Raw genomic sequence first — 144,179 nt, 5'->3', positions numbered from 1 at the left:
ACACGTAAGACGCTAATGATTACTAACCCTAGACAAGACCTACCTTAGAATAATATTTAATTGATTTTTGATTTTTAATTACTTAACTGAACTAACTAGACTGATTGACAAAAGTTACCTAAAATAGAAAACTTAACGACAAACTAACTGAGTTGACTTCGGATGGAGAAAAACGTCTACCTAGGTCTGAATCGAATTGTAGGCCTAATAAGCTAATGGATTGAATGATATCAAGACACCGGTCCCTAAAGATGACACGACTAAGGATCGCTCGGGCTTACTGGATTACCTCTCGGTCTCACTCAACAAGCCTAAACTACTCAAAATCGGCTAAAACGACCAAACGGGGAAACAATTGCTAACGTGTTCTAATGAAGGATCACTTCTCGGTCTCACCAACACTCAACCCTATTGGAAATGAATACTACACAACCAAGGATAGAGGAACAATTTAACGTAAACCAAAATAGATCAACTTGTCGCTCAAAATACCTAAACCTGACAAGAAACGAACTCGCTCTCACGCAATCCTTATTCTAGCATGCAAAGGCAATGAGACAACCCTAACTTCTTATCACCTCTCAGTCTCAAAGAAGGTGTCTAACCGCTGTACTTATTCCAATAAATCATGCACAAAACCCTACGGTTGTTCCTACCGCAAGCAAACTCTAAACACCAAGTCTAGAATCAAACAATGCACTGATTAATCAATACAAAACTAATCAATCAACACATGGGGTTTATGCAATAAATTAACCAATATTTCCAGCCCTTAAACACAACCTATTTCATGTCTAAATCAAACTTTACAATAACAATTAAGGTCTATTAATCAAACAATCCATAAAACCTATCAAACACTAACAGTAATCATCATCCCTAGGTAGAACTAACAAGATTAGCCGATCATATTATTTGGACAGTAGCATATACTCAATAAAAAATCCATAAAACTCATACCAATCATCTTAACAATCGTCCAACATTCAATTCTAATCATACACAATTCAATCTCTCGAGTAATTGCAAAACAATTCAACAATTAAGCAAGAAACTAAAAGTGTATGAACAATAGAAAAGATGTAAGGATATGAGATGTTCCGGGGCTGCTCTCGGCTGTAAAAAACAGTGGTGAATGATCCCGTAGCTTGGTTCTTGTGTCTTCTTCCTTCCCTAGCCGCCACAAGATCAAACCCTAAGCCGAAAAAAGTTTTTCCTTTTCTTCCTTTCCTGCTCCTGCTGCGATCGCAGCTTTTGTCCCAGCCTAGGGTTTTTTTCATTTTTATATGTATTATATTGTAATGTAAGATTTGGGCCTCCATGATGCATACGGGCCGGGCCTTGAGCTTTGTCTTAAACTTGTATACGTAAAAGGCTCGTAGAATGCTCAAAAATCTCGGTTTCTTCTTCCTTGTAACCCATAACCTACAATATGAATAAACTTACGTAAAACCTATATAAAGCGAGTTAAAACACATAAAATATAATATATTACGTAGATAAAAGGTGCGGAAAATACGTGTGTTTTACAACACATCACGCACCCGATGCATGATCTGGAGTTAGCAGCTGTAGTACATGCTCTTAAGATCTGGAGACATTACTTGTATGGTACTAAGTGTACCATCTATACGGATCACAAGAGTTTGAAATATTTATTCGAACAGAAAGAGTTGAATATGAGACAGAGAAGATGGTTAGAGTTGATTAAAGACTATGACTGTGACATCAAGTATTACCCAGGAAAGGCCAATGTAGTTGCCGATGCTTTAAGCTGGAAGAATGAAGAAGTAATAGTGACCGTAAAGTCTTATAAGTTGATTGTCAACTCAGATCTCTTTACTGAGATCAGCAAGGTTCAGACTGAAGTGTTTGCAGATGAAGGGTTAATGAAGAAAGAATGGATTTATGGGAAACAGACAGAGTTGATAGATAATACTCGGGGTGTGAAGATAGATTCGATCGGATGTGGATCCCACGACATGGGAATCTCAGAAGTCGAATTCTAGACGAGGCTCATAAGTCTCGATATTCAATTCATCCAGGATCCACCGAGATGTATCAAGACTTAAAGAAAGACTATTGGTGGCCAGGTATGAAGAACGAATTAGTCGATTATGTCAGCAAGTGCCTGACTTGCTTACAAGTTAAAGTAGAACACCAGAAACCGTATGGGAAGATGCAGCCGTTGGAGATACCCGAGTGGAAATGGGAACACATCACTATGGATTTCATAACTAAGCTACCGCGTACAGCTAAGAATCACGATACCATCTGGGTGATTGTGGACCGTTTAACTAAGAGTGCTCACTTTTTGCCTATACGTGAAGCCATCTCATTAGAAACGTTAGCGAATGTGTTCATTAAAGAGGTTGTAACCAAGCACGGGGTACCGTTGTCGATTGTATCCAACAGAGATACCCGCTTTACTTCCAGATTTTGGAAGAGGTTCTGTGAAGCAATGGGAACGAGACTGAACATCAGCACGGCATATCATTCTCAAACAGATGAACAGTCGGAGCGGACTATCCAAACCCTTAAGGATATGCTACATGCATGCATGTTAGATTTTGGAGGAAGTTGGGATGATCATCTTCACTTAGCAGAATTCTCTTATAACAACAGCTAACATTCAAATATGGGTATGCCTCCTTTCGAGTTGTTGTATGGTAGACGTTGCAGAACTCCCGTATGTTGGGGAGAGATTGATCAAAAGGAGATTGGTAGTTTGGAAGTCGTGCAAGAAACCTCCTCGAGGTTTGATCAGATCAAGGTAAGAATGAAAGCTGCTCAAGACCGTCAGATGTCTTATGCCGATAAGCGACGAAGACCGATCGAGTTTAACATTGGCGACAACGTGATGCTTAAGGTTTCGCCGTGGAAAGGTATCATTCGTTTTAGGAAGAGAGGGAAGCTGAGTCCAAGGTATATTGGACCGTTTAAGATCATAGCTCGTGTATGAGAAGTAGCGTATAAGATCAATCTACTCGCAGAACTGGAAGGGATTCACTCTACCTTTCATGTTTCTCACTTAAGGAAATGTCTCGCGGATGACACGTCTCACGTGCCGTTAATTGACAGAGATGTGGGTGAACGATTGAATTACATAGAGCAGCGAGTTGAAATCGTTGACCGAAAGGACAAGCAACTTCGTCACAAGGTCATTCCGTTAGTGAAGGTAATTTAGAAGCACCGCAAAGGATCTGACGCAACATGGGAAGCGGAGGAGGAAATGCATAAGTACTATCCTCAGTTATTTGTGTAATAAATAGGTTTCGGGGACGAAACCTTTTTAAGGAGGGAAGACTTGTAACGTCCTCGTTTTGAGAAGTTATCGAATAAAATAATATAAATTTATTTTAGTCGTGTGTATCGTTACGTTAGTTAATTTAATTAAATAGTTATAAGATGAGAGAAAAAGATTAAAATGGTTTATGGGCTTAGAAAGGATTATGGGCTTAAAGCCTTGGGCTTAGCTGTTAGGACATAATGTCTATTGCTAGGGTCTTAGATGTATTTAGATATGATTGTATAGGGCTAAAATGTAAAATGTATAGGTTGTGTTTGATAGTCAACGCATAAGTCTTCAAGTCAACGCATATCATATGCGGCGTATATGATATATTCCGTATATCATATACAGACTTGATGAGCTTGTTCATGTTTCCTATAAATAGGGGACTTATGCGTTTCTACTTAGACTTTTGGGTGGATGTTAGAGTGAGAGAGTAGAGAGAGAAAGTTGCTACAAAGTCATATCTTGTAATCTTTGAAGTTATCAATGAAGAACATGCTTAATGTTTTCTTGTTTTGTTCACCCTTAATGGATTCCGCTCTTTGAGATACAAGCTGTAACATCTAGAGATCCTAATTGTTGTATACTTCAGCATGGCATCATCTTTCAAGTGGTATCAGAGCTTTATGGCTTGTTACTAGCTTGAACATCACATGTTTTTAAGGTTTTTGTCTCTATCTACTAATTCAACCGTCAAAAGTCCTTCAATTTTCCACAAGACATTCCTTACCTATCCGTGACAAATCCTTCAAGTTTACACTCAAGTCCTACATCATTTGAACCTCCAAATTGCCAAAATTCAAAAAAGATATCTTTTAGCGGATACGTCATATCAACGCATATGTTATTCACGTATACCATATCCGGCGTATAACATATATGTCGCATATGTTATGAGGTGAAAAACATATACGTGTGTATACATATACGTTGACCACATCTTATACGTTGACCTATACTTATCCGTTAACAAACATATACATTGACCTTCATATATATCCGTTGATCAAGAGCATAATTTATACGTTGACCTACTTTGACCAAAATGGAAAACTTTAGTGTGTTTGTGTCACAGCCTTCTGCATTGCTTAAGAACATTAATCTCGAGAACGAAATGGGAACATCAAACAAGCCACCTAAGCTTCTCCGTATGGAAGATTATCCGTCTTGGGCTGACAAGTTTGAAACGTACGTACAAGCTTTGAATTACGAGACGTGGACGGCTGTTGAGGAAGAATACATTATTCCGAAGAATGAGAATGAGAGCAATTACAGGTTGTCACAAATTGCTGAAGGTGACAGAAATCAGTTCTTAAGAGAAAAGAAGATGTTGAATTTGTTTCAACAAGCCATTAAAGCTGAAAATTTTCAAGTACTACAACACAATGGTTCGTGCTACTCAATTTGGCAAGCTCTACTAAACAAGGATAGAGGAAACTCTGATATGAGGAAAAGCAAGATGGCACTGCTGAAGAAAGAGTTTGATATCTTTACTCAAGTTAAGGGGGAAACTTTTGCGTAGTTGGTTGAGAGATATTGCCACTTGGTGAATGAAATTAAATATTAGGCATTGACAAGCTTGATTATGAGAACACTGATAAGCTGGCTGACACACTTCCTGAAGAATAGAGCACTTTCATAATGATCCAACAGTCAAATCCTGTTGCATATGCCCGATTAAACCTTGCTAGATTTATTGAAAAGCTTGAGGCACACGAATTAGAGCTTAGAAAAAAATAGAAGATGAAATCAACAGCAGTTTCACAAGATGTTGGGTTGTATTTCAAAGGTTCACAATCTGCTACTTCTTCAAATCCTAATATTCCCACAGCTTTTTCTGCTGAGCCAACTGGACAAGCTTGTGTTTCCAATGTTACAGCTACTCCACATTATAGTAGTAGTTATTCTGTAACGGTTCCAGGAATGATTTTAGTATCTCAAGCATCTATCACACAAGATCCTGATATTGTACAGTGCAACATTGCTGTAAATCTGAAGAATACAGGAAACTTGACCACTGACACTGTAAAGGAACATATGGCATTCCTTGGACCAGTTTTAGAATCATACGAGTGTCTGGTTGCAGGTCGTATTGGAAATTATAATATGACAAAAGAAGACTACGATCAGATTGATCTAGAAGAAATGGAAATGATTGATATAAGGTGGTGCATGGCAAGTGTGATTAGAAGGGCTCAATGGTTCAAGGAGATAACCGGAAGAAATGTGCTAGATGGATCAACATCAAAGTTGGGTTTTGATAAATCTAAGGTGAGATGCTTTAGGTGCAAAGAAAAAGGACACTTCAAGAGGGAGTGTACAAGTAGAAATGTGGACGATAATACTTCAAATCCCTTTGGTAGGGATTACTACAAACAGGTAATTTATCATCGAACTGAGGCAGAATCATCAAAAGGCAAGAAACTGAAAGAAGCATCAACCTCACAACAAAAAGCTGCTACAGCTCAGATGGACGAGGGTTTTTATTGGAACTTGGTGTTTCAAGAAAATGTAGCAGAAATGGTGGATGAGAAGGTTATTGATAATGGTGAGACTATGATTAAAGTGGTTGAGGACAAAGTGAATGATTGTATTGAAAAGGAAAAGAGTATGGATAAGAATGAGGAATGTGAAAAGGTTGATCAAGTAGATGATAAGAAGACATCAAATGACGAATTTCCACGAACATATGATACAATTCATGAGGTTCCTTCTAACTATTTGATTTCATTATTTCCACCTGATATCATAAAAATTTTTGCAGGTTGGTTTAACGGTGAAGAAGTACCTCATGGAAAGATTGACTTTGGAGATGAAGAAGATGAGGTGATTTCAGAAGTCAAAAGATCAGAAGATAAGGAGGAATCAATTGAGTTAAAAGAGGAGTTTGTTGCAGATCTGGTTACAGATGTAGATTCTGAAACTTCAAGTGAAGAATGTTCTCCAATAGAACAGACACTCATGGCACATCAGGTAACTCTAAACTCAAATGTTTGTGAAAAGTGCGAATTACCATGTAATAAGTGTGACTTCAAAACTCTTGTAATTAAAGAGTTGAAAAAACATTATGATCAAGCTTTGTTAGATCTTAATAGGGTTAATGAGGCTTATATGAAATTGCAAAAATGTGAAATGAATTTGTGGGCAAGTATTCAACAAAATTAAAAGACAATTTCAATGTTAAAACATACTGTGGAAGATAAACAAATTGTCATTAACAGACACATTGATGAGAATGCATCTCTCAAACTTGAGTTGCAAACACTCAAGATTGAGACAGAAAGAGTAAACTTGAAATTAGTGAGTTATGCTGCTTCATCTTATGTTCTTGATTACATTATGCCTGGAAATAAAATCAAGAATGATGTGAACGAGAACATAACATCATGTGGTGATTATCATGTCGTGCCTCCACCAATGTGGAATGCTTATATTCCAAACAAACCTAAGGGTTTGAAAAAGGCACTGAATGTGGAAATTAAAACTCCATTGCATGATAACAATGTGTCTGATAATGATGAGTTTGTTGAAACTGAAAAGATGGATAATCATCTTGCAGAATCAAAGTTGCAGAATCAAAGTTGCAGGATCAGTGTTAACTGAAGAAAAAGTTGTTGAAAAGGAAAATCATGTTTATTCGAAGAGATTTGCTAAAACCAGTTTTTATTCAAAGCAATCTCATCAGGTCAAACCAATTAATAAAATTGTGTTTGTGCATGGTAAGACCTCGGAATCTGAAAAAGAAGCAATTTTTAGAAATCAATCTAACCGGGTGTTTTATCAACAAAAGGAAGAGCGTGAACAATCTGAAATGACATCTCAGGTTAACAAGTTTGTTGACCGGAGACGTTTTTTTTGTAATGAAATTGGGCATGTTTTCTATGCTTGTCCCAATTGATTTAACAATGATCATGCTCCATCTCAGAAGTATATCACCAAGAAACCTGGTCTAGGTCATGAGAGTAAAAAGAAACCAGTGATTGTTCCTGAAAATGTAAAAATCTTGAAACCTGAAGAGTTTGTTAAAACTAATGATGAAAAGGGTGTTAAAATTGATGTTTCAAAGTCAAAGGTTTCAAAAATAAGTCAATCATACTTTTACAACAAGAAACAAGCCATAGGTAAAAATTGGGTGGCTAAAACTATTGTTAAACCGCCAGAGGTTGTTGAGAAAGTAAAAACTCAATCTGATTCACAAGTAACTAGTGAGGATTTGTTGTCTTGTGATTCAGATATTGATGATATTAGGTTGTTGTACAAAAACTTCAAACAACCCAAGACTAAAAAGGCTTGGGTTTCCTTGTTTCACTAAAACTGTTTATTGCATGTGCAGGGGCTTCCAAGACTCACGATTCTCGTTGGATAATGGGTGGAGCCTCTAGGCACATGACGGGTACTCTTCATTTTCTTAAAGATGTCAAATCTATTCATGGAGGGTATGTCGGTTTTGTAGGAAACCAAGGAGGCCAATTGTTGGGGAAGGTACACTGATGAATGAAAAGTTACTTTTGAGAATGTCAACTACATTTCAGAGCTGGAGAATAATTTGCTGAGTATATCACAAATTTGTGATAAAAATTTCTCTACATATTTCAATGATCAAGAATGTTTAATTCTGGAACCGGGTTTCAAAATGCTTGAAGAATGGATTCATATGCGTGCTCCTCGTGTGAATGATCTTTATTTCATGAATATGAGTACCGCATCAACATCTTCAGGATCTGCTCAATGTTTTATTTCTAGGGCATCAGAACGAGAGTCAGTTTTATGGCATCGAAGAATGGGATATATCAGTGTGAGGAAGATGAATCATCTGATTCATAAGAACTTGGTTGAAGGAGTGAATGTGAGAAATTTTCAATTGAATGAAGAGTGTTTGGACTGTAAGACGGGAAAACAGACCAAGAAATAACATCCGAAGAAACTCATTAACTCCATCAACTAAACTTTCGAACATCTACATGTGGATCTCTTTGCTCCGGTGAATGTCAAAAGTATCACATGAGAACTTTATTGTCTTGTGGTTACTAATGATTATTCGAGATTTTCGTGGGTAATGTTTTTGGAATCAAAGGATGAGACGTATGATTCCCTCATGATTTTATTCAAGAAATTGGAGACGTTGTATAATCTACCGATCCGTCGAATAAGAAGTGACAATGGGATGGAGTTCAAGAACAACAAAATGCTTGAGTACTGTAATGACCAAGGGATTCTTCATGAATTCAGTGCACCGTACACTCCGCAACAAAATGGGGTCGCTAAACGAAAGAATCGGACATTGATTGAAACAGCTCGAATTATGCTTTCAGATTCAAAATTACCAGTTAATTTTTGGTCAGAAGCAGTAGCTGCAGCTTGTTATACACTTAACCGGGTGCTTACAGTTAAGAAATTTGGCAAGACGTGTTTCATGCTACTTAATCGTCGAAAACCTAATTTGAAGTGGCTTGAACCGTTTGGATCAACATGCACTGTTCTTGAACCAAGTGGGAAGTTTGGTCCCAAAGCTGTTGAAGGATTCTTTGTGGGGTATGCTAGTCCACTGAGACGTGTATACATTCCTAGCCTCCACAAAATTGTTCAAGTCCAAAATGTTGAGTGTCAAAGATATACTCCTACTATTCAACGACCAGGGAATTCTAGGCTGTTTGATTACGAAAGCCTGTGGGAGAGTTTCAAACTCCGTAAAGAAATTCTTTCCGATGAAACTTTGACGATGTTATATAATCAAATGTTATCAGAAGATTGTGTACCAACACCTGAAGTTCCTATGTCCGTTCCTCGAGATGTACCAGATCATGTTCCATCTGATGACATGCCAGAGACTACTCCTGTTTTTGATGATAATAGTGAATCTAATGAGGAGATTATCGAAGCTATTTTTCCATCTATTTCTACTGAAGAGAATGTGAATAATCTTCAATCTGAAGTGTCAGTTCCTACAGAAGTCGTGCCAAGAACTTTATCCTATCATCCTGAGGATAACGTCATAGTTGATTTGAATACTAGAGTTCAAACGAGACGTCAAATTGATCAAAATCTTGAATGTTTCTAGTCAAAGATATCTCCTTTACTAAATCATTTTCATTCAAGTGTTTTATTTCGCAGATCGAACCTAAAACGTACAAGGAAGCCCTGACCGAGGAAAGTTGGGTTAATGCTATGCAAGAGGAACTATTGCAATTTGAGAAGCTCGGGGTCTGGAAATTGGTTGATTTGCTTGAGGATAAGAAGTAGATTAACACCAAATGGGTGTTTAAGTGTAAACGAGATGAGAATGGAATCATTGTTAGAAACAAAGCAAGACTTATTGTATTGGGTTTTAACCAGAGGGAAGGTATCGACTACAACAAAGTGTATGCACCAGTCGCTAGGCTAGAGGCAATTCGGATCTTTCTAGCTTTTGCTTCTTGGAAAGGTTTTAAAGTTTACCAGTTAGATGTTAAGTCTGCATTTCTTAACGGAAAAATCAGTGAAGAAGTCTATGTGGGACAACCACCAGGGTTTGTCGATCCGATCCACAAAGACAAAGTGTATCTACTTGATAAAGCCCTTTACGGTCTCCATCAGGCCCCGAGAGCCAGGTATGAGACGTTGTCCCAACATCTTTTGGACAATGGGTTTATCAGAGGAACCGTCGACTGTACACTCTTCACCAAACTTGTTGATGGACATATACTGATCGTGCAGATGTATGTCGATGATATCATATTTGGATCGACAAACGATGTTCTGTGCAAGAAGTTTGAAGAAGTAATGAAGAAGAAATTCGAAATGAGTGCAATGGGGGAGATGAAATTTTTTCTAGGACTTCAAGTAGAACAGTTGTTAGATGGTATCTTCATCCATCAGACCAAGTATGTCAATGACGTATTGCGAAGTTCAACATGACTGATGCATCAGCTATCAGTACTCCTCTACCATTGAATCATGGTATCGGTCCTGATCCCAACGGGGAGAAGGTTGACCAAACTTTATACCGATCCATGATAGGCTCATTAATGTATCTTACTGCTTCTCGGCCAGACATCATGTATGATACGTGTCTGTGCGCCCGATATCAATCAAATCCAAGGCTCTCACATCTCATGATCGTCAAAAGAATTCTACATTATCTCAAAGGATGTCCGGGGGTCAGTCTCTGGTATCCAAAGACGATGAGTTTGTGTTGAAAGCACATACCGATTCAGACTATGGAAGCTGTAAGTTGAATGCCAAATCAACAATGGCAGGGTGTCAGTCTTCGGCAAGCGTCTTGTCACCTGGCAATGTAAGAAACAAACCACGGTTTCGTTGTCTATTTGTGAAGCTGAATATGTAGCTACTTCCAGTTGCAGCTCTCAGGTTCTTTGGGTACAATAACAGATGCGGGACTACGGTTTGAATTTTCTTACTACCCCTATCTTCGTAGATAATAATGTAGCTATTTCCATTACTAAGAATCCGGTAAACCACTCTAAAACTAAGCATATTGAGATACGGTATCACTTCATTCGTGATTGCTACGAAAAGAAGTTGATTGTTGTAGACAAAATTCACACCGATGAACAAAAAGCAGATCTTTTCACCAAAGCTTTTGATAAATCAAGATTTCAATACTTATTAAAACTTAATGGTTTATAAGTTTTGGGCGGTGTTGATAAGAAGGTTACCGAGATTACAGGTGTGTTGGATACCTTGTGATCCTAAACATCATAGTCAAATTTTCTTTTGTACATAATTTCTCAAACAGTTTTTGATTTTAGGGCTAGAAAATTTCATGAAAAACCAAAAACATTGAAAAATTATAAAAAGCCAAAAACAGTAAAATTCAAAAATGACAAAAACATTAAAAAATGTTGCTCCTCAGAAAATGAGTTGTTGAAGCAAAAAGGGAAGATGATAGTACATTGATCATCTGGTCCCAAATCCAGTAAAAAGTAGGCATAAAAGGTTGTGTGCTTAATCGTATTGGTGCATTGGTAGTCCTTTAAAACAAACCAGTAAGGAAAAGTAAGTGATATAAACTTAAACTTTGCCTAATTGATGAGGTATTAGTTTCGAACAAAAGTCTTGATATTGAGGGCAGAAATGTAATAGCTAGTCATACTCAAGCCTTTGAATCAGAATGATAGTTTAAAATTTTGTTAAAACATAGCTATCAGTAAGTGGTTAACGCTTCAACGATGTATGGTCTTGTGGTCTTAAATCCTGTATTGATGGGATGCTTTAAGGTTCCTGGATTCATCGGATCTTTATGCAGTTTATCATCTGGTTATTCATTTCAATGAATATTTAAAAAAGCTTTAAAAAGCAAACCCGCAGATTAAGTTGCTTCATAAGTCATTAAACTTGATTACAATAGTACTTATGTACAAATCATTACTGACTTGATCATAATCCGCTGTTAGACACACGTTTTCCCCTTGCTCACGTCTCATTACCATTAAGAAACGGACCACAAAGGACACAACAATTGTAAGCTGACAGATGAAATCGTGCATACTCATCCTTGGAACTAGACCTTAGGGTATTGCTTGATAACGGAGGTATATCTTGTAGTGGGGATTATTTGCTGATTTGCTTGAAAAGTATTTTTGTATTTTGGTTCTAAGGTTTAAGTCAAGTTGCGGTGATTATGTGAAAATCAAATTAAGCCTGAATCAAGATTAGAGCTAATATTTTTCTGACATCTTGTGCCTAATTAAACCTATTAATTGTATCACTGAAATTTTAAAAAAATTTGTTTTGAAGGTTTAAGTGGACAACAATACCATCGACCAACTTAACACCAGTCATAATAAACGCTGAAAATAAAACTGTGATGGAAGGAAAATTTGGTCAATATGATTCCTTGCTTAAACTCACAAAAACATGTGATCTTTGTATTGATTTCAAGTTTGTAAATATTTGTTGAATTACATTTGCTTTTTGTTTCTTTTGAAAAACCAAAAGGATTTTCTTTTCTGATTTAGTTTTTGACTCTTGATGGGCGGGTGAACTATATCTCTGGGTGTTTTCATGAATCAACAAATCTTGAAAAGTTTCTTCAATTCCAAATCAAAAGATCAAAATGTGTATCTGGTTTCAACAAGGTCATTGATTTGGACTTGTTTAAAATAGAAATTTTTCAAAAGTTGAGCCTTATTTAAGTTTTATTTTAATGTACAAGGACATTAAATTGTACTTGTTATATTACATGGGTGTGAATTCTAAGTTTGATCTTGCATACTTATGCAACGTATAAGTATGAGACTTATACGCCGCATAAGTTATGTGTCGTATAAGTCTTACACTTATACGCCGCATATGTCTGGGCATATATAAGAGAGTTACACGGCCGGCATATAAGTCACATAAGCGCTTGAGTTTGTCTGAGTTCTCTCTAATATTTGTTTCACTTTGTAATCAAAATCTGGTTGATACATTGATCTGATATATCTATACTGGTGATTTACACACCATTTCAGATCTTGAAGGTGAGAGTTTGTTTTTCAAATCTGTTGATGAACAGTATTGTGGTAGCGTATAAGTCAATTGGATCTTATTAGCTCATGATTTGTTACAGACAAAATAAGAGAGTGGAGATTGAGATGGTTTGGACATGTGAAGAGAAGACAGGCAACAAATCCCGTTAGATCGGTAGAAAACATTAGTATAGAGGGGAGGAGGGGTAGAGTCCGACCTAAATTGACTTGGGATGAGAGGATTAGGCATGATTTGCTAGACCTAAACCTCTCTAAGGACATGGTTGAGGATAGAAATTCTTGGAGACGTAGAATTAAGGTTATTGACTTTTAGGGAGAAAGTAATACCCTAGGTGTTTCTATTGACCTTATTTTTGGTCACACGACATTATGTTATTCTCTTTTCATATATATTGCGTAGTCTCTTTCTTGTATTTTATTCTTAGTATTTCAATATATCTATATATTATTATTATTATTATTATTATTATCACTACTATTATTATTACTAAGTGCTACTATTATATTTTATTCTTAGTATTTCAATATATCTATATATTATTATTATTATTATTATTATTATTATTATTATCACTACTATTATTATTACTAAGTGCTACTATTAATTATATTATTATTGAACTTTGATTACCTGTTAATTTTTACAAACATGTGATTTTTATAGTTGAGGGTCTCTCTGGAAGCCACCTCTCTATTTTATTGGATAGGGGTACGGTGTGCCTACATCCCACCCTCCCTAGACCCTACTTATAGCTTTGCTATTGGTGGGATTGTTACTGGGTATGATTGATTGATTTGTTACAGATTTATGTTTAAATCTTCTTGGATTAACATTACGAATGTGGTATTAACATTTAATTGGATTAATACGGACTGGAATTATTAAGATCTGTACTGTGAAACTTATCCATTCATCATCAAATGACATTTAATCATTTAAACATGATAACATCTTAAAATTATGCTCGAAAATGTTGTAAATAAACCTAGACGATGCTTGTGTGTTGGTTGCTAAGTCCAAAATTGTTGTAGATTGGAAGTTTGAAGTTTGGTCAATATTCAAACTTAAACGCCGTATAAGATGAGACTTATACGGAGTATATGTTCTGGGTTGACCAAAGTCAAATTCTTGTGACATATGCGTTGTGATTATCATATACGTGAAACTATACTTATACGACATATTCGTGGGCTATAACATGTGCGCTATGACCAACGTATAAGTACTTGGACATATACGCTAAATAAACATATATGATGTATGAATCCAACATTAACATGTGTATTTGTTGTGTGTTTGCATATGGGTAAGAAAGCTAAAATTACTGATCCTAAACACAACATCTGTGCTTACTTGAACGAAGAGGATCCCAAAGCATCAAGTTCAAAGTGATCATGCCATTTCTAAAAAGATCAAGAATTTACAAGGATATTACATACTTGGCTTATCCGTATGAGAGCATTGTAACTGAGTTCTGGAGTACGGCTAAAGTGTTTGGTACAGATATTCAGGCTACTGTTCAAGGAAAGAAGATTGTGGTTAATGAAGATTTGATCGAAAAAGTATTGAAGTTTGAGGACGAATCGTCTGATCCTGTTGATCTAGATGAGAAGATGGTTAAAGGTTGTTTGATCAGGATGGGGTATAGAGATTCGTTGAACAAGTTAGCATTCAAGAGGACCACATTGTCTCGACCATACAAGTACTTAGTTCATGTGGTTGTTCATTGCTTGGGACATCGGAACGGTAGTTATGATGATATCCTTGATTACCAAATGAGTACCATGGCAGCTTTGTGTCTAAATTTGAAGTACAACTTTTCTTGGATGATCCTAGACAACATGAAGATGAATTTCGGTGATGATCAATGGTTACAATATCCAAGATTTGTGCAGATGTTTGTTGAAAATGTATTTCCTGATGTAAAGAAGGAAGGGCCTAAGATTTTTCTTGATCACGTCACTGGTAACAATCTGGCGAAGCTAGCTTCTTATAAGAATGTCAAAGAATATGATATTCCGAAGTTTAGAGGTTTTTTTGGGCATTTGAAGAATCCTGATTATGTAGATCCTACTGATAACAAATGGAGACATGATAATAGTGGTTCTGATCGAGCTAAAGAAGAAAGATTGATATTGGAATTTAAACCAGTTGGTAAGAGATTCATAAAGATTGAGTTTGATTCAGAGGGTGAATCTGTTGTACCAAAGAAAAAGAAACAAAAGCTTGTGAAGAAAGAAGTTGTCACTCCAGTCACACAAGAAGAAGTGTATTCAGCGACATCTGAGAAGGATCCTGAGGAAACAGAGTCAGATTCTGAAGGCAGGAGAATGAGATTAGCCAGTCCACATGCAAAGTTTGAGAAAAGGGCTGAGAGTTCTAGGAAAAGAAAGTCTATAGATTATCAAGATGAGACTTACATGCCTAAAGAAGTTGTGGAGAAAGCGATTAAGCCAAAGAAAGTTCGTATAAAGAAGAAGTCAAAGAGGGCTACATCTCCCAAGTTAAAACTGATAGATGAGCCAGATTTTGAAGAACCAGAGGTTATAGTAACTCCTATCAATCCAGCCTTTGTGGTTTTGGAACCAGTTGTCGACTTGGGCAGAGATGACAATGTATAGAAGACACTAGTTGTGGAACCGTCTCCACAAGCTCAAGAACCACATAACTCACCAAACTTAGCTGAAAAAGTTCCTGATTTTAACTTACCGTCTCTAGATGCAAGTTGTTTTGGTGATTTTCCTACTTTTCATGATCATGATTCATTAAAGGTTGCTGTTACTGAGCAAGGAATAAGGATTGACAGTTTGGTAATGGAGAATGAAAGGTTGAGGAATGAAAATGCTGAACAGAAGAAAATTATTGAAGATGGTGAGTTGAGGAGAAAACAACAGGCAGATTTATTGAATCTTCATATTAGATATTTCACGATATTGGAAGAAAAGTTGGGGATTAATCTGGTTGAAGAACTTGGAAGGTCAGAAGATAAAGTGTTCACCAGAGTATATGGTGGCGAAGTTTTTCCTGAAGAAAGTAATTTCAAAGTACAATGTGATCAAGACCGGATTGAAGCTAAGGGTAAAGGGAAAGTTGATGAACCAACAGTTCATTTTGAAATTCCAGAGGTTGGTGGATCATCATCAGGGTTTGTACATGAACCAGAGCTAGTGATTGAACAAATTATTGCTGAACCAGTTATAGAACAGGTTGTGATTGAACCAGTAGTTGCAGAACCTGTTAGACCTAATGAGCCAGAAGAGGAAGAGGAAAAAGAAGATGAAGAGTTATTGGATTATGGTGATTCTCCATCTCTTGATGATCATGATGACGATGATCAGGATGATCCAAGTTCTGGTGGTGGTTTAGGTGTGTTAATTGGTGCTGGAGCAAGTGCAAGAACTGTGGATGTGATTGAGCCTGTAACTGAAAGCGAACCTGCTCAAGAAACTACTCATTCTGTTGGTAATGTTGATGAGCTGGAGATACTCGATGTCGATCCAATTGCTTATAAGCCTCCTGTGAGATTTTCATCTACTGGAGAAGAATTAGAAGAAGGTGAGATCGAAGTTACATGTGCAGATTTGGCTCGTATGCTAAATAATACTGAAGAAGAGTTTGAGTTTGATTTTGAGAAGGATATGGGATTAGTTGAAGAGAATGTGTTGGTGAATGAACACATTGTTGAGGAAGAATTGGACAAGGAGCCGGTAACATATGTGAATGTTACTAATCAAGTGTTTCCAGAGTTCGATGAAGAATTTGATGAAGAAATTGAAATGATTAGTCAAGAATTTGATGATCAGGGTAATTCTATACCTGCTAAAGACAATCCAACTGAAGAAGCTGAGGTAAACAGTCAAGAGCCGGAGGAATGGTTTGAAAGGAAGAAAATTGAACGAAGTGTATATACTTGAATCCAGTCAAGTATTATAAGAAGAAACACAAAGAGGTGAAATTGGGTAAAATTGTGAGTATAGCCTATCTTAAAAAGATTCGAAAGGTTGCTGTTCGTAGGACAAATGGCGTACAATATTTTGAGAGCCTATGTGAATTAAAATCGTTACCGTGGATGGACGTGGTAGACATAGTTGAGAAAGAACTATTATACTGTCCTAAACGTGGAATGGTGAAAGATATCTGGAAGTTTATCAAACATCAAGAGAAATGCAGATTTCGAAGTTGGACTCCTCAAACTCCATATTTTCATGTGTCTAAAGTCAAGAAAGATCCTGAAACGGATGATTTTGTGAAGACCTGGAGGTACAAGCAACCAGAAACTCTAAAAGTGATTCCCATGTACCCGATGCAGCAAGACTTTCATGTTTATTTTTCGGTGGTGGTACTATGATGAAAACCGTGGTGAAGCTCAGATAGTGTTAAACAGAGATGGAGTGTGGGATGCAATAGATGTGATGGATCCGATGTGGTTAGTGAACTGTCCTGATAAGGATATAGAGACGCTGCACAAGTACAAGATTCAAGTATCACGTGATAAACATCATGCGTCTGCTATGCAATACCAGAAGGTGATTAAGATTTGTTATAAGTATAAGATTCACTCTAGAAAGTCTGGAAAAGCAAATGGTTTGAGTTTGGTGAAGAGGAAGCAAAGAAGGAGAAGGAAAGAGAGGAGGAGATAAAGGAGAAGATTCGGATTGCATCGTTGAAGAAATTCCAATACAAGGGTGTTGGAATATTTATTCCCACAAATCAAAAGCCCTCAGATAAACATTCATGGGAAGATATGAGGAGGGAGTACAGAGAAAGAGTTTTTGGGAAGAAAAACTGAAGATAGAAGATCGAAGACCTAGCAACATCCAAGGGGGAGTCTGTTTGGACATAATGTCTATTGCTAGGGTCTTACATGTATTTAGATATGATTGTATAGGGCTAAAAATGTCAAATGTATAGGTTGTGTTTGATAGTCAACTCATAAGTCTTCAAGTCAACGCATATCATATGCGGCGTATATCATACGGACTTGATGAGCTTGTTCATGTTTCCTATAAATAGGGGACTTATGCGTTTCTACTTATACTTTTGGGTGGATGTTAGAGTGAGAGAGTAGAGAGAGAGAGAGAGTTGCTACAAAATCATATCTTGTAATATTTGAAGTTACCAATGAAGAATATGCTTAATGTTTACTTGTTTTGTTCACTCTGAATGGATTCCGCACTTTGAGATACAAGCTGTAACATCTAGAGATCCTAATTGTTGTATACTTCAGCATGACATCATCTTTCATTAGCCTATATAAACAAACCAAAACCCTAATTATCATCATTACCTCATCATTTCCTTTAACATCTGTTAGTACATGAAATGTGACAAGTGCTAGAAGTTGAACCGACATGTCGTTTAGTCTTGGTGACGAATAACGAATGGCAAATATGATGATTGGAATGCATATAAGGAATGAGCTGATCAAGATATTCTGGCTAACGAATGTGAAGCTCACAATTAACGAATGTGAGCTTCAGTATATAAATGTTTAGTTAGTTAGGTCAGTTAGATAGACAAGTTACAACCAAATTCTTACGAGACACCGAATTATACCGAATCTCTGCCGAAATTTCTAAAAAAATCCTTCTTTTTCCACTCAATCAAAAATCCTCCAATTCAACGAGTTATTATTTACATCTTGTGTACATGCTCGGTCGTTTTAGTTCACCGATTAGTACCGAAACGTACCGAAACATTCACCGTGCGTTTTCGGTTTCCAAGACCAATATCGAGTTCATCGATCCTCATCGGGAAAAACAAGTGGTATCAAAGCTTTCGGTGCTCGATTCTACGTCTAATCGCTGAATTTCTTGTTAAAACGTTAACCGATTGTGTTCGATTTTGATTCCGAAGCGTTCGTGTTCTTCGTATTGAGTTTTGATTAATTCGTATCAAAATCGGTTGATCTTTGATGTATAGGATTGTTTAGAAGTGCTATACAATTGATTTTATGGCTCAATATGTGTTCGATTTGCAGTTTATAGTGATTTTTCCTTTTTCCGGCGTATTTCCGGTGGTGTAGCCGTTTTTCCGTTGGAGAACAGAATTTTCTGGCGAGTTTTTGATGTCAACGTAGCTTTTCCGGCCTATCACAGTTTTATTGATATTCAAGATAGTTCTGCATCTGTTACAAGTTTGTTCAATTAGTGATCTCCATTTAATTTTTCGGCATTCTAACCACTTTTTCTGGTCAATTCGTTTTTCCGGCAGCGCCTTGTTTTTCCGACGAGTTCATGTTTTTCATAATAAAAACTTTTCCAGTGAAAAACATTTATCAGATTCAGATTGTTTCCGCTCCATTTCATTGCGGAGATTCAGTTTGTGTTTGGTGGTCTTTGCTGCTGTTGTTGCAAGGGTGTTTTCAAAATTTGGTTCATACGTCTCTAACTTCATGCGCTTCACATAAATTTGGGAATTCTTAATATTCAATTTAGCATAGCTTCTGACTTGGATTGTGATTTAATTCACTTTTGCTGATGTCACTTGGAGCAAAGTTTTAAACAAAGTATGTTGGAATTAATTTCATACATTACAACACAGTTGTATGGTACCATATATGCCACAAAGATTTAGTTTTGTTGAAAGGGAATTTTGTTTCAAACCTTGATCGAGATTTATTGATGACAAGGGCTAGTTTGGGCATTTTAAAGAAATTAATTTTTAAACAAGTGAAAGTTTGAGTTCGTTTCAGATTTCTTACTGTCAACAAGAGACACGTTGTCTGAGCAAGGGTATTTTTGGCATTTGCAAGAAACAAAGTTTAGACGTGCAAAATTTGAGGTTCGGGTTAGCTTTGTTGTTAGAACACAATTAACAAAGCTACAAGTTACTTTGAAGTTTGATGAATTGGAGTGAATCAAAGTTTGGTTTGGTTTGGTTCAGGTTTGTAGTTGACAATGAGTGGTGTATACTAAAGTTTGTTTGGCGTTGGTTATTTGGCTATTTTTAGTCAAACGGGCCAAAACGAAGGTGAAATATTTGATCAAGATTTTTGCCAACGAGAGTGTGACTCGTTCAAGGATAATATTTGGAGCACATTTTTTTCGGGTCAACTTGTACGCTCGATTATTTGAGTTTAAGCTGCTGATGGCATTTTCATAAATAGCTGCTGATGGCAGTTTAGTAAATAAGTGCCGGTGGCAGTTTTGTAATTACTCAGCAGTGGCAGTTTGGTAAATACTACGAAAATACAAGCTGAAAGTTTTTTACGAGTTTCACGAGCGTCTTTTCATCAAACTTTTCAACGAGACAAAGTTTGTTTCGATCAAAGACGTTATTACAAGTGCAGATCAAGGAAAATTTTCGATTCTCGTTTCAGTGCTCAGCTCGCTTATTTGCTAAGCTTTTCAAAATGACAAGCTTTTATTCCTTAGCTTCTCAAAACACAAATAATTATGTGATTGGGTCTCATACTATGTGCCCGAAGCTTTTTAGGGTGGATGATTTTTCCAAATGGGAACCGAGATTTAGAGATCACTTGGGTTCTTTTCATCCAAAGTGTGTTCGCAATTTGAAATAGGTTTATATAGATCCAACTGTTGGCAATGATACTACAGGAATTACTGAAAACGAGTTCAAGTTTTATGATATTGATGAGAAGAAGAATCTTGAAAATGAGACGAAGGCATACTCCACTCTTACTATGGCATTATCTGAAAACATCTTTCATCAGTTTAGCCATATCAAAAAGTGTGCTTCCCTGTTTGCTCAACTAAAGGCAAGAAGTTTAGAAAACACACTTGAAAGCAATAAAACAATGTTGAAGTTTCGATTCAGAAACTATACACTCCTGAAAAATGAGACTGTGGAAGAAATGCTGAATCGGTTCTGTCAATTGATTGCTGATATGTCCAATGTGAAAATGGAGCCGAGTGAATATGATCAAATTGACAAATTAAAGAATGCATTACCTCCTTTCTACTCAACTTACTTGATGGGTCTCATAGAAAACGGGTATTTCAAAACATCTGATCTCAAATGTATAGATTTTGTAGAAAAATTGAAGAAGTGTGAACTAGAATGTCAAAGTTCATCTAAAGTTAATCAAGAGCCTTCATTATCTGATGAGATTTCATCAGTGAAATCTTTTGATTTTGAAATGGATGAAAGGTGGTTAATGGATTTGAAGAAAGCTCATGTTGATGATGGTTGGTCTATGCTTGCAGATGAGATATCCAAGACCACCTCATCAATGAATGTTGATAAAGATCCAAATGCGATGGAAATTATCAAGCCTACCCAGGTGATTCTTCCTGATAATCTTTATGAATCTAATGATTCCATGCCAACATCACCTGAGGTATCTTCTAAACTATTTGAATTATTTGTTTGTGAAACTTGTGCCAAGAATTTAAATTCATCTGTTATTGATGAACCTCAGAAAATTGATTGTTCTCAGTGTGGTGAATACAAGTCTAAACTTGAATCAATTCGTCACCACAATGAGCAATTAGTTTTTGATTTAACATGTACTCGTGATAACTATCGACAAGTGGCTGAAAATAATCAAAAATCTAAAGATAAGATTGATGCAATGTAGATTAGCAATCATGATTTGAAAGCACAGGTTGGATGTAAATTAATAATCATCAAAAAGCAGTTTCAAAAAAATTTGGAATTGAGAACCAAAATAACTGAGCTTGAAAATTAGGTGTTGGAGTTAAAGAATAAATTGGATAAATTTAGGAATTCATCTTTTCTACTAAATGAAATCATTGAAGTTAACAGCAATCACCAAAAGGGTGGTAAAGCTTGTTTAGGGTTTGTTAAAATCCCTCATACTTTTCAAAATGATTATATCATATGACCAGACACGGTAGATCTAAAAGAAATGGAAATTAACTATCCACTGACAGTAGATCTACCTGCAACTGTGAGTAAGGTTAATATAATCAATGAGGAGAAAGTTAAACCAGTTGATCCAAAGACGACTGTTAAGAAAGAAACAAATTGTTTAACTCCAAAATCTCATATTCAAAGTTGCTGCCATTCTCAATCTTTGGTATAATATACTCTACTTCGACTGTTGTCCATGTCTCATAATTGAGTGCTTGCACGTAAGTCTCGAACTTGTCGGCCCAAGACGGATAGTCTTCTATTCTGAGTAACTTGGGAGGCTTATATAACGTTCCCATCTCATTTTCAAGGTTGAGGTTTTGCAATAAGGCTGATGATTGAGAAATAAATGCACTAAGATTCTACATGGTTCAGTCAAGGTAAAAGATATGTAACAAGTCAAAGTCCAAAAGGTTGGTTAACGGATATGTTTTGGTTTTGAGGCTTGGTCAATGGATATGTGTTTGTTTAGAAGCTTTGGTCAGCGGATATGTATGTTGGTATCAACGGATAAGTATGGTAACGGATAAGTCTTGAAATGAAAGGATAAGTATGGTAATGGATTGTTTTTGATGGTTTGAACTTTTAACGAATTGATAAATAGATCAAATTTTTGACGTGAGACGAGTGTGTCTTGTTTTATTTTTCCCAATATCAAGCACCAAAGTTCTGATACCACTTGTAGAAACGTGTTCGTGTCGTGAACAAGACGTAAATCGATATCTTGAATCAACGTGAAGGTGCGGAATCCCTAAACGTGATCGAAAACAACAAGGTTTCTCATTATCTTATCTCTATTTCTCAAATATATCAAGGTTCACAACAAGATATGACAAATATCATTGCTGGTAAGTTTTAGACCAAAAAGTTATGAATGCATATGTCAAGATTACTATTTATAAGGAGGTTAGAGCATTTCTGTAGCACAAGTACATATCCAGGCGCATAAGTTATAGCGTATAAGTATCTGGGTGCATAAATTGGAGCACATAAGTATCCGGGTGCATAAGTTGGTGCGCATAAGTTTCTGGGCGCATGAGTTATGCTCCAGAGAACAGAAAACTGTTTTGCGCATAACTTCTTCGTTATAGCTCTGTTTTACGTGCGGTTTTTGCCCACGTCCTCGTATTCAAATTCTCTATCACTCCACATAATAAAATCTTCATTTATAGTCCATATAAAATGCTCTAAATATAACTCCTTTAAGCTCTGCTCACCTTCATTTGACAATGACGAAAGCAATAGACATATGCACTAACAATTTTGCCCCAATGGGTTTTTCTAGCAAGGTTTTTAATGAGGCAACATCATTAAGCATATAATACACTATCTTATTTTAACATGTGGATAGGCAATGGGGGGTGTTATGAACCATTATTATTAGTGTAACTCTCCGCATGCATAACCTCCATCTATTCATTATCCTTGTATTAATGTAAAAGTCCTTACAAATAAAGGCATCTTATATTTGATTATACTCATCAATAAGAATCAGTCTTCTTTCTCTTTATCATCTAGAGATGTGTATGGATTGAGTATGGATCTTGCTATTAGGTCGTTTCACAACAATTTATACATTTTTAGTTATGTTATATATCAAATCTGTTATAATATAACTATAGTTATAATAAGATTATTGAAGTAACTTAAGAAGTTTAAAGAGTATTATAGAGTAGTAGTAAGAAATGTTTAACTCTTGAGTTTATCCAAGAAAGTGTATCTTTCTCATTATCATGGAGAGAGCATTTATACTAAATATACACATACCATCTGGTAGACAAAAGGTAACTATATAGGAGACAACTAGGTAAACAATTTACATCTTTAGACTTTGAAAACTGGTCATATAAAATTTTCGATATTAATTAACACTACCCCTTGGATGTCACTTTTCAAGTTTTAGAGTTTTGCATTGAAATATAGCCTCATTAAAAACCTTGCTGAATAAAACACAGTGGGAAAAACTTTAGCTAAGGGAAAAAAGAGTGTCATACATAGCTCCCCCTCAATTTGTTCATACGTATCGCATGCCAATATCATGAACACGTTTCTTGAAAGGTTATGTGGAGAGTGCTTTTTATGAATAAATAAGGTACATTGAACATATCTTATTGCAACTTTTTTATCTTTGATAAGGTCTTGAGTATATGAAAAGAATATTGGATGTATATGTTTCGTTCGGTCAGCTTTGGTATACCCTTTTTCACTTGTGAGACACAACTTGCATTGTCATCAAAGATTAGAGTTGGACTTCCATCTTTCTCTAGTCCATAAGAAGTTACTACGATTTATGTTATAGATCTTAACCAAACACACTCTCTAGAAGCTTCATGTAGTGCAATGACATCGGCATGTTTTAAGGGCGTTGCAACAAGTGTTTGTTTCTAAGAGTGTTGTTGAGACGTCTATTATTGTCTCGTTCTTTGTTTATTCATTTGCTATGGAATGTATAGCAAATGAATACAGTTTTTGTTCCTCATACACTATGGATGTTAGCGTATGGAATGTTAATGTATTAAGACATTCGCTAGAGGAATTTCTACCGAGTGGTGTAACGAATGTACTCATTCGCTATGCAACCAATTACAAATTACAAATAAATGATCTGTTTATTTTGTTTAATCCTCTGTCGTTACTCTGTCCATTTACTCTCTCTAAACATGCACAAACACACCCCATAACCCTAGTAATCTATAATCGATCATATCAAAAGACTAGATCCTTAAATATTGAATCATGATCAATCTCATGTCTCCTCAAGTGGCATCAGAGCTTTCTAGATGTCTGATTGATCGATTTGAGAACTAGATTAGGATTATTAATTGTGCTCAAGAGTAATTTATTGTACAGACTATGAACGAGCTTAATTGTAATCAATTTAAAGCAATTAAATATTAATTAAGTCAAGGATTGTTCGAATGGATTAGAGTTAGGTTTGGATTGATTGAATTAGACTGTTGTGACAATTGAGACAAAACTAGGTACACCTTAATATACAATTACTGATTTAACGATTACATGCTTATTACGTAACGATAAAATGAGTAATCGAACGGGTCTGGTTACGATCCATATATCCCCGGGGACCATCTATAAGTGATATACGTTTAATATAAGCTAACATATCAGTGTTATGGCCTTAGTTCGATAGCAAACCAGTTAAACGAAAACATGCCCGTTTAACTACCCGCTATGGGTTTAAACGCAAAAGAGAGTTACAAAACAATCATTGTATCATCCGTTAAGCTGAAAAAGATTTGCAAAATTTTTAGTGGGAATGTTTTAAGCTATCCGTGAAAATATTTTTGATTTTTACAAACAAATATTATGTTTTTATAAATTTACACAAAAATAGCCAAAGAATACTAGTTTTCGCACTGTTTGTCGTACACGACGTATTTTTGGCTCCAAAAACCGAACCCCAAATAAATTCTGACTTGGCATTTCACGTGTGGGCTTGTAAATTGAGAAAAATGGGCCAAATAGGCCCCAAGGGGAGGCCCGTTTAATTTCCGGGTGCAAGGGGAATTACCCCCCCCCCTCTCTTAAGTAACCTTTTAATATAAAGTAACTTCTAAGATATTTTTGGACATCAAAATCACCATAAAAATTTGGAAAACTCCTGCACTTCATCAGCCCTACAAAAACATAAGGTAAATATTTATTTTGATCATGTTTTTCAACTTGTTAATGAAGTTTAATTTCATATAAACATAGTTTTATTACCAAAATTCATTCCTAACCATGAAAAAATCGTAAAAATGGTCCAAAAACATGTTTTGATCCTAACCATGTTAGGAATCAGAATAATACTTTTTTTTTGTCTATAAACACGGATTAAAGGGTTTAAACGGTATTTTTACAGTTCAAAAGTTCGGTTTAGTACCCTAGCCGAAACCCTAAGTTCCAAGGATTCCATATTGATGAAACATGCTTGTTTTGTTATATAGGACCTGTACCTAGCTTGCATAGAAGCACAAAAACGTAAGGTAAATATTTATTTTGATCATGTTTTTCAACTTGTTAATCAAGTTTAATTTCATATAAACATAGTTTTATTACCAAAATTCATTCCTAACCATGAAAAAATCGTAAAAATGGTCCAAAAACATGTTTTGATCCTAACCATGTTAGGAATCAGAATAATACTTTTTTTTGTCTATAAACACGGATTAAAGGGTTTAAACGGTATTTTTACAGTTCAAAAGTTCGGTTTAGTACCCTAGCCGAAACCCTAAGTTCCAAGGATTCCATATTGATGAAACATGCTTGTTTTGTTATATAGGACCTGTACCTAGCTTGCATAGAAGCACAAAAACCTGAGAACTTGATTAGAAGAGCGAAAACGAACCAAAACCGCTAAGGTAATACCAAATCACTCGATTACGGGCTGTTTAGGTTAAGGTTGTTATGTGCATATTATTAGGTCATGAAACTTTGTAGGGAAATCAGGGACCATATCATTGTGTCCCTGACCAAATTTGTTAATTTTTTGACCATCCGAGAATATTTGGTGAATTTATTACCAATACGGGGGGTTTATTTGGGAAAATAGTTTAAACTTTTTGAAAAATTATGAAATTTTGTGGGGAGCTTAGATTTAGTATATTATGATCACATATGAAGTTTGTGGTCATTTGGAAAAGCCTAAATATGTTTAGTACATTCGCGTTTAATTGAGTTTTCGTAGTTGTTTTTGGCCCAAAAGGATATTTGGCAACGTTGTTAGATTTTGGAAAATTACTTGGTTTTTTGGGATGTATTCTAGTCACTCAGAAATTTTGATGGATTTTTTCGAAAATTGTTTGGTATAAACGGACAATTTTCGGGTTAATTATACCATGTAAAATGAATTTTTTTAAATTAATTAGTCAGTAAATAGTTCTAGAAATAATTTTATAAAAATCTACATATTTTAATTGATAGGTGGCTAAATTTACATAATTTAATGATTAACGGATAATTAATTGTAGTAATTTGAAAATTAAATAAATTCAATTATGATAACAACTGAAAAGTTCGTGATTAATGAACCTGTTGGAATATAATAACACCAGGAGTGATCAAAAATCATATTTTTTGGGTTAATTAAGTAAAATCGAAATTTTTGTGAGAAATTCGGGTAATTTGGATAGATTGTGCGTGTTTTTCTCCAAGCCAAACTAAATAAACGGAAACGAGCCACGTAGTGAATCTAGACCCCCAATTTGTGATCTTTCTTTATAACTTAATCATTTGATCGACCAAAACGTTTACCCAAGCTTACATCCCCATAAATGTTTTCTAAAATGAACAACTTGGCCTAGCTGTTGAAACGCGGAAACTGAGCCAAGTTCGGTTTTAAATATTAGACATTGAACAACACAACAATCTAAGCCTACTGACACTTTCTAGGTATAATAGCTATACCCAGACTAGCTATACAGCCCAATTTAGTATAATAATTATAATAATATTAAAATATTAATATTATTATAATATTCATTATAGGGACTAGTGATACAAGTCAAACGAACTACAAGCCGACGTTGTACTAAATCCTGATTAAACCGTGAATTTCATGACCCCACTTTATGAACTGTTTTACAAACTTTTGGGGTGAAAAGCATGTTTGCTTATACCTATATGCATATCTGAAACGTTTGATGATGTGAATTATCTAAGTACTAACACATGAAAGTCACCACTAACAAAGCGATTAACATCGAGCTGGTGGCTTGTGAATAGTATTATTGGTTTGACAAACCAAGACGGGGCCAACACGGTTTGCTGAGACCTTATCCGGTTTGCACATGTCCATAATTATACAAACCAGCCATGCCGTATTAGGCATGGCTACTTGGGGCGTATTGTGGTCGGAAGGGGGGGGGGGCATAGTGGTTGATTGCATGTGAGAAATGGAGGCACGCATCATGTACAAACAGTCAAGGCTTCACTGTAGCTTATCATAATTACATCACATATTGTCACACGCCGTTAAGCGATTTTGCGGAAGCGTAAAACGGAAATGTAACAGATACAACTGGTATCAAATGCATTGTTCATAAAGAAACATTACTAACTAACCTAACATCTTTTACAAACTAGGTGATACAATCAAAACTAGCTCTTCAACTACTTTATTTCTAACTCAAATGCTCATAGCATAGATCACAAACCAGACACGTAACGCACAAGCAATTACTCCTCTTTTCTGATTACTTGAAAAGCATGTTAAAATAGGTCAACTACGAATAGTTGGTGAGTTTCATAAGTTTTACCGAAATCAGTTCTTCATACCACACATTCATAGTTTGTATGTACACACGTGTGTAAGAAAATGTATTTACGTTTATATATGTACATCTGTGTATTTGTATACTCATATGTATGTGTATAAGTTTATGATAGAGTTTAAATTTATGATATCGTGACTGCTCGTACGTACTACGTGCCTTCCTTTTTCCACGTAAACTCATACATTACACATTATATACACAAACAATTAGTATTTTCAACACACAGGACTCCCTAATCCTATCCACAAAGTAGGTATATACAGATATATATATATATAAATACACACAATATATATATATATATAGTAATATATATATAATATTTATCACGTATCACCACTTACTGTGGCCCCCTTTCCGTGCACAATATACATAACCACAATATTTTCTTGGCATTCATGTCATAATCAAGATAGTTTGTTCAGTTGCAGCAGAACTTGGCTCATATGCCACACTCAACTTTAGTTTAGTAAGTTGCAGCAGAACTTGGCTCATAGGCCATACTCAACTTTAGTTTAGTAAGTTGCAGTAGAACTTGACTCATAGGCCATACTTAACTTTAGTTTAGTACTATTGTGGCACCCCTTCCACCCACAATAGCCCTATGATCATCACAGACCACGTTATCCCCATGGCCATTGCCGACCACGTTATCCCCATGGCAATTACAGACCATGTTATTCCCAAATTAGTTATGTTTAACATTACATAACGTGTTCGTATAAACATGTTATCACGTGTAATTTCATTATGTTTTTTCATTCGTACTATCTCCACTTAATAAAATATCAATCAATGATAATAATCACCTTTCATCAGCACGCAGTCAATCATTATGTTTGTAAGGACTTTACAAATATACATGTTCAGATATGTTATATCCTGAACCGTTTTCAGATAGATAACGTATATAAACACGCTTTTCACCCCAAAAGTTTGTAAACAGTTTGAAAAGAGGGGTCATGAAACTCACGGTTTTGTAGACACTCAGTACGAGGTCAGCTCGGGTTTTGTTTCCCTTGCTATCTCTTAGTCCCTATAGTCAATATTATAATAACATTAATATTTTAATATTATTATAATCTTCATACTAGACTGGGCTGTATATGTAGTCTGGGTATAGCTGTAACGCCGAGAAAGCGTCAATAGACTTAGATTGTGATGTTGTTCAATATCTAATATTTAAAATCGAATTGGCTCAGTTTTCCTGTTTCACCTGCTGGGCGAAGTTGCTAGTTTATGCGTTTGGAAAATATTTATGGGGATGTAAGATTGGGTAAATGTGTTAGTTGATAAAATGATTATGTTATAAAGAAATATCACAATGTAGGGGTCTGAATTCGTTACGGGGCTCGTTTCCGTTTATTCAGTTTGATTTAGAGAAAAACACGCACAATATATCAAATCTGAGTTCCCCACAAATTTTCATAATTTTTCAAGCATTTTAATTATTTTTCCCAAATAAACGCCCCAATTCGGTAATAAATTCGCCAAATATTCTCGGATGGTCGAAAAATTACCAAATTTGAACAGGGACTCAAGCATATTGCCCCTGATGCCCCTGAAAAGTTTTATAACCTAACAATATGCACATCATAATCTTAACCTAAACAGCCCGTAATAGAACATTTCGGCATTACCTTTGCGGTTTTTGTCCCTTTTTGCTTTCTTAATCCCATTTCCTGGTTCTCGTGCTTCTATATAAGCTAAGTACAGGTCCTATATCACAAATCAAGCATGTATCATCAACATAACAGCCTTTTAAGCTTGAGTTTCGGTTAAGGCTTTAAACCAAACTTTTGAACCGTAAAAACGTCGTTTAAACCCTCTATTCCGTGTTTATGGGTTGAGAGGGCATTTTTGAACTCAATTACCATATGTAACCTCCATTTGAACTCAATTAACTAGTCCATACTGACTATTACATAACGACTCCTCACTTTCACCTGTACTACATCGACAGGGAATATCTAGTTGTTTAGGTTGAGAGGGCATTTTTGAATGTGTATGTTTAACGGTTATAGTTTTACCTTTAGTGGGTTCTATAATTTAAGAATTTATTACTTGGTATATTTTTCCAAGGTAAAGTTTTCTAGAAAAGATACATCTATTAGTGCCCGCATTAAATAAAACTAAAGTATACTAGACTCAGAATGTACTAGGTAATGCACTTACTTTATCTGATTTAATCAAAATGCGCGCCCTCTAGTCGGGATGGACATCGGCTGGTTATTGGTTTTGTCTTCTCATTGCAGCGATTCAAACCAGGACGGTCTTTCTTTACGTGCCCCATACTGCCACACTCATAGCAAGTATAACGGCTTATTATGGGTTAGTTTTGGTGAGTTGGTTGTTGTCGGATCAATTAGGGGTGAGGTACTTGTGATTACTTGGTTTATAATATCCATAATAGTTCTACAATTACAGGCATAGTGTACAACTTTCTCGCTTTTATGACATACCTTTGTTCAACATTGTCTTACGTGATAATAATTACACTTCCCACACTTTGACGAAAGTTCATTGTATATTGTTCGTTCGGAATTAAAGTTGATCGAAGTATTGGTTTAAGTTGTAGGACAAGCACGTTTAGTTGATTGTATCTCTTATTCCCCTGTTTCATGTGTTGGACTCGGTCTGCCCAAGACACATATTATTATTGATGTGGCTAGCATGTTATGATCCAAGTCGGGACATACCCAATAACAAGCTAGACAAACACCAATAATATTTGTTTATATATGATATGATCATAACAAACAAATATTAACACTTGAGTTATTTGGAAAGGGGTTTCTAAATACATTGTACTTGTGAAATAAATAAATCATATGGATCATTTATACTTTGAGAAAGAGCATTACATAGTGTTATTTAAGATGGTTAAATAACAATATGTGAATAATGGTTACCAAGCATGTTACCTATATTGTGTTATATTTATTTTGAGAAATAACACAATGTGAGTTTTATGATATAAAACTTATTTAAAGAAAAAAAAATATAAAATTTGAAATGGGTGAGAGGGTGGCCCCCCCCTTTTACTCTCTTACACCTTTTATTTTTATATTATTATGTTTTCTTTAGTGGAGACATGCATTGGATGTGAGTGGGTGCCATGGGTGGTGCTTCCATTAACTCCCTAACTCTCTTCATTCATTCTTACAACATTTTTGCAAGTAACAAAACATTCCTCTCTTCCTATTCTCTCCCATTTTCGGCCATAAGGAAGAACATCAAGGAGGAGTTGGTTTTTCAAGTGAATCCTAGCTAAACAAAGGTGTATTGTCGGAGGCTTGGGGTTTGCTAGCTTGAGGAGCTTCCATATTCAAGTTCTTGCCTTTCAATCATTCTTTCTTCACCCAGTTTTGGTTTACTTGAAAGGTAGTTTAACATGCATGAACTTATAGTGACATGCATGTGTTTGATAGTATGTATTTTGTATATGGATCCGGGTTTGGGTTTTGCATATATAAAATTGGTTTTATACACCATAAACTAACAAGATTTAAAACATTTATCCGCTGCGTTTTTGGTAAAAGTAAGGTTTTATGACTTTGATAATCTTGTTAAAACCCAACAATGGCATCAAGAGCCGCTTATACGGATGCATGCTTCATTAAACCCGAAAATTTTCGAGTTTATGGTGGGGTTTTACCATATGGCCGAAAATTTTAGGGGTTTTGGTTACCCCATGGTTTTTCAAGGTTATGCTTTACATGCATGTGGTAATATTGAAAAGCTAAGTCATTTGGATGGTTGATTGTGTTGTTTGGACAAAAACCCGAAACTTTCGGTTTGGTTGTTTTTTGGGCCGAAAGTTTGAGGGGAAAAGGGGAACCATATTGGTCTTTTATTATTGCACATTTGGATGTGTATTGGATGTTCATAACCTAGCTATGGCCTTATGTTTGGTTGAATGATTGTGTTGATGTGTTTGTTCATTCAAGTGGTTGTTTGTTCATTCGATATGGTTGTAATATTTATTTGGGTTTGTAATCTATTTATTCATTCATTTGGTTTGTAATAATAAGTAGATTAGATGCATTTCTTTTACTAGAAAAATGTATTAGGACATATTTTGTAAAAGAAGATGCAAGGATAGAAGCCCAAATAAAGTGGAGACCACAACACGGGGGTGAACACTTGGAGCATTTGGATGCGGGATCAAGTGGGAGTTCACCGACACAAGATTATGTCCTTTCGGGTCCCTTAGGAAAGACCTTTTTGACAAACTTGTCTTCGGTCAACAAGTGTAGTAAACATTAGGAGGCTATGGTTATGAACTTGTGGTTGTATGTTTTATGCTTGCATAATAAAATGGGGTTTTATTAATAGGAATTTTGAAAATGGGTTTTTCAACTTAATACCATACATTTGAATGCATGCAAATGAATGGTACATAAAAGCTTTTCCAATCTAGAATTTAGAAAACTAAAATCCCTTTTATAAAATAAGTCGAACACCATCCTTTTATACAACACTCGAATCACTTGGGAACTCGATATGGGATAAAGGTCACCTAACCTTGTTGGAGGAAACTTGGGAGTTTGAGGTGGGTTTACCATATAAGTGGGATAAAGGTCACCTAACCACTTGTATATGTAAACTCACACGTGTGTATAAGTAGGACGACTTAAATTGGAAACCATGTGAATAGGGTCACCGAAGCATGGTATACAATGGTGTTGATGGGATTAAACATGCCAACTAAACATAAGATGTTCAACCGATCCCATAAAACTAGAAGTTGCAAAGGGTTGCAACTGTCAAACATTGACTACCTTGTTAATTTAAATAGTAGGATAAAGGTCACATAACTACTATTTGAATGTAACGTTGGGTTCTAGATTTTAATCATTAATTGTCTAGGAGACATAAAGGGTATTAACGATTAAAATTAATTATTGATATCGAAAATACTAAAATTGAGCTTTGTTATATTTGTAGATGGCCGCAATCAACAATCCACCTAACGTTATTATTCCACCCGTTAACAACCTATCACTAAGATCTATTCTCAATAAGAATCGTCTAAACTATAACAACTTTATGGATTGGTAACGAAACTTGAGAATCGTTCTCAATCAAGAAAAGAAATATTACGTGATAGACGAGCCTATTCCCGAAGAACCTAGCATTGACGATGCAGATAACTATAACAATTGGGTAAAGCACAATGAGGATTCCGTGCAAGTTTCTTGCCTCATGTTGGGAACTATGATTCCCGAAATTCAAAGGGATTTTGAACTTCATGGGGCATACGACATGATCACCCAACATAAGGAAATGTTCCTTACACAAGCTAGAGTGGAACGCTTCGAAACGGTTCGAGCGCTTCATGCATGTCGTATGGAAGAAACCGAATCCGTTTAATCCTATGTGCTTAAGATGAGAAGCTACATTGATCGTCTCGAGCACCTTAATTTTCGCGTCTCAAACGAGTTAGCCACGAATTTGATCCTAAATGTGCTAACCAAGAAATTTGAGACTTTTGTTATGAATTATAACATGAATGGGTGGGACAAGAGCATTGGTGAGCTTCACACAATGCTCAAGACGGCCGAGACGGGAATGGGTAAAAAGGTTTTACCCGTTCTCACAATCAATGAAGGAAGCAATAGGAAGAGGCATCACCCGGAACCTAAGGCAAAGGTTGCCAAAGGTAAGGGACAAGTCATGGCTAAGTTCAAGGGAAAGGCGAAAGCGGGACAACCCAAACCAACAGAAAAGAAGCCAAAGGTTTGCGCGGAGGATCCGTGTTTTGGATGTGGGGATATAGGGCATTGGATGAGAAATTTTCCAACCTATCTAAAAGAGTTGAAAGCTAAGAGGGATGCGGGGCAAACCTCGAGTACAACTTTCATGATTCATGTTGATCTTATTATTATTTCCTCTAACATATGGGTATTGGATACCGGATGTGGAACTCATATTTGCAATTTGTTGCAGGGGTTCAAAGGAAATGAAGGATTCAAGAAGGGAGATATTAGTCTCTTCATGGGCAACGGAGCGAACGTTGTTGTCGAAGCCCGAGGGGACTACATTTTGAAGCTTCCAAATGGTTTGGAAGTTACTTTAAATAATGTTTTGTATGCTCCTAGTTTGACTAGGAATATTATCTCCGTTTCCTTGTTAAGACAATATCGTTATGATTTTAACTTTATGGATGATTGTATTTATGTTTTCATGAATGATGTATTTTATTTTAAAGCAATGCCATCTAATGGCATTTATGAATTAGTTCATGATAACACATCTTATGATAACATGTTGTACCAATCAAGCACCAAAAGACTCAAAATGGATTTGAGTAAGACTTATCTTTGGCATTGTCGTCTTGGTCACATAAACAAAGATCGCATACATACACTTCAAAAGAATGGTCTTTTGGAATCAAGTGATGATTCATTCGATAAATGCGAGTCTTGTATGTTAGGAAAGATGACCGAGGACCCCTTTAGTGGAACAAACCAAAGGGCAAAAGACTTATTAGGTATCATACATTCGGATGTATGTCGTCCTTTTAAGGCAATGAAAAGGAATGGTGAAAGATACTTCATTACCTTTATTGACGACTATAGTCTTTATGGGTATGTGTACTTGTTAAGACACAAAGATGAAGCTTTTGAAATGTTCAAAATCTTACAAAATGAAGTACAAAATCAACTCGATAAAACCATCAAAGTACTTCATTCGGATAGAGGAGGTGAATACCTAAGTGATGCATTCCAAGATCATCTTAGAAGTTGTGGGATCATCTCACAACTTACACCACCCGGAACACCACAACACAATGGTGTGTCCGAGAGGAGAATCGAACTCTATTAGATATGGTTCGATCTTTGATGGCTAGAAGCACATTGCCTCTATCATTTTGGGGTTTCGCTTTGCTCTCCGTGGCCCGTATTCTAAATATGGCCCCAACCAAGAAAGTGGACAAGACACCTTTTGAAATATGGAATGGAAGGGCTCTATCATTAACATATTTAAAGGTATGGGGTTGTGAGGCTTATGTCAAGAACAACACCCAAAACAAACTTGAAAGTTGGTCCACTAAGTGTATCTTTGTAGGATATCCCAAGGACTCCATGGGATATTATTTCTACAACCCAACCGAGCAAAAAGTGTTCGTTGCTTGAAAGGCCGAGTTCTTGGAAACTAAGTTCCTTGAAGGTACTAGTAGAACAGTGGAACTCGAGGAGGATCGAGAACCACAAGCCGATACACGTTTGGTTGACACTAGCAATCAACAAGAGGTTGTTGAGAATGATGAAATGGTTGATCAAAACACACTAAACGTTCGCAAATCCGGTAGAATTAGACGTCCACCCGAAAGATATGGATTTTTCATGGATCGATGCTATGTGGTAGATTCGGATGAACCCACCACATACCGTGATGCAATGTCACAATCCAATTGTGACAAATGGCTTGAAGCCATGAACGTAGAGATGCAATCCATGCATGACAACCAAGTATGGGATTTGGTTGTACCACCTCTTAATTCCAAACCGGTTGGAAGTAAGTGGGTTTTCAAGAAGAAAACCAATATGCATGGAAACTTGGATACTTATAAAGCAAGACTTGTAGCAAAAGGTTTCACTCAAACTCAAGGGGTTGACTATGATGAAACGTTTTCTCCCGTAGCAATGCTAAAGTCTATTAGGATATTGTTTGCCATAGCCGCACATTATGACTATGAGATATGGCAAATGGATGTCAAAACCGCTTTTCTAAATAGGCATCTTGAGGAAGATGTCTATATGGTTCAACCCGAAGGTTTTGTCGATCCACAACATCCTAACAAAGTATGCAAGTTAAAGAAACCAATCTATGGATTGAAACAAGCATCTAGAAGTTGGAATCACCGTTTTGATGAAGAAGTTAAGAAATTTGGATTCATCAAAAATGGTGATGAAGCTTGTGTGTATAAGAAAGCTAGTGGGAGCATCATTACCTTCTTAGTATTGTATGTTGATGACATACTACTATTTGGGAATGACATTCCAACCATGGAAGGTGTAAAAGCATGGCTTGGAAGTTGTTTTTCCATCAAAGATCTTGGTGAAGCCGCCTATATTTTGGGAATAAAGATATATAGGGATAGATCAAGGCAGTTGATAGGTTTAAACCAAAGTGCATACATTGAAAAAATCCTGAAAAGGTTCAAGATGGAGAACTCTAAGAGAGGTTTGGTACCTATTCAAAGAGGAACGATATTAAGTGTGTCTCAATGTCCAAGCTCAAAGGAAGAGCAAGATAAAATGAATGGGATCCCATACGCATCGGCTATTGGATCCATCATGTATGCAATGGTATGCACTAGACCGGATGTGTCATGCGCTTTAAGCATGACAAGAAGATTCCAACATAATCCGGGAAGTAGCCGTTGGATGGCGGTCAAGAGTATATTGAAATACCTTAGAAGGACTAAGGATATGTTTCTAATATACGGTTCGGGTGAGGAGGAACTCGTCGTAAAGGGTTACACAGATGCGAATTTCCAAACCGATCGAGATGATTCTCGATCACAATCGGGATATGTTTTCGTTATGAATGGTGGAGCAGTCTTTTGGAAGAGCTCGAAACAAGATGTGGTAGCTTTGTCCACCACAGAATCGGAATACATCGCCGCCTCATTGGCAGCTCAAGAAGCTGCGTGGATTAGGAAATTCATTGCCGACCTAGGGGTGGTCCGTACCATTGAGGACCCTCTAGAAATCTTTTGTGACAACGAGGGTGCGATTGCTCAAATCAAGGAACCTCGTGCTCATCAAAAGACGAGGCACATTGAACGGAGGTTCAACTACATAAGGGATGAAGTTGAGAAAGGAAAGATATGTATTCGCAAAGTTCACACCGATCAAAACATTGCGGATCCACTCACGAAGCTCCTTGAAAGGCCAAAGCATGAAGGTCACACTTGTGCCTTAGGACTTCGATATTCTAGTGATTGGATATGATCTAATTTTGTATTTGGATATCGGAACAACTGTTATTTTCACTCATTCTTATGATTATGGTTTATCATTATGACATTTTGAGTTACGTTCCATTTTAGCATGTTTAAATCCATGAATAAGTTAATTATTCTAAATGTCCGTAGTCGCTCATAATTGTGACTATTATGAAGGTAAGACTATTATGAACTTAGATTGGTAGATATTCATAAGGTATGAATATAGAGCAAAAGGTTGCTACCAAGGTTTATAGATATTTATGGGATATAAATATTGGACTGACCCGCTCTCAAATGTTACTACATGGAATCTTTCTGATTGATCATAAGTAAATTTTAGTAAAAGGCGAATATCATAGTATCCTCCGACCTGAGATACATATAGGGTCTTGATATTCACCAAGTTTTATGCTTTGACTTAGTTCTTCGCTGCTCTGAAACATGATAGTACATAAGTCTAAGATCAGGTACAGTACTAAGTGATTGTGAAAGACATATGTAGTCAAAAGGGGATTTGTCCCTCTTATTCGTTGAGAGTAAGATGTCTAAGGCCTGCAAAGTTAAATCAACAAAGAATGATCACTCTGTGCCTCTGGATTTGACATGACATCTGTGGCAAAAGGATAAATGATAGTTTCACCTAAATCATTTCAAGTAAGGGACTTAAAGGGGACGATGTTATTGAATGGCACTTCGTCATACGTATTAGGGGTAGTAAACCGTAGTTAGGCGGTATTTGCTACTTGCATCAATCTTCTATGTATCTTGTGCATGTGGGAGATTGTTGGACTCGGTCTGCCCAAGACACATATTATTATTGATGTGGCTAGTACGTTATGATCCAAGTCGGGTCATACCCAATAACAAGCTAGACAAACACCAATAATATTTGTTTATATATGATATGATCATAACAAACAAATATTAACACTTGTGTTATTTGTAAAGGGGTTTCTAAATACATTGTACTTGTGAAATAAATAAATCATATGGATCATTTATACTTTGAGAGAGAGCATTCCATAGTGTTATTTAAGATGGTTAAATAACAATATGTGAATAATGGTTACCAAGCATGTTACCTATATTGTGTTATATTTATTTTTAGAAATAACACAATGTGAGTTTTATGATATAAAACTTATTTAAAGAAAAAAAAATATAATTTGAAATGGGTGAGAGGGTGGCCGCCCCCCCCCCCCTTTTACTCTCTTACTCCTTTTATTTTATATTATTATGTTTTCATTAGTGGAGACATGCATTGGATGTGAGTGGGTGCCATGGGTGGTGCTTCCATTAACTCCCTAACTCTCTTTCATTCATTCTTACAACATTTTTGCAAGTAACAAAACATTCATCTCTTCCTTTTCTCTCCCATTTTCGGCCATAAGGAAAAACATCAAGGAGGAGTTGGTTTTTCAAGTGAATCCTAGCTAAACAAAGGTGTATTGTCGGAGGCTTGGGGTATGCTAGCTTGAGGAGCTTCCATATTCAAGTTATTGCCTTTCAATCATTCTTTCTTCACCCAATTTTGGTTTACTTGAAAGGTAGTTTAACATGCATGAACTTATAGTGACATGCATGTGTTTGATAGTATGTATTTCGTATATGGATCCGGGTTTGGGTTTTACATGTATAAAATTGGTTTTATACACCATAAACTAACTAGATTTAAAACATTTATCCGCCGCGTTTTTGGCAAAAGTAAGGTTTTATGACTTTGATAATCTTGTTAAAACCCAACATCACGATTGGTTCGCTTTGTACTAGATGCTTCCCCGGGCATACTCAACAAACTATTTCTAACCAAATCAAAAGCTACCCCACCGGCTTGTGTCAAGGTATTCTCAAAGGTTTAGTTGTTAACTGGTTTAACTAATGTCCTTATTTTTGGGCTACTAACCATTGTTCCAGTCGCGCCAGATCGTTAACACATTTTGTGTATTCCAATTTGTCCGCACTTTTCATTCCCAATTTCTTTGGTTCATGTTCTTAATATTTTTAAGGTTTCATTCCTTGGACAAAAATGTTTCAATATAAAGATTTTAAGTCTTGCCAAGTCATGTGATTGATTACTTTTTGTTCCTGAATTCGTATCATCGTTTTTCTACCACGTAAGGGCCTGATCAAGAAATGTGCGAGTGCCATATTAAACGGTGCAATCCGATGGGCACTACTGATATTGATAACAGGCCTTATTGCTTCTATTCATTTTAATACCCCATTTGATCTTTTAGTACCACTAAAATTTATAGGTTTGTATGAATAGATTATTTAGACGAATATTTTCGTCGTGAAGGATCACGGTTGTTACCACCAGTATTCATGTTCGGTAGGAGATTTCCGTTTCCAATGGCATTTAGTGGGGGAATTTATTAATATTGGTAGTAGCATAAATGTTCAGTGGGGGAGTATTATTCGTGACAATGTTAGTATTGATTGGGAGTATAACATTTGCAACCGTATTAGTATTGGGTGGCAAAATAGTATTCACGACCGTATTAGTGATCAGTATTTGATTTGCATTCATTGCTGTGTTAATGCCAACAAAGAATCATGCTGCTATTGTCAGAGTTACTGTCTACAGTTGCCGAGCAAACATCTCGGCCACCATAGCCTCAAATAGTATGTTTTTTTTCTCCGGGGCCATTCAATAATGATAACCAATTATACCGTAACTAATAATAGTTCGCCACACAACTCCTCACAAAAGGAATCACATTATCAAGCAATCAGGTATTTTAAATAGCACATATGTATTACACATCTCTATCTATCTGTCTATATATCAAGGATAGCATATCGATTTTGCCTAACAAAGGCCGATAACTATATGTATATATCAAAAGTTGCTACAAAGTGACAAGAACTTTTAACCCTCTAAGGGTCAGTATTGTAACGGAAGGCCAAAGTTGTCCTCCATATCAGCATAGCATACTCTATTAGATGCTTGTATCGAAAAGATGCTATACACAACATTACTATACTATCCTTATCTATCCAAGTACACATTATAACAATTATATATGGTTTACAACTTGCCCGACAATTATTCCGGTACGATCCCACTCATCATTGGGCAATTATTTTTATTCGGCCTCTCCCATAAGTAACCATCTGCCCATTATGAGTTTAGTCAGTGCGTTATAATGCCCATAACGAGTGCGGAAGGTAGTCTTAGGAATACCTTCCTCCCGAATTTTCAACTGATGATTCCCGGACCTAAGGTCGATCTTCGAGAACCAACTAGCTCCTTGGAGCTGATCAAATAAGTCGTCGATCCTCGGGAGCGAGTACCGATTTTTTTTAACAGTGAGCTTGTTCAATTCACGATAGTCAATGCACATCCGCTTGCTACTGTCCTTCTTTTTAACGAACAGGACCGGGGCACCCCAAGGTGAGATGCTTGGTCGAATAAAGCCCTTATCGGGCAAGTCTTCCAATTGAGCCATAAGTTCCTTCATTTCATTCGGCGCTAGGCGGTAGGGAGCTTGGGCAACGAGTTTTGCGCCCGGCACAAGATCTATTTTGAACTCGTCCTCGCGGTCCGGCGGCACATCTGACAAATCATCTGGAATTACATCCGGGAAATCCCAAACGATAGGAACATCACCGACGGTAGCCCTAGTCACGGAAACAGATTTTCCTACGGCGACCTCAACCTCAAACACATCGACTACGCGCTTGGGTGATTTATTCAACGAGGAACAGAAAGCGGTAGACACAAAACTTCTACTGGCGCCCGAATCAAATAAGACTAACGCTGGTAATTCATCAAGTAGAAAGGTATCTAGGATAACATCACACTCCTTCTTAGCTAAACAGTTGCTCATACATTCTTGAAGGAGGGAGGAATTTAAGCGGTCAAGTACCAAGGAACCCAGAGTGACAGTATGCTACGCCTCAGCTAAACAATTACGCGCAAATCGCTTGAGAGGATGGGAAACGAACAGGAGAATATAAGGAATAAGATAAACTTTAACGCTAACAACTCGAGAGTTAGCCAAATCCTATCCCTAAAAAGACGGAACCCTAACATTGTCAGACACAAGTGGTATTTAAAACATGGAAGGTAAGGGTAAACTGCTAATAACGTTGATCAAGTGTTATTAGTCGTTTACTTCACCGGCCCGTTCTAAGCACCCTCTGCGCCTAACCACATTAGCATTCTATCTAACATTTTACAATTAATCACATACTGGAAACTTTCAAATTCAAAGGAATGACTAAATAATTTAAAGTTACCTCTTGGCGTGCAGCTACTCGCGGTGGGCATACTGGTCTCTTCTCTTATAGTTCGAGTCCAAGCATTCGGGGAAGCTCGGATCCCTCGAACCATGGCTCTGATACCAACTTGTAAGGCCCCGAACCCCGGGAACCCCACAGTTGGTAATCATTCAAAACACTTGTAAAAATATTTAAACTTAAAAATGATTCATTTCATTAAAATAACCAATTCAGCGGAAAACATAAATAATAAAATAAGTTCCCAAAATCCTTTGAATATTGCCCAAAACCAATTTAATTATATTTTATAAAACTTTTTAAAATAAAATGTTCAATAATAAATCTTCCATCCACATACGCCCTTCACCGTCCAAGTAGCTTCGTGCACGCCCAAGCGATAAGGCATCCTCCTCCTAACCTGAAACTCACGCTAACGTGACACAAAGTCAGCTTGAGCTGAGTGAGTTCTAGTTTTAATAAATAACATCAATAATAATAATCATAATAGTCATCCCAAGAGTTTTAAAATAAAAGGGATAAAACAGTTAGGCCAAATAAACGGGATAAAACAGTTAGACCATCATCAACAATAAGTAATCATCCTTATATATATGTATATATATATATATATAAACATCCATATTCTTAAATATAAACATCCTTATAATTATATATAATCGTCCTTATAATTATATATGAACATCCTTATAATTATATTCCTACATATATATCATCCAAGTAATAACATCAGGGTCGAGCAAATGTACAACCCAAACACGTAATATCAGGGTCGAGCAAACGTACAACCCAAACACGTAACATTAGGGTTGAGCAAACATACAACCCAAACACGTAACATCAGTGCATGCAAACACAAAGTAGGCATACACAACATCAGTAGTCGAAACGACTACAACATCGACAAATATAGGCCAAGCAATAACGTATGTATATATATATATATAAATATATATATATATATATATATATATATATATATATATATATATATATAACATCCCAAGGCCTACCATATACTAGCAAGCCTATATAAAATCGTTTAGAACATTTCATCATGCAAGAAAACACTTAGGTGTTCATGCTAGCCCAAAATTTAAAAAGAGTTAAAAAGGGGGCATCATGAACTCACCTGAAATCAATCGAACACCTGCAACGAGCTAGTAAATCCCAAAGTGCACAATCATAAGCAAGGGCCTGTAAATTATCACAACGCATTACTAAACTAGATCGTAAGAACACTCTGGCCTAATAGGCCGTTCAAGCCCAACACTTTGGCCCAAGGCCCAACAACTTGGACCAAGGCCCAACAACTTGGCCCAAGACCCAACACTTGGCACAAGGCCCAACAACTTTACCTCATGTAGGTTCCCAGCCGGATCTACACGGAATATCTCGTTCTACGTAGGTGCGGAATCCCTACGTAAGACGTTACGAGCGTAGAAGACGATACGAGCTAACACGATCAAACACACGTTACAATAAACAAAGACAAGTTGTATTGCAACTGGAAACACGTGATACAATGATCACTGATTACACAACTCGTAAACTCTCTGATTCGTTACAACTCAATTCACAACTGATTACCCATTCTGCCGTAACCTAGCTGCTTATAAACACGACAACTTCGCCTAGCATGTTTAGGCGAAGTTGTCCCTAACTTCGCTTGTTCCACAAGTTCGCCTATATCAAGCGAACTTGTGAGAACTTCGCTTACATACATAACACAAATCCAACTAACTCGATTACAGACACTAGACACTGAACTACTGACATCATGCACCAACAGACTCCCCCTTGGCAGTAGCTTCATATCTTTATCTTCAAGCATGTGTCTCGTAATCTTCAACAATCTTGCATCTTTCATCTTCAGGCATGAACTCCTTCGCGTACACAAACCGAAACAATTCTTTGATATTTCCTCGCTTCGTCTTTCCAAGCAGGAATATAAAATATCTTCTTCTCATTCAGCACCTGCAGATCAGCTTGAGACAAGTTCACTAGATGCATCGGATCATACACTCTCAGCAGCTCTTGTTCATCTTCGTCCTCCATAACTGCTTCAGCTGTTTCACAATCAACATACCACCACTTTAGATCTTTCAGCACATCCTTGGGCATTTGTTTCATCGGCACTTCTTTTAAACACCGGATCGGCTTATACTTCATAATCATCCAAGGCTTGCCATCTGCTCTTAATCCTCTATCTTTGTCTTCAATAAGTTTTCCCTTTTGTGGTTTCAACAGCTCAAACTTCTTTTCCTTTATACTTTCCTTCCATACAATCTTCCCAATGACTCTAGCTCTGCACCAATCTTCTCTATCTCTTCAACTGGTAATACATCATCATCACCTATAAACTCATCATCATCCATCTCCTCAACTTCCACGACCACCACCTCATCACCTGTACCGCCCGCTGCACTTGTTGACTCCCCCTGAGATGTGGAAGTCCCAAGAGCTTGTTCAGTTCTTGGCAACTCTCCACCTGCACCTTTCGATGCATTGGGATCATCGTCTCGATCATTTCGCTTCTTAGTCCTCAGCTCATTGCCTTTACAGCTCGTCTCCCCCTGAGATGCCAAGAACTCCTTCAAAGCATCAATGATTTTGCCATGTTCTATCAGCAGGGACGACTGTATCTGATTCTCTGCAACGAGGCGCTGAATAGCATGGGTCTGGATAAGATTTACCCTTGATTGTTCTGCCACGACCCGTTCAAGCGCTGCTATTCGTTCTGAGTCTGATAAGGTTGCATCAAAATCGAACCTCAGATGTAATATATCTTGAGTGTACTGAGGAGGGATTTTCAATGTAACCGGGACCTCTGAAGTAGGCATAAACGTAACCGCAGGTGGTATCGTAATGGACAACCCTGCAGTCGCTACAATTGTCGACTCAATAAATCTTGCCACGACCTCCGTTGGAGTAAGAGTTGGAAGTGGCAAAGATACAATCTCCGGAGCCGAAAGCTGAAATGTAGTGGGTGGGAGGCCGAATGCGGATGAGGTAGCCACCACGGGAACGTCCGTGGCGCTTGGCCTTGTAACTTGCAACGATGAAGGAACCATGGTCATACCGGACAGTGCGGGTGGAGTGAAACGTACCACCCTTGAGCTCTCACCAGCTCCCGAACCTGCACCTGTCCTCTCCCTTCTTGATCTGCGAACCAACTGATGTACTTCTTCCTCATAATCTGACTCGCTGTCATCATCGGCTCTCTTTCTTTTCCCATGAATTCGTTCTTGAGTTACCAAAATTCGTCTCGCTTCAGCCACATCATCATCCGACGAATCAGAATCAGCCACCATCGTAGCTTCCCTAGTCACATTCACACTCGAAACCCTTTCAACTGAGACTTGTACATTCTCTTCTGGATAAACACGATCCATATCAAAGAAGCCTTGACCACCAAACTCTGCATCAAGGTCTACATTCTCCTCCGGTGACACAACAGGAGCAACAGGTATAGCTTGAGGTGCTCCTACCTGTTGTGGTTGAGGATCCCGAAACTCGTCCCCACGAGCAGGAACATACTCTGGCTTGATCAAGTACCCAAATAGTGGAGTATGTCGAGGACGGAGCTCAGGTTTGCTCCTCGCACTGGATGATCTGCACTGAGCGAAGATCCTTTTACTTACATCTGATTGGGCGACGCTGAGGTAGCGTGGGAGCAACATGATTCAAGATCATTTGGAGGAATCTTGGATACATGAGAAATCTCTCACGCGCCATCGCTCTTCTCTGACGATCTATCTCGTAAAATATCATCTGACTAAAGCTGTAACGCTTATTGTAAGTCAGAGCAGTCATCGCCGACTGCATGGTCGCACCCATACCATCCGTACAAGCCTTTCTCCCAGACATGCACACAATCATCACGTGCATGAGAAAGCGCCACTGGTCTAGCAAGAACCCCTTGCGTCTCTGAGTATCCCCCAAGGGACCAGAATATCCCATCCTTAGAAACGCACCATCTCGGAATGGAGCTACAAAGTCTGTCGGATCATCTCTCGTTTCATCTCCGAACTGCAAAGCCACCCGGATCTGTTCAGATGAGAACTGAACAATCTGATTATTAACTGTTGCACGCATAACCGGGGGCTCGACTCGACAGTCATATTCCACTGTCTGCCAGAAATCTTCAATGTTTGGCAAAGATATCGGCAGAGTTGTGGTAATCGAGTGGAATATACGCGAGCGGAGTAGGAACGTGATGATCTCGCGGAAATCATCAACACCACTCGCATCCGGGTCCAATGTGATGTACATGTTATGGCCCGGGAAAAACTGTCGCTGGTTATCTCCACCGTCATCACCACCTGCACCACCTGCTCCAGCTACAGCAGCCATTTCTGCAACAAACAGGCTAAGTTAGAGAATCGTCGAGGCAAATCACAAGTTCGCCTGTTACCATGAGCGAAGTTATGATTTTTTCTGTATAGGCGAAGTTAGAGGTGGGGCGAAGTTAGGAACAACTTCGCTTCAACTTGAACTTCGTCTAATAAATGTTAAGTAAAAAGGGCCAGGCGAAGTTAATGATAACTTCGCCTAACCACAACATCGCCTCAAATACTGTTACATAATTAATTATCAGGCGAAGTTAAACCTCAGACGAAGTTAAAAATAACTTCGCCTAACCTGTAAGTTCGCCTGAATATGAATCGGCAACAGTTAGGTTTTCTAATCGACGTGTAGTTGGTGAATTTGGAGATTGAGGATCTCGTAAAACATGATTTTAAGACGATCTAGACGTACAAGTTGATTACGACCACGTAATAACAGGTTTGAAAATCGGGTATTGAAGTTTCGACAAAACAGGGTCACGAATCGGGTCGAAACGACCTTTGATTAACATTAATAATAGTGATTATACGATACTAGAACCCTACACACCTTTAATCGGATTAGAATCGAAGTAAAATTGACACAGATGATCGATCGATAAGTTCGCTTAGGGTTACGAAGAGTAAGTTCGCCGGATGTTTTGAAAAATAATAAACAGTCTGACCTAAAAAATCCTTTATATAGGGTCAAAGTTATTACAGGCGAAGTTATGGATAACTTCGCCTATTGCAGGCGAAGTTATGGATAAGTTCGCCGGTATTAAACTTTACAAAACAAACCCCTATAATTTGAACAATTTGCAATTAAGTTTTAAAACATCCTTTAAAGCGTTAAATGATACGATCAAGACCAAGTAACCAGGTATAAAATAATACAACTACATAAGTAGAAAAAATTTTAAAATTAAAGTACACGGGATCAAATTTCAGTCTCGACAGGGACTACCATGTTTTAGAAAAGATCCGAACAGGAATCATACTAATTACGTGACTGTCACACAGATCCTTGTTCAGCTGTATTATGACATAAAGAAACAGGTTGTAAGCAGGTAAATAACTTATAATGGTTTTCATCGTTTCTGTGATACGGGTTAGGTTCAATTAAGCTCAAAACTTAAATGGGCAACAACTCAGAGATTATGATGTCTCCTATCAATTCTCAAAGCATATTTGGCTTTCCCCAAGTCACCCCGAGTTGACCTCGACCCGTAGTGTCTGATTAAATAGTAAGTACTCTTCGATCTTTAGACTCTTCTTCCCGTTCTCTTTCTTACATGATGATTGAGAAGTATTAACATTATGAACTCTAGAATGTCTCAATAATTTCATTTTTTTTTTAAATATTGCACAACTTCAGAGTAGTAAACAACTGCAAGTCCCGAATCTGGATCACTGCAGTTTCTTGACACGCTATCTTCACGGGAATCAGAACACTCACGGGCTCGTGTATGACTGGGTAATTGCTTTTCTGCCGATCATTCGGAAAGATATATATGGAGACATGCACAACTCTTAAGGAGTTTCCACGTAAAATCGAGTAGATTTAGTTAGTATCACTTCTACTTTTACGCACCATAAAAAGCTACCATGACATACAATGACTGTTCTAAAGTCTTTTAGGCCTAATAACTTCACTAGTTAAGCACACAGAATCAGTATATCTATCACCTTCCAAGGTTGGATCAATTTTCTGTTAAACATAGTAAAGGAACTTCTTACGAAGTAGTAGACTTGAAAAATAATTTCATCTCCCATAAAAAATTTTACTTCAATCGCCCCGATCAAGTCGAAGTTTTCAGGTAAACGGCTATCCTGAAGATCCAATGGATCAGCTGGACCGACCACATACAACTATGTGTCCTTCTAACTAAGTATGAACGACTAATTTTCAGCGAGAGAATAAAAAACACATCATAAACCGCCCCGGTCACTTTCAGTCATCTGGTTAATGGCTATCCTCATATTCTACAAGTAGAAATGAGGACCAAACATATCAGAAGATATGTCCTTCAAACTGAGGCAACCGACATAATTCTAAGCGATAGTGACGTTTTTTTTTTTAAACAAAAACACAAAGCACGGTTACTCGGGATTGATCATCCCATTCAGCTCAACAAGGTTTTGAAATCGAGTTTTGTCAAACGCTTTAGTAAACAAGTCAGCGAAATTATCTAACGTATCAACCTTTTCGAGCACAATCAGTTTCTTCTCAGCACAATCCCGTATAAAATGATGACGGATGTCAATATGTTTAGTTTTGCTATGCTTTACGGGATTGTTAGTTACTGAGATAGCAGCAGTGTTATCAATGCAAATAGGAGTATGAGTGAAATTCAGACCATAATCGCGCAACTGTTGTTGAATCCAAAGAACCTGGGAGCAGCAGTTCGATGCTGCCATGTATTCTGCTTCACAGGTTGAAATGGCGACTGAGGTCTGCTTCTTGCATTGCCATGACACTAATCTGCCTCCAAGAAACTGACATCCACCTGTTGTTGACTTCCGATTCTGATTGCACCCTCCATAATCAGAATCTGTGTAGGCGACCAACTCCAAGTCTCCTCCTCTCGTGTACCACAACCCCAGCTTAGGCTTGCCTTTGAGATACCGCAGAATCCTCTTCACACCCTTCAAGTGAGATTCCTTTGGGTTTGCCTGAAAGCGTGCACAAAGACAAACTGCAAACATAATATCAGGTCTAGAAGCAGTTAAGTACATTAAAGAACCTATTATTGCCCGATATTGGGTTGGGTCCACGTCTGCATCGTTGTCTGAATCAGCACCCAATTTATGGTTGACGCAGACTGGAGTATCAAATGGAGTACTGTCCTCCATCTTGAAGCGTTTGAGAACATCATGGACATACTTAGTCTGATGAATGAACATCCCATCTTTCTTCTGATCAACCTGCAGTCCTAAAAAGAAAGTTAGTTCACCCATAGCGCTCATTTCAAACCTCTTTTTCATGACGGCCTCAAACTCCTGACACATGGCGACTTTTGATGCAGCAAAGATGATATCGTCCACGTAAATTTGCACCAGTAGAAAGTCGCTTCCTTTTCTCTTAAAGAACAGTGTGCTATCAATCTTTCCCCTTTCAAACTCATTCTCAAGCAAGTAATCAGATAGTGTTGAGTACCAGGCACGAGGTGCCTGATGTAGTCCATACAGTGCTTTACTTAGCTTGTACACGTGATCAGGAAAGTCTGGGTCAGGAAAACCCGGAGGATGCTCAGCGTACACAACCTCATTGACTTTACCATTAAGGAACGCACTCTTCACGTCTAACTGAAATACCTTCATCTCCTTGTGTGCAACAAATGCCAAAAACAATCGAATGGCTTCCAATCTCGCCACAGGAGCAAACACCTCATTGTAATCGATCCCCTCTTGCTGATTAAAAACTTTTACAACCAGCCTCGCTTTGTTCCTGATAATAATCCCTTTCTCATCTCTCTTGCATTTGAAAACCCATTTTGTGCCAATTGCATGCACATCCTTCGGTTTTGCAACCAAATTCCATACCTCCATCTTCTTGAACTGGGCTAACTCTTCTTGCATGGCTTCGACCCACGAGTTGTCCTTAAGAGCCATTTGATAGTTCTTTGGTTCAATCTGGCTGATGAAGCAGGTGTACAAGCATTCGTTAATTATGCCTGTTTCTTTAATGCTTGTGTAAACACAGGTGTGCTCATTCAAGCTTTGTCTTGTTTGTACACCGTCGGACAGATCACCTATCACGTTCTCCAAAGGGTGATTTTTGTGAACTCTCGTAGTCGGAACCGAACTGACTTGTAGATTGTCTTCTAGGTTAGAAGATAGCTCATCAATGGGTGATTGTTGTTGAGAGTGAAACGGATTGAAGAATTCCTCTCCTGTAGAGGCAGCAGGGGTATCGACAACATTTGACGAGGAAGGCTGACATTCATCGTACAGCGGTCTTTGCACAACATTGTCTTCCTCATCGTAAATCATCTTCGTAGCAATTCTCTCATCAACTTCTGCACAATCCAAATAAGGCATGTTAAAAGATTTAAAAAAGTCTATCATAGTCGAAAACCCCGGCGGGTCCCGTGCTTGGTTTTGGTGATTTGTAACTTGTGATATCAGTGTTACACACCACCTCAACCTTGCTGGTCGATGTATTAAAGACTCGTCTGTTGGGAGTCCCAACAACATATCCGACTAAAATACCTTCGTCGGATATTTCACCAAATTTAGAATTTGTCTTTAATATCGAACACGGGGACCCGAATGGTTCGAGACCACTCAAGTTGGGCTTTCTCCCATGCATAAGTTCATAACATGTTTTATTCAATCTTTTAACAGTTAACACTCTATTAAGGATATAACAGGCTGTTGCAACAGCTTCAGCCCAGAACACCACAGGAAGTTTTGAATCAGCCAGCATGGTTCTGGCTCCTTCAATTAACGTTATGTTCTTCCTCTCAGCCACCCCATTTTGTTGCGGAGTATACGGAGCGCTGTACTGGTGTTCTATCCCTTTCTGTAAGCAGAAGATCTCCATCTCATAGTTTTTGAACTCTGTCCCATTGTCACTCCTGATGTATTTAACCCTTTTCCCCATGATATTCTCAACCTTGGTAATCAAATTTTTTACCATCTGAACCGTTTCATCCTTTGACTTCAGGAAATATACCCAAGAATATCGAGAGAAATTATCAGTTATCACCAAGCAGTATGATGTTCCTCCTAGGCTTTTTACATTCACGGGACCGAAGAGATCCATGTGAAGTAGGTCTAGGGTACTGACTATAGAATTAACCTTCTTGGTGTGATGGGATTTCTTGTGTTGCTTTCCATTTTTGCATGATAAGCATTGGTCTTCAAAGTTGAAATTCTTCAAGGGAACACCCAACACCAGCCCATTCTTGACAATGTAGTTCATTTTCCGAAGATGAATATGCCCCATTCTTCTATGCCATAACTCGGACTCCGATTCAGTTGCTTTTGACAGAAGACACGATTCTTCTGTGGCCATCTCAGTCGACCTCATGTCCATAACATACGTATTCTTTTCTCTCGGAGCCTTCATAACTATCCAATCCACTGGTATCTTGAAACCAGGATACAGCACGATCGCCTCATTCTTGGTAAAGTGCACGGTGTAATCTTTGTCACAGATCTGCGATACACTCAGCAGATTATGCTTCAGTTCTTCAACGAAATTCACTTTCTCTAAAGTCATTTTTCCATTAGTCACCGTCCCAATTCCTGTAATCCTTCCACCGCTCTCTCCAGCAAAACTCACTCTTCCTCCTTGAACAGGTTTCCATTCGTGTAACAAATTCTTGTTACCCGTCATGTGCCGGGAACAACCGCTATTCACAACCCATAGATTGTTTGCAGCCCTGTTCAATTGTTCCTGCACGATTAAAGCAGAGGATTAAAATCTGGGGACCCAAGACCTATTGGTCTTGGGTCGATACATCCCATACTTTGGCTGTCCAAAGTTAGTATTAGTATGATATATGTAAGTCCTAAAGGATACCTTCTTGTAGATTGACTATGAGGCCATCCAAACCTTCGTGAATTAAATGAATTATTACTTATGGTTTGGTTGTTAGCAGTGAAAAACTGAGATCGATTTCTTTGAAAACCTGGATTAGTCCAATGTCTGAACTTTGATGAGTTTTCATTTTTACCATTATAGTGATTACCGTTAGTTTTATTCTCAGTTTTTGAAGGCCTCATACCTCTGAATCTCTGTTTCAGAGGGCAATCAGCAATCAGGTGTCCTAATTGATTGCATCTGAAACAACTCCTGTGTTCAATTTTCTTATCAATAGTTGTTATAGATGTTGAGGCTGCATTACTGCCCGTTTGTCTCACATATGGTGGGACATACAGGTTTAGTGGAGAATTCTTTTCAGTTGTTTTATTTTTCTCTCCACATTTTGGTAACACTGCCTCTTGTTTTGTCTCACTCGACTCGGATGACTTGTCCGAATTTGATGAGACAGGACTAGGAACAGAAATCTTAACACTCGAAACATGCTTACTTGTTTCGCCTTTACTAACTTCTGGTTCTTTAATAGTAACCTTAACCGGAACTGTCTGACCAAAATCAACATCAACAGATTTCTGATTACTAGGATCATAAGTATAGTTATGATTGTAAGGTGGTGGAACTTCATGATATCCAATTCCTCCCCTTTTAACTGGGGAACCTTGATCACTAACGAGGTGATCAAGTATAGCAGAGGAATTTCTGAATTGCTCAAGTTTTCTGTTCAGTTCCACCACTTTCACCTGGTGATCAGCTATCTGTTTATCCCTTTCAGCTATTAGTTTGGTTTTCTCTTATAACACTTCATAGCTAAGATCAATTACTTGTATTTTCTCAGCTAGACTGGCTTTAAGACTTCTAATATCTTTCTCACTAGCTTTTATTTTTACCTTATAACTGTTTTCTCTAGCTTTAGTGAAATGATGATCTTCTTTTAATGTTTTAAATTGAGCATCCAAACTAACAAACTGATCAGTTAAAGTTGTCAATTGTTCAGACAGATTTTCACATTTAGTACAAGGGAGTTTGGTACTTACCTCCGAGAGCTGGTCTGTCACTTCTGCCATGTAAGCTTCATTTTCGTCAGTCACTTTCTCACTATCTGCAGTTTCGATGTTCGCCAAATTGGCCTGTTCAAACACTTCTTCAACATGCAGATTCCAGTTGTATTCCCCATTCTGTCTGGATATCATGGCTCTATTCTCATTACCACCCCCACTCTGTTGTGTAGACCTGTTTTGACTGCGCTCTACACGTTCATTTGTGCACTCCTTCGCAAAGTGGCCATTCTGTTGACAGTTGTAACACCGCACCATTGACTTGTCAAAACCTGGTCTTTCACCAACAAACTTCCTACCAGTCTTCTTCATAAACCGTTTAACCCTTCTCACAATCATCGCCATCTGCCACTGCAGATCCATCTCTTCCAGATCATCAGCATCGATCTAATCATAGTCTTCGTCCAAAGTAGCAGGATCAACAATCTTACCCTTAATGTAAATCTCATACGAAGCAATGATAGATGCATAGAGAGAAAACTGTTGTTCAGCAGATTTAACACTCATGGGCATCTTAGAGTAGTTGTTGTTAGGAACGCTTGAAGAGAAACTACTCTTGGTTGCTTGAGGTTTAGAAGCATTAGATCCACCAGCTACAAAACACACATCACCATTCATGTTGAGAGATACATGACCTTCATGTGTTGAGTTAGCGCCCGACTCTCCCTTTGAGTAGTAAGCAGATGATTCAGACTTTGAACTTGAACTTGAGTTAACTTTAGCACCATACATTCCCGGATCTTGAACCTGATCAGTAGGTGTCTCTTTTCGAACCATGTTAAGTTCAAAAGTTCGTAATTTGTTGACTGCTGTTTCAAAGTCATAGTCGGCAAACTCTTTGTCTTCTCTCATCAAGACAGTGTACATCTCCCATTTCGGTGGGAGAGCATCAAGAAGCTTTTCCACGATCTCATCTTCTTTGTAAGCAATTGAATAATTGCTGAGTTCTGTCATCAGGTGATAATATCTCGTGATGATATCATCAAGTGATTCATTCTTCAAGTATTTGAACACCGAGAATTGGGTTTTAAGTAGTTTAATCTTTGATGCACGAATCCCCACATTACCCTCAAATCGGTTTTCAAGCGCTTCCCAAAGTTCTCTGGCAGTTTTATACTTCCTGAAGGTGTGAAGAATCTCTTGTGGAAGAGCCATTATTATCGCTGCATGAGCTTTGCTTTCAGCCTCATACATTTTCTTCTCTTCTTCTTCCATCTTATTGTATTTCTTTATCTGTTCACGACCCTCATACAAAGTAGTTGGTGGAATGTAACCATCTTGTATGCAAACCCACATCTTAGCATCTTGGTATTTGACATACTGTTCAAACCGATCCTTCCAAGCCACAAAATCGGTTCCCTTAAGCATCTTCGGTGCTTTAGTAGCTGAACCCGCTTCCACTTACATCTTCACCAGTTCCGTAATGTTTATTGAAGTCATCTTTCACGAAACACAAAGAAACCCGAAAAACAAAAATTTTATTCTTAACAGTACTGTAGGCGAAGTTAAAGATAACTTCGCTTAAGTCTTATCTTCGCTTGAATTCGTAACTTCGCTCTCCTTTTTTAAATTCGCCTGATTTGGCGAAGTTGAGAATAACTTCGCTTAAGTTAAGCGAACTTGGGAGGTAGGCGAAGTTGTGGGTAACTTCGCTTGAGATAGGCGAACTTGTGAGGTAGGCGAAGTTGTGGATAACTTCGCTTAACCTTATATCTTCGCCGAAACCCTACTAACAGTGACGGCAACTTCGCCTGATGAACATGATGTTTTTGCAGGTTTGATTTCTGGATTTTGCGAGGTATGTGAAGGTGTTATGGGTTGTTTTTGATGGTGGGAGGTGAGTAGGACACAAAAACTCGGTAAACTCGTCCCGCGAATAGTCGAACGGAACGATTTCTACACCCGCGTGATAATCCCGAACCACACAATCACGAGCAAAAGCTCTGATACCAATTGTAGGTTCCCAGCCGGATCTACACGGAATATCTCGTTCTACGTATGTGCGGAATCCCTACGTAAGACGTTACGAGTGTAGAAGATGATACGAGCTAACACGATCAAACACACGTTACAATAAACAAAGACACGTTGTATTGCAACTGGAAACACGTGATACAATGATCACTGATTACACAACTCGTAAACTCTCTGACTCGTTACAACTCAATTCACAACTGATTACCCATTCTGCCGTAACCTAGCTGCTTATAAACACGACAACTTAGCCTAGCATGTTTAGGCGAAGTTGTCCCTAACTTCGCTTGTTCCACAAGTTCGCCTATATCAAGCGAACTTGTGAGAACTTCGCTTACATACATAACACAAATCCAACTACCTCGATTACAGACACTAGACACTGAACTACTGACATCATGCACCAACACCTCAGCCCCTAAAACCTTTAAACTAACCAAATCCACCGGTTAAGCCTAAAACGAACTTATCGATTAATACCGAGTAAAACGTGTAGATTTTAGCATGTGAAGATGCATTTAATTACATAGGATAACCTTTGAAATAAATTATTAAATATTTACCAAACTTTAATAAATGTCTTTGGTTTATAAAAATATTTTTATTGTATTTTTCTATTGGACACAAAAATTATAAAAATTCCTCCAACACAGCAAGGTACGTGCAGCTATTTCACTGCGCAACAAAATGGTATTATTTTTATAAAATTAATTACCATACCAAATTAAACAATTCCAATTGGGTATGGTTCCTAACTCAAAATACTAACTTCCAGAAGTGGAACCAACCAGTTTGGACCTGTCGAAAAAAGGTTATAACGTCGGGAAGACAGACCAGAATCCGTCATCCCGCATCAGCTTTGACACTCGATTTTATAAATTCATAAAAACCATTCAAATCTCGTCCAAAAATTACGTATTATACCTTCCTGGAAACTAGACTCAAACTAAAACATCATGAAATCAAGAATCGATTAAAAAAATGGATTATCATTGAATTACAGACCCTACAATAAACGTATACCAATCTGTCAGCAAACTGTTATCATCAAAACTCAACCTTAACGACCAATAAGCGCGTTAATATGATCAATTAAGGTGTAAAAGACATGGGGAAACATAAAACCGACCTTGAATTGAAGTTTTCACGGCTGAAAATTGGTTGGGCAGAAGAAAAACGAGCAGGGGGGGTCAGCAGGTCCAATCGGCGCTAATGGGGGTTAGGGTTAGGTTATTTTTGTTTTATGATGTACTACAAATGTTACACATTAGCCCTCAAGGTTTAAGGTATATGGTAACTTGGAAGGGAATGTTAGGTAATTTAACGTACCGGAAAGATGGTCGGGTCAACGAAAGATGCCCGACAACTCGCAAGAAAACATACATACTCTACACGCAGGAAATCTTTAAACCAATAAATTAGCGGGCGTTACATAAACAAAGTCGCCTCGGCACCAGACCTTGTAGCGATTACTCGGTGAGTACTCGGCGTCTAGTCGGGAGTTTTACAACCATCGATTTTCCTTTAGTGGGTTCTATAATATAAGAATTTATTATTTTACTACTAGGTATATTTTCCAAGGTAAAGTTTTGTAGAAATGATACATCTATTAGTGCCCGTATTAAATAAAACTAAAATATACTAGACTCAGAATGTACAAATTAATGCACTTACTTTATCTTATTTAATCAAAATGCGCGCCCTCTAGTCGGGATGGACATCGCCTGGTTCTTGGTTTTGTCTTCTCAATACAGCGATTCAAACCAAGGCGGTCTTTCTTTATGTGCCACATACTACCACACTCATAGCAAGTATAATGGCTTATTATGGTTTAGTTTTGGTGAGTTAGTTGTTGTCGGATCGATTAGGGGCGAGGTAGTTTTGATTACTAAAGTTGGGTCGATTGGTTTATAATATCCATAATAGTACTACAATTACAGGCATAGTGTACAACTTTCCCGCTTTTGCGACATACCTTTGTTTGACATTGTCTTACGTGATAATAATTACACTTCCCACACTTTGACGAAAGTTCATTGTATATTGTTCGTTCATAATTAAAGTTGATCAAAGTATAGGTTTAAGTTGTAGGGCAAGCACGTTTAGTTGATTGTATCTCTTGTACCCTTGTTTCACGATTGGTTCGCTTTGTACTAGATGCTTCCCCGGGCATACTCAACAAACTATTTACGACCAAATCAAAAGCTACCCCACCGGCTTGTGTCGCGGTATTCTCAAAGGTTTAGTGGTTAACTGGTTTAACTAATGTCCTTATTTTTGGGCTACTAACCACGGTACCAGTCGAGCCAGATCGTTAACACATTTTGTGTATTCGAATTTGTCCGCACTTTTCATTCTCAATTTCTCTAGTTCGTGTTTTAATTTTTTTTAAGGTTTCATTCCTTGGAAGAAAATGTTTCGATATAAATATTTTAAGTCTTGCCCAAGTCATGTGATTGATTACTTTTGGTTCCTGAATTCGTATCATTGTTTTCCTACCACGTAAGGGCGTGATCAAGAAATGTACAAGTGCCATATTTAGTGGTGTAATCTGATAGGCACTACTGATATTGATAACAGGCCTTATTGCTTCTATTCATTGTAATACCCCATTTGATCTTTTAGTACCACTAAAATTTATAAGTTTGTATGACATAGAATATTTAGACGAATATTTTCTTGATGAAGGATCACGGTTGTTACGACCTGTATTCATGTTCGGTAGGAGATTTCTGTTTCCAATGGCATTTAGTGGGGGAATTTATTAATACTGGTAGTAGCATAAATGTTCAGTGGGGGAGTATTATTCGTGACAATGTTAGTATTGATTGGGAGTATTACATTTGCAACCGTATTATATTGGGTGGCGAAATAGTATTCACGCCCGTATTAGTGTTAAGTGTTTGATTTGCATTCATTGCCATATTAATGCCAGCAACGAATCATGTTGCTATTGTTAGAGTTACTGTCTGCAGTTCCTGAGCAAACATCTCGGCCACCACTGCCTCAAATAGTATGTTTGTTTTCTCCGGGGCCATTCTATAATGATAACTAATTATACCGTAACTAATAATAGTTCGCCACACAACTCATCACAACAGGAATCACATTAGCAAGCAATCAGGTATTTCAAATAGCACATATGTATTACACATCTCTATCCATGTGTCTATATATCAAGGATAGCATATCGATTTAGCCTAACAAAGGCCGTTATCTGTATGTATATATCAAAAGTTGCCACCAAGTGACAAGAACTTTTAACCCTCTAAGGGTCAATACTTTAACGGAAGGCCAAAGTTGTCCTCCATATCAGCATAGCATACTCTATTAGATTCTTGAATGGAGTATCGAAAAGATGCTATACACAACAATACCGTACTATCCTTGTCTATCCAAGTACACATTATAACAATTATATATGGTTTACAACTTGCCTGACAATTATTCCGGTACGATCCCATTCATCATTGGGCAATTATTTTTGTTCGGCCACTACAGTAAGTAACCATCTGCCCGTTATGAGTTTAGTCAGTGCGTTATAATGGGAATGCACGTGTATATTCCACTTAAACTCTAGATGTTGTCAAATATAACTATTGAATATATTCATTCATCAGGTCATCCGGTATCCATAAGTACGCCAGATTTAATAAAAGTAATAATTTGCTGGTTGGGTAAGTATGTCCCATTCCAGTCAGGCACGTACATATATGGTTGGGGTAATAACCAATTGGAATAGAAAATATATAGAAGAGGTTGGAAGTCCTCGTACATTGATGGTTCGAAGAGTTTATTAGTTAGGGAGCTCATTAGAGTTAGCTGTACTGGTGATATGTAAAACGAAATTATTATTATTAATATTCTTTTTGAAATATCGTTAATACATTATATGTACTGGTAGTCACGGTCTGTTTATATAATTTGGGACTCAATAAAGTAGTTATTATATTTATAATTCAATAAGTTGGATTCATGACTAAGTATTTTCCCTAGGGATGGTGTTTGTATTTCAAACAACTAAAATAGAAGGATGACCAGAAAATAGTTTAGTTTAGTGTCAAAGAAACGAGTATATGAACTAAAGGTTAGACCCAGGCTGAGAGGTATTATATGTATATATATATTTTCTTGAAATCATTTTCTGTAGGACACGCCTCCCACGGTTGTTTCCCGGGCCTTGCACATTAAGCCGCTTATTAGTTCCGTCATATCACCAGATTTAGTTTGAACTCGGTTAAGCGTTCTCGTATTCTCGTTTACAGGCAACACTGGTTCCTTACTTGTCATAAGGCTACCCGATCTCGATATCCTTTGGTGTAACAGTTAGTCATAAAATAGCATTTTCCGATAGCTTTAATTAGAGTAGAGGATATTACTAATTAGGGCAAAAATAAAATATTTTATTTGTTATGTATATATATAATATTAATTGTAATAAAATATAATATAAATTTTGGTACGATATAATTTTAATTACAATAGGAATTATTATTGTTTATAATCAAATATAATATTCGTTACGATAAGATTTAATATCATCGGTAGTACCGTACGTACACGTATCCATATCCCTCATTTCAGATAAACGCGTATGCACATTACATATGTACTCCACATTACCTTTATACACTGTAACGCCCGTTAATTTCAGATAAGTGATTTAAAGCATGTAAAGTATGTACATCTCTCGGGATTTATCCGACTTTCCTCGGAGGCTTTACGTCATCCCGGTACGTTAAAATTATGTAACTTTCCACCCAAGTTGCTACACACTTTATACTTGAGGGGCTAGAATGAAACTTCTTATTTTATATCATAAAAGAATGAAAAACCCTAATTCATAACCCTAGGTGCAGCCGATCGCAGCTAAGAACCCCCCCTGCTCGTTTTTCTTCTGCCCCGCCATGTTCAGCCATGAAAACTTCAATTCAATGTCGGTTTTATGATTCCCCATGTCTTTTGCACCTTAATTGATCATATGAACGCGCTTATTGGTCGTTAAGATTGAGTTTTGATGATAACAGCTTGCTGACAGATTCGTATACGTTTATTGTAGGGTCTGTAACGCGATGTTAATCCACTGTTTTTGATCGATTCTTGAGTCCATGATGTTCTACTTTGAGTCTAGTTTCCAGAAAGGTATAATACGTAATTTTTGGACGAGATTTGCATAGTTTTTATGATTTTATAAAATCGAGTGTCAAACCTGATGCGGGACGACGGATTCTGGTCCGTCTTCCCGACATCATAACCTTTTTTCGACAACTCTAAATTGGTTGGTTCCACTTCTGGAAGTTAATATTTTGAGTTAGGAACCAAACCCAATTGGAATCGTTTAATTTGGCTGGGTAATGAATTTTATAAAAATAAAACCATTTTGTTGCGCAGCTGAAATAGCTGCACATACCTTTCTGTGTTAGAAGAATTTTTATGATTTTTGTGTCCACTAGAAAAATATAATAAAAAATATTTTTATAAACTAAAGATATTTATGTAACACTGGTAAGAATTTAATAATTTAATTCCATGGTTTTCCAGTGTAATAAAATACATCTTTGCATGCTAAAATCTGTATGTTATATTCGTATTGATCAATAAGTTCGTTTTAGGCTTAACCGGTGGCTGCCCTTTCTCGCATGTTTCGGGGCTGTTATAATTGAAGTTCGTACTCCGTCATATTCTTAGGTATGTCACTTACAATATACTAAAATTTCATGGCCAATGGAGGTGTTTAGGTCGGTCAATCGATTTTAGTTCGAAAACTAGGGTTTATCGGGTGTAGGATTGGCAATTGTTGAGTTTGATGCGTTAAACGATTAGATGACCGACCGAATCAGTTTGTACAGCCCTAGGGGAGTTTAAGGGCTATGGGAAAATTATATTTTTAATGCATGGGGCTGTTGGGGTTAGTGCTTCGTCAATCGAGTCGGCGATGCGCGAATTTTCGTTTAAATGTTAAAGTAAGTGTTGTAAAAGGAACCGTCAACCCTATCAACTCGGGTGACATATTTATGATGAATGAAAAGGTTTAAGACGGAATTTGGTCCATTCGGGGTTGATTCGGTTAACAAATGGTTTTAAGGATTATTTCACGCGCATTCGACCCGATTTGACTATCTTTGGGCCTTGGGCCAAGTGGTTGGGCCTTGGGCCAAGTTGTTGGGCCTTGGGCCAAAGTATTGGGCCTTGGGCCAAGTGTTAGGCCTTGGGCCAAAGTGTTGGGCTGGTACGGCCCATTAGGCTAGAGTGTTCCTACAGTCTAGTTTAGTAACGCGTTATGTACAATTTACAGGCCCTTGCTTGTGATTTTGCCCTTAGGAACTTCCTAGCTCGTTGCAAGTATTCGATCGATCTCAAGTGAGTTCTTGATGCCCCGTTTAAATCTTTTTAAGTTTTGGGCTAGCATGCACACCTAAGTGCTTTTCTTACTTGATGAAATGTTATGAATGGTTTTACATAGGCTTGCTAGTATCGGTAGGCCTTGGAATGTGTATGTATATATATATATATTTATTTATATTTAGAATGGCCATTATTTGGTGAATGTTGTAGTCGTCTCGACTACTGAATGTTGCGTATGCCTACCTTGTGTTTGCACGATCCGAATGTTACGTGTTTGGGTTGTACGTTTGCTCGACCCTGAATGTTTGTAGTCGTCTCGACTACTGAATGTTGCGTATGCCTACCTTGTGTTTGCACGCGCCGAATGTTACGTGTTTGGGTTGTACGTTTGCTCGACCCTAAATGTTTGTAGTCGTCTCGACTACTGAATGTTGCGTATGCCTACCTTGTGTTTGCACGCGCCGAATGTTATGTGTTTGGGTTGTACGTTTGCTCGACCCTGAATGTTTGTAGTCGTCTCCACTACTGAATGTTGCGTATGCCTACTTTGTGTTTGCATGCGATGAATGTTACGTGTTTGGGTTGTACGTTTTCTCGGCCTTGAATGTTATTATTGAATGTTATATATACGTATAATGATATATATAGGAATGCACGTATAGAGGTGCTCATACGTAAGGATGATTATTTATTTGAATGTGGTGACCTAACCGATGTACTTCCGTTTACCGTTTTAAAACCGTTGGAATGATTATTAAAATTGTTGCTACTTATTTAAAACTTGAACTCACTCAGCTTAAGCTGACTTTGTGTGCATGTTAGTGTAAGTTTCAGGATTTGGAAGAGGATGCCTAATCGCTTGGACGTGCACGGAGCTACTTGAATGGTGAAGGGCATACTGGAAGGAAGAATTGTTTATGAATATTTTATTTCAAGGAAACTTATAACAGTTATACTTATTTTGGTTCTTGGGCAAAATTCCCAGGTTTCGGGAACTTATTTCATTTTTCATGTTTTCCGCAAAATTTACACTCTGATACGCTTGTTTTAATGGAAGAAATGGTTTTTAAGTTTACTAAATTTTACAAGTGTTTAAATGATTACCAACTGTGGGGTTCCCTGGGTTCGGGGCCTTACATACACATATGTTGCCATTTTTACCTATCGGTATGTTCCGCGACTTCTCCCCGAATTCCCTCGTTTAAGCAAGTCTGTTATTACGTTCCAGACCATAATAGCTCCCTTGCCCTACGAGTTCATCTCGGCTGTTGGGTTTTAACAAGATTATCAAAGTGATAAAACCTTACTTTTACCAAAAACGCAGCGGATAAGTGTTTTAAACCTTGTTAGTTTATAGTGTATAAAACCAATTTTATACATGCAAAACCCAAACCCGGATCCAAATACGAAATACATACTATCAAACACATGCATGTCACTATAAGTCCATGCATGTTAAGACTACCTTTCAAAACCAAGGAAATGTGAAAAGGATGATGAATGGTAGGCTAGAACTTCAAGATAGGAGTTCCTCAAGCTTGTATACCCTTCAAGCCTTCAAGCAAACACATTGTAGCTAGAATTTGCACTCAAAAATTTTCTTCCTCCCTTGGCTCCTACTCTTGGCTGAAAATTAGAGAGAAAAGAGAGAGAGTCGAAAACTTTTTTTGTTACTTGCAAAAAATGAGAGTGAAAAAGGAAGTAAGTGTGTATCTTTTGGCACCACCCATGGCACCAATTAGAAACATTGTATGTCTCCACTAACATTTGAAATAAAAATAAAATAATAAGAGAGAAAGAGATTCCTTGTTATTATTATTATTTTTTTTAAACCTTCCATTTATATATTTGTGTTATGAAACTTATTACTTATAAGTGTAACACAATATTTAGACAACATGCTAGGTAACCATTTTCACATATTGTTATTTAATCATCTTTAGTAACACTATGGAATGTTCTCTCTCAAAATCTAAATCATCCATATGATTTATTCATTTCACAAGTACATTGTATTTAGAAATCCTTTTCCAAATAACATAAGTGTCAACATTTATTTACTTATGATCATATCATATATAAACAAATATAATTGGTGTTTGTCTAACTTGTTATTGGGTATGACCCAACTTGGATCATAACGTAATAGCCACATCAATTATAATATGTGTCTTGGGCAGACCGAGTCCAACAATCACCCACTAGCACAAGATACATAGAAGATTGATGCAAGTAGCAAATACCGCCTAACTACGGTTTACTTCCCCTAATACGCATGAGAAATTTCCATTCAATAACATCATCCCCTTCAAGTCCCTTACTTGAAATGATTTAGGTGAATCTATCATTTATCCTTTTGTCTCAGATATCATGTTAAATCCAGAGACACAGAGTGATCATTCTTTGTTGATTTAACTTAGCAGGCCCTAGACATCTTACTCTCAACGAATAAGAGGGACAAATCCCCTCTTGACTACATACGTCTCTCACAATCGCCTTGTACTATACCTGATCTTAGACTTATGTACTGTCATGTTTCAGAGCAGCGAAGAGCTAAGTCAAGGTACAATATTCGGTGAATATCAAGACCCAATATGTATCTCAGGTCGGAGGATACTATGATATTCGGCTTTACTCAAATTTACTTATGATCAATCACAAAGATTCCATGTAGTAACATTTGAGAGCGGGTCAGTCCAATATTTATATCCCTAAATATCATTAAACCTTGGCAGCAACCCTTGCTCTATATTCATATCCCATGAATATCCACCAATCCTAGTTCATAATAGTCTTACCTTCATATTTGTTCCCACAAATATGAACGACTACGGACATTTAGAATAATTAACTTATTCATGGATTTAAACATGCTAAAATGGAACATAATTCAAAATATCATAATCATAAACCATAATCATATGATGAGTCAAATTAGAATTGTTCCGATATCCAAATACAAGATTCGATCATATCCAATCACTAGAATATCGAAGTCCTAAGGCACAAGTGTGACCTTCTGTAAGGCCCCGAACCCCGGGAACCCCACAGTTGGTATTCATTCGAAACACTAGTAAAATAATTAAACTTAAAAACAATTATTTTCATTAAAATAAGCATCACAGAGTATAATTCGGCGGAAAACGTAAATAAGTAAATGAGTTCCCAAAACCCGGGAATTTTGCCCAAAATCAACATAGTTATCTTTAAATAAAAACTTTTAAAAATAAATGTTTAATAATAAAACTTCAATTCCTGTATGCCCTTCACCGTCCAAGTAGCTTCGTGCACGTCCAAGTGATAAGGCATCCTCTTCCTAACCTGAAACTCACACTAACATGCACATAAAGTCAGCTTGAGCTGAGTGAGTTCAAGTTTTAAGTAAATAATATCATTAGTAATAGTTATGATAGTCATACCAAAAGTTTTAAAAAGTAAAAGGGTGCATCCATCAATCATTATTACCGAAAACTAAACATCCTCATACATACATATACAAAATGTATATGTAAGCATCCTTTCAATTACATATCTATATATATAACAGTATATATATAACATCCACGTATAACATCAGGGTCGAGCAAACGTACAACCCAAACACGTAACATCAGTGCATGCAAACACAAAGTAGGCATACACAACATCAGTAGTCGAAACGACTACAACATCGCCAAATATAGGCCAAGCAATAATGTATATATATATATATATATATATATATATATATTTAACATCCCAAGGCCTACCATATGCCAGCAAGCCTATATAAATTCGTTTAAAAACATTTCATCATATAAGAAAACACTTAGGTGGGCATGCTAGCCCAAAAGTAAAAAGAGTAAAAAGGGCATCATGAACTCACCTGAAATCAATCAAACACCTGCAACGAGCTAGGAAATCCCTAAGTGCATAATCACAAGCAAGGGACTGTAAATTATACACAACACGTTACTAAACTAGACCCTAAGAACACTCTTGCCTAATGGGCCGTTCAAGCCCAACACTTTGGCCCAAGGCCCAACAACTTGGCCCAGGGCCCAACAACTTGGTCCAAGGCCCAACACTTAGCCCAAGGCCCAACAACTTGACCCAAGGCCCAACACTTGGCCCAAGGCCCAAAACTTGGCCCAAGGCCCAACAACTTGGCCCAAGGCCTAAGAGTAATCAAATCGGGTCGAATGCGCGTGTAATAAACCTTAAAACCATTTGTTAAACGAATCAGCCCCAAATGGACCAATTTCCATTTTAAATCTTTTCATTCATCAAGATTATGTCACCCGAGTTGATAGGGTTGACGGTTCCTTTTTACAACTCTTACTTTAACATTTAAATGAAAATTCGCGCACCGCCGACTCGATTGACGAAGCACTAACCACAACAGCCCCGAGCATCAAAAAAATATTTTTTTCCACAGCCCTTAAACCCCCTAGGGCTATACAAACTGATTCGGTCGGTCACCCGATCAATTAACGCATCAAACTCAACAATTTGCAAATCTACACCCGAAAACCCTAGTTTTCGAACTAAAATCGATTGACCGACCTAAACACCTCCAATGACCACGAAATTTTAATATAATATAAATGCCATACCTGGGGATCTTTCTACACCGGAAACTCTAATTTTTATCCACGGGAAGTGGGTCAATTACACCTTGGCCGAAAATCTGTCCAACGAAAAGTTTCGGCAAAATTGAGCATCAAAACGAATAGGGGTGAACAAAAAGAGTGTTGGGGATTGTAGTACATACCTTGAACTACTTCTAGGAGCTTGGAGTCGATCAAAAAGTCAAAGCAATGAAAGGGGGGAGGGGCTGGAAGCGGCCGATCGCTGCTGCTGCTGAACTAGGGTTTAGTTTTTTTTTTTTAGTGTTATATCATAAAACTTTTTCATTCTAGCCCCCGGAAAATAATAATAATGCAACTTGGAAGAAATGGTAAGCGATGAGACGTACCGGGTTGACATAAAGGCTTCTGAGGAATGTCGGATAAATCCCGAGAATTATACATACTCTACAATCCTTAATTCTTGAAACCGGAATTAACGGGCGTTACACCTTCATGCTTTAGCCTTTCAAGGAGCTTTATGAGTGGATGTGCAATGAACTTTGATCGGTGTGAACTTTGCGAATACATATATTTCCTTTCTCAACTTCATCCCTTATGTAGTTGAACCTCCGCTCAATGTGCCTCGTCTTTTGATGAGCACGAGGTTCCTTGATTTGAGTAATCGCACCCTCGTTGTCACAAAAGATTTCTAGAGGGTCCTGAATGGTACGGACGACCCCTAGGTCGGCAATGAACTTCCTAATCCACGCAGCTTCTTGAGCTGCCAATGAGGCGGCGATGTATTCTGATTCTGTAGTGGACAAAGTTACCACATCTTGTTTTGAGCTCTTCCAAGAGAGTGCCCCACCATTCATAACGAAAACATATCCCGATTGTGATCGAGAATCATCTCGATCGGTTTAGAAACTCGCATCCGTGTAACCCTTTACAACGAGTTCCTCCTCACCCGATCCGTATATTAGAAACATGTCCTTAGTCCTTCTAAGGTATTTCAATATACTCTTGACCACCATCCAATGGCTACTTCCCGGATTATGTTGGAATCTACTTGTCATGCTTAAAGCGCATGACACATCCGGTCTAGTTCATACCATTGCATACATGACGGATCCAATAGCCGATGCGTATGGGATTCCATTCATTTTCTCTTGCACATCCTTTGAGCTTGGATATTGAGACCTACTCAATATCATTCCTCTTTGAATAGGCACCAAACCTTTCTTAGAGTTCTCCATCTTGAACCTCTTCAAGATTTTGTCAATGTATGCACTTTGGTTTAAACCTATCAACCGCCTTGATCTATCCCTATAGATCTTTATTCCCAAAATATAGGCGGCTTCACCAAGATCTTTGATGGAAAAACAACTTCCAAGCCATGCTTTTACACCTTCCATGGTTGGAATGTCATTCCCAAATAGTAGTATGTCATCAACATACAATACTAAGAAGGTAATGATGCTCCCACTAGCTTTCAACATATAAACACACAAGCTTCATTACCATTTTTGATGAATCCAAATTTCTTAACTTCTTCATCAAATCGGTGATTCCAACTTCTAGATGCTTGTTTCAATCCGTAGATTGATTTCTTTAACTTGCATACTTTGTTAGAATGTTGTGGATCGACAAAACCCTCGGGTTGAACCACATAGACATCTTCCTCAAGATGCCCAATTAGAAAAGCGGTTTTGACATCCATTTGCCATATCTCATAGTCATAATGTGCGGCTTTGGAAAACAATATCCTAATAGACTTTAGCATTGCTACAGGAGAAAAAGTTTCATCATAGTCAACCCCTTGAGTTTGAGTGAAACCTTTTGCTACAAGTCTTGCTTTATAAATATCCAATTTTCCATGAATATCGGTTTTCTTCTTAAAAATCCACTTACTTCCAACCGGCTTGGAATTAAGAGGTGGTACAACCAAATCCCATACTTGGTTGTCATGAATGAATTGCATCTCAACATTCATGGCTTCAAGCCATTTGTCACAATCGGATTGTGACATTGCATCACAGTATGTGGTGGGTTCATCCGAATCTACCACATAGCATCCATCCAAGAAAAATCCATATCTTTCGGGTGGATGACTAATTCTACCGGACTTGCGAACATTTTGTGTGTCTTGATCAACCACTTGATCATTATCAACAACCTCTTGTTGATTGCTAGTATCAACCAAATGTGTATCGGCTTGTGGTTCTAGATCTTCCTCCAGTTCCACCGTTCTACTATTACCTTCCATAAGGAACTTAGTTTCCAAGAACTCGGCCTTTCGAGCAACGAACACATTTTGCTCGGTTGGGTTGTAGAAATAATATCCCATAGAATCTTCGGGATATCCTACAAAGATACACTTAGTGGATCGACTTTCAAGTTTGTTTTGGGTGTTGTTCTTGACATAAGCCTCACAACCCCATACCTTTAAATAGGATAATGATGGAGCCCTTCCAGTCCATATTTCAAAAGGTGTCTTGTTGTAACATCCAACTTTTGTTAAATAAATAGCAGAAAGTTTTGTTAATAGTTGTGTGTCATTAAAGTAGTCATGTGTTAGGTATTGGGAAGTAGGAATTGGGAATGGGAGGTGGGACCCATGAAACCTCCTCTATATACACCCAACCACTTATTCCTTTCTTTTCCTTTCTCATCCAAAAACACACAAGAAACACACAAAAACTCTCTCTCTAGCACTCGGAATTAAATTCGAGACAAAGAAGGGTGGATTCTCGTGTTTAACATCATCAAATAACAAGAATCACGTCTCGATCTAACTCGAACCCGAAGCAAAAAGGTAGGTTTCGGTTTAAATGGTTAAGTTTTATGGTTAAAATCGTCATGCAAACAGATATAATGATAGATCGGGTTGTGAAATGTAAGAAAAATATAAACTTGGTAAGTTATTACCTCTTGGGTTGTGAAATGTAAGGTGGCGTTGGATTATGAGGGATATTGGTTCAGGATCAGGTGCATGGGGTCAAAATGTGTCGAAAGTTGGCTTTAAAATAATAAAAACGACGAAAGGCAGGAATTTCGCATCGCACAGCCATGCGAAGCGAAATCAATAATTTCGCATCGCATGACCATGCGAAGCGAAAAAGCATGCGAAGCGAAACAGTTTCATGCGAAGCGGAACGCTTCCATGCAAAGTGAAACAGTTTCATGCGAAGCGAAACAGTTCCATGCGAAGCAAAAAAGCATGCGAAGCGAAAAAGCATGCGAAGAGAAATTTTAAAATGTTGTAGAACGTGACCCGATTCATTTTCTGATGCGTTTTTGATAAAGGACCTATTAATGAAAATAAAATTTTTCCGAGCTCAACCCGAGCCAGGGGCTCTGCCCCTTGGACCCTGCTAGGGGCTGCGCCCCTAGACCCCGCTAGCAGGGGCGCTGCCCCCGGACCCTCCATTAGTTGAGGGTTTCATAAATTTAGATGTAGGAAGTAGTGGTAATAGATAATTGACACGCGTAATGTATTGTACAGTTAGCCGTGCACAACTAAAGAAGGGAATTACCATTAACGGCGAGAGAAATCGACTCCAGGTGAGTTCTAGCCCCTTTTCTCTTTGAAATGTTTTCGGGGCTGTGTGCATACTCCTATGTGATAGTTAATACATTTACTTAATTGATACGTGTATGACTATGTATTGGATGTTATTACTATATAATTATAGTATGAATGAGCATGTATATATATATATTATTATATACATGAGACAGGTAAAATACGCACGTATGATAAATGTATGGTTATTTGAGGCAGTAGGGACCAGACCCTTATAATATCTGTGATGTTAGGGACCAGACCCTTATAATATCTGTGATGATAGAGACCAGACCCTTATAATATCTGTGATGATAGGGACCAGACCCTTACAATATCTGTGATGTTTACTGTAGAATAGCTTATGGTATACCATATGGTTTTATGAAAGAAAGTATGTAAGTACGTATGCATGTATATAAGGTATATATGAAAGGAGTATTAGAAAACTAAGGTATGAGTACGTATCTTCGGACGCGTACGAGTAAGGGTATGAATGTATTGTATGTTAATTGATTAACTAGAACTCACTCAGCGTAGCTGACTTTTAGTATGCACGCAGGCAAATAGGTTGAGGCAACTGGCTTAAGAAGGGACACAGGGCATGGACTGAAGAGACTAGCATCCATGATGAAGTGTTATGACTGTTTTAATTAATTAATTATGAAAAGACAATTTGTATGTTAAGACAAGAATTAATGTTTTGTAATGTGATGTTTGAAGTTTTTAAATTATTCCGCGAAAGTTTAAATTAACTCTGATTTTAGAACTGTGTTTATGAGTAAATCCAACACCAAAGTAGGGTTACTAGGAACGGGGCCTTACACTTGTCCACTTTCTTGGTTGGGGCCACATTTAGAATACGGGCCGTGGAGAGCAAAGTGAAACCCCAAAATTATAGAGGCAATGTGCTCTAGCCATCATTGATCGAACCCTATCCAATAGAGTTCGATTCCTCCTTTCGGATACACCATTGTGTTGTGGTGTTCCGGGTGGAGTAAGTTGTGAGATGATCCCACAACTCCTAAGATGATCTTGGAAAGCATCACTTAGGTATTCTCCTCCTCTATTCGAACGAAGTACTTTGATGGTTTTATCGAGTTGATTTTGTACTTCATTTTGGAAGATTTTGAACCTTTCAAAAGCTTCATCTTTATCCCAAACATATCTATCTTAACTTAGTTAAATAGAAACCAGTAATAATATTATTAAAAGGGTTTTTATTCGACTTTGGTGGGCTGGGCTTGTTAGGCCCTCTTTTTTGGGCCCATTTGGCCCACTTTTCTCGATTTACATGCCCGAACGTGAAATGCCGAGTCCAAATTTATTTCGGGTTTGGTTTTTGGCATGAAAAATATATCGGGTATGACAAATAGTGCGAAAACGAGTGGTTTTCGGCCATTTTTGTGTAAATTTATAAAAACATAACACTTGTTTGTAAAAATCAAAAATATTTTCAAGGATCGCTTAAAACTTCCCCAACAAGTTTTTGGTAGATCTTTTTTTGGCTTAACGGATGATAAAATGCTTGTTTCGAAACTATCTTTCGCGTTTAAATCCATAGCGGGTAGTTAAACGAGCATGTTTTCGTTTAACTAGTTTACTATCGTACTAAAGTCATAATATCGATATAACGGTTTATATTAAACGTATATCACTTATAGGTGCCCCCCCCCCGAGATATCCGGGTCATAACCAGACCCGTTTGGTTATTCGTTTGTTTATTATGCAATAAGCGGTTAATCGATTATTCAAATTGTGAATACTAAGAGGTACCCGGTTTTGTCACGAATGTCACATTCTCACCCGGTTAAGAAATTTTCCCCGAAATTCAATATGCCAGTTATGCCCCTTTAGGGGAAAAGTTTATAATCATTTGTTTCGGAATTCATTCTTTCGTTTCTAAATGTATTGGATTTCCCGTTGTGGATTCCACTGAACTTTATTTAGTAAAATTTTGTTGTGTCGTAACTGTTTGATTTTCCCCGTTCAACGTTTTCATGGATTCCTTATAGAGTTTAGTTGTATACAATTTTTCAGGTGGTACCCGCCCTGTCAGTAAGGCACTCGTTCTGATTCGATATATATAAAATATCGGAAGTGAGATAAATCCGTTATAGGGTTAACCTTCGAGGCAATTTTTTTACAATTCCAAGTATTTTCAAGTTAACTCGTCGGTTTCATTAACTCAACTAACATTCTTGCTCGTATAATATAGTACAAAGCCGTTTGAATAATATTACGATGATTGTTAATGTACGAGGATTAAAATTACCGGTCTCACTTCCCTCTAATGTTTAAACAGTTTATTTGATTTGATTGTTTGTTAGAGGACTACAGACCATGCTCAGGTCGATTAGGGATATAAAGTCTCATACACAACCCACCAAAAATAATATGTGAAGTGGTTTTCTTGATCTGAAATAACTAAGCTGAGCTCCCTACGTCGGGATACAATTAAGGTGGGTTTTTCAGGTGTGCAGTTGATACAGATAGGAAGGAAGTATGCGGATTGGGTCAGTTAGTGAGCTATTATACAGACGGCTTTGCTGTCTTGGTATGTTTTAGGACACGTGTGAAGAGGTCCATTGTAGTTTGTTTTCCCCTTTCCAATGGGGTATTTCAAACTGTTGTAACGTTCCAGAAGATTTTCGGTATTCCGCCTTAACTTAATAAAGGGTACATCTATACAACAATGTGACTATAATCTTTCTCATATTGGTTAATCCATGCAATTCCCTTCCATCTTTACACTTTGCTCTAGTACTTGGTCTTAACAGAACATCAGAACTGACTTTTCTTCGTTATCAGCCGGTTATTGAGGCTATAAACGCTTGAAGTTCAAGTTTTCGTTCTTGTAGTGAGGAATTTATTCGGTTTTCACAGTTATGATGGTTAACTATTCCACCCAATCACCATATGTAACCTCTGTTTAAACTCAATTAACTAGTCCATACTGACTATTACATAACGACTCATCACTTTCACCTGTAGTACATCGACAGGGAATAGCTAGTTGTTTGGGTTGAGAGGGCAGTTTTGAACGAGTATGTTTAACGCTTATAGTTTTACCTTTAGTGGGTTCTATAATATAAGAATTTATTATTTTACTACTTGGTATATTTTTCCAAGGTAAAGTTTTGTAGAAACGATACATCTATTAGTGCCCGCATTAAATAAAAGTAAAGTATACTAGAATTAGAATGTACTAGTTAATGCACTTACTTTATCTGATTTAATCAAAATGTGTGCCCTTTAGTCGGGATGGACATCGGCTGGTTCTTGGGTTTGTCTTCTCATTGCAGCGATTCAAAACAGGGCGGTCTTTCTTTATGTGCCTCATACTGCCACACTCATAGCAAGTATAACGGCTTATTATGGGTTAGTTTTGGTGAGTTGGTTGTTGTCGGATAGATTAGGGGCGAGGTAGTTGTGATTACTAAAGTTGGGTCGGTTGGTTTATAATATCCATAATAGTTCTACATTTACAGGCATAGTGTATAACTTTCCCGCTTTTGTGACCTACCTTTGTTCGACATTGTCTTACGTGATAATAATTACACTTCCCACACTTTGACGAAAATTCAATGTATATTGTTCGTTCGAAATTAAAGTTGATCGATGTATCGGTTTAAGTTGTAGGACAAGCACATTTAGTTGATTGTATCTCTTGTACCCCTGTTTCACAATTGGTTCGCCTTGTACTAGATGTTTCCCCGGGCATACTCAACAAACTATTTCTGACCAAATCAAAAGCTACCCCACCGGCTTGTGTCACGGTATTCTCAAATGTTTAGTGGTTAATTGGTTTAACTAATGTCCTTATTTCTGGGCTACTAACCATGGTACCAGTCGAGCCATATCGTTAACACATTTTGTGTATTCCAATTTGTTCTCACTTTTCATTCCCAATTTCTCTGGTTCGTGTTCTTAATTTTTTTAAGGTTTCATTCCTTGGACTAAAATGTTTCTATATAAAGATTTTAAGTCTTGCCCGAGTCATGTGATTGATTATTTTTTGTTCCTGAATTCGTATCATCGTTTTTCTACCACGTAAGGGTGTGATCAAGAAATGTACGAGTTCCATATTCAATGGTGCAATCTGATGGGCACTACTGATATTGATAACAGGCCTTATTGCTTCTATTCATTTTAATACCCCATTTGATCTTTTAGTACCACTAAGTTTTATAGGTTTGTATGACATACATTATTTAGACGAAAATTTTCGTCGTGAAGGATCACGGTTGTTACGACCAGTATTCATGTTTGGAAGGAGATTTCCATTTCCAATGGCATTTAGTGGGGGAATTTATTAATATTGGTAGTAGCATAAATGTTCAGCGGGGGAGTATTATTCGTGACAATGTTAGTATTGATTGGGAGTATAACGTTTGCAACCGTATTAGTATTAGGTGGCGAAATAGTATTCACGACCGTATTAGTGTTCAGTATTTGATTTGCATTCATTGCCGTGTTAATGCCAGCAACGAATCATGCTGCTATTTTCAGAGTTACTGTCTGCAGTTTCCCAGCAAACACCTTGGCCACCACTGCCTCAAATAGTTTGTTTGTTTTCTCCGTGTCCATTCTATAATGATAACCAATTATACCGTAAAATAATAGTTTGCCACACAACTCATCACAAAAGGAATCACATTAGCAAGCAATCATGTATTTCAAATAGCACATATGTATTAAACATCTCTATCCATGAGTCTATATATCAAGGATAGCATATCGATTTAACCTAACAAAGGCCGTTATCTGTATGTATATATCAAAAGTTGCCTCCAAGTGACAAGAACTTTTAACTCTCTAAGGGTTAGTAATGTAAAGTTGTCCTCCATATCAGCATAGCATACTCTATTAGATGCTTGAATGGAGTATCGAAAAGATGCTATACACAACAATACCATACTATCCTTGTCTATCCAAGTACACATTATAACAATTATATATGGTTTACAACTTGCCCGACAATTATTCCGGTACGATCCCATTCTTCATTGGGCAATTATTTTTGTTCGACCTCTCCCGTAAGTAACCATCTGCCCGTTATGAGTTTAGTCAGTGCGTTTTAATGGGAATGCACGTGTATATTCCACTTAAACTCTAGATGTTGTTAAATATAACTATTGAATATATTCATTCATCAGGTCATTCGGTATCCATAAGTATGCCAGGTTTAATAAAAGTAATAATTTACTGGTTGGGGTAAGTATGTAGCATTCTAGTCTGGCACATCATCGATTCGTGAGCATGAGGTTTCTCTGCTATAATAACCAATTGGAATAGAAAATATATAGAAGAGGTTGTAAGTCCTTGTACATAGATGGTTTGAAGAGTTTATTAGTTAGGGAGCCTCATCAGAGTTAGCTGTACTGGTGATATGTAAGAGTTTATTAGTTAGGGAGGCTATAATATGTATATATATATTTTCTTGAATTCATTGTCTGTAGGACACGCCTCCCACGGTTCTTTCCCAGGCCTTGCATATTAAGCCGCTTATTTGTTCCGTCATATCACCAGATTCAATTTGAACTCGGTTAAGCGTTCTCGTATTCTCGTTTACAAGCAACACCGGTTCCTTATTTGTCATAAGGCTACCCAATCTCGATATCCTTTGGTGTAACATTTAGTCATAAAATAGCATTTTCTGATAGCTTTAATTAGAGTAGAGGATATTATTAATTAGCGCAAAAATAAAATAATTTATTTGTTATGTACAGATATAATATTAATTTTAATAAAATATAATATAAATTTCAGTACGATATAATTTTAATTACAATAGGAATTAATATTGTTTATAACCGAATATAATATTCGTTACGATAAGATTCAATATCATCGGTAGTACCGTACGTACACGTATCCATATCTCTCGTTTCAGATAAACACGTATGCACATTACATATATACTCCACATCACCTTTATACATATATGTTGTCATTTTTACCTATCGGTATGTTCCGCGACTTCTCCCCGAATTCCCTCGTACAAGCAAGTCTTTTATTACGTTTCGGACCATAATAGCTCAATTGCCCTACGAGTTCATCACGGCGTCCATCAGTATCTATCGTTACTCATTATTAAGTTTCCCGGATATAATCGAGCCTAAGGTTATATTATAGGTATCCTAAGGGATAACCTAATCCTTTATAACCAATGGCTCTGATACAAACTTCTGTCACACCCCGTTAAGCGATTTGCGTAAGCATAAAATAGAAATGGAACAGATACAACTGGTATCAAATGAATTGTTCATAAAGAAACATTACCAACTAATTTACAATATATTACATCGTTCTAATATCTTTTACAGACTAGGTGATACAATCATAACTAGCTCTTCAACTACTTTACTTCTAACTCAAATGCTCCCAGCATCGATCTCAAACCAGACACATAAGGCACAGGCAATTACTCCTCTTTTGTGATTACCTGAAAAGCATGTTAAAACAGGTCAACTACGAATAGTTGGTGAGTTTCATAAGTATTAACGAAATCAGTTCTGCGTACCACACATTCACAGTTTGTATGTACGCGCATGTGTATGAAAATGAATTTACGTTTATATATGTACATCTGTGTATTTGTATACTCATATGTATGTGTATAAGTTTATGATAGAGTTTAAAGTTACAATAAATCGTGACTGCTCATTCGTACTACGTGCCTTCCTTTTCCACGTAAACTCAAACATTACACATTGTATACACAAACAATTAGTATTTTCTACACATAGGATTCCCTACTCCTATCCAAATAATAGGTATGTATATATATATATATAGTATTTATCACGTATCACCACTCACTGTGGTCCCCTTTCCGCCCACAATATACATAACCACAATATTTTCTTGGCATTCATGTCATAATCAAGATAGTTTGTTTAGTTGCAGCAGAACTTGGCTAATAGGCCATACTCAACTTTAGTTTAGTAAGTTGCAGCAGAACTTGGCTCATAGGCCATACTCAAGTTTAGTTTAGTAAGTTGCAGCAGAACTTGGCTCATAGGCTATACTCAACTTTAGTTTAGTAAGTTGCAGCAGAACTTGGCTCATAGGCCATACTCAACTTTAGTTTAGTAAGTTAGACTATACTCAACTTTAGTTTAGTAAGTTGCAGCAGAACTTCGCTCATAGGCCATACTCAACTTTAGTTTAGTAAGTTGCAGCAGAACTTGGCTCATAGGTCATACTCAACTTTAGTTTAGTAAGTTGCAGTAGAACTTGGCTCATAGGCCATACTCAACTATAGTTTAGTACTATTGTGGCTCCCCTTCCACCCACAATAGCCCTATAATCATCACAGACCACGTTATCCCCATGGCCATTACAGACCACGTTATCCCCATGGCAATTACAGACCACGTTATTTCCAAATTAGTTATGTTTAACATTCCATAACGTGTTTGTATAAACATGTTATGACGTGTAATTTCATTATGTATTGTCATTCATACTCTCTCCACTTAATATATCAATCAATGATAATAATCACCTTTCATCATCACGTAGTCAATCATTATGTTTGTAGGGACTTTTCATATATACATGTTCAGATATTTTATATCCTCAACCGTTTTCAGATAGATAACGTATATAATAACGCTTTTCACCCCAAAAGTTTGTAAACAGTTTGAAAAGAGGGGTCATGAAACTCACGGTTTTGTAGGCACTCAGTGCGAGGTCAGCTCGGGGTTCGTTTCCCTTTCTATCTCTTAATCCCTATAGTCAATATTATAATAATATTAATAATTTAATATTATTATAATCTTCATACTAGACTGGGCTGTATATCTAGTCTGGGTATAGCTGTGACGCCCAGAAAGCATCAATAGGCTTAGATGGTGATGTTGTTTGGGTAAATGTGTTTCAAAACATTTATGGGGATGTAAGCTTGGGTAAATGTGTTGGTTGATAAAATGACTAAGTTATAAAGAAAGATCACAATGTAGGGGTCTGAATTCGTTACGAGGTTCGTTTCCGTTTATTCAGTTTGATTTGGAGAAAAACGCGCACAATTTATCCAAATTGTCCGGATTTCTTACAAAAAGTTCGTTTTTGCATAATTAATCAGAAAATATGCTTTTTTTATCATTTTTGGTGTTCTGGTATCCCAACAGATTCGTTAATCGTGAACTTGTCGGTTTTCATCAGAATTGAATTTGTTTAATCTTCAAATTAGCATAATTAATTATCTGTTAATCATTAGATCATGAAAATTGAGCCACATATCAATTAAAATATGTATATTTTTATAAAAATATTTCTGGAATTATTTACTGATTTATAAATTTATAAAAAATCATTTTCTATGCTATATTTAGCCGTAAAATCATCCGTTTATACCAAATAATTTCTGAAAAATCCGCCAAAATTCCCAAGTGATCAAAACACTTCCCAAAATAACCTGAAGCAATTTTAGAAGCTAACAATCTTGACAAATACCATTTTCGAGGCAAACACCACTATGAAAATCCGAATAAACACAATTGCACAAAACATACCTAGGGTTTTCCAAAAGACCCCAAACTTCATATGTGATCATAGTATATCAAATCTGAGTTCCCCACAAATTTTCATATTTTTTCAAGAAGTTAAATTATTTTACCCAAATAAACGCCCCAATTCGATAATAAATTCGCCAAATATTCTCGGATGGTCAAAAAATTACCAAATTTGAACAGGGACTCAATCATATTGCCCTGATGTCCCTGAAAAGTTTTATAACCTAACAGTATGCACATCACAACCTAAACCTAAACAGCCCGTAATCGAACATTTCGGCATTACCTTTGCGGTTTTCTTCCGTTTTCTCTCTCTTAATCCCATTTCCTGGTTCTCTTGCTTCTATATAAGCTAAGTACAGGTCCTATATCACAAACCAAGCATGTATCATCAACATAACAGCCTTGGAAGCTAGGGTTTCGGTTAAGGCTTTAAACCAAACTTTTGAACCGTAAAAACGTCGTTTAAACCCTATATTCCGTGTTTATGGCCTAAAAACTTGTCAAACCAGGTTAATAAACATGTGTAGGATCAAAACATGTTTTTGGATAGTTTATGGAGTTTTTTTTCATGGTGAGAAGTGATTTTTGGTATTCAAACTATGTTTATACGAAATTAAACATGATTAAACATGCCTAAAAACAATCAAACTATGAGGATTACCTTAGCGTTTTTTTATTGATGAAGAACAGCAGGTTTTTACATGAGAAGGTATGGATTTTTTATACCAAACATATCTATCTTAACTTAGTTAAAAAGAAGCCAATAATAATAATATTAAAAGGGTTTTTAGTCAACTTTGGTGAGCTAGGCTTGTTGGGCCCCCTTTTGGGCCCATTTGGCCCAATTTTATTGATTTACGTGCCCGAACATGAAATGCCGAGTCCAAATTTATTTCGGGTTTGGTTTTTGGCATGAAAAATATATCAGGTACGACAAATAGTGCGAAAACGAGTGTTTTTCGGCAATTTTTGTGTAAATTAATAAAAACATAGCACTTTTTAGTAAAAATCAAAAACTTCCCCAACAAGTGTTTGGTAGATATTTTTCGGCTTAACGGATTATACAATGCTTGTTTTTGAACTATCTTTTGCGTTTAAATCCATAGCGGGTAGTTAAACGAGCATGATTTCGTTTAACTGGTTTACTATTGTATTAAATCCATAATATCGATATAACGGCTTATATTAAACGTATATCACTTATAGATGGCCCCCCGAGATATCCGGGTCATAACCAGACCCGTTTGGTTATTCGTTTGTTTGTTACGTAACAAGCGGTTAATCGATTATTCGAATTGTGAGTACTGAGACGTATCCGGCTTTGTCACACATATACATATACATACATACTTACATGCGTATATACAAACTATGACTTGTCATTACGCATATTTGTTTTCTTGAAACTCGTGAAACTCACCAACTCGTGTAGTTGCCTATTTTAAACGTGCTTTTCAGGTGTGGTATCGAAGTTGGAAAATCCTTGATGCTGTGCTATCTGTTACTGAATGTGGTCGATGCGGTGTGAATAGACTCAAGGTTATTAGTACGAAGAGAATAGCTTAACGAGCATATTTTGTTGTAACACCTAGTTTGTAAACAAAGATAGATCAATGTAATATATTGTAAATTAGTTTGTAATGTTTCTTTATAAACAATGTGGTTGATACCAGAGGTGTCTGATACATTCTCGTTTTGTTCTTTCGCATTTTGCTAGAATCAAATCACTGAGGGTCCGAGCACTTGGGATGTTGTCCAAACTAGCCTTACCAAACAAATCCGTATTGCCCAAAATGAAGCCTTAAAAGAAGATCGATTGGAGAATGAAGATTTGCATGGGAACTTATGAAATTCTATACTTAAAAAACCGAGTTTGGATTCCCACTCGTATTAACTTTGGGACTTGATCATGGACGAAGCCCATAAATCCAAATATTCCATTCACCCAGGGACTGATAAGATATACAAGGACTTCAAAGAGTATTATTGGTGGTCCAGTATGAAGAAGGATATAGCCACGTATATCGGTAAATGCCTGACTTGTGCGAGAGTTAAGGCCGAGTATCAGAAACCTTCGGGAAAGTTGCATCAGCCGGAAATACCTCAATGGAATTGAGAACAAATTACTATGAACTATGTAACGCACCTTCCTAAAACCTCCCAAAGAAGCGATGCAATCTGGGTGATAGTTGACCAACTAACCAAATCTGCACACTTCCTTCCGATTCGTACCACTTACATGACTGAAAAACTCGCTCACATTTACATCAATGAGATTATATCCCAAAACGGCGTACCTTTTTCAATAATTTCTGAGCGTGAAAGCCATTTTACCTTTTGTTTCTGGTAAGTTGTGCAAGAAGCCTTGGTAACCCGAATTGATCTTAGCACAGCCTACCGTCCTCAAACCGACAGTCAATCCGAACGAACCATTCAAACCTTAGACGATTTACTTCGTGCTTGTGTCCTAGATTTCAGTGGGAATTGGGATCAACATCTTCCACTGGTGGAATTTTCGTATAATAATAGCTATCATAGTAGCATACAAGCGGCACCATATGAAGCGCTATACGGGCGAAAATGTAGATCACCACTGTGCTGGACTGAGGTTGGATACACCCAAATTACTCGATCCGATTTGATCCAAGAAACCACAGACAAAATTCAAAAAATCGCAAACAAACTAAAAATCGCCCGAAACCGATATAAAAGCTATCCTGATGTTTGTAGAAAGCTTTTATCCTTTGAAATAGGCGATAAAGTATTCCTTAAAGTATCCCTATGGAAGGGCGTCATTCGATTCGGAAAAACTTGTAAACTAGCTCTGAAAGAACCTGTGATCTTGATGTAGATGACCATTAGGATCTATGTTTGTTACAGCTTGAATCTCAGAGTGCGGAATCCAATGAGATTGAACACACACAAGTAAACATTAAGCTCATTTTCATATATTACATGTAAAGTTACAAGATATGAAACTTTGCATACTTTCTCTCTCTACTCTCTCTCTCTCTCTCTCTCTCTCTCTCTCTCTCTCTCTCTTTAAGACTAACCAAAAGTCTAAGTTCAAACTCATAAGTCCCCTATTTATAGGAAACATCAATTAGCACAACAAGGCCGTATATGTTATACGGCGTATAACATATACGCCGCATAAGATATCGCTCTTGTGACTTGTGCACTGAATACACTATACAACATACGTTTGACATTTTAAGCCCTATACAATCATATCTAATACATGTAAGACCGTAGCAATAGACATTATGCTCTAACAGACTCCCCCTTGGATGTTGCTAGGTCTTTGATCTTCAATCTTTCATTCCAAACACCTTTTCTCGATATTCCCTTCTCATATCCTCCCATGAACTTTTTGTTGAGGGCTTCTAATTAGTGGGAATCGAGACTCCAATGCCTTTGTATTGAAATTTCTTTAATCCAGCAATCCGCATCTTCTACTTTATCTCCTCCTCTCTTTTCTTCTCCTTTTGTGCTTCCTCATCACCAAACTGAAACCATTTTCTCTTCCAAACTTCACCATAATGTATCTTATACTTATGACAAATCTTTACAACCTTCTGGTATTGCATAGCAGACGCATGAAATTTATCACGTGACACTTGAATCTTGCATTTATGTAGCGTCTCTATATCCTTCTCAGAGCAATTCACCAGCCACATCAGATCCATCACATCGATAACATCCCACACTCCGTCTCGGTTTAACAAAATCTGAGCTTCCCCACGGTTCTCATCATAGTACCACCACTGAAAATAAACATGAAAGTCTTGCTCCATCGGGTACATTGGAACCACCTTTAGAGTTTCTGGTTGTTTGTACCTCCAAGTCTTCACAAAGTCATCAGTTTCTGGATGTTTCTTCACTCCTGAAACATGAAGAAATGGAGTTTGAGGAATACAGCTATGGAATCTGCATTTAGCTTTACGCTTAATAAAATCCCAGATCTCCTTCACCGGTCCACGTTTAGGAAAATTCAACAGTTCTTTATCAACTATATCCATCACGTCCATCCACGGAAAATATTTCAATTCACATAGGCTTTCGAAATACTGCACGCCATATGTTCGTCTCACGGCGATCTTTCTAATTATAGGTAGATAAGCAATAGTCACCACCTTACCCAATTTCACTTCTTTTTCTTTCTTTTTATAATACTTGACCGGATTCAAGTATATACGTTTCGGCTCGATTTTCTTCTTTTCAAACCATTCTTCCTGCTCCTGACTGTTTACTTCAGCTTCTTTAGTTGTATTGTCTTTAGCAGGTATAAGATTACCTTGATCATCGAATTCTTGACTAATCATATCAATCTCTTCATCGAATTCTTCATCAAACTCATGAAACACTTTATCAACAACATTTACGTACGTTACAAGCTCCTTTTCTAATTCCTCTTCAACAATATGTTCATTCACCAACACATTCTCCTCAACCAAACCCATATCCTTCTCAAAATCAAACTCGAACTCTTCTTCAGTAATGTTTAGCATTCAAGCTAAATCTACATGTGTAACCTCGATCTGACCTTATCTAACTCCTCTCCAGTTCATGAAATTCTTACTGGAGGCTTATAATCAATCGGATCTACATCGAGTATCTCTTGTTCTTCAACATTACTAACCAGTTTGAGAAGTTTCTTGAGCAGGTTCACTTTCAGTTACTGGCTCAAGCACATTTTCAGCACTTGCACTTGCTCCAGAACCAACTTTTATACCCAAACCACCACCAGATCTTGGATCACCTTTATCATCATCATCATGATCATCACCATTAGCAGAATCATCATAATCCAATAACTCTTCATTTTCTTTCTCCTATTCCTCCTCTGTCTCATTTGGAATAATAGGTTCTGCAACAGCTGGTTCACTCACAACCTATTCTATCACCGATTCAGCTATCAATTGTTTTATCACTGGCTCATCCACCTGTTTAACAACTGGTTCTATGATTGGCTCCTTCACAAACTCAACAATCTGTTCTGGTTCATGCACAAATCCAGATGATGATCCACCTTCTGGAATATCGAAATGAACAGTTGGTTCATCAACTTTCCCTTTACCTTTAGATTCAATTCGGTTTTGGTCATATTTTACTTTGAAATTGCTTTCTTCAGTCAGTGCCTCACCACCATATACTTTTGTGAACACTTTATCTTCTGACCTCCCAAGTTTCTCAACCAGATTAATCCCCAGTTAATATTGTGAAATATCTCATATAAAGATTTAACTAATCTGCCTGTTGCTTTCTCCTAATCTCACCATCTTCAATAATCTTTTTCTGTTCAGCATTTTCATTCCTCAACCTTTCATTTTCATTCACCAAACTGTCAATCCTGATTCCTTGCTCAGCAACAGTAGTCTTCAATATTTCATGATCACGAAATGTGGGAAAGTCACCAAAACAGCTTGCATCCAAATACGGTAAACCAAAATCAGGAACTTTATCAGTAAGCTTTGGTGAAACATGTGGTACTTGTACTTGAGGAGATGGTTCCGCCACTGGTGTCTTCAATATATTATCATCTCTTCCCAAGTCCACAACCGGTTCTTCAACAATAAACTTGGGATTGATTGGAGTAAAAATAATCTCCGGTACCTCAACATCCGGCTCATCAATCAATTTCAACTTTGGTGAAGTAGTCTGATTAGATTTCTTCTTGATCCGAATCTCCTTTTTCTTCACAGATTTCTCCACAACACCTTCAGGAACATATGTATCATCCTGTTCATCAGTAGACTTACGCTTCTTCGATCTTTCAGCACGTTTTTCAAATTTAGCCCTGGGATTGGATAATCTCATCCTACGACCCTCTAAATCAGACTCAGTCTCCTCCGGATCTTTCTCTGATGTTGCAGAATAGACTTCATCTTGAGTAACTAGAGTAACAACTTCCTTCTTCACAACTTTCTGCTTCTTTTTCTTGGGAGCAACAGATTCACCCTCTGAATCAGATTCAATCTTGATAAATCGTTTACCAACAGGTTTGAAATTCACAATCAGTCTTTCTTCTTCAGTTCTATCCGAATCACTTCCATCGTTCCTCTATTTGTTATCAGAAGGAGCAACATAATCTGGATTCTTAAGATGCTCGAATAATCCCCTGAATTTTGGAATATCAGCTTCTTTAACATTTTTGTATAAAGCAAGTTTGGCTAGATTATTCCCCGTAACATGATCTAAAAAAATCTTCGGTCCCTCTTTCTTGACCTTAGGAAACACCTCTTCAACTATCATCTGCACAAACCTTGGATATTGTAACCATTGATCATCACCGAAGTTCATTTTCATATTGCCTAGGATCATCCTGGAGAAATTATACTTCAAATTCACACAAAGAGCAGCCATTGTACTCATCCGGTAATCCAAAATATCATCATATCCACCCTTCCGATGTCCCAAACAATGAACCACCACATGAACTAGATACTTGTGTGGTCGAGATAATGTGGTCCTCTTGAATGCTAACTTGTTTAGTGAATCTCTATACCCCATCCTGAGCATACACCCTTTTACCATCCGCTCATCCAGATCAATAGGATCAATCGATTCATCACCAAATTCCAAAAATTTCTGAATCAAGGCTTCATTAACAATGATCTTCTGTCCTTGAACTGTTGAATGAATATCAGTCCCAAACACCTTAGCAGTACTCCAGAACTCAATCAATATGCTTTCATAAGGATCAACCAAGTGTGTAATCGCCTTGTAAATTCTTGATCTTTTTAGAAACGGCATGATTACTTAGAACTTCTCTGCTTTAGGATCCTCTTCGTTTAACTATGCACAGATGTTATGTTTTGGATCAGTAATCTTCGTTTTCTTACCCATGTGCAAACACATAACAAATACTCATGTTAAAAACAAATTCAGCAACGTATGTGTTCATGTTTACGGATAAGTCTGTCACAACGTATAAGTCTAATCTGCGTAAATGTTTAATCCAACGTAGAAGTCTAAGTCTTATTAACGTATATGTCCTACGTATACGTTTAAACTACGTATAAGTCTATGTCCACCATTTATGTATATAATAACGGATATGTCTGTATAAGTGTATATGTCATAAAATTTTGACTTTGGTCAATACTCCATATATCTCTAAACATATACGACGTATATGTCTGTAATTTGACCAAAAATTACAACCTTCAAATCTGCAACACATTTGGATAATACACATATTACACAATCATCGTTTAAGTCCGTCTATTACAATTTTCAAGATCAATTTTATGAATTTATCATGTTTAAATGGTCAAAACGTCTTTACACATGAATGGATAAGTTTCTCATATTAGATCTAAACCTAAAAATCCATGATAATCCAATTAAGTATTACCAATGATCTCGTAATATCAAACTAAAATGAATTGATCAAAAATTTGTAAGAATTCATGAATTATTCAGTTCAATTTTGACTTATGCGCGAACAAAGTACTGTTCATCAGATCTAGACACAGTTTCATACCTTCAAGATCTGGAATGGTGTGCAAATTACCCCAACAAATGTTAACAATCAATGAAACAGGAAGATTATGAGTGAAATATGAATCAAGGTCAGAGCAAAATCTGGAAAACCAAAGGCATAAGTGACATATGCGTCGCATATCTCTCATATTTTTATTCTTAATATATGTGGCGTATAAGTATAAGACTTATATGGCGCATAACTTATGCAGCGTATAAGTCTCATACTTATACGTTGCATAAGTATGTCCAATCAAATTTTGATTTCATGTCCTATTCACACCTATGTAATGTCACAAGTACAACTTAGTGTCCTTGTACATTAGAAAAATAACTTAAATAAGCTTTATTTTGAAAAATCACTATTTTTTCAAGTCCAAATTAATAACCTTGAGTAAAACAGATAAACGATTTGATCTTTTTGTTTTTGATTTGATAAAAACAAGAATTGTTGTCTCGTGAAAACACTTAGAGAGATAGTTCACCCGCTCATCAAGAGTCGAAAACTAGATCAGAAAGAAAATATTTTTGGTGTTTCAAATAAAAACAGGAAATCAATTGAAACTAAACAAATGAAAATACAAATTTGAAAACAAAACATAAATCACATATTTTTGTGAGTTTGAGTATGGAATCATATTGAACAAATTGCCTTTCCATCACAGTTTATTTTCAGCGTTTATTATGACTGGTGTTAAGTCAGTCATTGGAATTGTTGTCCATCTAAACCTTCTAAACAAATGTTTCAGGAATTTCTGTGATACAATTAATAGGTTCAATTAGGCACAAGATATCAGGAAATATTAGCTCTAATCTTGATTCAGGCTTAATTTGATTTTCACGTAGTCCCCCCAACTTGACTTAAACCTTAGAATCAGAAGATAAAAATATTTTAAGCAAATCAGCAAATAATCCCCACTACAAGACATACCCCATTTTTATTGTTCTAACCATGCAAAAACAATAAAAATGGTCCAAAAATATGTTTTGATCCTACACATGGTTAGAAACCTGGATTGATAGTTTTTTTGGCTATAAACACAGATTAGAGGGTTTAAACGACGTTTTTACGGTTCAAAAGTTCAGTTTTATACCCTAACCGAAACCCTAAGTTAAGGGGCTGTTTGGTTGATGAAACTTGCTTGGTTTGTGATATAGGACTTGTATCTAGTGTATATAGAAGCACAAGAGCCTGAAACCTTGATTAGGAAGGCGAAAACGAGCCAAACCCGCTAAGGTAATACCGAAACACTCGATTACGGGCTGTTTAGGTTAAGGTTGTGATGTGTATATTTTTAGGTCTTGAAATTTTTAAGGGACATCAAGGACCATATCATTGATTCCCTGTTAAAATTTGGTAATTATTTGACCATTCGATAATATTTGGCGAATTTATTACCGAATTGGGTCGTTTATATGGGAAAAATAGTTAAAATGTCCACAAAATTATGTAATTTTGTGGAGAACTCATATTTATTATATTTTGATCACATCATAAATTTTGGATCATTTAGAGAGGTCTAAGGGTGTTTTGTGCATATGCGTACGTATGAATTTTTATAGCCGAATTTGGGCCGAAAAGAATATTGAACAAGCTTGTTACATTTTGGAATTGACACCGATGCTTTTTGAATATAATTTGAACATCCAGGAATTTATGTGGAATTTTTGGAAATCGTTTGGGATAAACGGACGATTTTCAGGCTAAATATAGCTGATAAAATGAATTTTTATAAATTAATAAATCAACAATTAATTCCAGAAATATTTTTATAAAAATCTACACATTTTAATTGATAAGTGACTAAAGTTTCATAACTTAATGATTAACGGTTAGTTAGTTATGCTAATTTGAAAATTAAACAAACTCAATTTTGATAAAAACCGGCAAGTTCGTGATTAACGAATCTGCAGGAAAATCAGAACACCAAGAGTGGTCAAAAATAATATTTTTGGATTAATTAAGTAAAAACGAACCTTTTATGAGAAACCTGGACAATCTGGATAAATTGTGCGCGTTTCTTCTCAATTCAAACTGAATAAACGGAAACGGGCCCCGTAGCTAATCCGGGACCCAATACATGATCTTTCTTTATAACTTAATCATTTTATCAACCAACACATTTACCCAAGCTTATTTCCCCACAACTGTTTTCTGAACGCATAAACGAACAACTTGGCCCAGCTGGGAAAACGGGGAAAGTGAGCCACGTTCGGTTTTAAGTATTAGACATTGAACAACATCACAACCTAAGCCTCTTGACACTTTCTGGGCATTCCAGCTTTACCCAGATTAGACATACAGCCCAGTTTAGTATTGAGATTATAATAATATTAAAATATTAATATTTTTATAATATTGAGTATAGGGATTAAATGATAGCAAGGGAAATGAACCCCGAGCTGACCTCGCACTGAGTGCCTACAAAACCGTGAGTTCCATGACCCCACTTTAAACTGTTTTTACGAACTTTTGGGGTGAAAAACATGTTGATGCATATCTATATATACTCTGAATTGTTTGATGATGGGAATTATCTAAGTGCTAACACAAGAAAGTCCCCACGAACACCGTGATTAACTTCGGCCCGGTGGCTTGTGAATAGTACTATTGGTTTGACAAACCCAGGCGGGGCCAGCACGGTTTGCTAAGACATTATCCCGTTTGCACATGACCATAATTATACAAACACGCTATGTAGTGTTAGACATAGCTACTCGGGGCATGTTGTGGGCGGAAAGGGGGCCACAGTGGTTGATTGAGCGTGGGAAATGGAGGCACGCAGCACGAACACTCAAGGCTTCACTGTAGCTTAGCATAATTACATCATAAACATACAAACAAACATACTTGCGAACATACATACATACTTGCGTATTTACAAACTATGATTGTGGTACGCACAACTAATTTCTTGAAACTCGTGAAACTCACCAACTATTTGTAGTTGAGCCGTTTTAACATGTTTTTCAGGTATACCAGACTTGGACAAGAAAGTCAATGTGCTACTTGTTGACTTGCGATCAATGCTGGGTGAATTGATGCAAGTGTGCTAGTAAAAAAGTGAAGTCGCTTGACGCGTTGTATTTAGTTTGTATCACCTAGTTGTAAACAAAGTTAGATCGATGTAAAATATTGTAAACTAGTTTATTTTGTTCTTTATAACCAATGTGGTTGATACCAGAGGCGTCTGTTACATTTCTGTTTTTACGCTTCCGCAAATCACTCAACGGGGTGTGACAGAACTTCATCTCCCCCATAAAACTCATTTCAAATTTCTTTTTCATGCTTGCATAGAACATCGTTTGTCGACCCAAAGATTATGTCGTCGACGTAAATCTGCGCGACCATTAGATGTCCATCAACAAGCTTAGTGAAAAGTGTACAATCAATGGTTCCTCTGATAAACCCGTTGTCCAATAGATGTTGGGACAACGTCTCATACCAAGCTCTCGGGGCTTGATGTAGAATATAAAGGGCTTTATCAAGTAGATACACTTTGTCTTTATGGATCGGATCGACAAACCCCGGTGGTTGTCCCACGTAAACTTCTTCACTAATCTTCCCGTTAAGGAACACTGAGTTCACATCGAACTGATAAACCATAAAGCCTTTCCAAGAAGCAAATGCTAGAAAGATCCGAATTGCTTCTTGCCTTGCCACTGGTGCATACACCTCATTGTAGTCGATACGTTCTCTCTGATTGAATCCCAACACAACTAATCTTGCCTTGTTTCTTACAATAATCCCATTTTCATCCCTTTTGCACTTGAACACCCATTTGGTGTTAATCTGCTTTTTATCTTCAGGTAAATCCACCAATTTCCAGACCCCGAGCTTTTCAAACTGCATAAGCTCCTCTTGCTAGCATTCACCCAGCTTTCTTCTGTTAAGGCCTCTTTAACAGAAGTGGGTTATGGGTCCTCTTGCTAGCATTCACCCCTCTTTATATAGTGGGTTATGGGTCCCACCACCCACTCTCCATTCCCATTTCAAATCCTTATCCAAACATTTAATACACGACTAACTTAACGACACACAGTTAATAACAAAACTTTCCGTCATTTATTATTTAACAAAAAGTTGGATGTTACATAATTAGTAATGTCTTTGTTTTATTTTCTCAAAACCATACATTGAGGAAAATGTATCCCAAGTGTGGGTATGGGGGAATTTTTCGTTTTCAAAAATTAAAAAAAAAAGAAAGAAAACCGGAAAGTGGTAAGATGGCGGGGTAAAGTTTTAGTCCATTTTCATGGTCACAATTCCCTTAAATTCAAGTTTGCTTGGTTGTTTTAAAAACGAGGTTCTGTAGTACTCTAGTTAAGGTTAGCATGCTTTTGGTAAAATAACCTGCATAACATGTCCATATTCACTTGTGTATTTGGAAAGTGAAGAGTGGTGATGGATTGGTTATTCTCTGTAAGAACTTGTGCGATCAATGCATTTCGAGACCTTAGCTTGGCATAAGTGCAAAAGTGATAGAGGCAATTAGGTTTAAGCCTCGTCAGGATGAGCGTGAGTGTGGGTTTTGGGAGTTGGGCCTCATACATTACATATATGAGCGTGGCAATGAGAGGGGTGGGGGTTGGTTCCCTTAGAAAACTTTATTGGACCTATTCTTTTTATTAAATCAACCCTGATGTTATTTTGTGAGACGATCCGGCTTAGTAGGTATTTCATTGTATTTCTAATTGTTATAGTACTAATCAATAGGAATTATTAAGTATTATGTTTATTGAAAAATAAAAAAAATGAAAAAAAAAAGAAGAAAAAAAGAGAAAAAAAAAAGAAAAAAAAAAGAAAAAGAAAGAAAAAGTTGAGAGTCAATGTTCGAAGTATGGTGTAATGAGTGTTGAGATGCAAGTTAGTAATGCTTATAGTTGTTTATTTTATTGTTTATTTAGTTTTGATGTAATAAGCCAAATCAGATCGCCTGAGCTACTTTCAATATTCCTGTTCCATACCCTTACACCTAGCCCCGTTATAACCCGTTTTAAGTCCTCTTGATTTGTATTTGTTTCAAAGCATATATAGGTGGAGATTTGATGGTAGTACAAGCGTATGCGAGAAGAATTGGTTATGATTGAATACATGTGAATGATCACCAAGAAGAGAGTTAATGTGTGGAGGTGTGTTATGTGTGGGTAAAAACTGAAATCATGTTAGGTTTGATTAGAATTCTATGGTTTTTCAAACTGCATAAGCTCCTCTTGCTAGCATTCACCCAGCTTTCTTCTGTTAAGGCCTCTTTAACAGAAGTGGGTTATGGGTCCTCTTGCTAGCATTCACCCCTCTTTATATAGTGGGTTATGGGTCCCACCACCCACTCTCCATTCCCATTTCAAATCCTTATCCAAACATTTAATACACGACTAACTTAACGACACACAGTTAATAACAAAACTTTCCGTCATTTATTATTTAACAAAAAGTTGGATGTTACATAATTAGTAATGTCTTTGTTTTATTTTCTCAAAACCATACATTGAGGAAAATGTATCCCAAGTGTGGGTATGGGGGAATTTTTCGTTTTCAAAAATTAAAAAAAAAAGAAAGAAACCCGGAAAGTGGTAAGATGGCGGGGTAAAGTTTTAGTCCATTTTCATGGTCACAATTCCCTTAAATTCAAGTTTGCTTGGTTGTTTTAAAAACGAGGTTCTGTAGTACTCTAGTTAAGGTTAGCATGCTTTTGGTAAAATAACCTGCATAACATGTCCATATTCACTTGTGTATTTGGAAAGTGAAGAGTGGTGATGGATTGGTTATTCTCTGTAAGAACTTGTGCGATCAATGCATTTCGAGACCTTAGCTTGGCATAAGTGCAAAAGTGATAGAGGCAATTAGGTTTAAGCCTCGTCAGGATGAGCGTGAGTGTGGGTTTTGGGAGTTGGGCCTCATACATTACATATATGAGCGTGGCAATGAGAGGGGTGGGGGTTGGTTCCCTTAGAAAACTTTATTGGACCTATTCTTTTTATTAAATCAACCCTGATGTTATTTTGTGAGACGATCCGGCTTAGTAGGTATTTCATTGTATTTCTAATTGTTATTGTACTAATCAATAGGAATTATTAAGTATTATGTTTATTGAAAAATAAAAAAAATGAAAAAAAAAAGAAGAAAAAAAGAGAAAAAAAAAGAAAAAAAAAAAGAAAAAGAAAGAAAAAGTTGAGAGTCAATGTTCGAAGTATGGTGTAATGAGTGTTGAGATGCAAGTTAGTAATGCTTATAGTTGTTTATTTTATTGTTTATTTAGTTTTGATGTAATAAGCCAAATCAGATCGCCTGAGCTACTTTCAATATTCCTGTTCCATACCCTTACACCTAGCCCCGTTATAACCCGTTTTAAGTCCTCTTGATTTGTATTTGTTTCAAAGCATATATAGGTGGAGATTTGATGGTAGTACAAGCGTATGCGAGAAGAATTGGTTATGATTGAATACATGTGAATGATCACCAAGAAGAGAGTTAATGTGTGGAGGTGTGTTATGTGTGGGTAAAAACTGAAATCATGTTAGGTTTGATTAGAATTCTATGGTTTAAATATAATATCAAGTATACTAGTGCAAACCAATAGTAAGGAGGGAATAGGGTATCTAAACCGGAATTGTTGGTATGCATGGTGGTTGTAGTTTAAAACAGTTGTTGTTTGAAGTGTTCTTGGGGACAAGCAACGGTTAAGTGTGGGAATGTGACGTGTGACTCGTAGGGAAGCCGTTAAGCGAGTTAAAAGATATAATGTATTCGCTTAACCAACATAATTTAATGGAATTAGTTAACTATGGTTACTCATATTTTTGAAGGTAGGAGGAGGTAGATGATGAAATTACGATAACGTGGGCAAAAATTGAGAAGAAAACGAAGTTGAAATGAGAAAGATATGAAGAAAACAAGAAATTGAGGAAGAGCTCCACCGTGGTCCACGGTGTTGACCGTGGGCCACGGTCAAACTGGCACCAAAATCAACAGACTACACCGTACAGTGGCATTCCGGGCACCGTAACTGGACCGTGGTCCACGGTCAGACATGTAACTGCTGAGTTTGGGCCACTTTTTAGACCGTTTTTGGTTGTCTTTTGACATATCTTTCAGTTGGAAACGATTATGGGCGATCTAGGGAGTCCAAGACATTGTTTTTTGGTGATTGTAATCATTAGATTAGGTGTTTGATTCTTATGAACAAGACAATTGAAGCAATGATGATCATCCAAACTATGAGTGGGTAGTTTCTTTGGTATTCCTCTTGGGATGTAAGGTTAATTACAAGACACTTATGTTATTTGTTCTTGAACTTGGATTGATTGTCTAATTGTTTATGTTAGTATAACCATGATGTTTGTGTGATTGTTTGTAACTTGTCTATATCGTTTAAACCTAGTTTTGAACCACGCGTTCTTGGTGTCGTTGACAATTGAGATTTAGTGGAAAGAATTAGGGTTAATATTATTGATTGGTTGTTGACTAACAACCTCGCGTTCTAGGAATCTGAGTACTTAGTTCTTGACTAATCACAAACAATTGCATGTGCACAAAACCGAGATATTATGGTTTATCCATTGAATGTTAACAAGAGTGTTGAGTAATAACCTGAACCCCGAGAGGAATGCTTATTTAATCAATTGTTTATAACTTTCGTGTTAGTTTATTTTACATATTAAAATCAAATCAAAATCACTTTGAAGATTACTTTTTGTCTTTTACTTTTATATTAGTTTAATTGCTAAGCTACTTTATTAACACATATTCCACAAACTCTCTGTGTTCGACACCCACTTACTTCTATCTATTTAGTTGTATTTGGTTTATTTTTGAGTGAGTCTTCGACCTCACGTCAAAACCCTTTTACCCATTCTTGTCTCAACCGTTTTAAGCATTACGTGAAGCTCACCAATGCTTTTGTCCCATCCATTCATGTTATAATTTATAACAAAAGTCTCAAACTTCTTGGTTAGGCCATTTAGGATCAAATCCGTGGTTAACTCTTTTGAGATGGGACAATTTAACCGTTCGATACGATCAATGTGGCTTTTCATTTTGAGCACATAAGAGGAAACCGATTGGGTTTCTTCCATACGACATACATGAAGCGCTCGAACTGTTTCGAAGCGTTCCACCCTAGCTTGTGTAAGGAACATTTCCTTAAGTTGGGTGATCATATCGTATGCCCCATGATGTTCAAAATCCTTTTGAATTTTGGGAATCATAGTTCCCAACATGAGGCAAGAAACTTTCACCGAATCCTCATTGTACTTAACCCAATCGTTATAGGCTTGAGCATCGTCAACGTTAGGTTCATCGGGAATAGGATCGTCTAAAATGTAGGATTTCTTTTCTTACTTAAGAACAATTCTCAATTTTTGATACCAATCTCTAAAGTTGTTATAGTTAAGACGATCCTTATCAAGTATAGCTCTTAGTGATAGGTTATGAACGGGTGGGATAATCGTGTTAGGTGGATTGTTGATTGCGGCCATCTACAAATGTAACAAAGCTCAATTTTAGTATTTATGATATCATTAATCAATTTTAATCGTTAATACCCTTTATGTCTCCTAGACAATTAATGATTAAAATCTAGAACCCAACGTTACATTCAAATAGTAGTTAGGTGACCTTTATCCTACTATTTAAATTAACAAGGTAGTCAACGTTTGATGATTGCAACCCTTTGCAACTTCTAGGTTTATGGGATCGGTTAAACACCTTATGTTTAGTTGGCATGTTTAATCCCATCAACACCATTGTACACCATGCTTCGGTGATCCTATTCACATGGTTTCCAATTTAAGTCATCCTACTTACACACACGTGTGAGTTTACACATACAAGTGGTTAGGTGACCTTTATCCCACAAATATGGTAAACTCACCTCAAACTCACAAGTTTCCTCCAATGTGGTTAGATGACCTTTATCCCACATCGAGTTCCCAAGTGATTCGAGTGTTGTATAAAAGGATGGTGTTTGACTTACTTTACAAAAGCTATTTTCGTTTTCTAAATTATATATTAGAAAACCTTTTATGTACCTTGCATTTGCATGCATTCAAATATATGGTACTTAGTTGAAAAACCCACTTTCAAGTTCCTATTAATAAAACCCATTTTATTATGAAATCATTAGCCTTTAATAAAACCAATTTTATTACCTAACGATTTCTAAGGAACCAATTTTATGCTAGTTGTTGATTTTAAGTTGTTAACAATTCATATTGCAATAACAAAAACAAAAGTAAATCAACCACAGAAGCATAAAACAAACAACCATAAGCTTATAACCATAGGCACCTAATATTGACTACAATTGTTGATCGAAACAAGTGTGCCAAAAAGTCTCTTCTGAGGGACCCAAAAGGACATAGACTTGTGTCAGTGAACTCCCACTTGATCCCGCATCCAAATGCTCCAAGTGTTCACTCTGTGTTGTGGTCTCCTCCACTTTACTTGGGCTTCCTTCCTTTCATCTTCTTTTACAAAATTATATCCTAATACAATTTTCTATAGTAAAAGAAATGCATCTAATCTACTTATCATTACAAACCAATTGAAATAAGTAAATAGATTACAAAACCCAAATAAAATTATTACAACCATATTGAATGAACAAACAACCATATGAATGAACAAACACCACAACACAATCATTCAACCAAACACAAGGCCATGGCTAGGTTATGAATATCTATTACATATCCATTTATGTAAAATTCTCAAGACCAAAACAGTTCCCCTTTTCCCTTAAAACTTTCGGCCAAGCTTAGGCAAACCGAAAGTTTCGTGTTTTGTCCAATCAAAACAAACAATCATCCATATGACTTAATTTTTCAAGATTACCACATGCATGTAAAGTATAATCTTGAACAACCAAGGGGTAACCAAAACACCTAAAATTTTCGGCTAAATGGTGAACCCCACCATAAACCCGAAAATTTTTGGGTCTAATGAAGCATGCATCCGTATAAGCGGCTCTTGAAGCCATTGTTGGGTTTTAACAAGATTATCAAAGCCATAAAACCTTACCTTTATGAAAAACGCAGCGGAAAAAGTTTTAAATCTTGTTAGTTTTAAGAATATAAAACCGTTTTTATACATGCAAAACCCGAGCCCGAATCCAAATACGAAAAACATACTTACAAGCATATGCAATCACAATGAGTTCATGCATGTTAAACTACCTTTCTAGAATCCAAAAACCGGGTGAAGGATATGATTAAAGAAAGGCAACAACTTCAATATGGAAGCTCCTCAAGCTTGTATACCCCAAGCCTTCAAACAAACACCTCTTTTAGCTAGGATTTGACACTTGAATCTCCTCCTTGTTCTTCCTTTCTCTTGGCCGAAATCAAAGGGAAGAAAGAAGAGAGAAAATTTTTTTTGTTACTTGTGTGTTAATATGTGAGAGAGAGAGAGAGAGAGAGAGAGAGAAGAGAATAGTCTTTCAACGCACCACCCAAGTAGTCCATTCATTTTGCTTGCATATGTATTATATCAAGAAAATGAAAGAGAGTGGGAAAAGGGGGGGGGGGGGGCACATGTGGCTCCTCTTTCAAATTTCAAAATTCAAAAGCTTTATAATATAAAACTTATAATTAAAACCCTTTTGATATAATATTTATGATATAACCCATGCAAATATAAATAACATGGTTACAATATATAAGGAACATGCAAGAATAAATAATCTCTCTCAAAATATAAATCATCCATATGATTTATTTATTTCAAAAGTACAATGTATTTAAAAACCCTTTTCCAAATAACTCAAGTGTTAAAATTCATTTGATATTATCATATCATATATAAACAAATATTATTGGTGTTTGTCTAGCTTGTTATTGAGTATGGCCCGACTTGGATCATAACGTACTAGCCACATCAATTAGAATATGTCTTGGGCAGACCGAGTCCAACATTAGCTTCTAGTTATTTAAATATATTTATTTAAACTCACCCTATCTAAATACAATCATTTTTCATAAGTCACAATCACAAACACAACATGTGTTGCGTGGTCCACAAACTAACATTTACATTGCACAAACAAAATCCCCACTTGTGTCTACTTCAACTTCAAGCTCATCATCAGTGTCTATTTCATCATCAAGCTCCAAGCTATCACCTCCTACAAATTGCCCATCTTGTTTGCCAATCATTTTACATTTTCTAGCCTCTTGAATTATTGATATCACTTCTTCTATACTTTGTTTTGGCTCATCCGCATCCAAACCAGATTCCTCGTCTTCTATAAATTCTATCGACATGTTCTTCACGAACCATGGATGCTTTTCTATCTCGGGTATGGTAATTCTCTGCTTTAAAAAATACATTATTAATAAATTACATTTAAAAACTAAAGACCATTACGGGAATTCAAGCACATGTGCATGACATAAAGTATGGGGCTTTTTATAGAAATAGAACTAACATTTAATAATCCCCTCACATTGGTGGTGGGGGTGGGGTGGGGGCGTGAAACCATGCCAAGTAGCATTAATGGCACATTGTCACCAACGACCACCAACACTTGAAAATCTCGTAAAACATAAAAAGTAAAAAACGAACAACAAACCGAACGAAAAGTAGAAGTAAAAATGTTGAACTATGCACGGTCGTTAGATATGTTAATGCAAAAAATTAGACCGAAACGTATAACGAAAAATTTGTAAACAATGAAAAGTATATGAAACCAAAGTTAGCGTATAATAATTACTTTTTATAATAATTACTTAGCGTACATTAGGTGAGTGAATACGTTCCAGGTTAAAAACAAAAAAAAATGTTCAAGTCAAATTCCAAACCCTAAACCGTTCTAGGTTAAAACCTAAAAGGTTCAAGATTAAAACCTGATATTTTTCAAGGTTAAAACCTAAAACATTCAATGAAAAATATATGTAACCAAAGTTGAAAGTGTAGGATGTAAATGAAAAAAATGCAAACTACTAGGGTTAAAAGTAAATACAATTAAAAGAAAGTAAAATTAGAATGGTATAATCTACCAATTATGATGTACAAACAAAAATGCATAACTAATTTGTTAATTGTATGTATGTACGTACGTGTGTACGTACGTACACATGTATGCAGGGGTGAGTTAATGTATAATAATTACTTAATGTACATTATGTTGGGACTTATATTTTAGACCGACGCATCGAATTATTATTATTATGGGTGAAATTAATTAATATTTTTGGTCTCAACCAACGGTGGATGGCTTAAAGACCAAGACATGCTAGACTAGTATAAATAGATGTATTTGTTAATTGTTCTAGCATGAGTGTATTGTGTATTGTGTGAGATCTAGGGTTTATCTCTTTGAGAGAGCCGCCGCCTCCAGGATGAGCTCTCCTGGAGGTGGCTGATCTTTATTGTATGTATGTGTATATGTATGAGTGATTTGTAATGACAATCTTTTGGTTAATAAAATCATACTGCCACCTCTTTATCTTTGTGAATCGATTGCATATGTTTGTTCATCCGGTCTATTGTTCATTGTAATCGATTCAGGTTCTGTCCCGAGCACCACTCATTCGTCCAAAACCCCCTTTCAAGAGCGAATATGATTCGATCCTTGCTAAGATCCGAGCTCCACAGTTTATAACGACCATTATTCACGCTTCCGCACCGGGGCTCGGTTCTTACAATTGGTATTAGAGCCAGGTTGACGAATCGTTCAGACTAACCGCTGAATCTGATTCATCTCGCTCTTGAATCCACCATGGACGTTAAACCGATGAGGTTTTTTGAAAATTTTTTAAGGTTTTGAAATTATTTGATGATTTGGGTAAAATTTATGTGGATTGATGTTTGGGTTGATGATTCGTTCGGAGATTCAACATCAATTTCATGTTTATTTGGTCATATCGGTCCAGATCTGATGTAACAGTGTTTTTAGCTCGTTTTGGGGCAAAACTGTTATTGAAGATGATTTTCAGATCTGTAACGGCTGTTGATAGATTGAAGATAGATGGTTGATATCGAGATGACTGGGATATTGCTACAACGATTAATTTCAGATGAAGAGGCTTGGTTCTTGATCTGAAAATTAGGGTTTTATGTGCTTGTAACTGTTTCTGATATGAGTGTGCTGCTTGAACAGTAAAGGGAATATTGAAGAACATTGCTGCTGGTACAATCAAATATGCAGAAGTCAAGAATGAACAGGTACCATGAGCAATTCAATCATTGTTTTTAGCAGTAGATGGAAGATGCAAAGGAAAATTTCAAGCAGGTTCTGTATTGGAAAATCATTGATTGATGATACAGAAAAGAAGCTTGGATGTCTCGAGCATGATAAGAATGGTCTCGAGTATGTAAAATGACTAAGTGTTGCTTCGAGCACAGCTTATCTCGAGCATATCTTATATAGAGCACATCAAGTTTGGTTTTGAGCACATGAACCCCGAGCACATCCTGGTTTATCTCAAAATCTATCTTTTGGTCTCGAGCACACTTTGTTCCACTCAAGCAAACCTTCTTCGAGCACACTTTGCTTTTGTGCATGCTCAGGAAAAGAAAAGAAAAACTAAGTAATTTTCGAGCAAGGTCTCGAGCAAGCTCGAGTAAAGACAGAAGCATGCTCGAGTAACAACAGAAAAATACAAGTGTTTTCTCGAGCAAGGGCCTCGAGCAATCCCTCGAGCATGCTCTCCAACATGCTTGACACAGAAAAACACAAAGTATTTTCTCGAGTAAGCTTTCCAGCGTGCTCGATGAAAGAAAAAGACAAGTGTTTTCTCGAGCAAGGCCCTCGAGCAAGCTCCCCAGCATGCTCGTGAAGGGACTTTGACTTATGTGTGCTCATGGACTGAATCCATGCTCGTAAATGAATTACACTTGAGATTTTTGGTGCCGTTGACCGTTTGACCAAGCTGAGCTATATGGAAGATATATACCAAGGGTATTTTGGTAAATTTTATCTAATCATCAACAAGCAAAAGGAAATCAAAGCCTTATCAATTTTTCACAAACTTCATCAAAGAGCTTTACAAGAACAAGTGTTGACCAAGCTTACGGATTTTATCACTTATGAGTGTCAACCAACATAATGTTTTGTTTATCTTTATTTATTATAGAATCAACAATCTTGATATGGATGGTCAAGGTTGTTTCACCCATACTTGATTTGAAGACCCAATTTTCAAGTACAATTGCAACGAAATTAGGGGAGTAAAAATTCTTGAATTTCATTGCAAATTGCTTGCTTCAAATCAAGTGAAAGACTCAAGTTAATGAAAAGTTGATCAAGATCGATAATCCAAGATTCTTTAGAGATGTTTCAATGTTTGTGAGTTTTCAGATTTCCTAGTACGGTTGAGAAGATAGAGTCATCACTAGTAACATGGTGAACGGATGATCAGTAGAGTTTAACCTCCTATGAAAACAGTCACTTGACAATCAAGAACGGGTTATGGTTGACTTGAATGCTATCTTGATTCAGGGAATGGTTTGAAGATGATTTACAAGGGAAGAAACAGCTTTGAAGAATGGAAGATTATTTGATGATCACATTGAGTATATTTCTTTTTGTGATGACCTTGCTACTTGAAGTTGATCTTTGATGTTCAAAGCCTCGTTCATATGCCCATACAACTGTATCCAAAAGTGATATAAGAGATATGATTCGAAATGAACAATGGGAGAAGCTTAACGTGAGGGGGAGAAGTTCAACGAAAAAAAACGGGTTTTTGAGGTGGTCATGGAAGAAAATTCGATGGCATCGGTGTGACATTTGAGCCAAAACAAGGTACACCTTAATACGTATTTACCGATTAAGCAAATAAAGGCCTTTTGCGTAACAAACGAACGATTAACCGAACGGGTCGGGTTATGACCCAGATATCTTGGGGGGCCATCTATAAGAGATATACGTTTAATACAAGCTAAAACATTAGAAATATGGCCTTAGTTTGATAGCAAACAAGTTAAACGAAAATATGCTCGTTTAACTACCCGCTATAGATTTAAACGCGAAAGATAGTTACAAACCAAGCATTGTATCATCCGTTAAGCCGAAAAAAACTTACCAATTATGGCTAGCCTATCGTCTGTATGGATAGATGCGGAATATTACAATTATGTGTACATGATCTTTTAATACTCCATGTATGTATATAGTAGTATGTTATGTTAACATGGAGCACAATTTTGTACATTATTCCAAGCACTGACCCTAGGGTTAAGTCTAACCGTCACTTAGTGACAGATTTTGATATATACATGCAAGCACTGGCCTTTATCAGGCTAAGTCTATCTACCATTTGATATCAATGTACAGAACAATTTGTGAAATGTCAGTATCTTATCTGATTTACCTGTACAACATTTATTATGATTATTATTACACAGTGCCGTAGACTGGAATTAGTACTAATTGGCTTATATTTGTTTATCATTATAGAATGGCCCCAAAGAAAGCAAACCCTATGACTGAGGCAGAATTAGCCGAGATGATTGCTCGGCAAATGCAGGCAGTAATCCCACTTATTGTAACACAAGTAACTACTGGTGTTAATGCCAATATACAAACAAACCAGCAACAAATCAATAATGCTCCCCCAACCAACAATGAAACAGTTACAAATAACAATCCCCCACCTAATACAAATGCCCCTACCAACGCAAATAATCCCCCACCGAACCCAAACAATAACAATAACAACCCTAATCCCCCTCGAAGAGAATATTCGATCAAAAACTTTATGGCCTGTAAACCGATTGATTTCAAGGGCACTGAAAGGCCAAACGGGTTAATCAAATGGATCGAAAAGACTGAATCTGTCCTCAATATCAGCAATTGTCCACCCGAAAACATTGTCAAGTATGTTGCTTCTACATTTACGGATCATGCTTTGATGTGGTGGAACACTACAGTTCAGATAAAAGGGCAAGATACAATTAACCGCATGACATGGGCTGAACTCAAAACACTGATGCTGGAACATTTCTGCCCAAAGAACGAAATACAAAGGTTAGAACACGAACTTTGGAGTTTGGAAATGAAAGGAGCGGATCATTTGGGATACACGAACCGCTTCAATGAATTGGCCCGCTTAGTACCATGGTTAGTAACTCCTGAAGATAAACGAGTTGAACGTTATATTTGGGGTTTAGTCCCGGAAGTGAGGAGTTTGGTGAACTCCGTGGGGCAAACATCATTTGAAAATGCTGTAACCCAAGCCGGAATTGTGACTTTTGACTTAGTAAGAAGCGGAGTCTTAAGAATGACCGGAGAATCAGTGGGCATGAAACGAACTGACTATGGGACGAGAGCACAAGGAGGACAATCAAGCAAACGTGCACGTCCGACAATAAGAAATTATGCTATAACCGGTTCAGATACGAAGCAAAACAAGTACAAGGGACCCTTGCCAAAGTGCGATAAATGTAATTACCATCATGTGGGAGAATGCAGATTGCCGGTATGCCATAAATGTGGTCGAACTGGGTATTATGCCCCTAATTGCAGAGCAGGTGCCGAAATTGTGAGCCGACCAACTCAAACAACTCAATCTCGTCGTCTACCACCACCCAGACCTCAGCCAATCCGCCAACAACCTATCCAACAAACTTCAACCGCAACAACCTACCGTGCCTGTTATGAATGCGGCAGTACAGATCATATTAGAAGAAACTGCCCCAAGTTGAATCCAAGAGCAGTTACTAGACCGAACCAAGCATCGACTTCAAGTGCGTCTCGGGGACGCGCGTTTGTTATCGGGTCAGGAGAAGCACGACAAGACCTGAACGTAGTAACAGGTACATTTGTTGTTTCTGATCAATACGCTTCTGTATTATTTGAGACTGGTGCCGATAGAAGCTTTGTTTCCTCTAGCTTTGTATCCCTGGGTAACATGCCAGTTAGTGAATTAACAAACCCTATACTATAGAACTCGCTAACGGTAACTCTATAACTGTCAACCAAATAATCCAAAACTGTTCCATTATTCTTAATGACCACCCATTCCTTATTGACCTACTCCCGGTAGAGTTAGGAAGTTTTGATGTTATTGTCGGCATGGACTGGTTAACCAAGTATAAGGCGGAGATTGTGTGTGACGACAAGACAGTTAAAATTCCCTTTTCGAATGGTGAGGTGATTGTAGTACAAAGAGAGAAGTCTGGTTCGATTTTACCTCTTGTGTCTCATCTTAAAGTGTTGAAATGTTTACGCCAAGGTTGTATGGCATTCTTGGCAAACGTGACTATAAAGAACCCTGATGAGAAATGCATAGAAGAAATTCCCGTTGAACGTGAATACCCCGATGTCTTTCCTGACGATTTACCCGGATTACCACCTAGCCGACAGGTTGAATTCCGCATAGACTTAATTCCAGGATCAGCCCCTATTGCTAAGGCACCTTATCGATTGGCACCCTCTGAAATGCAAGAACTATCCAACCAGTTACTGGAATTGTTAGATAAGGGTTTCATTCGTCCTAGTTATTCTCCTTGGGGAGCACCGGTATTGTTCGTAAAGAAGAAAGATGGAGGTTTTAGAATGTGTATCGATTACCGGGAATTAAACAAAGTTACCATCAAGAACCGATACCCTCTTCCACGAATAGATGACTTGTTTGACCAACTCCAAGGGGCAAACTATTTCTCGAAAATTGACCTTCGATCCGGTTACCATCAAGTTAAAATCCAAGAGGAAGACGTGTCTGAAACGGCGTTCCGAACTCGTTATGGCCACTACGAATTCTTAGTTATGCCGTTCGGACTGACTAATGCTCCCGCAGTTTTCATGGACCATATGAATCGAGTTTGTAAACCGTACCTCGACAAATTCGTTATCGTGTTTATTGATGACATTTTGATATATTCGAAAACCAAGGAGGAACACGAGCAGCATTTACGAACTATTTTGGAGCTGTTGAGGCAGGAAAAGTTGTATGCCAAGCTGTCAAAATGTGAATTTTGGCTACAAGAATTACAATTTCTAGGGCACGTTATTAACCGACACGGTATTCAGGTAGACCCGAGCAAAATTGAAGCCATTAAAAATTGGCAGGCCCCAAAGTCACCGAAAGAGATTCGCCAATATTTGGGTTTAGCTGGGTATTACCGGCGCTTCATTGCTAATTTTTCCAGCATAGCCCAACCTTTAACTCTGTTAACTCAAAAAGATCGTGCTTATGTTTGGGGAGAAGAACAAGAAGCGGCTTTTCAATTGCTAAAACAAAAACTATGCCAAGCCCCGATAATAAGTCTTCCAGAGGGAACTGATGATCTGATTGTTTATTGCGACGCGTCCCGGAAAGGGTTGGGATGAGTACTTATGCAAAGAAACAAAGTCATAGCATACGCTTCTCGACAATTAAAGGTGCACGAGAAGAATTATACCACCCATGATTTGGAACTGGGCGCGGTTATTTTCGCACTTAAGATCTGGAGGCACTATTTGTATGGCACCAAATGTACAGTATACACCGACCATAAGAGCAGCATATTTTTGACCAGAAAGAGCTAAACATGAGACAAAGGAGATGGGTAGAACTGTTGAACGATTATGACTGTGAGATTCGATACCACCGGGGCAAGGCTAATATAGTGGCAGATGCTTTGAGTAGAAAAGACAGGATCAAACCACAATGGGTCCGAGCACTTGGAATGATCGTCCAAACCAGTCTCACCGAACAAATTCGTATTGCTCAAAACTAAGCTCTGAAAGGAGATCACTTAGAAGATGAAAACTTGTATGGAACCGAACAAAACTTTGAAGAAAGAACTGACAAAATTCTATACTACAAAAACCGAGTTTGGATTCCCACTTTCAGCAATCTACGTGACTTGATCATGGACGAAGCCCATAAGTCCATATACTCCATTCATCCTGGAACAGATAAGATGTATAAAGACTTGAAGGAGTATTATTGGTGGCCCGGTATGAAGAAGGATATAGCCACGTATGTCAGTAAATGTTTAACATGTGCGAGGGTTAAAGCCGAATATCAAAAGCCTTCGGGAATCTTGCACCAACCAGAAATACCACAATGGAAATGGGAACAAATTACCATGGATTTTGTAACACATTTCCCAAAAACCTCCCGAGGAAATGATGCAATATGGGTGATAGTTGACCGATTAACCAAGTCCGCACACTTCCTTCCAATCCGAACCACTTACACAACCGAAAAACTTGCTCACATCTACATCAATGAAATCGTATCCCGACACGGCGTACCCGTTTTAATCATCTCTGATCATGATAGCCATTTTACCTCTCGTTTCTAGCAAGCCGTACAAGAAGCTTTGGAAACCCGAATTGACCTAAGTACCGCCTACCATCCCCAAACCGACGGTCAATCTGAGCGAACCATTCAAACCTTAGAAGATTTGCTTCGCGCTTGTCTACTAGACTTTGGTGGAAACTGGGATCAACATCTTCCACTGGTTGAATTTTCGTACAACAATAGCTATCACAGTAGCATTCAAGCGGCACCGTATGAAGCGCTGTACGGACGGAAATGTAGATCGCCCTTGTGCTGGACTGAGGTTGGGGATACCCAAATTACACGATCTGACTTGATTCAAGAAACCACCGACAAAATCCGTAAAATCACAAGCAAATTGAAAATCGCCCGAGATCGACAGAAAAGCTACGCTGATATTCGTAGAAAGCCGTTATCCTTTGAAATAGGCGACAAAGTTTTTCTGAAAGTAACCCCGTGGAAAGGCGTCATTCGATTCGGAAAAACCGGTAAACTAGCTCCGCGATACATTGGGCCATATGAAGTTATTTCTAAGATAGGTCCGGTAGCTTACCGACTGAGACTTCCTGTGGAGTTGAGTTCTATTCACGATGTCTTTCATGTTTCAAACCTGAAAAAGTGTCTTACTGACGAAACCGAAATCGTGCCATTAAAAGACTTAAACATAAACAAAAAACTGAATTTTTTTGAAGAACCGGTGGAAATATTAGAGGGAAAAATAAAACAATTAAGACACAACAAAATCTCTCTAGTAAAAGTTCGGTGGAATTCACAACGGGGACCCGAATTCACGTGGGAGCGGAAATCTGAATTCAAAAAGAAATACCTACACCTGTTTCCAAACAAAGACAAAGTTGAATAATCAAATTTCGGGGACAAAATTTTCTAACGGGGGGAGAATGTGACATTTGAGCCAAAACAAGGTACACCTTAATACGTATTTACCGATTAAGCAAATAAACGCCTTTTGCGTAACAAACGAATGATTAACCGAACGGGTCGGGTTATGACTCAGATATCTCGGGGGGCCATCTATAAGAGATATATGTTTAATACAAGATAAAACATTAGAAATATGGCCTTAGTTTGATAGCAAACAAGTTAAACGAAAATATGCTTGTTTAACTACCCGCTATAGATTTAAACGCGAAAGATAGTTACAAACCAAGCATTATATCATCCGTTAAGCCGAAAAAAACTTACCAAACACTTACTTGAAATGTTTTAAGCGATCCGTGAAAATATTTTTGATTTTTACAAACATATAGTATGTTTTTATAATTTTACACAAAACTAACCGAAAAACACTTGTTTTCGCGCTGTTTAACGCACCCGATAAGTTTTTCGCGCCAAAAACCAAACCCGAACTAAATTTGGACCGGGCTTTTCGTATTTGGGCTTGAGAAACCAGATCATTGGGCCAAAACAGCCCATCTTGGGTCCAATCTTTCTTCCGATCGGCCAGCCCAACCCACCCCCCATTCTTTTTATAAAACTTGTTTTACAAGCTTGGTTATTCATTTTGGTTTATAAAAGTTGAGGTCCAAGCAGCTGCAAGCTGAATTTCTAGAAATCCTTCAAACCCTAAGGTAAGGAGCTTAAATAAGTAGCTTTTGTACTTGTTTAACCTTGATTAATACCATAAAAACATGTCTTGGTTACTAAAAATCATTCCTAACCATGTAAAAATCCCAAAAATGGTCCATAAACATTTTTTGATCATACACATGGTAAGGAACCTGTTTTGATAGTTTTTTTGGCCATAAACACGGATTAAAGGGTTGAAACGGCGTTTTTACGATTCAAAAGATCGTTTTTGTGCACTAGCCGAAACCCTAAGTTAAGGGCTGTTATGTTGATGAAAAATTGCTTGGTTTGTGATACAGGACTTGTACCTAGCTGGCTTAGAAGCACAAGAACCTGAAAACTTGATTAAAAAGTCGGAAACGAGCCAAACCCGCTAAGGTAATGCCGAAACACTCACTTACGGGCTATTTAGGTTAAGGCTGTGATGTGCATATTTTTAGGCCTTGAAATTTTGCAGGGATATCAGGGACCATGTCAATGAGTCTCTGTTCAAATTTGGTAATTTTTCGACCACCCGAGAATATTTGGCGAATTTATTACCGAATTGGGACGTTTATTTGGGAAAAATAGCTAAAATACTTCAAAATTATGAAATTTTTTTGGGAACACAGATTTGATGTATTTTGATCACATATGAATTTTGGGATCCTTTGAAGAAGTTTAAAGGTGTTTTGTTTATATGCGTTTGTGTGAATTTTTATAGCCGAATTTGGGCCGAAAAGAATATTGCATGAACTTTTTACATTCTAGAATTAATACAGGTTGATTTGGGACATGATTTGAGCATTCAGGAATTTTTGTGGAATTTTTGGAAATTTTTTGGGGTAAACTGACGATTTTCAGGCGAAATATAGCTAATAAAATAAATTTTTATAAATTAATAAATCAGTAAATAATTCCAGAAATATTTTTATAAAAATCTACATATTTTAATTGATAAGTGGTTAAATTTTCATAATTTAATGATTAACGGTTAATTAATTATACTAATTAGAATATTAAACAAATTCAGTTTTTATAAAAACCGGCAAGTTCGCGACTAACGAAGCTGCGGGAATATCAAAACACCAAGAGTGATCAAAAATCATATTTTAGGACTAATTAAGTGAAAATGAACTTTTCTATGAGAAACCTGGAAAATCCGGGTGGATTGTGCGCGTTTCTTCTTAAATCAAACTGAATAAACGGAAACGGGCCCCGTGGCTAATCCAGGACCCTAATAGGTGATCCTTCTTTATAACGTAATCATTTTGTTAACCAATACATTTACCCAAGCTTATTTCCCCATAACTGTTTTCTGAACGCGTAAACGAACAACTTGGCCCAGCGGGGAAAACGGGAATCTGAGCCAAGTTCAGTTATAAGTATTAGACATTGAACAACATCACAACCTAAGCCTATTGCCAATTTCTGGGCGTTCCAGCTACACCCAGATTAGTTATACAGCCCAGCTTAGTGTTGAGATTATAATAATATTAAAGTATTAATATTATTATAATATTGATTATAGGAACTACTGATAGCAGACCGAACAAACCACGAGCTGATACAGTACTGATTATCTACTAAACCGTGAGTTTCATGACCCCACTCTTTAAACAGTTTTACGAACTTTTGGGGTGAAGAGCATGTTTGATTATATATACATACTTGAAACATGTATTGATGTGAATTATCTAAGTGCTAACACACGAAAGTCCCCATGATCACAGTGATTAACTTCGAGCCGGTGGCTTGTGAATAGTACTATTGGTTTGACAAACCCAAACGGAATCGGCCTGGTTGTCATGTCACATAGCGCCGTTTGCACATGACCATATTTATACAAACAGGGTACGTAGTGTTAGACATAGCTACCGGGGCATGTTGTGGGCGGAAAGGGGCCACAGTGGTTGATGGAGCGTGGGAAATGGATGCACGCAGCACATACAGTCAAGGTTTCACTGTAGCTTAGCATAATTACATCATTTACATACATACATACTTATTTCATGATTACAAGTGTTGACTTGTGAATACTCATTACTGTTTTCTTGAAACTCGTGAAACTCACCAACTCTAGTAGTTGACCCGTTTTAAACTGCTTTTCAGGTGTACCTAAATCGGAATGATTTGGTGATCTGTTACTTGCCCAAGGTGTGTGGTTGATGCTATGTGAATAGAGGCAAGGATGTTAGTAGTAAGAACGTATAGTTAACGAACCAGTTTTGTTTGTATCGCCTAGACTGTAAAACAATGATAGAACAAAGAAATGTAATATATTGTAAATTGGTTTGTAATGTTTCTTTATAAACAATGTGTTGATACCAGAGGTGTCTGTTACATTCCCGTTTTACGCTTCCGCATTGTGCTAGTCGGGGTGTGATAATCGGTCTAAGGGGGAGATTGTTGGGACTTATATTTTAGACCGACGCATCGAATTATTATTATTATGGGTGAAATTAATTAATATTTTTGGTCTCAACCAACGGTGGATGGCTTAAAGACCAAGACATGCTAGACTCGTATAAATAGATGTCGTTATAAATTGCAAGAACCGAGCCCCGGTGCGAAAGTGTGAATAATGGTCGTTATAAACGGTGGGGATCTAAGCAAGGATCAAATCGTATTCGCTCTTGAAAGGGGGTTTTGGACGGATGAGTGGTGTTCGGGAGAGAGCCTGAATCGATTACAATGAACAATAGACTGGATGAACAAACATATGCAATCGATTCACAAAGATAAAGAGGTGGCAGTATGATTTTATTAACCGAAAGATTGTCATTACAAATCACTCATACATACACACATACATACAATAAATATCAGCCACCTCCAGGAGAGCTCATCCTGGAGGCGGCGGCTCTCTCAAAGAGATAAACCCTAGATCTCACACAATACACTCATGCTAGAACAATTAACAAATACATCTATTTATACTAGTCTAGCATGCCTTGGTCTTTAAGCCATCCACCGTTGGTTGAGACCAAAAATATTAATAATTTCACCCATAATAATAATAATTCGATGTGTCGGTCTTAAATATAAGTTCCAACACATTAGGTACGTGAATACGTTCAAGGTTAAAAAAACAAAAACGTTCAAGATTAAAACCTAAAAAGGTTTAAGGTTAAAACCTAAAACGTTGAAGCTTCAAACCAAATACTTTCAAGGTTAAAAACCCATTATACTCATATCAAAAATCTATTCGATTAAAGATCCTGATGTGTTTGTTTGGATGAATTGATGATTACTTGGATCATTTTCAAGGTTAATTGATCAATTGGCTTCAGCAATTTCAATTTCAATTGGCCAATTGATCAACTGACTAAAATATACACACCTGTGAACAACAATCAGAATGTCATCGATGATCTTGACGGAAAAGGACGATGCTCACGGCAAGAAGATGGTCGCGACAGCGGATGGTGGACTTTGACGGGAGGGCAGAGGCGATGGACAATGAACAGATCGCGTAGTTGTGATTTTAGGGTTAGCGTGTTTTTTAAATCAAAGGTTTAAGAGTGTCTGTAGGTCCCGAAACCGGATCCGACAACGAACGGCTTTGTTCTTGATAAAATCTCAAGATCCGAGACCTCTTAGGTTGCTTAGTGTGATTTCCGCTAGCACTAAGTTAGGTTGATACAAGACCGTTGTTAGATCCACCCGCCACGGGACCTACAGTGTCCCGTACGTAATGTATGATAAGCATTATTGTATCGGATCCTTTTCCTATATATATATATATATGTGTGTGTGTGTGTGTGGAAGGGTTAAAATAAAGCCCTTCCATAACTAGTGAACCCATGAAACCCCATCTCTAACCAATTATTTTTTAATCCAACGGTTGTGATCAAATTGAAAAGGGTATAATTGAAACATAAAAATGCTTCTCTCTCCAAAAGTATGCATGTTTTATCATAAAAAGCATATTTCAGGATGCATGCTTCATTTTCTCTCTACACTTTTATACTATTGTCGCAAGTAAAGGTAAGAAACATAATTCGGAATGCAAGAAATGTAAATCAGAATGTAAGAAACGTAAATCGTTTTCTCTCTCTACCTTTATATAATCAGAAGTGTTTTACATATGTTACGACTTTTACATCGTCTATATATTTTTATATTAAGCAAAAAACATGCATTCCATATGTTTACATACCTTACATGTTTTACATTCAGACGTGTTTTGCATCTTTACATCTTTTACATACTTTACACATGTAAGTTAGTGAATTCTTTTAATAACTTTACATACTTTACATATGTAAACTAGTAAATTCTTTTAATTCCGCCAGTAAATGTAGCAAAAGTAACTCTGATCATAAGACGGGTGTAACAAACTTGAATCATTCTCTCTCCATATATTATATAAGTAGATGTGATACATGACATGAAATAAAGATATTAAGAGATTGTGAAGTGGCATTAAGATTTAAGTTACTAAAATGCCCTTTTGCTTATATATAAAAGATGATGTGATCACAAGTTGAGGTTTCAAAGTTTTCAACTTTAAGAGGTGGGATTCATTTTACATTTATATATATATATATATATATATATATATATATATATAGGCAAAGTATAGAATGAAATCTCACTTAAGTTGTGAAAACCCGCGAAAACACTATGTAACATCTTTTTTTTTTTTTTGTTATATGTAATATATGTTGTAACATTTAATACAAAATATTGAAACATTAAAAAAAATTGTTTGGCTATTTTTTAACATTTTTTACTTATTTTAACATTTTTTATTAACTTTAATTGTGGACCACAAAATTTAATCTTTAATTAAAAACATGTGGTTAAGAATGGGTTTCTAGAGTTTTCACAACTCAAGTGGGTTTTTATTTTAACCTAACCCTACCCTCTATATCTATGTGTGTGTGTGTGTGTGTGTGTGTGGATTATCCTAAAAACAAATAGTTTTCTAGGAAGACTATGAATAAATCATAGTCATTGGATCCTGTTAATCAATGGTCGAGATTTAAAATTACCAAAAACCAACATAGTTTTATAGAATTGCTCTTTCACTAGTATAAACCACCATAGTCTCTTAAATTGCTCTTTCACCATAGTTTGTTCATGCCACATGTGAAAAAATTATTGGTTCTTATCATTTCTTGGAAACTCTTTATTTTTATTTGAACCCCACTATATATATAGGGGAGTGATACTTTAAGAAACTTATTGAGTTTTAAGAACTTAAGAACTTCATTGTTAACTAAATATATAATTAAATAGATTACATTATGTGGTTGAAATTAAATTTGATTAAAAAATTAAGTAAGAGGGAGAATAAAGATGTACAGTGATTACACTAATTTAAACGTCCATTACAAATATATAAAAAGTCGACTCGATGCGTAAAAAATACTGTAATTTCTCTACGTACATGTAACCTACATATATTACGTATATGTAAAAATAATTTAAAAAAAATGGTTTCGTGGAGTTTTTTCGAGTTCTTAAAACTCAAAGTGGTTCTCAAAAAAAATTAATCCTATATATATGTGGTTAGAATAAAATAACACCCACTTGAGTTGAGAAAGCTCTAGAAATTCATCATCAAACACATGTTTTTAATAAAATTTTATACTCATGGTCCACAATTAAAGTTAATAAAAAATGTAAAACCATAGTCACATTTTCTATCTCTTGAAAAATATGTTTAAAAAAAAAAAAACCACGAAACAATTTTTATTTTATTTTTTGATGTTTTGTATTAAATCTAACAACATATATTATATCTGCAAAAAAACGATGTTACATAGGGTTTTCAAGGGTTTCTCAACTTAAAAGGGTTTTCATTCTAAACATGCCCTATGCATATATATACTAGCTTTTGAACCCGTGTATTGTACGTGATTTGTCAAATAATAAAAATAAATAAAGTCTGTTATTTGAAAGAAATGAACAAAACTAAAGGTAGAAAGAAAATATAATATATTACAAATAATAAGAAATATAAAATCTCAAATTTACAAATTCGAAAAAAATCTCTTTATATACAACATTTGACAAAATTGTTTTGACCTATTACCCATTAATAGCTATGATGAATGAGATGAGAGATTATAGAATTAAAAGGAAAATTATAACATATTTTTCAAAATTGTTTTGACACATGACCTATAGATAGAAAGGATAAATAAAATGCAATTAGAGAATTAAAGGAAACTATGACCTATTTGCCAAAATTATTTTGGCACATGACCCATTAATAGAATGAATGAGATGATATTAGAGAATTAGAAAGGAATTTATAACCTAATTGTCAAAATGATTTTGTCTCTGTAGGATGAGAGAGAAGAGAGATTAGAACAAGAATGAGAATGCTATATCATCCTTATTATTTTCTTTTATTAGTATAGTTAAATAGTTATGAGGTTTGATGATAAAATGGTTTCACAAATAAATGATATGGTTATAATCCGGTTTAAAAGCTATCTGGGTTTGGTGATACCCATTACCCATTTATTTTTTTTAATATCAAATTGTTTCTTAATTATAAATAATATATTTTTTTAAAATAAAATATGATATTAATTTTTAGTATATTCCTATTTTATAAGATTTTCATATCAAATATTTGATGAGATAATTTTTTAATATAATGAGATGTTATAACCCGTTTAAGAGCTATCTGGGTTTGGTGAGACATTTACCCGTGAATTCGGGTTAAATGCGTGAGAAGTCTTCATTTACAAATAAAGTAATCTGATGGCTTGAGAGAATGGTTGTTTTATATTTTTCGTTTTTTAATATTTATTTTTTGGATTTTAATTTTTTTTATTGTAAGAAAGTTAATAATATACTTAGGGTTTGGTAATGAAAGGGTTTCATAAATAAATGATATGTTATAACCCGTTTAAAAGCTATCTGGATTTGGTGACCCATGACCCGCTTAATTTTTTACTATAAAATAATATTTTTTATTTTTAAATTGGATATTAAATTTTAGTATATTCCTATTTTGTAGGATTTTCATATCAAATAATTGGTAAGATTAATTTTTAATTTAATGAAATGTTATAACTCGTTTAAAAGCTATCTGGTTTTGGTAAGACCAATACTCATAAATTTAGGTTAAATCAATGAGAGGCCTCCATTTAAAAATCAAGAAATTTGGTGGCTTCCATAAAAGGAGGAAGCGACCACATCGCGACACGTAGGATTTTTGGGTTTTCGTTTATATATATATATATATATATATATATATAGAGAGAGAGAGAGAGAGAGAGGATCAAAAGAAAACTCACATTTAGAGAGAAAACTTAAAAACTCCTAAAGAATTATTTTTAATAAAAAAAAAAAATATTTTCAAAATTCTGTTTTAGCCATTATTCTTATATTTTCTTATATTTCACTCGAAAAATATAAAAAAATTAAAAAAAACCACTGTAATGCACATATGTATTACTGTGCGATACCGTTGTATTACACATGTGTATTACCATGTATTTTTGAGTTTAATAGTGTTTTACTGCATATATTCAATATTTGTGAATTGTATATGTGTAGTAGTTTTGTATTATATGGAAAAAAAATAATAATAATAATAAAATAAAAGTCGATGTGGTGCACATGTGCGTTAATGTTGTACTACACATACGTACTAATATGTATTCGATGTGTGTATTAGTCTTATGTTGCATATCTACAATGGTGTGTATCAAATATGTGCAATAGTGTTGTATTCTATGCAATACAAACACTTTTGCATATATGCAATGCACACTATTACACATGCGCACTATACCGACGAGATTACCGACAAGAATTTTTGTTTTTTTCTTTGGGAACCAATAATAACATATAAGAATAATGGAAAAAAAAGAAACTTCAAAAAAAAATTAAAAAAAAAGTTAAAAATAGTTTTTTAGAAATTTTTAGGAGTTTTTAAATTTTCTCTTTAAGAGGAGTTTTCACTAGAACTCACCCATATATATATATATATATATATATATATATATATATATATATATATATATATATATATATATATATATATATATATATATATATATGCTAAGTATAAAATAAAAACCCACTTGAGTTGTGAAAACTCTAGAAACACATTCTCAACCACATGTTTTTAATTAATGTTTAAAACTTGTGATTCACAATTAAAGTGAATAAAAAATGTAAATATAAATATAACTTTTTTTCTCTCCTGAAAACATATATAAAAATTAGTAAAAAAATGTTAAAAAATAGCAAAACATTTTTTTTTATATTTTCGATGTTTTGTATTAAATGTTACAACATATATTACGTGTAACAAAAAAAATAATAAAATAAAAAAATAAAAAAACGATGTTACATAGGGTTTTTGCGGGTTTTCACAACTCAAGTGGGTTTTCATTTTAACCTTACCCTATATATATATATATATATATATATATATATATATATATGAGGGATATTTTGAGAACCATAGTGAGTTTTAAGAACTTTAGAACTCAATTCTAGGCCACACAATTAATTAATTGGATTGAAATATGTGGTTGAGATTAAATCTGGCAAAAAAGTCAAAATAGGAGAAAGAATAAAAATATAAGTGGTTACACTAACTTTTACGTCCGTTACACATGTGTAAAAAGTCGACTCGGTGCGTAAAAAATTCTGTAATTTTTTATGTGTATGTAACCTACACATATTACGCATGTGTAAAAAAAATTTTGAAAAAAAAAATCGTTACACTGAGTTCTTTCGAGTTCTTAAAACTTAAAGGGATTCTCATTTGAAATCTCACCTATATATATATATACATGTGTGAGAAAACTTTGTTAAGAAAGTTACAAACCAAATAGATATATTAGAGCATTTTCATTCAATCCTTTATCTTCAAACCAAAAATTACACAAAAACTCACTTTATTTTCTCTCTTCATTTCAATTAAATAATACTTTTTATACCTTTTATAATTACATTTTCTCTGTTTTTTTACTCACAACCACTTTCAAAATATATTAAAAAATTATAGGATATGAACATTAACTTTTCAAATATACAGAAAAATTACTACTTTTTTTAAAATATAAAACTATTCACTCACAATACTTTGAATTACTCTCTAAATTATAAAAACACCCCTCACATAATATAAAAGATTGGATAAGAATGCTCTTATATACAAGGTAAGATCTATTCTCACCGTTCTATACTATACCACTTTCTAGTCATCAACACTACTGTAAAGGTAAGGGGCACATGATATATAAGGGAGGCAACCTTTGTTTTATTTTTATCTCTAATAATTCCAACCTATATTTAAAAAGTTTGCTATACAGAATAACATAAAAATAGGAATAGAAGCTCACTCAATTTGTATACTAATTCAAAAAATCTTCCCAAATTTTTTTTGTTATGATAATAAAGTTTTTCTATTCATGCATTATTATACATAATAATAATAATAATTAAGAAGTTTGGCGACGTAATCATGTGATTGGTCAGCCTTTTATTTGCTTTTAATTTGATTTTCGTTTTTAATTCGCTACTGTAAAATACATCTTTTTTGCCATGGACGAATTAACTTATTGCTTCAATTATGGTTTCGTAGCCTGATACCAACCGAACTCGTGTCGGTTAATCACCACAACACATGGTTTTTTTGTGTCCGATTTAGTCCCGACAACGTCGATTTCGACTGATTCGCGTTAGTTTGCGAACGCAGCGCCCTGGTTTTTTTATCACTTTTTTTGTCCATCAATTCTAGAATCAACGAATTCGTATCAGTTCGCAATTGTAACGTGCGTGTGTTTTTTTGTTCACCACATTTTTTTATATTTTAAATATGTTAAATTGTTGTATTTTGGTGTGGACGAATTTTATGGTTTGCTTTATTTTTGGCGCTGTAACCAGATACCAACCAAAGTGTCATCAATTCGTAACCACAACGCATGTTTTTTTATGTATTTTTGCGTTAAGAAAGTTTTTTTTTTTGGTGGGGGGGGGGGGTTTATCACTGATTTCGTAACCGGGAACCGATCGAATTCACCTCGATTCGCAGACATACTGCACGATTTGATAAGTGTACGAGTATAACTGTCAATAAAACCAACCCGGCGCAACGCGACGGGAATCTTCCTAGTTATTAGTTTAAAAAAGAAAAGACAAGAAAACATTATAGGCCGACCTAATCTCATCAAATTGTTAGTAAACTTTTGAGTTTGAGATCATAAACCTGAGTATTTTTATTTGGTAAGAATAACTAGTTAGTTCGTCAAGACATGAAGTTTAGTTTATTTATACGCCCAACCATCCAACCAGCGCTAGCTCATGATTGAGGGTTCTGAATAGTACATACCTTTTCGGGATTATCTACGAATATACGTGATAAAAGATGTTTGCAGTCCATGGAAACTCGGACATAGTCAGGTATCGAGTATTGCACGCCGAGTATTCGCTGCCATCACAAGAAAATGACCATTTCAACAATAATGTCAAGATTTATGCACGTATTAATTGTTAATAAAATGACTCACAGTGAGTGTTTTCCTAAAATTTCTTGGATCATCAGGATCTTCAAAAGGATAAGCACCAACCAACATCACATATAATGTAACCCCACAAGACCAAACATCTGCAATCTCAACATATAATTGTTTGTAGCTCATCACATTAAAATATATCACTAAGTCACAAAAAAATAAAATGAAATAAAATAAAAAATATTTTTTGGCCTCACCTTACCATCGTACTCTTTCTTCGACAAGACTTCGGGCGCAATATACGCTGGGGTCCCGACTGTCGATTTGGGCTGGGAATGCAACACGGACGACTGAACCCATGTATAGGCAAACGAAAATTAGATCATTTAAATACAACATTTTTTATCACCTAGAATTAAGTCATATCAGTAGCAAGTTCTTGCCTTAGAATAACCAAAATCACAGATTTTAAGACGGGTTGTTGTTGAGCTTTCGTGCAAGAGTGTGTTCTCAAGCTTCAAATCTCTGTGACAAATTTGCTGCACCAACAAAAAATTATGAAAAAGTAATACTTTATATGTAAGATTAAAAGTACATGTGCCAATGCATGAAGATTACCATTGAATGGCAGTAACTGACTCCTGATATGAGTTGCCGGAAGTAAAACCTTGCCTGCAAAATATTTAGATCGGTTTCAAGAAATCATTATACTATAGTTTTCTCGTCACTTATATTATTTTATCGGTAACGGTAATATCCTGTTGTTATTATTTGTACTTTTTGTCTCGTTGCTGTTTTGATTCCCTTAATCGCTCTTAATGTTATTTGGCAGGGAAAAAAAGGGAAAAAAAATGCTGCTGGAAAATTTTTTCTGCCCTCGTCCCACCTTTCTCAAATCCTACCAGTAATTTTCGCTGTGAGTGAGATTTTTACTAATTATGTATGTTTGTTTTCAAGAAATCTCGGAACCCGGATATGAAAATGTGTGATTGGTACCTCATCTTCACTGAATCTTCCCGCTGTGCAAATTCGATCAAAAAGCTCTCCACCGTTGGCATACTCCATGACTATGGCCAGATGAGTCTCTGTTAGCAACACCTTCACATCATAAACAAACTACATCAAGAAACTTGAAACAGAGTACAAAAGTCAATCTGAAATAAAGAGTCAAATCCCCAAGAGTACTCCATTTATCAACTACCTTAAGTGATTCTTGAAATGAAAATCGAAACACACCTCTTTAAAGCGAATGATATTCGGGTGTTTAAGCGACCTATGATTCAAAATCTCCCTTTCTACATGTTCATCAATCTGCCATAATATTCATAGAGTCAACATAACGAAACATGAAACTTAACAAAACCCAAAGTGGAGCGAAAATTCAACCTTTTGACCTCTATCGATACACTTGACCGCATAAAGATCACCGTAACACTTGTCTCTAACTAGCTTTGCCACACCAAAATTCCCAGATCCTATATCTTTTAATATCTCGTATCTTTCCATCATGCAACAAAACATGTCAAAGGCTTTTGGGCTGGTAATATAGCCATAGGCGCATTTGTAGAGAGGTGAGAGGTTGGCTGGTAGGATACGTGGCGGGTTTTAACCAAAATAAACAAACCAAACCATTTTTTTAAACAAAAATAAACGAGTCGAACTACTTTTCTAACCAAAATAAATGAACCAAACCATTTTGTTTAACAAAAATAAACGAACCGAATCACTTTTTTTAACAAAAACAAACGAATCGAACAACTTTCTTTTAACAAAAATAAACTGACCGAGTCATTTTTTTGGTATAAAAATCAACGAACCGAACAAAAATATCACAACTACGCAAATAGTAGAATTGTGTTTGAATATAGGGGTTTGTACACATAAAGTCCCCAAAACAAAAATAGAAAAGGGGGAGTATGATTACTCATTTTAGAATATGTAGGACCCCGAATCCCGGGAATCCTACAGTTGGTAATCATGTCAAAACTTATAAAAATTTAAAACCAAGAAAAATTTTGTTTTATTTAAAACCGATTCAGATTAAATAACAGCGGAATAATAAGTGTCAAGATTCCCAAAAGCTTAACAAAATTTTAACCCAAAGCAACTCATTTTATTTGAAAACCAGTTCAGAATATAAAATCAGCAGAAAGTCATAAGTATCAAACAAGTTCCCAAAAACCAGGAAATATGCCTAAAACCAAATTCAAATGCGTTGAATAATAACTTAAAAATAAACAGTCTTCATTATTAATTTTCCCGACTAGCTATGCCTTCAACCGACCGAGTAGTATCGAGCATGTCCAAGCGGTAAGCATCCTCCTCGTAACCTGAAAACTCACACTAACATACACACAAAGTTAGCTTGAGCAAAGTGAGTTCAAGTTTTAATAATTGACATCTGTATAAATCATTCCAAGAATTTTAAATATAAAATGGGATATAAACGATTAGGCCATAATAAACGGTAAGTAGTCATACTTATATATCTATATAATTATATCCCTATTCATAACATCCAAGTAATAACATCAGGGTCGAGCACACGTACAACCCAAACAAGTAACATTCCATACAACGTATGCATACAAAAGGTAGGCATACGCAAACATCTTTAGTCGATAACGACTAATTAACATCAGGGTCGAGCACACGTACAACCCAAACACGTAACATTCCATTCAACGTATGCATACAAAAGGTAGGCATACGCAAACATCTTTAGTCGATAACGACTAATTAACATCAGGGTCGAGCACACGTACAACCCAAACACGTAACATTCCATTCAACGTATGCAAACCCAAGGTAGGCATACGCAAACATCCTTAGTCGATAACGACTAATTAACATCAGGGTCGAGCACACGTACAACCCAAACACGTAACATTCCATCCAACGTATGCAAACACAAGGTAGGCATACGCAAACATCCTTAGTCGATAACGACTAATCAACGTCGCCAATCATTGGCCATACAATAACACATATATAAACATACGTATATATATTATTCCAAAATATACCATACTACAAGTAAGCTATCCTTAGTCACTAATGACTAACTAACATCCCTAATCATAGGCCATATGGTAACACATGTGTAAACATACATACATTACGTCCCAAGATGTACCATAATACAAGTAAGCTTATGGGCCATAAGGTAACACATGTGTATACATACATAATAAACCTCCCAAACATACCATAATACAAACAAGCCTATGGGAAATCGTTTAAACGGTTCATCATGTAAAATCAGTTGGGTGTGTATGCTAGCCCAAAACTTGAAAAGAGTAAAAAGGGCATTATGAACTCACCTGACACAAGGCATGAATTCACCACGAGCTAGAGAACCCCTAAGTATCCCCACAACTCAAACGCCTGTCGGTTTACATACAATCATTACTAACGACACCGAAAGGACTCGTTTTGTCTACGAGACGTTCTAACATGGTTCGAGTTACCTAAAGCCTCGACCTCATAAAACTCAATCATAACATCCCCGGGGCCTTACATTTACCAACATGACCGTTAGATACTACCGGGAATAAAGATTTCCCAAATTACCCATGGAAGCACTCGGTGAGACTAATATGCACGTTTAAAAGTTGTTTTGGCACGTAACATCCAACTCATCCCCGTGTGGACCCAATTAGATAAATTCGCCAATAAGTCAACACGATGCTACACAAGTTGAATGGGTCGGTAACTTGCAAGCACAACGCACCAACTATTCAATAAACGCGAATACGCGTTGTACCGACCCACTTGAGTAACCGACAACCAATTTAGCCCCAATACTTATAAAAATAATTTTCCAACAGCCTGTACATCAAACCGAGGCCACCCGAACTGAATTGGTAGTTAATTACTTCAACCCTCGCGTTAAACACAACAATTCGCTATTCTAGAAAACCGTTAACTAGTTTTCAACCTACCACTAAATGACCAATCAAACGAACACCAATGCACATGATTTTAAAGTATGTTATACTAGACATACCTAAGAAGATTTTGGTGCAAAAACCTCAACCAAAATAGTCCTGAAATTGCTCAATTGGACAGCCACCGATTAAGCCTAAAACGAAAGTATCGATCAATAACTAGTATAACATGCAGATTATAGCATGCAAAGATGTAGTTTATTAAATAGGAAAACCATAGAAATAAATTACGAAATGTTTACCAGAGTTTAATAAATGTCTTAGGCTTTTAAAAATATTTTTTTATATTTTTTCAATGCACACAAAAATCATAAAAATTCCTCCAACACAGAAAGATACGTGCAGCTATTTCAGCACGCAGCAAAAGTGTTTTATTTTTATAAAGATCATTACCAAACCAAGTTAAGCGATTCCAATAGGGTTGTAATCTTAACTCAAAATATGAACTTTTTCAGATGTGGAATCAACCAATTCGGACTTGTCAAAAAAGAGTTATGATGTCGGGAAGACAGACCAAAATCCGTCACCCTGCATCAGCTTTGACACACGATCTTATAAAATCATAAAAACCATTCAAATCTCGTCCAAAAATTACATATTATATCTTTCAGGAAACTAGACTCAAAGTAGAACATCATAGAATTAAGAATCGATAAAAAACAATAAATTTTTATCGAGTTACAGACCGAACAATAAACAAGTACGAATCTGTCAGAAATTGTTACGATCAAAACTCAACCCTAACATGTTCAAACAAGGGTTTAATGGTGAAAAAGACTTGTATGGACGTTAGACTAACCTTGAATTGAAGTTTTACACTTAGAAAATGAAGCTTAGGAGCTGCTGCTGAGGTCCGATCGGCTGGAAGGGAATGGGGGGAATTAGGGTTTTGTTATGATATAATACAAGTTACACTCTAGACCCTCAACTATGAAAGATGCAACAACTTGGAATGGAAATTAATATATATAACTTACGGGGATGACGAGAAGGTCCTCGACGCATGTCGGCTCAAGCCCGAAAGATACACACAACTCTACAAAGTCAAAACCCTTCTATGGAAATTAACGGACGTTACAGAATAGTAGGCGAGTTAAAGTAGATAAGGACGTGAAAATATGCGAGCCAACAACTTCAAATAAAATGTCCAAATATACAATATAGTAACTATATTAGAAAACCGAGAATATTCAAACCGAAATTACTTTAAAATGAAAGCCATAACTCTCTTTATGGAGAAAACGAGATTTAAGCGAGCCGATTGACTTGAAAAAAATAATTTAGAAAAATTACAGTAAATTCTTCTTTAAAAGCCGAACTTAACCGAACATCAATTATAAATTAATTCTTCCCCTTGTTGGACTCAGTATGCCCAAGACACATATTATTATTGATGTGGCTAGTACGTCATGATCCAAGTCAGGTCATACCCAATAACAAGCTAGACAAACACCAATAATATTTGTTTATATATTATATGATCATAACAAATAAATATTAACACTTGAGTTATTTAAAAAGGGGTTTCTAAATACAATGTACTTGTGAAATAAATAAATGATATGGATGATTTATATTTTGAGAGATAGCATTCCATAATGTTACTTAAGATGGTTAAGTAACAATATGTGAAAATGGTTACCAAGCATGTTACTTACATTGTGTTATGTTTATTTTAGGAAATAACATATTGTGAGTTTAATGTTATAAAACTTGTTTAAAGGAAAAGAAAAAAAAAATAATAATATGATTCTGAAAAGGGTGAGAGGGTGCCCCCCCCCCTCTATCTTTGCATCTTCATTTTTATATTATTATTTTTCTTTAGTGGATACATGCATAGAGTTCCATTGGTGGACTTGGGTGGTGCAATTTTTGAAAGACTTATTCCTTCTTTCTTTCCTTTTTTCTCTCATAACACAACAACACACAAGTAACATAAGACACATAGAGGAAAAATCGTCTCCCTCTCTTTTCTCTCTTGGACGGCAAAGAACAGGGAACAAGGAGGAGATTTCAAGTGTTACTAAATCCTAGCTACAAAGGTGTATTGTCGGAGGCTTGGGGTATACAAGCTTGAGGACCTTCCCTTTGAAGTTCTTGCTATTCCATTATCTCCTTCTTCACCCGGATTTGTCATCTTGAAAGGTAGTCTTGACATGCATGGACTTATAGTGACATGCATGTGTTTGATAGTATGTATTTCGCATTTGGATCCGGGATTGGGTTTTTCATGTGTAAAATCGGTTTTATACATATCAAATTAAAAAGATTTAAAACATATATCCGCTGCGTTTTTGGTAAAAGTAAGGTTTTATCAGTTTGATAATCTTATTAAAACCCAACAATTGCATCAAGACCCGCTTATACGGATGCATGCTTCACTAGACACAAAAATTTTTGGGTTTATGGTGGAGATTTTGCCATATGGGCGAAAAATTTAGGGGTTTTGGTTACCCCATGGTTTTTCAAGATTATACTTTACATGCATGTGGTAATCTTGAAAAACTAAGTCATTTGGATGATTAATTGTGTTGTTTGGACAAAACCCGGAACTTTCGGTTTTTGTTTGTTTGGCCGAAAGTTTCAAGGGGTAAAGGGGAACCATTTTGGGTCTTGTGTTATTGCATATTTGGATATGTAATAGATGTTCATAACCTAGCGATGACTTTGTGTTTGGTTGAATGTTTGTGTTGATGTGTTTGTTCATTCAAGTGGTTGTATGTTCATTCGATATGGTTGTAATATTTATTTGGGTTTGTAATATATTTATTTATTTCAATTGGTTTGTAATAATAAGTAGATTAGGTGCATTTCTTTTACTAGAGAAAAATGTATTAGGATATATTTTTGTAAAAGAAGATGCAAGGAAGGAAGCCCAAATAACATGATGGAGACTACAACACGGGGGTGAACACTTGAAGCATTTGGATGCGGGATCAAGTAGGAGTTCACCGACACAAGCTCATGTCCTTTTGAGTCCCTTAGTAGAGACCTTTTGACACATTTGTCTTCGGTAAACAAGTGTAGTCAACATTAAGAGTCTATGGTTATGAACTTGTGGTTGTATGTATGCTTGCATGATTGATTTACTTTTGTTTTGTTATTGCAATGTGGTTTTGCTAACAACTTAAAATCAACAACTAGCATAAAATTGGTTCCTTAGAAATCGTTAGGTAATAAAAAATTGGTTTTATTGATGGCTAATGATTTCATAATAAAATGGGTTTTATTAATAGGAACTTTGAAAATGGGTTTTTCAACTAAGTACCATACATTTGAATACATGCAAATGAAAGGTACATGAAAGGTTTTCCAATCTATAATTTAGAAAATGAAAATCCCTTTTATAAAATAAGTCGAACACCATCTTTTTATACAACACTCGAATCACTTGGGAACTCGATATGGGATAAAGGTCACCTAACCATGTTGGAGGAAACTTGTGAGTTTGAGGTGGGTTTGCCATATTTGTGGGATAACGATTAAAATTATTGATATCGAAAATACTAAAATTGAACTTTGTTATATTTGTAGATGGCCGCAATCAACAATCCACCTAACGTTATTATTCCACCCGTTAACAACCTATCACTAAGATCTATTCTTGATAAGGATCGTCTAAACTATACCAACTTTATGGATTGGTATCTAAACCTGAGAATCGTTTTCAAGAAAGAAAAGAAATACTACGTAATAGACGAACCTATTCCCGATGAACCTAGAGTTGACGATGTCCAAAGACCATAACGATTGGGTTAAGCACAATGAGGATTCGGTGCAACTTTCTTGCCTCATGTTGGAACTATGATTCCCGAGATTCAAAAGGATTTTGAACTTCATGGGGCATACGACATGATCACCCAACTTAAGGAAATGTTCCTTACACAAGCTAGGGTGGAACGCTTCGAAACGGTTCGAGCGCTTCATACATGTCGTATGGAAGAAACCTAATCGGTTTCATCTTATGTACTTAAGATGAAAAGCCACATTGATCGTCTTGAGCGCCGTAATTGTCCCGTCTCAAAGGAGTTAGCCACGGATTTGATTCTAAATGGGCTAACCAAGAAATTTGAGACATTTGTTATGAATTATAACATGAATGGGTGGGACAAGAGCATTGGTGAGCTTCACACAATGCTTAAGACGACCAAGACGGGAATGGCTAAAAAGGTTTTACCCGTTCTCATGATCAATGAGGGAGGCAATAGGAAGAGGCATCACCCGAAACCCAAGGCAAAGGTTGCCAAAGGCAAGGGACAACACATGGGTAAGTTCAAGGGAAAGGCTAAAGTGGAACCAACCAAACCAAAGAAGCTAAAGGTTAGCTCGGAGGATCCATGCTTTGGATGTGGGGAGATTGGGCATTGGATGAGGAATTGTCCAACCCATCTCAAAGAGTTGAAAGCTAAGAGGGATGCGGGGCAAACCTCGGGTACAACTTTCATGATTCATATTGATCTTAATATTATTTCCTCTAACACATGGGTATTGGATACTGGATGTGGAACTCATATTTGCAATTTATTGCAGGGGTTCAAAGGAAATGAAGGATTTAAGAAAGGAGATATAAGTCTCTTCATGGGCAACGGAGCAAAGGTTGTTGTCGAAGCCCGAGGGGATTACATTTTGAAGCTTCCAAATGGTTTGGAAGTTGTTTTAAAAGATGTTTTGTATGCTCCTAGTTTGACTAGGAATATTATCTCCTTTTATTTATTAAGACAATGTGGTTTTGATTTAATGTTTGTGGACAATAGTATTTGTGTTTTCATGAATAATGTCTTTTATTTTAAAGCAATGCCGTCTAATGGCATTTATGAATTAGTTCATGATAACACATCCTTTGATAACATGTTGTACCAATCAAGAACCAAGAAACTCAAAATGGATTTGAGTAAGACTTTTCTTTCACATTGTCGCCTTGGTCATATAAACGAAGATCGCATACATACACCTCAAAAGAATGGTCTTTTGGAATCAAGTGAAGATGATTCATTTGATAACTGAACATGAATTATTAATTAATTCTTCCCATTGTTGGACTCAGTATGCCCAAGACACATATTATTATTGATGTGGCCAGTACGACATGATCCAAGTCGGGTCATACCCAATAACAAGCTAGACAAACACTAATAATACTTGTTTATATATGATATGATCATAACAAATAAATATTAACATTTGAGTTATTTAGAAAGGGGTATCTAAATACAATGTACTTGTGAATTAAATAAATCAAATGGATGATTTATATTTTGAGAGATAGCATTCCATAATGTTATTTAAGATGGTTAAGTAACAATATGTGAAAATGGTTACCAAGCATGTTACCTGCATTGTGTTATGTTTATTTTGAAAAATAATATATTGTGAGTTTTATGTTATAAAACTTGTTTAAAGGAAAAGAAAAAAATAATAATAATATGATTTTGAAAAGGGTGTGAGGGTGGCCCCCCCTCTCTTTGCATCTTCATTTTTGTATTATTATTATTTTTCTTTAGTGGATACATGCATAGAGTTCCATTAGTGGAATTGGGTGGTGCCATTTTTGAAAGACTTATTCCTTCTTTCTTTCCTTTTTTCTCTCATAACACAACAACACACAAGTAACATAGACACATAGAGGAAAAATCTTCTCCCTCTCTTTTCTCTCTTGAACGGCCAAGAACAAGGAACAAGGAGGAGATTTCAAGTGTTTCTAAATCCTAGCTACAAAGGTGTATTGTCGGAGGTTTGGGGTACGTGATGTTCGGTTTATTTGTACATATTTATGTGTGTTAACTTACTTGTTTTACTCGTTTAGTTTAGGAACTATGGTACTTCATACCTGTTTATTGTGTTTCAGGTCACAGGTACTTAACGAGCTTAATTTGGACCTGTACGAGCATGAAATGAAGACCCGGGATGTCTAGCACGCTTACCGAGGCAATCATGTGAACATACTGATTGAAGTGACCCATCGCGTAGCACGATGGGTGTGAAGGTGGGGCATCGCGCTACCCGATGCCCTGTAAATGACTGTGTTGACTTTGGTCCATCGCGTAGCGCAATGGACCAGAAGAGAGGACCATCGCGATGGTCCCTAGAATCTTGAAAGTTAGGGTTTGCTTTTATATTATGTTTTGATGAACCTAGACGTCATTCTTCACCTTCCAGGCGATTTTCAGAGCAGAAGAGAGAGCCCCCCATCACTTCCAATCATCTCTAAGCATCATACATGGCCTACCAGATCATAACCGAGGCCCGAGAGATGCCGATGCGCGGCTAGTTCCTTCGAGTCATACCCGGGATGTATAGTTCGTAATCTTTCAGTTTATTTCTCATGTACTAGAACAACTAATTGTAATTGTTTTGATGTTAATCTATGTGTATTGATGTTTAGTATGTTCGTACACTCAGTCGGTTGAGGTTTATTTCGATCAGAACGATTAGTTTGTCGATTGCTATAATAATTGCTCATAGGATTGTTTGTCCTGTTAATTGCAATAAAGCATACGTTTGTCTTTAGTTGAGTCACACTAGCAGGGACCGGTTGATAACCAGTGCCATGTGTTAGCGAGTGTGGATGCCTAAGGTTTAACCGGTTAGTCAGTATGTAGTTGACATAAGATAGTTAATCTGTTAAGTTGCATGAGATTGTTGTTTGATTACTTACTTGGATTCCCGGGTGTGATTTGCTTTATTTAATTGACTAAATCTTGAGTACTTGTTCGTTTCTTATACAACTAAATTGTTTGCTAGTGTGATCAGCACTTTGATAGAATTCACTTCATAATGTTAGGAATCGTTTACACTCTACACTAACCACATACTCCTCGTGGTTCGACACCCTACTTACCCTGACTAGTCCAAGGTGATTAGGACACTGATTTATATTGTTTTTGACTAGATAGCAACAGTTTAGCATCAAAATGGCGCCGTTGCCCGGGATTTAGTGCGCTTAGTGTTTTTGTCATTAATTGATTTCTTTGTTTAGGTTAGTTTAATTTAGTTTTTGTTTTTATTTTTAGTTTATTTTTATTTTCCCATTTTACGCGGGGTGTGTTATTTGTGCAGGTAACAGGTTTATGCACACCCGCTATTCAAGAGGAAATTCTCCATTAATTTACGAGCCAGAAATTGAACGGTTAGCTCGGCAGAACCGAGCTCAGATCAGACAGCCAGATATGGAAGGTCAGAACCAGAACCAAAACCAAGAACCACCACCTGAAATTAATGTTTTCCAACCCGAACCAAACCCACCGAATAATCAAAACCCACCAAATAATGATCTACCACCACCAATAAACACCAATCAACAACCCCAAAATTCAGCCCAACACTTCATAAACCGAAACTGAAACCATGACAGACCCGGGCCATCAGCCCCGAACGATACCCCACGTCACCGACAGACGATTATTCACACTGAAGATGAAGAAGAGGGATATGAGGAGGAATTTGGCCCGAGAAATGAAAATCCGGGTTTACGTGTTGAAGAGGTTGAGGAACTGGTTAGGGTGAGAGGTAACAGGTGGAGGAACAGAAATCTTGATTGAGGTGGCATAGGCAAGTATCGGGAGGAACAGAGACAGCCGATTCAGGTTAATCGGGGAGGTTTTGACGAACCGAGGGCTAGAAAAAGGAATTACAGGCCTCCGGTTCAGGGTGTTAACAGTCGGTTCAGACCGGCTATTTCAGATGGTGCATCACCTATTGTCCCACAGGTGCGTGTTCAGGAACAGCCGACATTTAAATCCCGTCCGTCCTACATCAACATAGTTCCCCATTTTCACGGACTAGGATCAGAAGACCCGTATTCACACTTGTCAGATTTTTCAGCTATTTGCAGGTCTATTGGTGATGGTAGTTATGATCAAGAGGAGGTTCGGTTGTGGTTGTTCCAGTTTTCATTAAAAGACAAAGCAAAACACTGGTTCAACTCGCTACCGATGCACAGTATTGAGAGCTGGGCCGAGATGCAGCAGGTTTTCCTTAACGAGTATTATTCGCAGTCGAAGACTAACGATGTCACACCCCGACTAGGTAGTTGCGGAAGCGTAATACGGGAATGTAACAGATAACACTGGTATCAACCACATTGTTTATAAAGAAATTCAACAGCTAAATTACATCATATTACATTGGTAGGTACTATGTTTACAAACTAGGTGAAAAACACATAACCGGTTTACGAGCTTCTTATTCAGTATTATATCAGCGTCTATTCACAGCTATTCAACTTTCCTTCTAACACCAAGCATGTAAGCAAATCATTCCACTTTTGCTTTACCTGAAAAGCATGTTAAAACGGGTCAACTACGTCTAGTTGGTGAGTTTCAAGTTTCACGAGTGTCAATGAAATTAGTACACGAGTTCGTAAAGTTTACAGTGTGTATGTATATATGTATGTGTATGATGTATTATACTAAGCCACAAGTGAAACCGAAACGAGCTAAAACACATGGCCTCCACTGCCCATGCACTCCCGTTGGCATTTAACAGCCACCTTGCCCCAAGTATGTACTATGTCTAACACCACATAGCAGTATGTAAAAATATAATGACAATGTGCAACTGGGTTTACATATGTTCCGGCATACCCCTCCGGCTCTGTCAGTTGGGTTTGTCAAACCGATAGTACTATCCACACGTCACCGGCACGAAGTTAATCACTTGTGTTTGTGGGGACTTGTCAAGTGTTAGTACTTAGATAATCCACATCATCACACGTTTTCAAGTATATAAGTATATGTAAACATGCTTTTCACCCCAAAAGTTCGTAAAACAGTTTAGAAAGTGGGGGTCGTGAAACTCACCTTATCGTAGTTCGCACGGAAATTACGTATCAATAAGTCAGATGCCTCGTTTATAGCCTGATTCCTATAAACGGTATCGTATCGTTAATACTAGTACAGTGTTCAAGCTAAGTCGGGCTGTATAGATAATCTGGGTATAGCTGTTAGGCCCAGAACATGACCATAGTCTTAGATTGTGACGTTGTATACTATGAAATGTTTAAAACTGGATTTGGCTCAGTTTCACCGTTTCCCGAGCCTAGCCCAGTTGATTGTTTATACGTTTCGGGATTAGGTAAGATCACATAAACTTAAGTAAATATATTGATTAATAAAATGATTTGATTTATGAAAGAATTTTAAGGTTTCGGTGTCTGGTTTGATCGCAGGGTTCGTTTCCGTTTTCACACGGGTTTGATTATACAAAACGCGCATAATTCACCCGAATTTTCCGGAATTCTCGTAAAAAGTTCGTTTTTATCAATATCATTCAAAAATATGATATTTGACCACTTTTGACATTTTGACATACCAGTCAGTCCGTTAAACACAAAACTGCCGGTTTCGTTAAAACAATTATAATTTAAATCTTTGATTAATCATAACTAAATATGTACTTATATATAAATTATGTAAATTTTTGTAAAAATACATTAAGACATGGAGAATTTTATAAAAATATTTTCAGAAATTTTATGATTAATTATTTATTTATAAAAATTCATTTAATAGGTTATAATCGTGTAATAAATGGCCCGTTTATATCAAACGACCTCCGAAAAATCCGATAATTTTTACAAATGGCCTCAATGTTATTACATAGCCCCTGCAAAATCTCCAGAACCTAACTCTTTTGACAAAATGCCTTTTTATGCGTTTTTTGGCTGTTAAAATTCGGTTAAACCATGATTGCACAAACCATACTTAGGCATTTCCAATGATCCCCAAACTTTACCAGTAATCTTACCATCATATATTAAACTCGAAAACCAAGTTTCAGAATTTTTCAATATGTTTAGCTATTTTTCCCAAATAAACGCTCATAAACAGAAATAAATTCACCAAATATTCTCCGTTTATCGAAAAATTACCAAATTTGAACATGGACTCATTTATATGATCCCTAATGTCCTTGCAAGTTTTCACAAGCTAACAACAAGCACGTCACAACCTAATACTAAACAGCCCCTAAACGAGTGTTACGGGTTTACCTCGTCGGTTTTCGATGAATTTTGCTAGCTTAAACGACTCTCCGGGTCTCGGGTTGCAAACTCAGTATATCTACATATCATATAACATCAAACCAAGCATAAATCATCCATGTAACAGCCTTGATAATTAGGGTTTCGGTTTTGGGTTCAAACCGAACTTTCTAACCGTAAAAACGTTGTATTCATGTTCTAATCCGCGTTTTTGACCAAAAAAGTATATGTTCCTGGTTTGTAAACATGTTTAACATCAAAACATGGTTTTACTTGATTTTTAGGGTTTTTGGATGGTTAAACATGTTTAAAACTAATCAAGGATTAATTTTTCATGGTTAAACTATGTTAATCATGGTTAAAACTCAAAGAAAATCACTAATTACCTTAGGTTTTTTATGTAACTTTTGAAAGTTTCTGGAGTTCTACTTTGCAGCTGCTTGGACTTCAAATTTTTATGAGTTAGAATGAATAATAAGGCTTAAGGAGTAAGTTATATAAAAAAAATGTGAGGTAGGGTGGGCTGGCCGATCGGAACCAAGGAGTGGCCCATAATGGGCTGTTTTGGCCATTAATCTGATTATACAAGCCCAAACATGAAAAGCCCACTTCAAATTTAGTTCGGGTTCGGTTTTTCGCAAGAAAATTAATTCGGGTGTGAGAAATAGCGCAAAAACGAGTGTTTTTCAGCTTATTTTTTGTAAAATAAGAAAAACGTACTGACTCGTTGTAAAATTCCAAAATATTTTCACGGATTGCTTAAAACATGTCATATAAGTGTTTTATAAATATTTTTCGGCTTAACGGATGCTACAATGCTTGTTTTGATATTAACGATTGTGTTTAAGCTTATAGCGTATCGATAAACGAAACCTTTTTCGTTTAAAGAGTTTTAAACGTACTGGGGCCTAAATATCAATATGTTAGCCTCTATAACATATATATAACTCGTATATGACCCCTCCGTATGTATACGGGTCATAATTAGTATCGGTCGGTTACTCGTTTAAGCACTACGAATTAACCGATTTATCGTTTACTTGTTACGTAATGAATATAGTGTACCTCGTTTTGTCGCGAATGTCACAAACGAAGCCCGGATGGAGATTCGACATTTTGCACAGTCACCGGGTGAGTTATTTCATGAGACATTTATTCGTTATAAGGAGATGATCAGGAAATGCCCGCACCACCAGATTGAGTTATGGGAGATAGTGAAATGTTTCGTTGACGGGTTGACTTACGAGGATCGAAAGTATTTGAAATCGTCATGTAATGGAATGTTATTGAACCAACCAGAAGAGGATGATTGGGATTTCCTTGAGTTTATGTGTGAGGATTCTGTAACGTCCGTAAATTCCGATAAAAGTTTTAGCCTTGTAGTGTTGTGTACACCTTTCGGGCTTGACCCGGCATTCTTCCGAGAGCTCCTTGCCACCCTTGTGAACGTATTTTACTTAACTTTTTGTGCAAGTTCAACTCTTAATAAAGTGGAAGGGCCAGAATGTAACATTTTATATTATAATCAAAACCTAAAACCCTAGTCCCTTTCTCCTGTTGAGCTGATCGGACCTGTGAGCAGGTCTTAGGAGCTCGTTTTTCTTTTTTTTGAAACCAATTCCAAATGCCGAACTCTAATTCAAGGTTATTCCCATGTCCCCTTTGGTCTTTTACACCTTAAACCATCCTTATACATCGCGTATTGGTCGTTAAGGTTGAGTTTTGATGATAACAGTTTGCTGACAGATTCGTATACGTTTATTGTAGGGTCTGTAACTCGATGAAAATATATTGTTTTTGATCGATTCTTGTTTCTATGATATTCTACTTTGAGTCTAGTTTCCAGAAAGGTATAATACGTAATTTTTGGACGAGATTTGAATGGTTTTTATGAATTTATAAAATCGAGTGTCAAAACTGATGCGGGATGACGGATTCTGGTCTGTCTTCCCGACGTCATAACCTTTTTTCGACAAGTCCAAATTGGTTGGTTCCACTTCTGCAAGTTAGTGTTTTGAGTTAAGAACCAAACCCAATTGGAATCGTTTAAATTGGTTCGGTAATGAATTTTATAAAAATAAAACCATTTTGTTGCGCGCTGAAATAGCTGCACATACCTTTCTGTGTTGGAAGAATTTTTATGATTTTTGGGTCCAATAGAAAAATATAATAAAAATATTTTTATAAACCTAAGACATTTATTAAAGTCTGGTAAAAATTTAATAATTTAATTCAAAGGTTATCCTATGTAATTAAATGCATCTTCTCATGCTAAAATCTGCACGTTTTACTCGTTATTAATCAACAAGTTCGTTTTAGGCTTAACCGGTGGTTTTGGTTAGTTGAAAGGTTTTAGGGGCCTCGGGCCAAGTGTTGGGCCTCGGGCCAAGTTGTTGGGCCTTGGGCCAAGTGTTGGGCCTTGGGCCAAAGTGTTGGGCTTGAGCGGCCCATTAGGCAGGTGTGTCCTTGCGGTCTAGTTTAGTAACGCGTTGTGTATAATTTACAGGTCCTTGCTTGTGATTGTGCACTTAGGGAATTCCTAGCTCATTGCAGGTGTTCGGTTGATTCATGTGAGTTCATGATGCCCTTTTTACTCTTTTACGTTTTGGGCGAGCATACACACCGAAATACAATTTTAAATGATTTTACTCGTTACAACGATTTGAATAGTTTTACATGGTCTCACTTGTGATGGTGCATTTTGAAAGCTATATTTGAATTATTTTATATGCCTTAGGATATTTTAGACTCGTTCATGGGCTTGTATCCTTTAAGGTTACGTACATTATTGATGGTCTAGACTCGAGGATGTTAGTGGACTTGGTAGTAATTGAATATGAGTAGACCTATTACTAAGTTCCCGTATGGGATGATATATATATATATATATATATATATATATATATATATATATATATATATGTAGGAATATATATGTATGTATATATGGAGGTATGTATGTACGTATGAGGATGTGTTACCTTATAGCCTATGATTGTGTAATGATATTTAGTTTCTCGTGACTAAGAATGATGTATGTAGGCTTATTGATGTGTGTGTGCATGGTGATTCACGGCCGGGTCAAATATATTACTCGGGTTGTACCCGTGGTGGAGAGGCCCGTGTGACGTGATCATCATTTTGGCGGGTCAAATATATTACATGGGTTTTAAAATCCTGTGGTGAAGAGGCTCGTTGATGTTAAGCCGTGATCGGGTCAAATATATTACTTAGGGAAGACCCGGGGTGAGGAGGCCCGTATCACGTGCTTGGATGTATGAGCCGGGGTCGGGTCAAATATATTACTCGGGTTGTACCCGTGGTGGAGAGGCCCGTATCTCGTGCTTGGATGTATAAGCTGTGACCGAGTCAAATATATTACTCGGGTTTGACTCATGGTGGAGAGGCTCGTGTCACATGCTTAGGTCTTACCACGTCCGGGTCAAATATATTACTCGAGTCTTGACTCGTGGTGGAGAGGTCCCGTGTGCGTGTGTTCGACGATGATTGTATTACTTGGTGAATTATATTATTTTTTTTATTTTATCCTCTCTATTGTTTATAACTATAATATTGAAAGCAAGTATGAATTATGGTTTATGAAAACTTGAACACTCAGCTCAAGCTGACTTTGTGTGAATGTTAGATTGACTTTCAGGTTAAGAAGTGGATGCTACCGTTTGGACGTGTTGGATGCTACTCGGGAGGTTGAAGGCATTTCTGGTCGAGGAATTCAAATAAAACAAACATTTTCTTTACATTTGATTTTGGACATTTGTACCCGTGTTTGCGATTTTTTTTAAATACTTACATTTTTTCCGCTGTTATTTACTTTGAACTGGTTTTAAATAAAATGAATTGTTTGGTTTTAAATTTTTGTGAAATTGTGGATGTGATTACCAACTGTAGGATTCCCGGGATTTGGGGTCTTACAGATTCCAAGTCAGAAGCAGCAGCTGAACGAAGACGAAAAGTCGGGGTCACCCAAACAGTTAAATCAGCCTCGAGCGAGTCAGACAGAATTGCGGAGTTGGAATGGGAACTCGCAGGTTATCGGAAAGAGAAAAAGAAGGAGGTTGGTAAAGTCGGGGTGAAATTCCCGGTTTGTTCAGATTGTGGTGGATTGGGGCATAAGGTTAAAGATTGCCCCGGGTTCGATGATGACGAGTATACCGATGAGGAGGAAGTCAGTTACGCATACGGGGAGTCCAAGGGTCAAGGGTTCACTTCGAACACTTATCACCCGGGCCTAAGGAATCACCCGAATTTCAAATACGGGAACGCGTCGAACCAGTCGAACCCGAACTTTCAGGGGTCCAGTCAAAACCGACAGCAGAGCAGCTACCGTCAGGGTGGTTCGAACAGTCAGTATAACAGTCGGGGGTATAACAGAGATGGTTACCAGGGTAACAGTTCGTCGGGTAATCAGAATCAGGACCAGCAGACGGTTAGTACAGGAAATTCAGACGAGTCAATTCATTCGAAACTCGATGCGTTGTTGAAGCTCGTGACTGATAATCAGAAGGAAACGCAGAGACAGTTCGAGTTGAGAGACAAGTCAGCATAAGCGATGTCAAAGCAGATTGGTCAGCTCGCAGCAGACGTGGCGAGATTTCAGAAGAACGCGGGTCAGCTACCAAGCAATACCACAGTAAACCCGCAACATGCCAGCTCAAGCTCGAAGAAGAATAACAGTGTGCACATCAACGCGGTAAGTCTTGTACCTCATTTTTAAATTACTTGTGTTGAAGTTGAGTTACCCCCACAGTTTGTTGAGGCGATGGTGAATAATGTTAATGATGAGAATGAATGTGTTGGTCAAAAGGAAACAATTTCTCAAAATGAATTGAAATCGAACTCTAATGAATCAACTTTTTGTGAAAATTGCATTTGTGAAAAATTTTTAAATGCCAAATTGACCAACACGGATGATGAGGAGGTGGAGGATAATACCACCTTAGGTAAACTCCAAGACCCGGGAGTGCCACTTTTATCAATTCAAATTGGAGATTTCAAAACGGATCGGGCACTTCTAGATCTTGGAGCATGTGTTAGTGTCATGCCCGGCAGTTTATATGATCAGTATGAGTTTGGCTTGTTAAAGAGTGTAAACACCACCGTGGTGTTAGCGAATCAAACTCATACACACCCCTGGGGCATGGTCACTAATGTAATGGTTCAAGTGGACGATTTTAGCTACCTAGTTGACTTCCTGGTATTTGATTATGCTAAGGGTAATATTAAACAATCTGAAGTCATACTGGGTAGACCGTTCCTTGCCACAGCACATGCGGTAATTAATTGTGCTGAGGGATTTTTGGGCATTAAGTGTGGGAACCGTGTTAAGCGGTTATTATTGTTTGAAAATGCTACTAACCCTCTTGTTGACAAGTGCGTAGCATCGTGCACAAATCATACAAGAGAGGGATGTTTTGTAACTGACAGGAACGACCTGAAGGGTAGCAGTGAGAGGAAAGGAAGGAGAGGAAAGAAATCGGTAAGTTCTATGGTGACCTCACCGGTTTATGAAGCTACTTGAAGCATTCGAGGCATTGTCGAGCTGTAGACACGCAATTCAGCGCTGACCGGGAGGCACCCGGGGTTTGTAAGTGTGTTTCATGTTATTTTCTTTTTATTGTGTCGTTGTTTGACTTTGGTCTCGAGTTCTGTGTAGCATATCTCAAGTGTGGGGAGGCTTTTGATGCAGTGTGCGTCTTGGAGGTTCGGTAAGTAAATTGTTAATTTCACGGCTTTCCGGGTAAGTATTGCAAATTCCGACTTCGGGAAGCATGTTCAGGGTGTTGTCGGGATGTCGAAAAATGTCTGGGTTGGAAAATGCCAGACCCTAATTCGGCAAAAACTTTCTGCTCACTGGGGACCATCGCGCTACGCGATGGCCATGGACAGCTCACCATCGCGCTACGCAATGGTGGCTGGGACTTCCCAGACATCTGACGTCATCGCGTAGCGCGATGACGCCATGACCAACCCCATCGCGCTACGCTATGGGGTCCAAACCCTAATTTGAATTAATTGGGTCGCGTAGCGCGACATGTGCTTACCTGACCCATCGCGCTACGCGATGGGTCCTCGGATCTTTAAAAAAAATGAAAAAAAAATATTTAAAATAAATAAGTAATAATAATATAATAATAATTATATATAACAGCCCTCCCACTTTGTCTGCTGTATTTGATATGTATATTTGTATATATTTGTATTTTGTTTTTGTTACTTTGGAACTTTGTGGGTGTGTTCACTATAAACCCTCACGAGACCTCACTCGTCCACCCGGGCTACCGGGGTGTTTAAAGGGCTTGTTGCATATGCTAAATGCAACCGTGATTCCTACGAAAGTGAGTTAGGTCTTTTATTATTTTTAATTAATTTACAAAATGGTTTAGGAAATTGACTAGCTCGGCTAGGTAATGTTTAATAATAATTTTAACTCTCGGAAGACCTAAGTCTTATACTTGTGAGTGGTTGCTTATACATGTCTTGAGATTTGTGCAAATTTGGTTAGACAGAATTGGTCAGTGGTGGAGACATGTGTCACGAGTGTGTTGAGAGTTGTGGGCCGAGTTTAGCATTGCATTGTCTTTATTATCAGGTGATTTCGGTTTCATAAACTATGTTGTTATTTTTATTGTAGTTTTTACAATTGTAATTGTATAATTTGCGTTAGTTCATCACATTTGTTCCCCGGGTTTTTAAGTGGTATAACTGTCAGTTCAACCCCGTCCCCCAAATGATTATTAATTGTTTTATTATTATTTCAACATTGAGGACAATGTCAACCTCAAGTGTGGGGATGGGGGAAATTGAAAATTTTTAGCCCGATAGTACCTCGAACAGTATTCAGAAACTTAAGTTATTAACTATCACTTATTGCTATTAATGCCAAGTTAGAGGTTTTTGGTCATGGTTGGTTTCTCAGCTTCTCAATAGTTTTCCAGACAAATGTTTTTAAAATGAGAAGTTGAAAATGGAATCGTTTAGGCTGGGATAACGAGTCAAGGGGACGGATATACATGTTTCATATCGGCAGCCCATATTTCCAGACATATTGTGAGATTGGCCCCTATACTTAATACACATATTATATAATAGATATAAAACATGTCATGTCATTTATTGAGGGAAACCGGTATGTTTTACAGAATTAGAACTTGCTTGTAACATGCTTTTCGAGATCTTAATACCACCACTTGTATGGAGATTAGGACCTTAGAAAACCCATTCCATACATATTTTCCTCACTAAATAAATTCCTTACCCGACATTATCCCCTAGGAGCCCGTTTGGACCATATTCTTTTTTCGTTTGTTAAACTGAACATTACACACCATTTCAGCCTTGGCCTTTATTTTATCTTTACCCGTGTGATGAAATCCAGTTCGGTATCGAGTTGTATATATATCGAGTTGTACTTAGTTATACGAGTTGTAAAGTTGTCAAGTTCTGAGTTGTAATTATCAGTCATTTCAGTTATTATTGTAAAAAAAAAAATTGGAAAATCAGTAAAAAGAAAAAAAGAAGTTATCATTTCAGTATTTCAGTTATAAATAGCAGTTGATTGTGTAATTAGTTGTTTGTATTCGTGAATCTGTACATTGGTTTGTTTAACTGGGTTTCATCCACCTAAGTCACTAAATAAGCCTAATCCGCACCCAAACCTAAGCCTCAGCAAAACCTTAGTCCGAGTCTTTATGCAACCGGTGGTTAATGGGTGGAGATAAGACTGACTTGCAAGCATATTAAGTGGTACTCATATTAGGTATTTGAGGGCAGAGACATATACTGGCACATCTTTTGTCAGTCCAGATATTAAACCGAGAGGAGTGTTGATAGTGTGAGGGGTGTGAACATGTATGCTCTAACCGGAAACAAAGTACACTTGTCTGGGTGATTCTATAGTTTTATGGTAGTATTAATTTTATTTATGGGTTGTCAATCTAGAAAGTGTCAGTCTAGGAAACTGGGTATGACCTTAAACCTTGCTAGTATTAATGGTGATAACTGGTTGACCTATGATGGCAGTTAATGTTTACTTTAGAGTTTTGCTTGAGGGCAAGCAAAAGATAAGTGTGGGGATGTGATGTTCGGTTTATTTGTACATATTTATGAGTGTTAACTTACTTGTTTTACTCATCTAGTTTAGGAACTATGGTACTTCATACATGTTTATTGTGTTTCAGGTCACAGGTACTTAAGGCGCTTAATTTGGACCTGTACGAGCATGGAATGAAGACCCGGGATGTCCAGCACGCTTACCGAGGCAATCATGTGAACTTGCTGATTGAAGTGACCCATCGCGTAGCGCGATGGGTGTTGAAGGTGGGGCATCGCGCTATGCGATGCCCTTTAAATGACTGTGTTGACTTTGGTACATCGTGTAGCACGATGGACCAGGAGAGAGGACCATCGCAATGGTCCCCAGAATCGTGAAAGTTAGGGTTTGTTTTTATATTATGTTTTGATGAACCTAGACGGCATTCTTCACCTTCCAGGCGATTTTCAGAGCAGAAGAGAGAGCACCCATCACTTCCAATTATCCCTAAGCATCATACATGGCCTACCAGATCATAACCGAGGCCCGAGAGATGCCGATGTGCGGCTAGTTCCTTCGAGTCATACCCGGGATATATAGTTTGTAATCTTTCAGTTTATTTCTCATGTACTAGAACAACTAATTGTAATTGTTTTGATGTTAATCTATAAGTATTGATGTTTAGTATGTTCGTACACTCAGTCGGTTGAGGTTTATTTCGATCAGAACGATTAGTTTTTCGATTGCTATAATAATTGCTCATAGGATTGTTTGACCTGTTAATTTCAATAAAGCATACGTTTGTCTTTAGTTGAGTCACACTAGCAGGGACCGGTTGATAACCAGTGCCGTGTGTTAGCGAGCGTGGATGCCTAAGGTTTAACCGGTTAGTCAGTCTGTAGTTGACACAAGATAGTTAATCTGTTAAGTTGCATGAGATTGTTGTTTGATTGCTTACTTGGATTCCCGGGTGTGATTTGCTTTATTTGATTGACTGAATCTTGAGTACTTGTTTGTTTCTTATACAACTAAATTGTTTGCTAGTGTGATCAGCACTTTGATAGAATTCACTTCATAATGTTAGGAATCGTTTACACTCTACACTAACCACATACTCCTCGTGGTTCGACACCCTACTTACCCTAACTAGTTTAAGGTGATTAGGACACTGATTTATATTGTTTTTGACTAGATAGCGACAGTCTAGCATCAGTTCGCAAGCTTGAGGACCTTCCCTTTGAAGTTCTTGCTCTTCCATCATCTCCTTCTTCACCCGAATTTGTCATCTTGAAAGGTAGTCTTGACATGCATGGACTTATAGTGACATGCATATGTTTGATAGTATGTATTTCGTATTTGGATCCGGGATTGGATTTTGCATGTGTAAAATCGGTTTTATACATATCAAATTAACAAGATTTAAAACATATATCCGTGGTGTTTTTGGTAAAAGTATGGTTTTATCAGTTTGATAATCTTGTTAAAACCCAACACCCCTAACTCTAGTTATGGAGAAAACTAGAGTTAAATGAGTGTTAGTTCGTTATTGAACGGGATATCAGTAAGAGACCGGATTCGGGTTAAATAAGTTCAAAATAATGAAACATTACTTAAACGTAAAAGGGTCAGTGGATATTTCGGAACAGTTCATGGTGAAATCGAAAAGTCCCTAACTAACTTTAACACACACCCTGAACGGTACAAGATGAAATTGCTCACTGAAATCCCATCCATTGTTGAAATTGATTGAGGGTTTTCGGTTAGAATATAAAAATGAACAACTTTGATGTCTACATTTACACAGAAAGTGAACGAAATGAGCAAAAACAGAAAAGTCAAACACTTAAACTCTTGAAAGTCTAACCTTCAAAACTTGATCAATTTAATCACCAAAACACAAAATTAAGTGAGGGATTTTGAAGAATAGCAGAGGATTAGGGTTTAAGGGTATTAGATTATATAGAGGGGTCGGATGCACATGTTTAATTGAAGAGATTTGGTAAATAATTCGTTTAATGGAGGAAATGAATGCAATTAACATAAAATCGACCAATTTGGGCAGGAATATAATGAATTGGAAGAGGGAATCATCCACATACATCCCTTGAAGTTTACTTCAAAAGATTGGACCGAATGAGGATCGACTCAGCATCATTTGAGATGCCAAAATTCTCCCGCCAGCAACGACGTCGGCCATGTATCATGACGGGCTGGAGATCCTCCTACGCGTAGCGCGAACGACAAGAGATGTCCAGACAACTTTACTTTAGGCACGCTACATATCCCGATAAGGCAAGAAACATAATTTTAGCCTTTTGAAATTTTTAGCCCCAATACAAATACAATATTATGCCAAAATAGGCGAGTTCAAGGTTTGATAATTTTTCACACATGACATATAATCATAAAATAAAAAAAGACACAAATAAATACAAATAAATGTGTGATTTTATTAATGCGAATAAATCGAGCAACTAACCCGGTTCGGGCATATATTACAAATATAAATACGGAAAAACCAAAATTTTACAACATTCTTGTGAATTATAGGGGTATTCTTCAAATTCTGTCCAGTAGTAGAAATCCATTGTTGAACCTTGCAAAGAACTGATTGTTAGAAACAAAACATGATGATACAAACATCATATGTTCTCCATTATGGTATTTTGTCAAACTACTGCTCCAAACATCTGACCTGTCAAACTTTAAACATGAAAGAACTGAAGACACAATAATTGTTCAAGAAAACTATTGAAGATCCAAACAATTGAAGACTAACACTTGATAGCACAAACATTAGTTGTTTCAGCAAAGATCAATAATTAGTATAAGATTCTTTTAATAAACAGTTGTTTGTAGTAGATTATCAGTAGTTTGTAACTGATTTGTTAGATTTCATTTTCACCTTTAGCTCATCAGTAGTTTCACGCATGTATATAATGGCGAGGAGAGTCTCTTCTTCATTAACACTTTGCACATCACAAAATTCATCTGATTAGTATACTCTTGTACCAGAAAATCAATGAATGAATGATGAGCTAAGGTAGAAGGGGAGCAATAGATTGTAATCATTTGATTAGAATTAATGCAAGTTGTTCTTCCATATGAAATCTCAATTAGCTTTATCATTTTCGCTACTTATTTGCTTTAACAATACTAATTAGTTCATAATTCAAGTATGGGATTCAATAAAATGTGATAATAAAATGTGATACTAATCCGTTCAAAGGATTAGATCAGTTGTTTAATTTTTCATTAGTGTAATTGTGTTCATTAGCTTAGGTTGAGATCTAGATTCTAACATCTATGAAGATCACTACAAAGAAAAACATAAACAAAAAAGAATCACGGGTACCAGATAGTAGTGAAATACACTGATAACAACTAAAAGTAAGCTAAAACTAAAACTAGACTAATTAACTTACTAAACGAAATGAGGTGCTTGAAGTAGTTTAATAATTATTAAATAATTTAACTAAAAATAAACACTAAGTAATACTCTAGACTCTATAAAACTCAACTAAATTACTAACCGGCAAGTGAACCGATCGACTCTAGTAAAGCTAAGTAAGTCCGGATATCGAACCCACGAGACTCTCTAAATTACGTTTATTAGCTAATTAGGCTCGACTACACACACGACTTATTAAATTATATTTGTTTGGGGGTTTTTAAATAAAATACTAATTTAAGATTAATATTAAAAACTAATTAAGAAAACAAGTAAATTTAACGAAAGCAAAAGTTTTTTATTTAAAATACGATGATGATAAGAAAACTACCTACGCTAGAATCCCCTAAATTTTAGTTATGAATTAACTCGGGAAAATATTTAGTTATGAACTGGGATCGTAAAATAGATACTTCAAAGAAAACCCGAACATGACCCCTGACCCTTCTCAAGAGACACCTATGGATTTCTAACAAGTTTTAACGCACACCAGTATTAAAAATCAAGTTCCCTTACGGTCACCTAATTATTTATGATTTAGTTCCTTTATACGAAATCCTATCTTACAGCGCGGAATCAAAGGCAAGTTACTATATTTAATTGATTTGATAAACAATAATAAATAAGTAATCCTAGACGTCTTCCTTACGAAGAACTAATCTAGCAAGATTAAATAGTAAAGACTTATCAATAACCTAGCACTTTACAGATTTTAGGTTAGCAGCACACTTAGATTTATTTGACAATATTATTCCTATCATCTTATCATAAAATCAACCATAAAATAATCAAGAACACAAAGTAATTAACCTAATAGCAACCCATCATAATGACAAACAATAATCAAGGAAAGCTATGGAATACAACTCATCAAACAATCCTAAGTATATATATGCATCAATTAATTATAAATAAATCTTTTACTAAACCATAAAAACCATAACGATAAACAATCCCAAAGTCAAATCAAAACATCAAAGTAGGTTCATCATAAGCCTAGATAGTTCATACAATTTAGCCTAGCATCTCAAATTTAAGCAAAACGAACAAGGAAGAATTCATGACGGTAATAAACGAAAACGTAAGAAATAAAGGATAAAACCAGTGTTCTTTGTCTTCAACTAATGCATGCACCACCGGATGATTCTTCGACTCCAAAGCTGCCAAAAGCTGATCTCGTAAGCCCCGGAACTCTCCAAATTCGGTTAGAACTTTAGGGTATGTTTAAGGGTGAGTTTAGGGGTCTTTAAATGGGAAATAGGTGGCTTAAAATAACAAAGTCGGTTGGAACATTCTGGACATGGGCTCACCGCGGCGGGCCTTGGCCTCCCCACCGCGCGGTGCTCCGCCATATTGAGGAGGGGGGGAGGCGGCCTAGTCGGTCCGGTTCTCTTCTTGGTTTGGTCCAGTTCATTTTCTGTCACACCCCCGTCGACGGCGGAAACGCGGGGGCGTGATGACGTCATGGATCATAGTCACTGTTTATAGACTTTCCAATAGATACTTCATCTAAATGCCACTACATGCATGTGACTCCATATGTGTTTGCCAATGCTTCAATTACCTGAGAATGCATGTATCAAAACGTCAACAAAAATTGCTGGTGAGTTTCACAGGTTTATATGACATCTAAAAATATGTGTTTCTTGGACAACGAGTCAGCCAATTTCTCAGACAGTTATCATCAGCTCTATGATCAAGACTTAACAACGTTTATATGATCGCCCCTCTTGATGTTCTAATGCGAAAAACATCGAAGACAACTATTGTGACATTCATGACAAAACGAGGTACACTATATTCTTTACATAACAAGTAAACGACAAATCGGTTAATTCGTAGTGCTTAAACGAGTAACCGACCGATAATAATTATGACCCGTATACATACTGAGGGGTCATATACGAGTTATATATATGTTATAGAGGCTAACATATTGATATTTAGGCCTCGGTACGTTTAAAACTCTCTAAACGAAAAAGGTTTCGTTTATCGATACGCTATAAGCTTAAACGCAATCGTTAATGTCAAAACAAGCATTGTAGCATCCGTTAAGCCGAAAAAGATTTATAAAACACTTATATGACATGTTCTAAGCCATCCGTGAAAATATTTTGGAATTTTACAACGAGTCAGTACGTTTTTCTTATTTTACAAAAATAAGCTGAAAAACACTCGTTTTTGCGTTATTTCTCATACCCGAATTAATTTTCTTGCGAAAAACCGAACCCGAACTAAACTTAAAATGGGCTTTTCATGTTTGGGCTTGTGTGTAGAGTTTAATGGGCCAAAACAGCCCATTAAGAGCCCTCTTGGAATCCCGATCGCCAGCGGCCAGCAAAGAAAAGAATACACATCTTTTTATAACTTCAACTCTAAGTATCCTTATTCATTATAACATATAAACCTTTCAAGTCCAGACTTTCCCCAACCTGTTCTTTCAAGTTTCTTCCAAAAACCTTAAGGTAAGGTTCAATTTTAATAAGTTTTAGCAAGAATTGATCCATATGATTATCATATAAACATGTTTTGATTAGTGTTAAACATGTTTAACCATCCAAAAACCCTAAAAATCAAGTAAAATTATGTTTTGATGTTAAACATGTATACAAACCTGGAACATATACTTTTTTGGTCAAAAACGCGGATTAGAACATGAATACAACGTTTTTACGGTTAGAAAGTTCGGTTTGAACCTAAAACCGAAACCCTAATTATCAAGGCTGGTACATGGATGATTTATGCTTGGTTTGATGTTATATGATATGTAGATATACTGAGTTTGCAACCCGAGACCCGGAAAGACGTTTAAGCTAGCAAAATTCACCAAAAACCGACAAGGTAAACCCGTAATACTCGTTTAGGGGCTGTTTAGTATTAGGTTGTGACGTGCTTGTTGTTAGCTTGTGAAAATTTGCAGGGACATTAGGGATCATATAAATGAGTCCCTGTTCAAATTTGGTAATTTTTCGATAAACGGAGAATATTTGGCGAATTTATTCCCGTTTATGGGCGTTTATTTGGGAAAAATAGCAAAACATATTGAAAAATTA

The 144,179-nt window shown here is 36.7% G+C and overlaps 1 protein-coding gene across 1 annotated transcript; it reads right to left on the bottom strand.

Moving 5' to 3' along the window:
• Positions 1–95,410: 95,410 nt before the first annotated feature.
• On the bottom strand, positions 95,411–117,264 carry LOC143608455 (serine/threonine-protein kinase SAPK2-like). The gene is made up of 9 exons (XM_077083494.1): positions 117,083–117,264; positions 116,933–117,007; positions 116,693–116,794; positions 116,315–116,368; positions 116,140–116,235; positions 115,954–116,046; positions 115,751–115,855; positions 115,573–115,671; positions 95,411–95,783 (listed from the first exon to the last, which is right to left on the bottom strand). Exons 1-9 carry the CDS (start codon positions 117,215–117,217, stop codon positions 95,502–95,504), a joined length of 1,041 nt encoding a protein of 346 aa, XP_076939609.1. The 5' UTR covers positions 117,218–117,264; the 3' UTR covers positions 95,411–95,501.
• Positions 117,265–144,179: the final 26,915 nt, after the last annotated feature.

Source organism: Bidens hawaiensis, unplaced genomic scaffold (assembly GCF_021521415.1).
Source record: "Bidens hawaiensis isolate Kalapana, Puna unplaced genomic scaffold, B.hawaiensis_p1.1 tig00002153_1, whole genome shotgun sequence".
In the NCBI taxonomy this organism is placed as follows: Eukaryota; Viridiplantae; Streptophyta; class Magnoliopsida; order Asterales; family Asteraceae; genus Bidens; species Bidens hawaiensis.
This window is presented reverse-complemented; position numbering and strand designations above follow the sequence as displayed.

Bases quoted from the DNA above. Each gene is read 5' to 3' on its own strand.
- LOC143608455 (XM_077083494.1), bottom strand. From the start codon at position 117,217: ATGTTTTGTTGCATGATGGAAAGATACGAGATATTAAAAGATATAGGA. The intron at 116,369-116,692 runs GTACCAATCACA...AATATTTTGCAG, and splicing joins GAAGATTCAGTGAAGATGAG to GCAAGGTTTTACTTCCGGCA. The intron at 116,236-116,314 runs GTAATCTTCATG...TTGTTGGTGCAG, and splicing joins TCAGTTACTGCCATTCAATG to CAAATTTGTCACAGAGATTT.